Below are 144,179 nucleotides of genomic sequence, written 5' to 3' on the forward strand. Positions count from 1 at the left end.
GTTTTGTTTTCCAGGGCTTCAGGAATGTGGGGTCCGTAATGGCCCAGAAGCAGATGATCCCTAATGATTCGTCAGTAGGCCAATAGTTGCCAAATGCTATATAACAAAGCCTATGTCATTCACTTCACTGCATCTCATTGTATAGGCATTTTATCATCTCAAATCATCACAAGAAGGATGAGTGCAGCACAATAAGATATCTTGAGACAGAGACACCATGTTCACATAACTTCTATTCAGTATATTGTTATAATTGTTCTATTTTATTATTACTTATTGTTGTTAATCTCTTACTGTACCTAATTTATAAATTAAACTTTATCACAGGTATATATGTATAGGAAAAAACAGTATATATAGGGTTTAGTACTATCCACGGTTTCAGGCATCCATGGGGGGTCTTAGAACATATTCCCCACAGATAAGGGGGGGGAACTACTATAAAATGTAATGTCCATGCTTTAATTTTTTTCTTAGATAATTCAGGACATCACAATAAACACCACTGACTTGTGCTATCTCCTCAGCATCTAGGACCTACAATGAAGCAGGATGTTGAGGATCTGGGCTCTGGAGACTTTGAATCTCAGCTTTACCACTCACTGGCTGTGTGACCTCTCTGTGCCTCAGTTTCCTCATCTGTGGAACAGATAATAATGGGATTATTTTGCAAAAACTGAATTATGTGATACCTATAAGTGCTTAAACTAGTGTTCAGCACATAGTGCTCAATAATAGCTATTTTTAAGGTATGTTTGCCCCTGTAATAAATGCCTCCTGACCACTGCATTGATTTCATCTTTTACTCATTTATACTTCATTCTCCTTGCTCCCACCTTCAGCCAGATGTCCCTCACCATAGTAATCCCTGTGCCTTTCTAGAATAACCCCTTCCCCTTCCAGTGTTCAGTTTCTAATTGACAAGACACCTGGAAACCAAATAATCAAGCTTATTAAAACTGCATGTAAAATGGAGGAAACTGGGCGCCCAGAAATGTCCTGAAAACCTCTCTGTGAGGCAGATAGGCAAGTTTCAATATGAGCCATCTGTCTGACCCCTCAGAACCCTTTGGGCTTACTTCCTAACTATCAACTGTGGGTCAGTGCACTGGGTGACACTCAGGGTAACCAACCACCTCAGTTTCCCCAGGATTATCTTAGTTTTAGCACTGACAGTCTTGTACCCCTGCACACCTCAGTCCCAGCCCTGAGAAGATTACCTAATCCTTCTGAGCTTTCTTCATCATCTGTAAAATAAAGGATAATATCTACTTTGAAAGTCTGGTGAGAATTAAATGAGAGAATATTTGTATACTTCCTGACACATAACAAGCTCTCAATAAGTGGTAGCTCGAGCTACTGTACTAGTTACATATTATTATCCATTCTAATATCAGTGGCAAATCATTCTTAGATACCTACCCTGTAACTTGGTTATTTTCTTACTGGCAAAAATAACTTGCCTTATATACAGTAGATCTCAGGAGACTGAAATGTGTGCTTTTGTGAATTTCCTTCTGCCCTTGCCCTACACAATTTTATTTTAGGAACTAAGACATATTAGAGAAATTTAGTATTTCAATATTGCTAATTTCTCCACTGGGCAAAGTCCTAGGAGGTTCTTGCCATCTTTTGACACATGCATCTTTTTTATACTATGGGAGACCTGGGGTATTTATGTCAGTAGCTGCTTCCAAACCTATGGACCAATCAGCAAGCCACCCCACCAAGACAGCCATCAGGCATCACACCTGACATTCTTTTCAATTTGCATCTTACTTTTTTCCTTCATAATGGAACCAAATCACTCAGTGTCCTAATGGATTGACAACTCATTCATTAAATATGCCAACTCCATCCCTGAAAAATAAGGGATCTATGTTATCATCAAACAGATGAAACACCATTTCTGACCTCAAAAGCTGAAGCAACTCATTATTCAATAGATATTAATTACAGCCTGGAGGAAATTGCTCACAACTGTGCACCCCATCAACACAAGGGTGAAGTTGCTATGAGAAAAGTTGCACAGTTTGGGTAGAAAACAGGAAGGATCAAGTTACACAAAACCAAAACATGGCCTGGGAACCCTGTGAGAGGTAGAGCAGAAATGTAAGACACTACTTTATACTGGCTCCCAAACTCCCTCCTCCCATCCTCATATTGTTCTGCCAACATCCCTAACAAGGTGCCCAAGACCTGTGAGTGCATGAAACACTGGAGACCCACACAATCTCATCAAAACCTTGAGGAGCACCCAGTTCCAACCACTGGGGTTGGAGCCAGGACAGGATTTCACCAAGCATGGTCTGCAGCCCACTGATAGCAGAATCACCTAGAGTACTTCATGAAAATCCAAAGTCCTGGCTTCCATCCAGGCCTCTAAATTAGGATCTGAGAAAGAGACTAGGGAATTTACATTTATAAATGCAAGCTTCCCAGGGGATTCCCAGTTATCTATAATAAAGTTTGAGAGCAGCTGTTCTAGGGAGACAACAGATAGCAAAATGCACAATTATAACTATAATTGTGTCAACCTGTAGGGAAGATCTTGTTTAACCTCTACCAGCCTCAAATTCCAAATCTGTAAAATAAGGATAATAATACCGACCTAGCAGAATGGTGGTGGGAATTAAATGAGACAAGTAATCGTCTCAAACATGGTTCCTCGCACACAGCAGGTGCTCAATAATTAATCGCTCCCCCTCCTTTCTTGTGTATGTCATTCTGATGAAGATTTATAACACTAGGCCCTGTTTTGAATAAATGTCACCAAAGAAAGCAGATGACTAGTTTTAGTTGAGCCCTTGATGTTAAAGAGTCACCAACTAAAAGGCTGAGGCCAGCTGCTTTAACTAGAGGTTGGACCACAAAATGTACCTATGGACAGTGGTTCTCAAACTTGAGTGTGTGTCAGAATCTTCTGGATGGCTTTAAAATAACAGACTGTGGGCCCTGCCTCCAGAGTTTCAGATCCAGTAGGTCTGGACTGAGAATCTGCATTTCTAATACGTTCCAGGTCGTGCTGATGGCGTTGGTCCCAGAACCACACTCTGATGGTCATTTTGCAGCCCCAGAGTCTAAAATCAAATTGATCTGACACTTGGTGGTAAAAAAGGAAAACTATGCTGTATGCACTTCCTGTGTGACACCAGACTGCTTAGTTACAAGTAAATAAAGAAAAAAGTAATAAACCAGCAATTTCTGAAGTGGTATTGCCTCTGAACCTGAGAATCTTTGCTGCAATATTTTGTGAACAGCAAGGAGAGAAGCCTGGGAGATTTGAGTGCCATCTCCCTGCTCACCCGATGTGTGACCCTGAGTAAAGCACTTGATCTCTCTGAGCCTCAGTTTACTTATCTGGAAACAGGGGTGGGCTCAGTCACTAGCTCCCAAACCTAGTCATATACCATCCATCATTATGGCAGCATTTAACATTTTTTTCATGTTTATTTATTTTTGAGACAGACAGACGGACAGAGTGTAAGCAGGAGGGGGACAGAGAGAAAGGGAGACACAGAATCCAAAGCAGGTCCCAGGCTCTGAGCTGTCAGCACAGAGCCCAATGCAGGGCTTGAACCCATGAACCAGGAGATCATGACCTGAGCGAAAGTCAGATGCTTAACTGACTTAGCCACCCAAGAACCCCAATTTTGGCAGCATTTTAAAGGACACATGGATTCCTCAGCCCTGACTGCAAACTAACGAATCAGTATTTCCAAAGGAGAGAGTGAAAAATGTGTGGCTTTGTGTGAGTATGTTTTAATAAATCCCCCTGTGTGATCTTCACAGGCAGCCAGTTGTGAGGAACCATTACCACGGTGATCTTTCGGGCCTCTTCCAGCAAGATATTTTTGATTTCTAAGTCCCTGTGCCCTGAGTCTGTGCTTACCAAGTAGCTTTCTTCTATTATATTTGCTCCGCATGGAGCTTTACTACAGGAAGCAAGTACATTAGTTCTCAAAGAATCCAGTCTGCTTAACAATTCCAGTTCTCATGTATTAATAAACTAGTGTTCTAGTTTTAGTTTAAAAAATAAAATAAAGGCCAACATGTAAGAAATACAGGAATTTCATAGGACTGAATCTGTAAAGCAATCTTCTCTAACACCAACTGCTTACTTTCTGTCATTCATTCATTAACTTAGCATCTGTCATGTACCAGGTATGATTCTAGGTATTAAACACATAGTAGTTCACAAAATAAAGTTCCTGTCCTCATTGAGAGAACATTTTAGCATGCAAAGAGAGACAATAAATAAGTGAACATAAGGATAAAATAATTTCAAACAGTAATAAATACCATGAAGACAATAATACAATCATAGGATAGTGAGTGACCAGAAGCTACTTTTAATAGTCATCAGGGTGAAAGTCATCACCCCACCTTTTTTTTTTTTTTTTTAGTTTATTTATTTTGAGATAAAGAGAGAGAATGTGTGTACACATGAGCCAGTGAGGGGCAGACAAAGAAGGAGAGAGAGAATCCCAAGCAGGCTCCACGCCGTCAGCCTGCAGCCTAATGCAGGGCTCAATCTCACTAACCGTGATATCATGACCTGAGCCGAAACCAAGAGTCGGACACTTAACTGACTGAGCCACCCATCCGCCCCCATCACCCACCTCTTTGAAATTAAGTCTGAATGATGCCAAGGAAACAGTCACATGAAGATCTGGAGAAAAACACATTGAGGGCAAGACGTTCTGAAGAAGGAATGTGCTTGGCATTTCCAAGGAACAGAAAGGAAGATGAGGCTGAAAGATGAAGGCATAGGGATGAGCTGAGGTCATGGAGTCCAGCAGGGCCCAGATCATGGAGACCTCTACAGACCATGGTCAGAACATTTGAACCTTATACCAACCGCAGTAGCAAATAGCAGGGAAATTTAAAAGAGAAGGAAGATATGATCTGATTTAGATTTTTAAAGATCACCAGCTTTTTGCAAGGAATGGGCTGTGGCAGGAGTAGGGAGTGGGGGGCAAGAATGGGACCAGAAAAGCAGCCATATACAGAAGAAATGATGGTGGCCTTTAACTGAAAGCTGGCACATACCCATAGCAGGCACTCATATGTTTCTGGACGGCTTTAACTTAAGTTAAAATCATAATACACCTGGGTGGCTCACTCAGTTAAACATTCAACTCTTGGTTTCAGCTCAGGTCATGATCTTACATTCGTGGGTTCAAGGCCTGCATTGGGCTCCATGCTGAAAGTGCAGAGCCTGCTTGGGATTCTCTCTCTCTCCCTCTCTCTCTGCCCCTCCCATGCTCGTGCTCTCTCTTGCTCTCTCAAAATAAATAAATAAACTTAAAAAAAATCATAATATACTTGTTTCACTTCCTGTGATATTTCAGAACAGTCAAGGAAAAGACACTGGTTGTTAAAATTCCATCTGAAAGTCATTTCGTTTAAACAACAAAACAACACAATTTTGTCTTGCCCATCTTACACCTGGTTACAATCAAGAATGATTAGCATAGGGACATGGGACAGGCCTGTCTTCTAGAACCTTCTCTGTTATCAATCTGAACCTCTTCTGAATCTCTGAAGTTACCTGGTTTCTAGAGTGCTTACCAGCCCTTGAATTACGTGATGCTGTAAGTTTAATAAATGTGGTGTCATTACCTGGGTGACAAAATGGGCTGATGACTCAGGGTAGGGAGTTTCTGTTGTTGACTTTTAACCTTTCAGAGAAACTACAGTTAATGAAGGTGTTAATGAAGACACTGTCCACTCTTACACTTTCCTTAGAAAACCCTAATGTCCAAGGCAAATCTGAAACAAGGGTATGGTTACCGGCTGGAAATTTGGGGAGCAGATACTCTCAGTCAGCTGAGAGCTCATCATGCATAGGTGCTGAGAGCACAGGTCTCTGAGGAATTTAGAGGCCAAGTCTTCAGTCACAATGCTCTCTGTGGGTTTCTAGCAGGCTTCCACCTATGCTGAGTCATGTGGCAGACTTGCTAGTGACAGCTGTCCCCACAGGGTCCATTCCTCTCAAACGGTCCACCCGGTACCTCTACAAGGATCTCCTCCCATGTGATCCCTGAGGGCAGTGGTTTCTCAGTCCAACTGCACATCAGAATCCTTTGTGGGAACTTTAAAAACAGTATCAATACCTGGGCCCTATTCCACATTTAATGACTTAGAATCAGGGTAAGGGAGAGGTGACAAACACAACAATGGTGGAGTCATGCTTAGTTAACTTTACATGATGGAGAGAACATGTCAGTCAGGAAACTGCAGGCCAGGGAGATTCAGTGATTTGTCTAAGGCAGGGCTTCTCAGCCCTGCTGTCCTGTGCCTCTATCCATTAAATGCCAATAGTAACTCCCCAGCTCTGACAACCAAAACTATCTCTAGACACTGTCAAGAGTCCTCAGGGGAGGAGGGGGTCAAATCAGCCCTGAGAACCCCTGGTGCAATATCACATAGTAAATTGTCAGCCATATTACAGACTAAAACCCAGCCTATTAGTTCCCAGCTATGTTGGATCCTCCACATTCACACAGGAGTTCCAGAACACAGGTATGATTCACTCCCTGAAGAAGCACCAAAACCCACTTCATGGCTTTCTGTGCCTAAGCAGAGCAAGGCGATGGAGACTTGGCCTTGCCCCTGACAATGGAAGCCTAGTCAGGAACAGCCAGTAGCTTGTTTGGCCACATTTGGTCTCTAGTAACTGACTGGAACAATGCCTTATCTTTTCAAGGGCTGCTAGACCTTTTTACTCATTCTTGGAGTCATTCCCTTGTAGTAGTGAGATTCATAATGAAAATTAATCACATTTTAAGAAACAAAGAAATCCTGACCACCACCATAGATTAAATTTTAAAATTCTTGGATATCTAAGGGGCGCTTGGGTGGCTCAGTCGACTAAGCATTCAACTTCTGCTCAGGTCATGATCTCACAGCTTGTGAGTTTGAGCCCCACATCAGGCTCTGTACTGACAGCTCAGAGCCTGAAGCCTGCTTTGGATTCTGTCTCCCTCTCTCTCTCTCTGCCCCTCTCCCGCTCTCACTCTGTCTCTCTGTCTCTGTCTCTCTCTCAAAAATAAATAATAAAACATTCAAAAAATTTTTTAAAAAAATAAAAAAAATTAAATTCTTGGGTATCTCAAAAGAACATTTAAGTCATGATCTATTTCTATGTGTCTTATTCCTCCCCATATTAGGGCTAGTATAACAAGAATAAAAATGCCTTATCATAAAGTTTAGTTAGCTGAGACCCTGTCTTTGTTCTTAATGATACACATACACAGGAGATAAGTAACCAGTCATACCCAGATAAGATTTGACCAGCCAACCATGTGGTGGGATCAGGGTAGGATGGATAAACTACAGTTAATAAAAATGAACAGATTTTTCAGTCTCTTGGCAACCAATTTTATTATTATGCTTTGACCTGGCAGCTGGTAAGGCTTTATATGAATTAATCAATTAACCCATGAAAAAACAAGATTAGTGGCTCTGAAATATGGCACTCTAGTGGCAGAGGAAGCATGTTCATTTTCAAAGCTGCTTTCTTAAATAGGTACATATAAGTTTTAAATAATAAAAAAATAACCCAGTGTTTTATAACAACACATCTCTAAAGGGTAAGTCACCTCTATCTATCTAATACATTTGTCCTTACCATATATCTCCCATATTTGTTCTGCCACAAGGCCAGGGGGTGAGAGGTTTCATAGGAGTAGGCCACAAAGCAAGCAGGTTGTCAGTAAGACAACACTTGGTTGTTGTGGACTTAAAAAAGCATCAAAATATCTTATAATAAAAATTTTTAAGGGACAAAAATATTAACAAGACCTCAAAAGGAATAAAAATACATTGAATGACAAGCTTTCTGGCATTGTCACAGGGAATACAACCAAATGGTGGCTTTCAACAGTCATATGGATCTCAGAGAAAAGACAAGGGTGTCTCATGTGCCTGCCACATTTGGATCTGGAGACTGGAAGGGACAGCATGATAAGGGAGTGATCATGGGAGAGTGACAACAGAAGTGATTAAGGGTGTGAATTGTTGAATCACTAAATCGTGCACCTGATACTAATATAATACTGTATGTTAACTATACTGGAATTAAAAAAAAAAAAAAGTGATTAAGGGTCAACATGAAAACCTAGATGTGAGAAAGAAAGAAACAAAGAAACAAAGAAAAGAAAAGGAAAGAAAGAAACTTACAAAGTAACAGATATCTTATGGAAGACATTATGCAGTAGACCAACCACTGTGCCTGGAATTTCAGTCCTGACTCTGCCAGTAACTCTGTGATCTTACAAAGTCACTTAATGTCTGCGGATATGAATTTCCTTAATTACAAAAGACTAAAGTAAAACTCAATCTTCTTCAACTTCCTTCCATTTCTTATACTCCTTGAGTTTATGAGTCCTCTCTGTCCTTAAAGATTTTATTTTTTTAAGTAATCTACCCCCAACTTGGGGCTCAAACCCACAATCCTGAGATCAATAGTCGCACACTCCACCCACTGAGCCAGCCAGGCACCCCCTCTCTGTCTTTAAGATAAACACATGTATGGTCACCAGAACGAGCCATAGCTCAGTCATTCTTTGGACATTAGCATGATCAATGCATTTCCTACACATAAACATGGGTTTACCAGACTAGAGTTGCCAGATTAAATACAAGATACCCAGTTAAATTTGCATTTCATAAAAACAAGTTTTTGGGGGGCACCTGGGTGGCTCAGTCAGTTGAGCCTCTGACTTCAGCTCAGGTCATGATCTCACAGTCTGGGAGTTCGAGCCCTGAAAATCAGGCTCTGTGCTGACAGCTCAGAGCCTGCAGCCTGCTTCAGATTCTGTGTCTCCCTCTCTCTCTGCCCCTCCCCTACTCATGCTCTGTCTCTCTCTCTGTCTCAAAAATAAATGAAAACATTAAAAAAAACCACAAGTTTTTTAGTATAAGTATTTATGCAACATACTTATAGTAAGAAACTATTCATTGTTTATTCAAGATGCAAATTTCTTTTTTTTTTTACTTGCTAAATCGAGCACCCTACCTCCAACCCCACATCAAAAGTTCAATTTTAAGAAACAAAAGTCTGATTTCATATATGTGAGTACTTCTGAGGTGTCTGAGGCACTAAATGGGAGGCCTTCTCAAGAATAACACATAAGGAAGGGTGCCTGGGTGGCCCAGTTGGTTAAACAGCTGATTCTTGATCTTAGCTCAGGCCTTGATCTCAGGGTCAGGGGCTCAAGCCCCATGTAGGGCTCCATGCCAAACACTTTTTTATTAAAAAAATTTTTTTTAAAGAGTAACACACATAGAGACAAAAATAAATAAAAGGAGAAATAGCTTTCAACTTTCTTTTTGAGTAAGCAAGGCATCAAATTTTAGTTAACAGTAAATAAAATATGAGTGTTAGTAGACCTCAATAATACAAGAAGAGAATGTGGTGTGCCTTCTGTGCTGCATGACAAGACAGGAGGTCAAACAAGCTGGATGCTCACTGCTCCACATATCTCCCTCTCTGGACATAAAGTTAATTACAAAGCCTTTATCTCTTCCTCCAATTCAGTGCTCAGGTCAGCTCCCAAGGCAATCAGCTCAAGGGAAACCAGATCATAAACTTAAACTTCCTCATCAAGAGGCAGAAGAATAAATGTGATCCAAGCAAAAACTGCACAAGGCATAAAAAGCGAAATCAGTGAAAGGGAAAAATTACTCTCTTCAGAAGGCAATCTTGTTTTAATAATGGCAATACAATCTTGCTTCCTAGGAGTTCACATTTGTTTTTAATTTAGCTTTATTGAGGTATAATTGACATATAAAATTCCAAGACATTTAAAGTGTACTTCATGCTAATTTGATGTATGTTTACATTGTGAGAGGATTCCCCCATCTAGTTAGGGGCTCAAACTTGAAATATGCAACCTCTGTCTTATTTTGGGGGGAGGTTTCCAACATAATTTATTAGGGAAAATATATTTATATATATCCCATGTATATGTAAAAATAATCCTTTTCCATATTTTGCAAATATATAGTTTAAATAATTGAAGGTTGATTCAATTTTTAAATAACTTATAAGATTAATTACCATACTCTCTAGGCGAAGTAATTTAATTCTCACTGAGAAATGGCAGTAGGAAACCCTGGTCAACTGCAGCCAATATTGCTCTATCAGAAGCAGCAGGATAAGATGAACTAAAACAAGATATTTATAGCTATTGGCTAAAAAAATTAAATGTATGGACTAGAAGTTTCCAATGATAAAAATAAATCCAGGTTTATTCATTAACTTACTGGTACATTCAGCAAGAGTTTATTATTGAACATTTCTTTTATCTAAGATACCTTGCAGTAGAAGACTCAAAAAGTAAGCCGAAGTCATCATGCTCTGCCTCCAGGATATTACAATCTAGCCATAAGACATGTATGACAACATATACATAAACAGTTTCCAGTCTAAAGTAGTTAGGTAATTAAATGATGTGTCTCAGAATTGCAATTTCAGTTAGAAGCCAGAGAAGGATTAATTCACTATAGTGCAAAATATTCATCAAGAAATGAATTCCACTTTCTTGAATTTGAATTCAGCACAAGAAGCGGTATCCCTGGAGACAGGTACTGAATGTCTCCACACAGTCTGCCCAGCTACAGAGAAGAGGGCTCCCCACTGCCACTGTGATAAGAATCCAAAGCTATTCTCTTGGGGGGAATAGGAGGATAGAATAGGGAAGACATAGGAGATGTTCAAGTAACTACAGACATTGCTTCTCTTAGGTGAAGTGTGAAGGAACAGAGAGGAAGCAACAGTAGAATGATCTCCATTTCTCAGTCTCTCATTCCCTTTTCATTCTTTCAACACATATTTTTTCAGAGCTTAATATGTGCCAAAAAAAAAAAAATTCTAGGTGCTATGCATACCATAGAACAAGACAAATTCATGATCTTCATGAAGCCTATTCTAACAGTGGGAAACAACAGTTGTGTGTGTGTGTGTGTGTGTGTGTGTGTGTGTGTGTGTGTGTAATGACAGTGCTATAGATACTCTAAAGAAAAGAAAACTAAGGTTTTATTAGGGGGCAAAAAATGATAGGTGGGGTGAAGGATGCTATTTTAGATGGGATGGTTCAAGAAAGCCTTTCTAAAGAAATGATCTTTGACTTGGATTAAACGAGTGAGAAAGCCATGCAGACATCTGAAGGAAGAATATTCCAGGCAGAGGAAAGAGCAAATGCAAAGGTCTTAAGGTGTGGGTGAAGCAGAACAAGCAAAGAGGAGGATAATGGAAGATGAAGCCACACACCACATCAGAGGCTTGCAGACCATGATGAGGATTTTTTTCTTCTGAGATAAAAAAAAAAAAAAAAAAAAAAAAAGCCACTGGACAGTTGTGAACAGAGGAGTGAGTGGCATAATGAACTCTGGCTGCTATGTTGACTGTAGAGTGGTGACGGTGAAAGCAGGGTGGCCCTGCAGGAGGCTTTTGCAGTAATCCAGGTGACAGAAATGATAGGATCTTGGTAGAAGCAGTGGAAATGGTGAGAAATGGTTTTTATCCCATATATATTACATTTTCTCAAAGTAGAACCAGTGAGATTTACTGAAGGATTAGAGGTGGGAATGAGAAAAAGAAAGGAATCAGGTGACTCCAGGATATTTAGTGTGAGAATCTAGAAGAGTAAAGTTGTCATTGACTTAGATGGGAAAGACCAAGTGGAAGCAGATTTGGGAGGGGGAAATCAAGAGTCTGGTTCCTATAGATTGTGGCACACTTCAAAACCCTTAAAATCTGTTCTAAAACCAAAGATACCGATATTGAGAAGCTGATCTTACAATTCATATGAAAATTCAAGAGACCCAGGACAGACAGAGCAATTTCAAAAAAAGAAGAACAAAATGGGAGGACCTCACACTTCCCAACCTCAAAACCTACTACATAACTACAATAATAAAGATAGTATGATACTAGCAAAAGGATAGACAAATAGATCAATGGAATAGAATTAAGACTCTAGAAATAAACCCCCACATGAACAGCCAATTGATTGTCAATAGAAGTGCCAAGACCATTCAAAGGGGAAAAAAATATTTTCAACAAATTGTGATGGGAGAATTGGATATCCACATGCAAAAGGATTAAATTAGACCCCTGCCTCACACCATACACAAAAATAAACTTAAAATGAATCAAAGATTGAAATATAAGAGCTAAAGCTATAAAACTCTTAGAAAAAAAACACAGGCATAAATCTTCACGACCTTAGACTCGGAAGTTCTTTCTTAGATTTGACACTAAAAGCACAAACAACAAAAGAGAAAATTAATTATACTTCATCAAAATTAAAAATCAAGGCAAGCCATGTAATTTAAGAAAGAAAGGGAAGAAGAAAGAGAGAAAGAAAGAGGAAGAAAGGAAGGAAGGAAAGTTAGAAAGTAGGTGAAAACTAACATAAAGAATGATCTTCAGCCCAGTTCTTTCAGCATTTTATTAACCTTTCTTAATTTCTAATCATCTGCAGAACAGTTTTCCAGACTGTTTTCCTTCTAAAGCAAGTTTTTAAGAAGGCAGAAAACAGGGAAGGGGATAGCAACAATGGACTACCAACAAATTAAATCAGCAATAATTACAGAAAACATACAGCATAACACTACTCCCCCTTCCCCAACTCTGAGCGATGAGCCAAACATAAAGTGAAAATCCATGGAGTCCTAAAAAACAGCTGTTAGCCCAAAGAGATAAGGAAGAAAACCCGAGGCAGAACATTCTGAGGCCATGTGGCCAGCAGGAGCCAAAAGGCCGGGAAGATGAAGTTAAGGGCTCACAAGGTTTCCTTCATTTCAGGCCTGACTTTGCTTAATTGGTGATCTATGGGAAGAGAGATAAGGATTTGGCAATAGTTACCAAAACCTGTCCTTCAGTCCTACCACCAGTCAAGACCCAAGGGCCTGTCACCAGGTAGGGTTTTTGGTCTGACTGACAGGAGAACCTTCTCGCACCCAGCCAGTTTGCTGCCCAGACCCTCACCAACAAGGGTGTAAAGACGTTAAGTAATCAAACTGAAAACAACAGGAGGGAGGAAGAACTATGGGCAGTGCAGGAGGTCTCGGACTTTACTCCTCTCCTGCCAGAAGTTTCCTTCGACACTGACGGGGACGCTCGCGCCGGGTGCCACCCGGAGGTGACTTCAGCCCCGTGCCAACCTGGAACTGCACCTAGGCAGCACGTCGCCCAAGCTGTCCCCCACCCCCGGCGGTTGTCAACGTAGGGTCTGTGCCGCGCGCCTGCGAGAAGCAAAGCAGCTTTTCCGGCAGGCTCAGACCCCCCGAAGGGGGACGAGGAATCGCAGCCTTCAATGCCAGCCCCAGGGCCAACCCAGCCACTCGCCGGCTACCACGCTCTGCCCTCTGGGTTTAATTCGGAACCCCTCGGACGCCGGGGACCGAGCAGCGCCTCCCAGACCACCCGCAGCCGCCCGGCTCACCTGGCTCCACCTCGCTGTCTCCACGCAGCTCCTTCTGCGCGCGCTCCGCGTCCACCCGTTGCCGGCCCTTTTTGGGTTCTCGGCGGGTATTTTCCGTCTGGCCCCACATCACTTCCCGTAGAGGAGAGCGAGGTGGGGGCGGGACCTCCTCTCCACCCTCCACCTCCCGCTTCCTCTTGTCACCTCAGGGAGCACTCCCGCCCGACCCCGCGAGGGCGCTTTGCGGGCTCCTCCTCGCACGCCGCTCCCAGGCCCGCAGCACCTGCCGCACCTACGCCTGACTCCTCTCGTGAGCCACGAAAAGGCCCCCGCACGCTTCCTTTGGCCCATATCAGGTCTCCACCGCCCTTTCCTGGAAAGTGTGAAACCTTAGAAAGTTGTTTTCGTGTTGAGACACAGGGGTCACATTTGCAAACTTCTCTGGGGCCCGCGAGCTGCGAGGTGTGCTTTGGTGACTCTCGCCAAATCTCCTCCCCCACCATAAGCCATGTTCTTAAAGGTGTTTTCCAGGGCATCATATCAGTGTCTCCACCGTAGTAGCCAGGGGGGTGCGGAGCAGCTGCAAAATCGGCCCGAGGCGGGGTTCCCGAGGCCCGGTATGCTCCTGCTCCAGGTGCTCCCGGGTCCGGCTCCCCGGGGCGGGATCTGCGCCGAACGTCCGGCTCTGCCACTGTCCATCCCGCCTCGCCAGCTTCTCACTCGGATCAGCCTGGACCTGGCCTTCCTGGGGCAAGGGAAAACTCTGGGATTCTTGGAAATGACGCGATAGAGAAAAAGTAAACTCTGGCAGGAAAAAATATATTTCTGAGAGGAAATGACAAACGAGGTCTCTGTTCATACAGTCTCGTTCGGATTATAAAATCACTCTAAATTTTTAGAGAGAGCAATTCGTTAAAAAAAAAAAAAAAAAAAAAGGCAAACTACAGCACAATAAAGAATAGCAGCGTGAGGAGAAATCCCCGTGCCTTTGCTGCCCCCCAGCGGCTTCCTTATTTCAGCGCGGACGGGTTTATGTGCCCCTGCTAGGAGCCTGCAGCTGTGAAGCCGGTTCCCCCACCAGACTACCACTCAGAGGCAGCCAAATTTCTCCTTCAGTGGCCTCGGGGTATGGACAGTGGCCTTTGGGCTTGCCTCCGTGGGCTCTTCAGGCACAGCACCTCGGAACGAAATAATTCCACTTCTAAGCAGAACCAAATGATTGAAAACCCTAATCAAGCTTCGTTTACCTTCTGTTCCATCTCACTGATCTGGGTCTACTTCCACCACAAGTTCAAGCCATTCCAGGCCCACCTGCCCAACCCCATCATGCTTCCAGTCTGTAGCTATTCACAGACTGCACTGCAATATAATTAGCTTCTCAAGTATGTGTCCAATGGACAAAATCGCTTACAGGACAAAACATATGGAATTGTGAAATATTGAATATGCATCCAATCTAATATTTCTAGGCAAATTTAGCAGAGTAATCTCAAAGTTAGAGATTACAGATTTCATCATAGGGTGATAGTGTCAAAGGACGTTCCCCAGGTAAGGCCATCATACTAGTAATTCCGGAGTTAGGCTAAGACAGGAAAAGTAGCCCCGTGTTCATGTGTAAAGGAACAGTCCTGGGAGTTACTGATCAGCTAATAATTGGAGGACCATCAATGCAGCAACTGCTAATGGCTGATATGATACAAGGAGAGTTTTCCCTTTCAATCCTCCCCACTCCTGAAGCCAAGCAGAGCTGTGACCAGGAGTTTACCTAGCAGGAGATCAAAAAAACAGACAATGGTAATGTGGCCCATTCACTATCTTTTCATTCACTGAATTTTAAATCCAGGTTAGGAATTGGAGATGCAATAGTGAACAAGGTAAATTGGTCCCTACACTCAGTGGCTTGGTAGACCAACAAGTAAGCAGGTTAACTCCAGTGTGGTGAGATAAGATCCCTGAAAATGGAAGTTAGAGTGTTATTGGGACACAAATAAGTGACACCAAATCAAAATTCCCTAGAGAAACTGTTGCATAAATTAAGAAGGATAAATAAGGTAGGAGGATAAAGAAGAGAATTTTAGGAAAAGAGAGCAGAGGAAAGACCTGGAGGCAGAAGAGAGCATCAGATATTAGAGCAACTGAAAGAAGTCCAGAAAAGCTGAAAAACTGAGTAGAATGAATCAATCAGAGAAGAAACTGGAGGAATAGCAGAGGCTGGATTTTTAATTACGCTGGAATGATTATAATGATAATAGCTAACATTTACTGACCATTTACTAGGAATCAGTCAATATGCTAAGAACTTTGCATATATCCCCTCATATACTTCTCACAAGTGCCCTCTGAAATAAGTACTATTCCTGTCTCTATATCACAGATAAGGAAACTGAGCCTTAAAGCAATGAAACAACCTGATCAAGATCATACAGGTGAAAGTGGCACAGCCAGGACTAGAACTTAGAACTCATTTTCTAAATGGCTATAAGGCTAAGAATGGGTTTCAGAGGCCAATTAGCATGCTGAAATCCAAGGGATAACACTAATCTGGCTTAAGACAGTGATCATGAGGATGAAGATGAATAAACAGATTTGAGATATTTAGGAGAATAAATCAAGAAGACTTGATTGTAGATGAGGGAGAGAGAGAAATCTATGGAAATGCCCATTTCTGGTTTCAGTAACTAGGAACCATTGAGCAAAAGGAAGAGAGCCCTGTTGCAAAAGGGTAAATTTCGCCATAATGAACAAGTTTAGGACATTTTAACTTTGACATATCGGCATCAGGAGAACATACAAGTGCAACTGTTCAGTGTGCAGCTGAATAGGCTGATCTGAAGCACAGAAGACATGAACTGAAGCTATTGCACAAAGGGTACTCAAAGACATGAAAGTCATTGAGGTAGTCTAGAAAATGTACTACGTGGGCAAAGAGGGGGCTTGGTACAAAACCCAGAGGATCACTCCGTTAAAGAAGTCTGAGAAAAGAGTGCCCAGAGAGGTAAAAAGAAAACAAAGAGAAAAAGTTAATTACAGAAACTAAATATATTGAATACATTTTGTGTATCAAATCAAAATCCTCTCTATACCACTTACTCTAGTCACAGAACTGGTCACAGCATACCTCTTGATTCCCACCCTGGGGCTTCTATGACAATGCAGGCTGCTGCTTGAAACATGCAGAATCTCAGTTTCCAGTATCACTAACATGGTTGAAATTGGAGGTATCAGTAAGAACTCATGCTTTTTAACACATAGACCTAGACAGGAATAGGATTATATATTGACATGCAGGTATGTATGTACTTTCCAGTAGTGTCTGCTAAGATATGCTAAAAGCAATTATATCACAGGAGTTGTGAATACACTTAGCACCCAGATTTTGATTTCTAAATACCCTTTTGCAATACAAGCAACAGGCACATGATTACATCTAAAATATCAGGAAAAATAAAACCTTAGAGCTAATAAGTGAAATAAGCAAAGATGCAGAATACAGGATCCGTTTTTTTCCCCTATACATTGGCAATGAGCTATATAAAAAAGAAATTAAGAAAAAATCCTATGTGAAGTAGCATGAAAAAAAAATAAAATACTTAGGAATCAGTTTAACCAAGGAGCTGCTGGGCTTATACACTGAAAACTACAAAAAGAAATTAAAGAAGACCTAAATAAATGAAAAGATGTTCCACATTCATCATTACATAATATTATAAAGATAACAATACCTCCCAAAAGAAGTTACAGATTCAACACAATCCTTCCCAAAAGGAATGATTTTTGCAGGAATAGAAAATTTGATCCTAAAATTCACATTAAATTGTAAAGCACCTCAAAGAGCCAAAACAATCTTGGAGAAAAACAACAACAACAACAACAACAACAAAACAAGGTTGATGGACTCACTTCCTGATTTCAAAAATTAATGCAAAGCTGCTAATCAAAACAGTGTGGTACTAACATAAGAATAAGCATATAAATGAATGGAATGGACATGAGAATCCAGAAATGAACCCATAAATCTGGGGTCAAATGATTTTCAACAAGAATGCCAAGATCATTCAATGAGGTAAGAACAGTCTCTTCAACAAATAGTGCTGGAAGAACTGGATATTTAGATGCAAAAGAATAAAGTTGGGCCCTTACCTCACATATCATATGTAAAAATTAACTCAAAATAGATCAAAGACCTAAATTATAAACATAAAACTATAAGACCCATAGGAGAAAACATAGACATAAATCTTCATTACCTGGGATTTGGCAATGGCTTCTTAGACCTAATAAGAAAAGTATAAGCAGCAAAGGAAAAATGGGTTAACTAGGCTTTATCAAAAATTTAACATTTTGTTTAGCAAAGGACACAAGAGAGTGAAAATACAATATACAGAATGGGAGAAAATATTTGCAAGTCATATATCTGATAAGAATATAGTATCAGAATATAACAAAGAGCTGTTACAAATAGAAAAGACAAACAACCAATTAAAAATTGGGCAAAGGACTTGAAGACATTTCTTCAAAGAAGATATAAAAATGGTCAACAAGCACAGGAAAAGATGTTCAATGTCATTAGTCAATAGGGAAATGGAAATCAAAACCAGAATTAGATACTCATTAACATCTACTAGGTTGGCCATAACTTTGTTTAAAAAAAGAAAAGAAAAATTACAAGTGCTAGTAGCCTGTGGAGAAATTGAAACCCTTATGCATTGTTGGTGGGGATGCAAAACGATAGTCACTTTGGAAAGCAGTTTGGCAGTTCTTCAAAATGTTAAACAGAATGACCATATGATCCAACAAATCCAATGTGATCTTGGATTAGTTCCCAGACAAGAAAAAAAAAAATTGTCTATTGACCTAAAGAGCACTAAAAGGACTTGGTAGAATTTGCATAAAATCTGAGATTAGATAATATTGTATCAATCTTAATTTCCTGATCTTGATCATTACACTGTAATTATGAAAGACAATATCCTTGTTTTTAGGAAGTACACACTGAAATATTTAGTAGTAAAATGGCATCATGTGGGCAATTTACTCTCAAAGGGTTTAGAAAAACAATAATGTGTGTGTTCATGTGTAAGTACACATATATGGAGAGAGATTAAAGCAAATGTAGTAAAATGTTAACATTTGTGGAATCTGGGTAACAAGTAGATGAAAATTTTTTGTACTATTTTTGTAACTTTTCTCTAAGTGTGACATTATTTTGCAATAGTTTTTAAAAAAAAAAAAACTTTCAGAAGTCCCTTTAGAATATCCCTTTGGATAAAGTCTAGTGGCCCACTTAAAAATCTACCATTTTTTAGGGGCGCCTGGGTGGCGCAGTCGGTTAAGCGTCCGACTTCAGCCAGGTCACGATCTCGCGGTCCGTGAGTTCGAGCCCCGCGTCGGGCTCTGGGCTGATGGCTCAGAGCCTGGAGCCTGCTTCCGATTCTGTGTCTCCCTCTCTCTCTGCCCCTCCCCCGTTCATGCTCTGTCTCTCTCTGTCCCAAAAATAAAATAAAAAACGTTGAAAAAAATTTTTTTTTAAAAAATCTACCATTTTTTTGGCTTTCTCTCTCACCCTTTTACTCCCATTATCTGCCCTGCTGATCTTAGAATTGGAATTGATTTGTGATGAGACTGGAGAAACCACCACCTGATTGTTACATGGATGGCCCTGATGATACTCCTTTCACGGAGGCACTGGTGAGGAGGCCTGACATCTTTGAAAAGATCGATGGTCGTTGCCCTTCATGGGTTGAGATTGACAGTTGAAGATGCTGCTGCAACAGATCTCCCTAGTATCAACCAGAAATAAAAGAATCCCCACTCACTAAAGCTACAGGCATTTCCTGTTCCCAGCACTTGTCCCAAGCCTTGCTAAAGCCTGCAGGTAAATACACTCCACACAGGGAGCACCTGTGGAATACCTGACTCTGGTGACCAGAGGGGCTAATCTGGTGGCCAAAAGGGCTTATGTTCCTGGGCACCACAGGATTGTAAAAACTAGAAAAACATTTCAGGGCAAGGTACTATACCAAGAGCATTACGTAGAAAACTGACCAAAACACAACCCCTGACTGCCTGCAGATAAGCCCTATTTACTTGTTCTGTAGCTTTAACCTGATGGACAGGCTTTAGGTTTGTCAGATATCTACAGACCACAGAGGCACTACCTGGGAATGTAGGCAGGGAATCACCGTCTTTGCACCCTCCCTTGACTTCACCACAGCTTACTGGTACTTCCCAGAAAGGAGTTTATACACTCATCTGAAGTCCTGATTTTTACGACTCTTACCCAAGAGAACCCTCCAGATCGCCTGACCTAGAGGTCAGCAGGGTCTACAACTGTGTGCCAAAGGACTATATATATTTACATATGTTAAAAGCTGCTGCCTAAGGATCTGGCTTCCAATCAGCCTGAACCCAGGTGCTGACTGAGATCACAGGTCTTAGCACACCATCAACAACTGGAACCCCTCAAGAATAAATCAGTCTACTTAGGCAATCACAAAGATTCCAAAGACAAATAAGATCTAGGGCAAGGTTGAACAACAAGTTTCACCTCCTATCTCCTTCAAAGTAAGATACCTCCTTCAAGGCTGGGAGAGGTAGCTAGTTTGCATTATACTCAGAAACAAGCATGAAGAGTCAAGGAAAAAGAGGAAACAGTAAAAGTATGTTCCAAATAAAAGAACAAGACAAAACCTCAGGAAAAGACCTTAATGAGATGCAAACAAGTAATCTACCTGCTAGAGTTCAAAGTAATAGGCATAAAGATGCTCACCAAACTCAGGAGAAGAATGGATGAATACAGTGAGAACTTCAACAAAGAGGTAGAAAATAAAAGAAAGAACTAAACAGAAGTCACAGAGCTGAAGAACATAACTGAACTGAAAAATACACTATAGGGATTCAACAGCAGGCTAGATGATGCAGAAAAATGGATCAGTCACCAAGAAGACAAGGCAATGGAACTCACTCAGAGCCACAAAAAGAAAATGGAAATTTAAAAAGAGAAGATAGATTAGGAGACTTACAGAACAACATCAAACAGAGTAACATTAGTAGTGTAGGAGTCCCAAAAGGAGAAGAGAGAAAAGGACAGAAAACTCCAAAGAGATCCACATCCAGACACATCATAATTAAAATGTCAAAAGTTAAATAAAAAGTCTTAAATGCACCAAGAGAAAAAAAAATTATGTACAAGGGAACCCCTTAAGACTACTGGCTGATTTTTCAGCAGAAACTATGCAGGCCAGAAGGGAGTGGCATGATATATTCAAAGGGCTGAAGAAAAGAGAACTTCCAACCAAGAATATTCTACCCAGTAAATCTATCATTCAGAATTGGAGAGATAAAGAATTTTCCATGCAAGCAAAAGCTAAAGGAGCTCATCATCACTAAACCAACTTTACAAGAAATATTACAGGGATATCTTTAGGCAGAAAAGAAAACACACTAATAACAAGAAAATATAAAAATAAAAATCTCACTGGTGAAGGCAAATATATAGTAAAAGCAGGAAACAAACCACTTACAAAGCTAGGATTAAGGTTAAAAGATAAACATAGCAAACATAACTATAATAACTAGTTAACAAATACACTAAATAAAAAGATATAAAATATGACATAAAAAACATAAAACATGGGGGAGGGGGGCACCTGGGTAGCTTAGTCAGTTAAGCATCTGACTCTTGATTTCTGCTCAGGTCATAATTTCTCAGTTTGTGAGATCGAGCTTCACATCAGGCTCCATGCTGACAGCATGGAGCCTGCTTGGGATCCTCTCTCTCTCCCTCTCTCTCTCTCTGCCCCTTCCCTGCTCTTGCTCTCTCTCTTTCTCAAAACAAATAAACCTTAAAAAAATTTTCTTAATAACAACAACATAAAACATGGTAGGGGACTAAAAATGTAGAGGCTTTGGAATATGTAAAAATTTAAGTTGCTATTGCTACAGCATATTTTAAGTGAATTATTATATGTGAACCACATGGTAAGCATAAAGGAAAAACCTATTATAGATACACAAAAGATAATGAAAGGAAAAAACTAATAACACTAAAGAAAGTCATTAAAGCACAGAGAAAAAGAGTGAAAGAAGAAAAAAGGAACAAACAGGAAATACAAAACCAGCTGGAAAGCAATTAACAAAATGGCAATTAGTACATACCTATCAATAATTACTTTAAATATTGGGAATGCAGGCTGGTGCAGCCACTCTGGAAAACAGTATGGAGGTTCCTCAAAAAACTAAAAATAGAACTACCCGACGACCCAGCAATTGCACTACTAGGCATTTATCCATGGGATACAGGTGTGCTGTTTCAAAAGGACACATGCACCCCCATGTTTATAGCAGTACTATCAACAATAGCCAAAGTATGGAAAGAGACCAAATGTCCATCAATGGATGAATGGATAAAGAAGATGTGGTATATATATACCATGGAGTATTACTCAGCAATCAAAAAGAATGAAATCTTGCCATTTGCAACCACATGGATGGAACTAGAGGGTATTAGGCTAAGTGAAATTAGTCAGAGAAAGACAAAAATCACATGACTTCACTCATATGAGGACTTTAAGAGACAAAACAGATGAACATAAGAGAAGGGAAGCAAAAATAATATAAAAACAGGGAGGGAGACAAAACAAAAGAGACTCGTAAATATGGAGAACAAACTGAGGGTTACAGGAGGGGTCGTGGGAGGAGGGATGGGGTAAATGGGTAAGGGGCACTAAGGAATCTATTCCTGAAATCATTGTTGCACTATATGCTAACTAATTTGGATGTAAATTTAAAAAATAAATAAATAAAACAAGTTAAAATTTAAAAAATTACTTTGGGGCACCTGGGTGGCTCAGTCGGTTGAGCAACCGACTTCAGCTCAGGTCATGATCTCATGGTTTGTGAGTTCGAGCCCTGAGTCGGGCTCTGTGCTGACAGCTCAGAGCCTGGAGCCTGCTTCTGATTCTGTGTCTTCCTTCCTTTCTGCCCCTCCCCCACTCATGCTCTGTCTCTGTCTCAGAAATAAATAAACATTAAAAATAAAATAAAATAAAATAAATATAAAAAAATTACTTTAAATGTAAATTCTCTAATCAAAAGACACAGAGAAGCTGAGTGGACTTAAAAAAAAACAAGACTCATCTATATACTGCTTAAAAGAAACTCTGCAGAAGTAAGGACACACCTAGACTGAAAGGGAAAAGATTAAATAAATATTCCATGTAATAAAAATGAAGAGAAAGTTGGTGTAACTATACTTATACCAGAAAAAACAGACTTTACAACAAAGACTATAAAAGACAAAGGGCATTACCTGTTGAAAAAGCAGTCAACCCAACCCAGGATATAAAAATTATATTTGTGCACCCAACATAAGAGCACCTACATATAAAACAAATATTAGCAGATCTAAAGGAAGAAATTGTCTGCATCAATAATTGTAGTGTGCTTTAACACCCTACTTACATCAATGGATAGATCATCCAGATAGAACATCAATAAGGAAACATTGGCCTAAACCACACATTAGACCAGATGGACTTAATAGCTAAATACAGAATATTTAATCCCAAAGCAGCAGAATACTCATGCTTCTCAAGTGCACATGAAACATTCTCCAGGATAGATCACATGTTAGGCCACAAAACAAGTCTCAATAGGTTTAATAAGACTGAAATCCTATCAAGCATCTTTTCTGATCACAATGGCATGAAACTAAAAAAAAATTACAAGCAGAAAACTAAAAAAAAAAAAAAAATCACAAATATGTAGAAATTAAACAACGTTCTACTGAACAATCAATGGGTCAACAAAAAAAAAATCAAAGAGGAAATCAGAAAATACCTTGAGACAAATGAAAATGTAACTATAACAATTCACAATCCATGGGATGCAGCAAAAAATGTTCTAATAGGGAAGTTCATAATGATACAAGCTTACCTCAAGAAACAAGGAAAATCTCAAATAAACTAACTTTACATCTCAAAGAACTAGGAAAGAATAAATAAAGCCCAAAGTTAGTAGAAAGAAAAAAATAAGAAAGATCACAGCATAAATAAATGAAATAGAAACTAAAAATAAAATTTAAAAATCAATGAAACTAAGAGTGGGTTCTTTGAAAGGATAAACAAATTTGACAAACCTTTAGCTAGACTTACCAAAAAGAGAAGGCTCAAGTTAGTAAAACTAGCAAGAGAGGTTATAACTGGTACTAGAGAAATACAAAGGATCATAAGAGACCTCTATGGACAATTATTTGCCAATGAACTGGACACCATAGAAGACATGGATACATTCTTAGAAACAGATAATCTTCCAAGACAGAATCAAGGAAGAAATAGAAAATTGGGATAGACAAATTACCAGTAAGGAGGTTGAATCAGTAATCAAAAACCTCTCAACAAACAAAAGCTCAGGACCAGATGCTTCACCAGTGAATTCTACAAAACATTCAAAGATTCGATACCTATCCTCAAACTTTTCCAAAAACACTTAAGAGGAGGGAATGCTTCTAAACTCATTTTACAAAGCTCTAATACCAAAACCAAGTAAGAATGCCACAAAAAAAGAAAATTACAGGCCAATATCTCTGATGAATATAGACACAAAAATTCTCAATTAAATATTAGCAAACTAAATTCAACAATACATTAAAAGGATCATACACTATAATCACTGACCTCATAGAACCCTGCCTTAGACTGTTGTAACAGGATACCATAATATGGGTGACTTAAACAACAAATATTTCCTACAGTTCTGAAGGCTGGGGAGTCCAAAATCAAGGTGCTCATGGATTCGGTGTCTGGTGAGAAGGCCCTTTTCTAGTTTGTACCTTCTTGCTATAATCCTAACATGGTGAAAAAAGTGATCATCTCTCCTGTATCTCTTCTTATAAGGGCACTAATCCCATTCGTGAGGGCTCCACCTGCACAATCTAATTACCTCCCAAAGGCCCCACCTCCAAATACCATCACACTGGGGATTAGGGTTTCAACATATGAATTTTGCCAGGGGTGTCACATTCAGTCCCTACCAAATCCTCATTGTAGAAAGAACCAACTGAAAGCCTCTGAATATGCTTTCCCTGGCTAAAACAGTAAATGAGAAGCAATTTAAGCAAAGAACTGCAGACATTAATGCCATCTTTAAAGATTTTAAGGATGTGGGCAGAGTCTCTATATCCCCACTGAATTCACCTCTCTGGGCCTGGCAAAATTTAAATGGAAAGAGTTCTAGAGAAAAATGGATGATGGTTACACAACAGTGTGAATGTACTTAATGCCACTGAATTGTACACATAAAACCTGTAAAAATAATGAATTTCATGCTATGTATTTTTTATTACACATAAAAAACAAACTAGATGGATTGTGGCAGAAAGAATGAACTATCTCAATTGCAGCTATTCTGGATGCTGTATCCTTGTTCGTTCTTTTTTTTTTTTTTTAAGACAGCTTTATTGAGATAGAATTATTATAAAGTTCACTATTTTATAGTGTACGATTCCGTGTCTTTAGTATATTGACAAAGTTGTCCCTGATCACCACTATCTAGTTCCAACACATTTTCATCACTTTGAAAAGAAACCCCATATCCTGGCAGCCACTAATCTACTTTGTTTCTCTCCATTTGCCTGTTCTAGACATGTCATATAAATGGAATTACAATATAGTGTCTCTTGTGACCATCTTCTTTCATGTTTTTCCAAGTTTATTCATGTTGTACCGTGTATCACTATTTCATTAATTATGGCTGAGTAATATTCTGTGTGGAAATATAATTTGTTATCCATCCATTGATAGACATTTGTGTAATTTCTACTTTTTTAGTTATTATAATAATGAAGCTATGAACATTCATGTATAAATTTTTGTGTGGACATGTTTTCACTTCTCTTGGATATATACCTAGAAGTAAAATTACTGGGTCATAAGGTAACACTGCTTAACTTTTTGAGGAATTGCCAAATTGTTCCACAGCAACTGAAGTTTTACATTCCCATCAGCAGTGGATCAGTGTTTCAATTTCTCCATATCCTTGCTAACACTTATTATTTTTCCATCTTTTTTGTTTGTATGTCAAGTGGGTATCTTATTGTGACCTTCTTTTAAATAGCTGCAATATCTTTATTAGGAAAAAAAATTAACTCATTCTCTGCCGCTTGGTATGTAAATGCTAAACTGACAAGGCCATCATTCTCAGGAATATCAAAAGCAGTTCAATTTAAGTTGATGCTACATATATGGGTTTATCATTCCTTGGATATAACAGGATCATATATTCTTGCTCATTGTCATATGACTTGACTCTGTACCCTGTATGAAGTCTGTGTCCCTGCCCTTGACTCTGGGGTTGACCATGTGATGTCCTTGCTATAAACCAAAAGAATATGACAAGGCTTGACATTTGCCACAACTGAGCAGAAGCTTACAATTCCAAGTTTCCTCTGTCTCTCAGTCCTATATTGTCATATCCCAGAAAGGGGATGCTCCTTGAGCCTGGGTTCCATGATGAGAAAACTCATGCAAAAGAATCTATCTGTAGTCAAGCAAAGCTAAACCTATCACATGGTAAATACTTGGTAGATGAATTAAAATTTTCATGTGCATTTTTAAGTTAGGAAGAACACCATGAGGGAGGGGAAGGAAAAAAAAAAAAGTTAGAGAGGGAGGGAGCCAAACCATAAGTGACTCTTAAAAACAGAGTAAACTGAGGGTTGATGGGGGGTGGGAGGGAGGGGAAAGTGGGTGATAGTATTGAGGAGGGCACCTCTTGGGATGAGCACTGGGTGCTGTATGGAAACCAATTTGACAATAAATTTCATATTAAAAAATAAATAAATAAAAAATAAAATAAAATTATCATGTGTATTTTTATGTGCATAGAGGAAAAACAGTCACAAAAATTCACACTAAACTGTTGGAGGGACAGATTAAATCAGTATATGCATCAATAATTTTCACTTTTCATTTTGTTCATTTCTGTATCGTTTGAATTTTTAATGAACGTGTACTATTTTTGTAATTTTTTCTTCACTCTTTTTTAAAAAAATTATCCATGCTGGCCTCCATTCAACATAGGTAGCTTAGATTAAGTTATAATAAATTTACTTTTAAAGAAAAAGAAACCAACAATAAAAGAGTTGCTTTAAATAAAGCATTTTGTACATGTGATTACATTGATAGCTCTCATTGAAAATACAAGCTTAAGATTAGAATAAAAATTATTAGTTCTTAGTGATTTCAAAAAATTATTTACATAAATAATAGATTCATAACAAATTAATTCCACCTTTACCACCATTATTAATGTAAACTTGCTTAGGTTAAACAGATCCTGTGTCATATCTGCCATCTTATATAACACTATCTTCTCTAAAACCCCACCTTGCTCTGGGCTACCCCAATTCTCAATTTATTCTTCCATTCTGCCTGGGGCTGAAAGACTGCTCAAGTATATTAAACCAGGCTAATTGTAGGCTACTTGAGGGACATTCTGCCTAAGGTAGGTAACTTGATCCACTTCATCTATAAACAGTGCTATAAACATCATTTTCAGCTATTTTAAAAATATAAAGGATCTTCCCATGATTCTGTATATGCTGCATTCCCAGAAAAATTAACCTCAACTAGGAAACAAAATACTCCCTAAGACATTCATTTTAGTTTTTAAAAAAATTACTAGGGTCACCTGGGTAGCTCAGCTGGTTAAGTGTCTAACTCTTGGTTTTGGTTCAGGTCATGATCTCACAGTTAGTGAGTTTGAGCCCTATGTCAGGCTCTGTGCTGACAGCGCAGAGCCTGCTTGGGATTCTCTCTCTCTCTCTCTCTCTCTCTCTCTCTCTGTCCCTCCCCCACTCACACACACCATGCATGCTCTTTCTCTCTCTCAAAATAAATAAATATACTTAAGACAATACTGTCTTGGTTAAAAGACATAAGATGGCAAATAAAAGTAAACACTAAAATCGACAATGTTTGTTTTAAAATCATGGCCTATGATTTATTTATGTTTAAAATATATTTGAGAAGTTCTTACTACATTATTTATAGTCAGTGTATAATTTCAATAGACCTTTAAACAACTGCAGTTCAACTCCATGTAGTATTAACTTTTCTTCTCTTCTGATTCTTGTGTCAATTTCAACTTTTTTTTAAATTCCATCTTATCTCGGTAGTACTGTTCAAATATTGGTTGATAAATATACATTCCTCCAGCAAATCCAAGGATGCTAGCAAAAAGTAGTTGTGGAAGAGTCAATCTCCCAAACATTTTTCAACAAATGTATTCAGTGCTTCTGCCACACAGTGGTTTTGAAAAATTATAGTCCACATCCAGGAAAGATCTTCAGATCTGTGTACAAAAAAAATGGGAAGCAAAGCAATAACTTAGCACAGCATCCTTGAAAAGATTCTATCCAGAGTGAATAGTATTTTCATCATAATATGTACATATCACTTGATTTAACTAAAGCACGAATAGAAATATATAGGGAGTATGGCAAATGAGGGTTGGGGATGGTGTGAGACAAAGCTAAATCCTATTACAGCATATTCTCCATAGTTTTAAATGGATAATTTTTAAAATGGCAAAAGTGAGGGGGCGGAGAGAGACATACTGTTTACACCTTCACATACTACATGAAGCTAACTACTGTAACAAACAGCTCCCAGAAGTTGAAAGTGACTGTCAATCCAATCTGAAGTAGAAGAAAGAGAATTGTTACTTTTCATTATTGCCCCCCCCCCTTAAACGATTTTATGGGTTTTGGCAGTATGTGTGATTAAAAACAATTTTTAAAAACAGGCTAAAAGATTTTGTGAGTTCCCTTTGATGCTTTAGAAGGTACAAGTAGACATCAAACAAATAATTTCCATCCACTTTTGATAAAAATATAAAGGAGATCTGGCTGGGTTTACTTTTAAAAGCTGAGGAGTTAAAACTCCACTATTTCTCAGAAAGTTATACTTGAGGACACTTTAGTGTCTGGAGAAAACATGTTTGTGAAAGAAGAAAGCAAAGTAAAAGATTTTCATGTTTTCTCATAGCAATCTTTCACCGTCACCTAGACCAGCCCCCGAGATTACAAAAATTAGTGGCAGAACCGGTACTAGAAACCAGGTTGTCCTTAATATCGCTAAAATGGAGAAGAAATCTAAATAAACGACAGCTTACGAAGCATGCTATGGTTAATCGCCTGCTGAATGTAACAGAAAAAAAAAAAAAAAAAAAAAAAGCAAGTCAGCTGTTTGTAAGATAAACCATACCAAATAGGGAGATTCCCTCTTTTGCCGCTAGCTTGCTAAGTGACCCTACCCAAGTCATTTAACCTTTCCTAACCTCATTTCCCACATCTGTACATCAGCTTAAATCATCCTACCCTACCCACTTGTTTCGACAGTTACTGAGCGACCACCCAAATAGTGAAATGTCACGCAAACAAGTTTACTATTATCTTTACCACCAAAACGTCCCGAACGCGTGGCCGTGGCTTCGCTGACCCCGCCTCCTGCCTGCCCCAGCGCAAGGGAGCTCCGGATCCTTCCAGCAGCTTCCGGAAGAGAAACCTGGGCTCAGAGGCCTAGAAGCCAAGTCCGGGCAGCAATCTCACGAGAAGGAGAAGCCAAAGGAAAAACGCAGGCGAGCTCACGACAAAGCTTACCCGCGCCAGACAAACGTGCAATATTCCGAAGCATTCGCAGGCCGGCGCGAGGAGGCTGCCTTTTCCCAGGTATCTCCGCGCCTGCGAGCTACGGCTGCTGCAGTGGCCAAACTTAATGAGCGGAAGAGCAACGCGCGTTACTTCAGGGTCCTTCTTCCGAGGGACTGAGGTGTCAGGGGATCCTCAGTAGATATCGAAATAGGTGCAGGATGGAGCAAGAAGGAGGCAACGGCCGACTCTTTTTCCGCGGTCTGCAGAACCGCTCCCACGAGAAGATGAAGCTGCGAAAGAGAAAGTCAACTTTGTACCTCAGCCCCCCGAATAGCTCCGAGCGCAGCGGAGGTGAGTGATGAGGTGCGGGCGCGGAGCTCCGAGGCAGTGGCGGGAAGCCGCGGACCCTGAGCTAGGGCTCCATCTGCTGGGTAGGGTTGCCAAGAAATCGTGCGATCGAGACCGGATTCTCGATCCCTGCCTCTTGCAGTGTGCTTTTCTGCATCAGTTAATTCTGCCGCCGCCGGCCGTGTGGAGTGAATTTAATGACGTTGCCACCCCCATTTTAGAAAGGGGGTACCCAGTCCGGGAGTTACCTGAGGTTTCGTGGCCGCGGAGGGGTTGATTCCTGGATGGGGTGGGACCAGGTCTGACTCCTAACCCATTTATTTTTCCCACCGCCCCCTCTGTCTTCTCTTTGGTATGTCGTGATGATGTTGACAGGAGAAAAATCACCCCAGCAAGTGGGTTTTTGATATGTCAGAGCGGGGTTTTAATATAAAGATGGACTTCTCATTCATTCAGTAAATATTTGAGCGCATTATATATACCAAGCACGGTATAAGTGGCTGAAAAGAATGCCGCGTTTCTCTTCTGGAAACCTGAGACCAAGAAAGGGGAGAATCATTTTGCTAAATGAAGAAGGAGGGTTGTGACGCGGGGAAAGGGAGAGGCAGCTGGACAAATAGTTGAACTTTTAGGGATTCAAGATCACCTGTCCAAGGGCCAGTTCTGTGTACTGTTTATTCTCCCCAGTCCACAGAGTAAAAGGGTTTTTTCACAAGGTATGCTTTCAGCAGATATATTTCAGTCGGGAGGTTTCTTTAAGTGTTTCTAAAAGATGAAAGTTGAGATGGGGCATGTATGTTGTGTTGAATGTACCAATTGTCTGGAAAATGTTTAAATGTGATTCCTGGAGAAGAAAGAAGGAGAGTGGCAGGAACCTAGAATGATAGCAAAAGACTCAAAATGGATTAGAGTGCAAACACAAATGCTCAGGAGGCCAGACAGGCACGTCTAAATAAGTTAAAGCACCTTATATTTCAGAACCAGCCAGTTGAGCTCTGCGTCAGTTCTTAGTTTTGAAATGCTACAATATAGATTTTAATATAAAATAGGATTTTAAAATGTTGGCAACTAGATTCACATTAAAAAACAACAACAAAAAAACCCCAAAAAACTCTGTATTCAGCCTGCAGACTGTCCACTTGTGGTAAAGAGCAGGGCTTTGGATGCAGCAGATAGACCTGTGTTGAGTCCTGTTTAGTCATTTACAACCTTTTTGACTTTGGACAAGACAGTTTAACGTCTTAGTCTCAATTTCCTAGGTAAAATGGGACCAATATCTACCCTTTATCATAGTTTGGAGGGAGGATTAAACGAGGTAAGGCGTGTGAAGGAATGAACTCAGCACCTTGCATAAACATCAATAAAGGCTATTTAAAAACATACAAAGGACCATTTGATATGCCACTGTTTGACATATATAGAAGAGTTGCTCCTTAGTACTTTGTTAGCTGGTTTCTTTCATTAGCTACCCATATAGGATATTACCTCATTAGCCTCAGGCTTCATTTAGTTAACCCAGTCTCTTTTTCAGTATTTATCTTACTATTCTCTTTATACAGTTAGTTCCAAGAAAGATGAAAGGAGTGGCAATTACCCAATGGTGAGACTCTGGCCCTTGTATAACTTTCAGCCCAGTTCTGTTTTGACGGGAGAGGCCAGAGTGTAGAGAGGCCAGAGTTCTCTACGGTGACTTAACAGAATCTAAGCAAGGGGCCAACCAGAGCATTAGTTCTGCAAGTGGAACTTGCCTGACTTTTATGCCACAATTACCTGTTTTGTTTTGTTTTTCAGATCTTCTTGGTGAAAACATTTATCTGGTCTTGTTTACTATAGCATTACGAATATGTAACTGTTTTTTAGTCCAGACAAGTTTTGTTCCAGATGAATATTGGCAGTCTCTTGAAGTTGCACATCACATGGTTTTCAAATATCCTTTGTAGTTTCCTTCCTATATTATGAATGTATATTCATCTTAGAAATTGTGTTAGCTTCTATTATGTATTTTTAGTCGATTTTCCATATATTTTCTAAGTAATTTTAACTTATCAAAGTATACCATTATTTTACACTAATATTTCTTCTATATCTTTCTTTGATGTTAATATACTTGACTCAGCCTTTAACTGGCATGTATTCCCTTAGTGCTCAGTACTGTGGAGGATGTAGATGAAGTAAAAAAGCACATTCCCATCTTGAAGAAGTTTTGAGTTTAATTGGTCGATTCTATTTTTAGTTTGAAAAACCAGTATAAAATGGTGTTTTTAAGCTTCTTTGTCAAAAAAAAGAGTTTTATGCCTAGAAATGAAAATAGGTTTTGTTTCAGTGCTATTTAACATTAGTCCTTAATATTACTAATTATGGTTATTTGACCTGGGAATGGACAGAACGATTGAGGGGTTACACTTATCCCTTAATCTTTGCAAGCATTTACAAGATTCTACACCTTTTGGGGAAAGATAGTGTTCAGCTGCTGGTAAGTTTAAATAAAAGTAATGAAAATAGTTATTAAAAGTAGACTTACTCCATCCTTTTAAAAAGGCTAACAATCTATATTAACTAACTGATAGTAATTAAAAGTAGATTTATTCTACCCTTTTTAAAAGGCTAATGTATTTTAACCAAATGATAGTGGTATCAGAATATTTGTTTTTAGAAAGATACTGCTAAACTCTGACCATATCTAGGAAGCCCACAGTTCCAAAGACGTACTGTGATGTGTAACTCTTCATTACATGCTAAAACACAAAACTGAGCATGGAAGTGTCCTCCTTCAAGGAATCGTGTTAAGATATGCAGACTTTGAGAATGACTACATTGTATATTCATTATTTGGACTTTAGAAGTATTCTTCCTTCATGAAAGAATCACATGACAGCCGTGTTGTAGCTAGTTTTTGTTTTTTTAATTTGCCAGCAGAAGACCATGTTATAGGAGCTTATGAAGACTAAATACATACAAACCTACCCAGGATTTAGTGTGGAAATTAAAACCTAGGGAAAATTAATTTCACAAGAATTTAATGATATACACAATCATTGTGCTATGTATGTAGTAATTAGGCAGCAGTAGTAAGTTAGATTGTAATTACCAGATCATGAATTTCTGGGGTCATTTGCCAAGAGAGGGTACAAAAGAAGAACTAATGGTGCCAAAGATTCTCTAAACTCATTTTCCTTTAAGCTGTCATCAGGTTAGACTCAGAAGTTTGGGACTTCCCCATTTTCTGTTAGGGAAGTGGCCCAGAATTCCAAAGGTAATCCAAATCCTGAGGGGTTTTTGGAGCCTGGAAAGAAAGACACATGGAAGGATCGTGGAGAAGGAGAATTTACAGCAGTTGCAGAATTTCTCCCATTGATACATGCAGAAGTTAGGAGCTGTGAATTCTCTTCTCCTGTCAGGGCTTCTAGATTGTGTAGGATAACTATAAGGTCTGGAAACACAGGCATATATATATTAAGGATATCTTATATGCCAAGAAGTAGGTTATATTATGAATGAAGGATTCTTCAAGATAGAAAACTTCCTATTCCTTCAGAACCAATCCACTTTCCTCAACGTGTAGCTGACCCACCTGGCCATTTTGTGATTTAAAGTAAGCCTCCTATAGTCCCCATCCCCACCCTGCTGTGTTCCCCAAAACCTCTGTCCTATCTGGAACTTGACCAGGTGGAGAAACATTAAGATGCTATCACTTGGTCACTCATACTGTCATAATTGATTATTTTAAACATAGATTACATAATTTTGAAACTAGAAGTCATCAGAGAAGTAAGGTAAATAGACCAAGGTCACAGCATGTCAAAAGCAGAGCTAGGGGAGCCAGGGTTGCTCAGTCAGTTGAGCGTCCAACTTTGGCACAAGTCACGATCTTGTGGTTTGTGGGTTCGAGCCCCGTGTCAGGCTCTGTGCTGACAGATCAGAGCCTGGAGCCTGCTTCAGATTCTGTGTCTTGCTCCTCTGCCCCTCTCCTGCTCATGCTCTTTCTCTCTCTCTCTCAAAAATAAACATTAAAAAAAATTTTTTTTAAAGCAGAGCTAAAACTAAATCCTAGATCTACTTATTCACAGCCTAATGCTCTTACCAGATAGCTTCTCTCCAAACTGCATAAAGTGTGTATACAGAATTAGGAATGGCTTAGAATTGCGCTAATATGGTAGCCACTAGCCACATGTGTCTATTAAACATTTGAAATGTGGCTAATCCAAATTGAGAAGTGCTGTTAGTGTAAAATACATACTGGATATCAAAAAATAAGTATAAAATAAAAATGTAAAATATTTCTGCAATTTTTTATTATGACGAAATGATAATATTTTAGATATATTGGGTTAAAATAACTAAAATTAATTTTACCTGTTTGGGATTTTTTTTTTTTTTTTACTTTTTAATTTGGCAACTATACACTTTTAAATTATGTGGCTCATGTTATATATAGTTCTGCTGGACAGCACTGGCTCAGCACATGTGAGAGGAAAGGGATATAGAAGGGAGACCTGAACAGGTTACCACACTGGGGGCTTTCAATAGTCACAAGATGCACAAGGGCATTTGGCCTCTGGAGTTTAATGTAGGAATCAGGAATTTAAAGAACAAGAGAATGGTAAGCTACCAACACAGCATCATACTCAAGGTCTACCCCTTGCATGTTCCTTCATACACCCCAGCCCACTACTTTTTATTTTCAAGGGCCATATGCAACTATTATTTAATTCTTCTCAGGTCCTTACTATAACCTAGAAAATTATGGTATCTTAAAAGTCTGGAGAGGGGGTTCTCTGTGCTGACAGCATAGAGTCTGCCTGGGATTCTCTCTCTTCCTCTCTCTCTCTGCCCCTCCTCTGCTCTGTCTCTCAAAATAAGTAAACTTAAAAAAAGAAGAAAAATAAAATGTCTAAAAAAAAAAGTCTGGAGAGACTTCTAATAACTGAGAGTTTACATCTCCATTTATTTTTGTGTTGTACTAAAAATCAACCTTCTTTTAAATTCAAGATTCCTACATGACAGCCATTCAAAAAGTTTTATTTATCCAGGATAAATGTCTCCAGTTTTAAGTATCATAATCAGATAATGTGCTTTAGACATCCTGTAATTTGTTAATATCTGTCTTAAAATGTAGGTCTCCAAACTGAATACATTATTAAAAGCTAGAGTAGGGGTACCTGGGTGGCTCAGTCAGTTGAGCATCTGACTTCGACTCAGGTCACGATCTCACAGTTCGTGAGTTTGAGTCCCGCGTCAGGCTCTGTGCTGACAGCTCACAGCCTGGAGCCTGCTTCAGATTCTGTGTCTCCCTCTTTCTCTGCCACTCACCCACTCACTCTGTGTCTCTCTCTCAAAAATAAACATTAAGGGGCGCCTGGGTGGCGCAGTCGGTTAAGCATCCGACTTCAGCCAGGTCACGATCTCGCGGTCCGTGAGTTCGAGCCCCGCGTCAGGCTCTGGGCTGATGGCTCGGAGCCTGGAGCCTGTTTCCGATTCTGTGTCTCCCTCTCTCTCTGCCCCTCCCCCGTTCATGTTCTGTCTCTCTCTGTCCCAAAAATAAATAAATATTGAAAAAAAAATAAATAAATAAACATTAAAAATTTTTTTGAAAAAAAATAGAAAGAAAGCTAGTGTAACTACTTCAGAATACAGTGTAACCATTAACTCCATAAATACTATACTTCTGTCAATGCACAAGGATTCTTTCAGTTTTAGTGACTTCCTCATATTGTTGGCTTATATTATTTGTAGCCAAATTGGCTTTTCACATGAACTACTTTCAGGCCTGAAAGATAAGACATAAGCATATAGATCTTTACGCAGAGTAAACAAGGTATGTACATAGATGTCTTTTGCTGTATTTTACAGGACACAGTTTAAGTGAAATTATGAAGTACAGCATACCTTTAAGACTTAAACATTAATTAAAGATTTTTTAATTTACAGATTATTGATAAAGTATTAGAAGCCACTGATACCTGATAGTAAAGCCACTCTAACTATAAAGTTAATAAAGACTGATCTAACAGAAATACAAATTTACATATATTTTTAGAAACACATCTTTTGAACAAACTAAGTTTATTTATTTATTTTTTTTTTTTAATTTTTTTTTCAATGTTTATTTATTTTTGGGACAGAGAGAGACAGAGCATGAACGGGGGAGGGGCAGAGAGAGAGGGAGACACAGAATCGGAAACAAGCTCCAGGCCCTGAGCCATCAGCCCAGAGCCTGACGCGGGGCTCGAACTCCCGGACCGCGAGATCGTGACCTGGCTGAAGTCGGACGCCTAACCGACTGCGCCACCCAGGCGCCCCTGAACAAACTAAGTTTAAAAGACCTGTTTTTAGGGGCGCCTGGGTCGCTCAGTCGGTTGAGTGTCCAACTTCGGCTCAGGTCATGATCTCATGGTCTGTGAGTTCAAGCCCCACATCAGGTTCTGTGCTGACAGCTCAGAGCCTGGAGCCTGTTTCAGATTCTGTGTCTCCCTCTCTCTCTCTGCCCCTCCCCTGTTCATGCTCTGTCTCTCTCTGTCTCAAAAATAAATAAAACATTTAAAAAAATATTTTTAAAAACCTGTTTTTACATTTATTTATTTTTCAGAGGCAGAGCATGTGTGGGGGAGGGGCAGAGAGAGAAGGAGACACAGAATCTGAAGCAGGTTCCAGGCTCTGAGCAAGAGTTCAGCACAGAGCCTGACACAGGGCTTGAACCCATGAACGGTGAGATCATGACCTAAGCTGAAGTTGGACACTTAACCGACTGAGCCACCCAGGCACCCTTGAACAAACTAAGTTTAAATTGTGTTCTATCAGTGTGTTATTTTGTTAATAATAACTGACATTGTTTTAAAACTCTCAAAGATGTCAATGTGTAGCATTAGAATTACTAACTGTAATTAAGTTATAGTACATTTATTCTTTAGTTTTACTCTTAAATTTACTTTTTTTTTTTTAAGTGTTCATTTATTATGAGAGAGAGAGAGAGTGTGAGCAATGGAGGGCCAGAGAGAGAATCCCAAGCAGCCTCTGGCTGTCAGCATGGAGCCTGATCCAGGGCTCAATCTCACGAACAGGGAGATCATAACCTGATCTGAAATCAAGAGTTAGATGCTTAACCCACTGAGCCACCCAGGCTCCCCTTAAATTACTTTTTAATGTCATCTGATTACTATGTTTCTATAACTGTGGAATACTTGTCCTTTTATGAAAAAAAAAAGTAATTTTATCATCTTTATTGCAGGATGGGGAAGTAATGTAACTTAGTAGTTAAGAGCACAGGCTTTAGAATCAGGCAGACTTGGGTTTGAATTCTGGTTTCCACACTAACTAGCTGTGCAGCCTTGAGAAAATTATTTAACCTCTCTGTACCTCAGTTTCCTCACTTATAAAGTAGTACCTATCTCACAGGGATTGTTAGCAGGACTGAATGAGCTGATATATATAAAGTACTTAGTATGATACCTAGCACACATTACTGTATATAGTTCATAAAAATTTAACAAAAACCACTAAATGTCCTTGTAAAATAGAAACTTAACACAATGAAATGTTTTGCTGGCTATCTAATAAATTAAAAGTAGTAGTGTTGGAATATATAAATTACAGAGCAAGAATGAGAATGATAAAACTACCTTGCGCATTTCCCTGAAAAATTAATGTAATTTTTGTAAAAAAAAAACAAACTATTTTTGCAGAAGAATACTATATTGTCTATTTTTGTACTAAGAATGGCCTTTAATTGATAGTTGGATCAGTTTGTTGATTTCTTATGATAATTCAACATGAACCATTAAGATGTTTTTAATATCTTTTTTTTTTTTTTTAACTGTTGAAGATTTGGATTCCTAGACTTGCCCAAGCACTTCTGTCTGCTGTAGCAGACATCAGGCTTTATTCATTAATGAAGCAACTAGAAAATCAGCAAATGGCAAAATGGGTGGTAAGTCCTAAACACTTTAGAAACTATATGTCACTTACTTCATTCCTACAGGCATGAAACACATGGAAAAATATCAATTCTCAAAACAGCTTCAAAAGATAATTTGTACAACTTTTTCGAGGTACTTCCATAATGAAGAATAACAAAATGCAAGTGGTGCATGCCATATATTTCCTTCTGATTGCACCTTGGGTGACAGAAGCCACTGATGCCCTCAAAATCTGTGAGAGGCTGAACCCTAGGAACAGCCTGTTTAAGGACCTTCACTCATCAAACCTGTCAGAGTCCTTGCCCCACCTTCCATAAAATTCAGTAGGAATTGCTAGGGGCACCTGGGTGGCTTGGTTGGTTGAACGTCCAACTTCGGCTCAGGTCATGATCTCGCAGTTTGTGGGTTTGAGCCCAGTCTTGGGCTCTGTGCTGACAGCTCAGAGCCTGGAGCCTGCTTCAGATTCTGTGTCTCCCTCTTTCTTCTCTCTCCCTCCCCTGCATGCTCTCTCTCTCAAAAATAAATAAACATTAAAAAAAAAAAAAAACTCTTAAAAAAAGAAAACTCAGTAGGAATTGCCTACCTCACAGATCACATCCACTGTTTACAGGCTTTGTTCACTACCTCTAGCTACCTGAGACTGAGCCTAAGAAGTACGTTTTCACTGAAGCATTCCTTCACCTCTAGCCAGAATGTTTGAAATAGACTCTGTAAGGGAGAGAATGTAGTGTAGAAAACTGTCTTTGGTCAGACCTTTTATTTTACAGTAGGGAGATTCCTGATCTCACACTCAATCTTGAATTCAGCCATTCAGTGGTTCCCATTGAAACCATATTCTGAAGAGTGATTGGATTCTTTAATTTTGTGGTTAACCTCACTTGGCTCTTTCCTAAATTAAATAAACTTATATGAGCCAGCTTAGAAATCTTACTACCTTTTTAATCCTGTCTACTAGAAAATGTGTTCCAAGTGACCAATTAATCAACACATTTCTGGAATATAATTTATTAAATATTTATTAATATCAATAATTTAGTAATCATTAATAAGACATCTGCTAGTAGGGTGTTTGTTTGCCTTAAAAAGACAGATTGGAGTAGTGATTGACTCCTTCCTAATTTGATTCAAGGATAAAATCAGTCTCTATATACTGTACATTGCTGAAGGCTCAACCTAAAATGGCAAAAGCATAATGCCTTTGAAATCCTTACTCCAGAGTAGCAGTGCTAGATTCTTCTGGTTTAGGAAAAGTCTTTAAATCCACAAACAATTGGAACATTTTTTAAAGGCTACATTTCAAGAGACAGGAAGCTAGTACTGCATGTTTAACATCCTTGCACCAGCTAACAAGCTTCTTGGAAGACATTTGCTTTGTAGACTTGACGGTTCTGTTTGCATGTTCTCCCAAAAACTGGTTTGTTATTTTAGTCAATTTCCAAATTAAAATTTAACGATACATCCTGATAGTCATGTTTTTATTCTCTCCTGTGCTGTCTTAATTTTTCATCAAAATATAAGGCAACATTCCCAACCAAAATCAATAAAAAACCGTCAAAATACTTGTCAGTAATAAAAGGCAATTTTCAGGAATACTGACTGGAAGAATCTACTTATGAACTTCAGTCTTCTATAAACTCTATCATCAATCTGTTTTATGCCTTCTCTTAGTGGGAAGTGAGACTTCAATCAAATGCAATGCCATAAGAATTTACCTGAAAATATAAACTTAACTTTAACATATATATATGTGGAATCGTCACAGACCTGTATGTAATGTAACTTCTTAGAAGCAATGTTTGGGCATGTCTGTTTTCAATATCATTTACCTTTTGATGTGATTTTTGCAATATGTTGACTTGCTGTTTTCCATAGAAGGTAATACCGAGCTTTTCCACTTCCCATTCAATATATGTTTGCTTATAATTGTTCTTAGTTTTTTTGCCAGTTATGCTCTTGGTTCACGTGGTATTGCTGTACCAGAACTCTTACAAACACCATGGAAACTGTTCTCACTATAATTGCTCTTTTCTACTATCCTTTGGAAGGTTCAAAGTCTATGAACAGGTGAGATATATTACTGTTAATAATCATGTACGAAACTTGAAAAATCTTAAATATCAACATATGTAATGTCTGGTGGACTCCCTAATGTTCAAGTTTATTAAAACCACACATTTTCAGTTGATATATTTATTATAGTAGGAAACAGATATATGCAAACTAGGTAATGAAGGGCAGTTTAATAAAAGGACTATGGGGGCGCCTGGGTGGTGCAGTCGGTTAAGCGTCCGACTTCAGCCAGGTCACGATCTCGCGGTCCGTGAGTTCGAGCCCCGCGTCAGGCTCTGGGCTGATGGCTCAGAGCCTGGAGCCTGTTTCCGATTCTGTGTCTCCCTCTCTCTCTGCCCCTCCCCCGTTCATGCTCTGTCTCTCTCTGTCCCAAAAATAAATAAAACGTTGAAAAAAAAAATTTTAAAAATAAAAAAATAAAAAAAATAAAAGGACTATGTACAAATGTTTAGTCAGTGTTTAGAAAAGTCAATAAGGAGATAATCAGAGTACCCCCGGGCTAGTCACAGGAGGAGATTTCTGTTACTCCTTGGTCCCCAAGGAGAGGAAATTGTTACAGGAATCCATACAGAACTGTAACTTTCAGAGAGGACCCCAATAGGAGACAGGCACAGCCAGCCTTTAGCCATAGCAAGGAGAAAGCTGGGGGGGGGGGGGGGGAGGTGGTGGTTAAAATACTCTGACTCAACTCTTCTGCCCTCCAGTTAACCAAAGCCAACCAGAAGCCAGAAAGCAAGTGGGCTCATTGATGTAGTCCAGACAGGTCAGCATCCCTCCACACAGAATAAGTTTAGAGTAAAGGAAAAGAGATATGGAAGGGCAGACAAAAAAATTTATGGATCCAGGAGATTAGGTCCAATATGGCAGCATAAGAAGATCCTGAACTCACCTCCTCCCTCAAACATACCAACTCTACAGGAACATATGGATTATTGCCTCCCAAAAAAAAGATCTAAAAATGAGATGAACTGCTGTCCACAACAAAGGGTAAAGATAGGTAAAAAAGGCAGAGACACAGTCTCACGACCCCCCCCCCTCACACACACACACAGTATGGCAGCACCCAATAGGGAGGGTTCTCACCAGCTAGGTATTTGTTACAGAAGAGCAAGGGATTGGTGCTCCACATCAGGCACTCCAGGCCCTGGGATCTGTACCAGAGAAACAAGCGCCCAGTACATCTGGCTTGGAAAATCGACAAGGTTGATGTCCGGGGTCCCCAAGTGCTATCGGAAACTGAGATTCCCCACTTGGAAGGCTCACATGTAGGCTTGCTTACCATGTAGACCCAGTGGAAAAACAGTAGTTTGAGAAGTATCCAATAGTGACCCACAGCAGGAGGGATATCACAGGTGTAGAGGTCTTCTCTGTGGAGAAAGGGGATCAACTCCACATCAGGAACACCCCCTTCTTGGGGATCTGCATCAGGAATATGGGTCCCTATGATGTCTGCTTTTGAAATCAGTAGAGTTTAACTCCAGAAGACCCGAGGCCCATAGGAAATCTAGACTCTGCTGTTTAAGGACCTACAGACAGTATCACTTGATCCAAGAACCAGCAAAGAGGGCAGCAGTTTGAAAATCACCTGAGCCAGACATAAGATTTACTGACAAATTTTAGGGTGTGTACTGGAGAGGCTGGGCACTTTCTTCAGGAACAGAAGTGCCAGTAGACACCATTTTTCTTGTCCACCTTCAGCCCAGCTAGCCCAACACTGGCAAGCAATAATTTAGTACTTTCCATTTACCTCGCTAGCATAGCTCATCATTCTCCTGCAGACCTGCCCCACCCAACCCACCCACCCTGGCAGGTGCCGCTCCAAAGCATCTCCCACCCAGGGGGCAGCCTCTGTTGGGACTGGTACCCCTTCACAGTGACTCCAGCCCTGGGATGGGGGTAGACAGCCCTGCCCACCAGCATACCACACTAGTTGTGGCTGGGTTTCGGAGCCAGCCACACTGAGGCCTAATGCCATCCATCAGCATGTCCACAGCAGCCACAGCCAGGCCTCTCAGCCAGCTGTGCCAGGGGCTAGGCTGCCCACCAGCATGCCCACAGCATTTGTGGCCTAATCACAAGAGGTCATACAGCACATACAGAGGATACCCCTAGAATGCCTGGTTCTGGTGACCAGGGAGAATTGTACTTCTAGGCCCACGGGATACTACCTTTAACACAGGACACATAGCTAATCTACCTAAAACCAAGAAACAAACACGGAGAGATAAAACAAGATAGAGGAATATATTGTAAATGAGAATAAGACAAAACCTCAGTTAAAAAAAAACAACAAAATCTAAACTAAATGGAGACAAGCAATCTACCTGATAAAGAATTCAAAGTAATAGTCATAAAGATGCTTACTGAACGTAGAAGAGTGGATGAACTCAGTGAAAACTTAAGGAGATAGAAAAAAAAAATATATATATATATATACACCAATCAGTTCTTTACAATACAATAACTGAAATGAAATATACACTAGAAGGAATCAACAGCAAATTAGAGGATGCAGAAGAGCAATCTAGAAGACAGGGTAGTGGAAATCATCCAAACAGAAGAACTAAAGGAAAAGGAATTTTTTTAAATGAGGAAAGGTTAAAGGACACTAGGACAACATCAAGCAGACAAACATTTGCATTATATGGGTCCCAAAAGAAGAGAGAGAGGGGTAGAAAATTTATTTGAAGAGAAAATAGCTGAAAACTTCCCTGACCTGGGGAAGGAAACTGATATCCAGGTCCAGGAAGCACAGGGAATCACAAAGAAGATGAACCTAAAGAGGTCCAAAACAAGACACATAATAAGGAAGATGCCAAAAAATGAAGTTAGAGAATATTAAAAAACAGCAAGAGAAGAGCAACTACTTACATACAACAAAACACCCATACAACTACTAGCTGATTTTTTTACCAAAACTTTGCAAGCCAGAGAGACTGGCATGATATATTCAAAGAGCTGAAATGAAAAAACCTATAATCAAGAATGTGCTACCCACTAAGAATTAAAGAGAGATTAAAAGTTTTCCAGACAGAAGTTTAAAGTTCATTACCACTATACCAGTGTTACAAGAAATGTGGAAGGAAATCCTTTAAGCAGAAAAGTCCATAACTAGCAGTAAAAAAATTATGAAAGAAAAATTTCACTGCAAAAGCAAAATACAGTAAAAGTAGTAGATCAATCACTTAAAGCTAGTATAAAAATTCAAAGACAATAATTATTTTTTATTGTCTTTTTACTTGTAAAAGTAAAAAGACAAAATTAGTAAAATCAACCACATCTATAATAATTAGTTAAGGGATACAAAAATAAAAATATGTAAAATATCTCAAATACATAATCATGCAGAGAATAATGTACTGTGCTTTTAGAATGTGTTCAAATATAAGCAACTGTCAATTTAAACTGTTGTATACATAGTGTTATACATGAACCTCATGGCACTAATAAAAATCAATAACAGATACACAAAAAAATAGGAACCCAAGCAAAGCACTATGAAAGTCATCAAATCACAAGAGTAAAGAAACAGAGCTACAAAAACAAACAATAAACAGTTAACAAAATGACAATAAGTACGTATCTATCAATAATTATATTAAATGTAAAGGAACTAAATGCTCCAACCAAAAGATATAAAGTGACTGGATGGATTAAAAAAAAAAAAAAAAAAAGACCAGTCTATGTGCTGCATAGAAGAGACTCAATTCAGACCAAAAATATGTACTGAAAGTGATGAATGCAGATATTCCATGCAAATGAAAGTGAAGGAAAAAAGTGGTGGTAATGTTTAGACAAAAATAGACTTTAACACGAAGACTATAATAGGAGACAAAGAAGCACATTACATAAGGACAAAGGGATCACTCCAACAAGAGGATATAACAATTGTAAATATGAGTCCAACATAGCAGGACCTAAATATATAAAGCAAATATTAACAGACCTAAAAGGAGAAATACAGTAGTAGGAGGACATTTTAATGCCCCACTTACAACAATGAATAGATTGTCCAGACAGAAAACAGTAGCTCTACTGACACATTAAATCAGATGGGCTTAACAGACATAGAATAGTTCATCTTCAAACACCAGAATACGTTTGTGTTTTTTTTAAGTGCACATGGAATATCCTCCACAATAGATCACATATTAGGCTAAAAATAAGTCTCAATAAAGTTAGGAAGACTGAAATCTTACCAAGCATCTTTCCTGATCACAACAGTATAACACTAGAAATCAATTACAGTTTTTTAAAAAATGGGGAAAAAAAAACCGTGAAGGTCAAAAACATGCTACTAAACAAGCAATAGGTCAACAAAGAAATCAAAGAGGGAATCAAAAAATACTGGGACAAATAAAAATGGAAACACAACATTGCAAAATCCTTAGAATGCAACAGAAGCAGTTCTAGGAAGGAAGTTTATAGCAAAACAGGCCTACTTCAAGAAATAAGAAAAATCTCAAACAATCTAACCTTGTACCTAAATGAAGTAGAAAAAACAAAGAAAACCCAAGGTTAGTAGAAGAAAACAATAAAAAATCACAATGGAAATAAATAAAAAAAAAGAAAATATCTGTGAAACTAACAACTGATTCTTTAAAAGGGGGTGCCTGGGTGGCTCAGTTGGTTAAGCATCTGACTCTTGATTTCAGCTCAGGTCATATCTCATAGTTCGTGAGTTCGAGCCCCACATCAGACTCCACGCTGACAGTGTGGAACCTGCTTGGAATTCTCTGTCTCCTTTCTCTCTGCCCCTGCCATGTGTGCATGCTCCCCCTCTCTAAAACAAATAAACTTAAAACAATTATAAAAAAATAAATAAAAAATAAAAAGATAAGATAAATAATGTTGATAAACCTTTAGCCAGACTCATCAAGAAAAAAAAGGACTTAAATCAGAAATGAAACAGAAGTTACAGTCAACACCATAGAAATATAAAGGATTATAAAAGTACTACAAAAAATTATATGCCAACAAATTTGACAACCTAGAAGAAATGGATAAATTTGGAAACATGTATTCTTTCAAGACTGAATTAGAAAGAAATAGAAAATCTGAACAGACTGATTTCTATAAATGAAATTGAATCAGCAATCAAAAAACTCCTAACCACTAAAAGTCCAGGATCAGATGGCTTTACAAACAAATTCTATAAAACTTTTACAGAAAAGTTAGTACTTATCCTCAAACTGTTCCCAAAAATTGAAGACAAAGGAACACTTCTAAGTTCATTCATTGTGAGGCCAGCATTACCCTGATAACAAAATTAGACAAAGACACTAAAAAAAGAGAAGAAGAAGAATATTATGAGCCAATATTCCTAATGAATATAGATGCAAAAATCCTCAACAAAATATTAGCAAACTGAATTCAACAATACATTAAAAGTTATCATTTACCACAGTCAAGTGGAATTTATACCAGAGTTGCAAGGATCAATATAAGCAAATCAACATGATATATATACCACATTAACAAAATGAAGGTTTAAAAGTATTTGACAAGGGGCATCTAGTGGCTTAGTCAGTTAAGCATCTGTCTCTTAGTTTCAGCTCAGGTAATGATCCCACGGTTTCATGGGTTTGAGTCCTGCATCAGACTCTATGCTGGCAGCACAGAGCCTGCTTGGGACTCCCTCTCTCTCCCCCCCTCTCTCTCTGCCTCTCCTCCGTTCACACTGTCTCTCTCTCAAGATAAATAAACTTTAAAAAAATTTTAAGAAAAACATTTGACAAAATTCAACATCCACTTAGGATAAAAACTCACAACAAAGTGGATACAGAGGGAACATACCTTAACCTAATAAAAGCCTTATATGACAAACCCACAGCTAAAAGCTTTCAGCTTTTCATCTAAGATCAGGAACAAGACAAGGCTGTCCACTCTCACCACTGTTATTCCACATAGTACTGGAGGTCCTAGCCACAGCAATCAGACAAGAAAAAGAAATTGGTATGGAAGAGGTAAAACTCACTACTGCAGTTAATATACTACATATCAAAAACCATAAGTCTTCACACACACACACACACACACACACAATTAGGACTAATAAATGAATTCAGTAAAGTTATAGGATACAAAATTAATATATAGAAATCTGTTGTGTTTCTATACAAACTAGCAGAAAGAGAAATTAAGAAAACCATTCCATTTATAAATGCATTTTAAAAGTACCTAGGAATAAATTTTTTTTTCTAAGTTTTTTTTTTTCAATGTTTATTTATTTTTGGGACAGAGAGAGACAGAGCATGAACGGGGGAGGGGCAGAGAGAGAGGGAGACACAGAATCGGAAACAGGCTCCAGGCTCTGAGCCATCAGCCCAGAGCCCGATGCGGGGCTCGAACTCACAGACCGCGAGATCGTGACCTGGCTGAAGTCGGACGCTTAACCGACTGCGCCACCCAGGCGCCCCAAAAAGTACCTAGGAATAAATTTAACCAAGGAAGTGAAAGACCTGTACTCTTAAAACTATAAGACAGTCATGAAAGAAACTGAAGATGACACAAGTAAATGGAAAGATATACCTTGTTCATGAATTGGAAAATTAATATTGTTAAAATGTCCATATTACCCAAAGCTATCACATCAATGTGCCAATAGCATTTTTCTCAGAAATTAACCCTAAAATTTGTATGGAACCGCCAAAAAGCCCTGAGTAGCCAAAGCAATCTTGAGAAAGAACAAAGCAGTAAATATCACACTCCCAGATTTCAAACTATACTACAAAGTTATGGTAATCAAAAAAGTATGGTACTGGCACCAAAATAAAAACATAGATCAGTGGATCAGAAGAGAGAGCCCAGTGCCTAGGTGGCTCACTAGATTAAGCATCTGACTTGATTTCATCTCAGATCATGATCTCACTGTCATGAAATTGAGCCCTGCATCAGGCTCTGCACTGGGCATGGAGCCTGCTTGAGATTCTCTCTCTCCCTCTCCCTTTGCCCCTCCCCCATTTTGTGTGCTCATGCTCTCTCTGAAAGAAAGAAAGAAAGAAAGAAAGAAAGAGAGAAAGAAAAAAAGAAAAGAAAAAAAAAAGAAAAAAGAAAAGAAAAGAAAAGAAAAAAGAAAGAGAATAGAGAGCCCAGAAATAAACCCTCACTTCTGTGGTCAATTAATCTATGACAAAGCTAGGCAGGAATATACGATGGGTAAAAGACAGTCTCTTCAAAAAGTAGTGTTGGGAAAACTGGATGGTTACATGGAAAAGACTGAAACTCAACCATTTTTTTCAAACCATATACAAAAAAATAAAACAGATTAAAGACCTAAATGTAAGACCTTTAACCATAAAACTCCCAAAAGAAAACAGGTCGTAAACTCTTGGATGTCAGTTTTAGCAATATATTTTTAGATCTGTCTCCCCAGGCAAGAGCAACAAAAGCAAAAATAAGCTATTGGGACTACCTGGAAATAAAAAGCTTTTTTGCACATCAAAGGAAACCAACAAAATGTAGAGGCAACCTACTGAATGGGAGAAGATATTTTCAAATGATATATCTGGTAAGGGGTTAATATCCAAAATACATAAAGAATACTACAATTAAAAATCACATGAAAAAAATGGGCAGAAGACCTAAATAGACACTTTTCCAATGAAGACCTATAGATGGCCAACAAACATGAAAATATGCTAAACATAACTAACCATCAGAGAAATGCAAATCAAAACTACAATGAGATATCACCTCACACCTCTCAGAATGGCTATATCAAATAGACAAAAAAATAAGTGCTGGCTTGGATTGGAGAAAAGGGATCCCTCATGCACTGTTGGCAGGAATGTAAATTGTTGCAGCCACTATGGAAAACAGTATGGAAGTTCCTCCAAAAATTAAAAATAGAAATACCATACATATAGTCCAGCAATTCCACATCTGGGTATTTATCCAAAGAAAATGAAAACATTAATACACACTTCTATGTTTACTGCAGCATTATTTACAATAGGCAACATACAGAGGTGACCTAAGTATCTATCGATAGATTAATAGATAAAGGAGGTTTGGCACGTGTGTGTGTGCGTGCACATGCGTGTGTACACACACACACACACACACACACACACACACACACACACACACACAGTGGAATATTACTTAGCCATAAAAAAGAACGAAATCTTGCCATTTACAACAACATGGATGGACCTAGAGGATATTAGTGAGGTAAGTCAGACAAAGATAATTACCATATTATTTCACTTAAAGTGGAATCTAAAAAACAAAACAAATGAACAAACTTAACAAACAGACTCACAAATACAGGGAACAAATTGATGGTTGCCAGCTGGGAGGAGGGGTGATTGGATGGGAAAAACATGTGAACGGGATTATGAGGTACAAAGTTCCATTTATAAAGTAAATAAGTCATGAAGATATAAAGTATAGCATTGGGAATATAGTCAGTAATGTAATAACTTTGTATAGTTACAGATGATAACTATATTTATTGTGGTAAGCATTTTATAATGTACATGTCAGATCACTATATTGTACACTTGAAACTAGTAATACTGTGTATCAACTATACTTCAATTTTAAAAAGTAAATTAAAAAACATATATGGGCCTGATTTGGGCTTATATAACAGGGGAAGCAAATGCCAAGCAAAGGGAACAACATGAGCAAAAACACAGGCTGTAAAAGGGTTTTCTTATCGTGGACAGGTTGTCCATTCTGCCACACACTCTAGTGTTCTCACTTCTGTAGTGAGAAGAGAAGAATAAGGGATGAGTCAGAAATGGGACTCTGCCCTTCTGCAGAATTTAGACTTTATTCTGTAGGTTGTAAGAAACTATGATTTAGAAAGAATTCTCTTGCAGTACCAGTATTTAGGATATAGTGAAAGGGGGAAAGCCAGAATTTGATCTAATTAAAAAAGTAGTATCCATTCTTCCTATATGAAAAGGTTGTTGGGAGAATCAAATCAAATAAAATCGTTTCTGCATTAGACTCCTGATTGCAAGAATAGGCATTCAGTTAAGCATACCTATATGATGAGAGCTTTACTGTAAGGTTAAAAATAAGGAAAAGAGGCACCTTGTAGCCAGGTGCAGAAGAAAATTATAGAATATCTCAGCCACATAAATGAAATGAATGAATTTTATAGAATCCAAGGCAGTTTTGAGGAAAAGTCTGTTCTGTTGTGTCTTTATAGCCTCATCTGTGAATCTGTTTTGGTTGTCTAATTTTAAGCTTATAGCTAGTCTCCATTTCTGTCCTCACTACCAACTGTCCAACATTCTCTATACACATTCAGTTTGAGAAAATCTGATTAGGTCTGTTAAATGCATTATCCCTATTTGGACAGAGTTTCACACTAGCCTGTCTTAGATTGCCTGGGTTCAGATGCCCTCCCCTGATTCAGTCAAGCAGGGAAGGTCACGTAGCACAGACGACTACTGCATAAGCATTCTTCCCTGGATAAGCATGACAGGTACTATTCCTGGCCTTAGAATATATGACATTTTACAAACTTCTTTAAAAATGCAGTTATTACAGGGGGGCCTGGGTGGCTCAGTCGGTTAATTGTCCAACTTCGGCTCAGGTCATGATCTCACAGTTGGGGAGTTCGAGCCCCACATCAGGCTCCTCATTGACAGTGCGGAGCCTGCTTGGGATTCTCTCTCTCTCTCCCTCTCAAAATAAATTAACTTAAAAAATTTTTTTTAATAAAATAAAATGCAATTATTATAAATGAAAGATTTAATGATGGTGTGAGAATACCTAAGCATTGATTTCGGTAAAATGATAATAAAACGTCTCTCATTAGAATTCAGTGAGAATCTATATAAAACATATAGCACAGGGTCTTTTACAAAGTAAGTGCTCAGTAAGTGTTGCTGATGACGATGTTAAGTAAAGTAATATTTGAGGGCAATACAAAGGAAGGAAGGAAGGAAGGAAGGAAAGCTTGACGAAGGGGAGGAGGGGGGAGGAGAGGAGGAAAGGAAGGAGGGAGGGAGAGGGAAGGAAGGAAGGAAGGAAGGAAGGAAGGAAGGAAGGAAGGAAGGAAAGTAAACAAGAACTATGAAAATATTCCTTACAAGTGACAGAACTTGATGTAAAATGATGGGAATGGGAAGGAAACAAAGTGGATGTGTGGGATGAGATGCTGCTATTTAAGGGACTCTAAAATTTTAAGACTGAGAAACTGAGTGATAGTATTAAATATTAGACACTGAACAGTTTTCAGAGAAGGTTTGGAGCTTATTTCAGACACTTTGATTTTGAATGCCAGTAGAGATCTGTGTAGAAATACTCAGAAAAAAAGTAAGAAATACAAGTGTGAAAGTTTGGAGTGAGGTTAGGACTACAAGTGTACATCTATCCGGGGATGCTGTTAGTAGTTTCACTACAGCAGAGGTTGCATTAGGATGTATGCAAAACAAACCAACCTATGAATATATTTTATTTCACCTGCACAGTGGCTTTTGTTTTGTTTTTTGAAGAAACTACTTGGAAACATTTTAAAATTGGGAGATCTTACATAAAATCTGGATTTCTAGTTTCTTTTGAAAAAATGAGATGCCCAGCAACATTTTGGGCAAGGATTCCTTCGTGTATCAGAGCCTCCCCATGGTCTGCATCACTCATTTTTATTACTTATGTGGTCTCTGTAGGCACTTGAATTTGAAATCCCTGCTCTTATATCCTCACCAACATCAGAAATTTCTCTATAGCTACTTATTAGTTAATAGATATATAATGGTACCATAAAGTTGTTTTGTTTTCCCTGCTTTAAATTTTAAGCAGGGCTAAGTCTATTTCCATGTAATAATCTACTGTCTATAGTCCTCATGATTAAATTATTAGTCTCCTTTAGCCAGTTATTGAGAGAAGTCCTAATAATAAAAATCCACATTTCTATCCATGCTCTTGGAGTTTGTATAGTAGGGCTTGTTTTTTTTAATCAATTATACATACATATTTTTCATTTGGATAAAATTAGCAGCTTACTTTCAAAACAAAATCATATGTACTCAGAAGCTCATCATTGCCTAAATTATCCTAATGTTTCCTTAAATGCATTTATTTTCTTTTTCTTAGAGAATGGTTTTGTGTGACTTTATCTCCTTAAGAGAGACTTTTTTTCCATCAGGAAAGCAATTGGCAGAGTTGTATAGCTAAAAATTAGTATACCTTTCAGCAAACAAGACCAACATTAAGACAATGAATAGCTTCTTAATTTAAAAGACTAGAATTGGGATATCAGAGCTGGAAAAAACCTTAGATATTACCTCTTTTAATGGATAAGAAAAATTAAGAGTCAGAAGTATAAGTAACTTACCCAAGATCACACAGCTATTTATACCAAAAGGAAAATGCTATTATTTTTTTAAATATTATATTACAGCATAAATTGTAGATCACTTCTAAACTTGTTTCCTATAACACATTTTCCTTGCTTATAGTGTCAAGTACTCATCCCTGGTGGCACTTGCCTTCATAATTCGTCCCACAGCTGTCATTCCATGGATACCTTTGGTCTTCAGACATTTCTGGCAAGAACAGAAAAAGCTTGATCTTATTCTGTATCAGTTTTTACCTATAGGGTAAGTATGGCTACAATCCATCTATTAATTTTAATAACCTATAAATTATAAATTATGAACAAGATTTTACATTTGTAGTCAATTATTATATCTTTTAATGTCAATGAGAATTGTCAGACTAAGGAAACAATATTTCCAAATTTATATTTTATATTTTTATATTTATGATTATGGTTAATTGTAATTAATTTGCTTCAGTGGGAATCTTTGCAATTTTTCTAATTTAGAACTTTTTATACTTCATTTCCTAAATGTTTCTCAAATACATTTTAGAAATACGTGATTCTTTTATATTTGTGTAAGGCTTTATAATTTATAATGTGTATTTAAGTATTATTTCATGATCACAATTCTTGGATCTAGACAATGTAGGTATTTTTAGTTTGTAGTAGAGGAAACAGACAAAATTAAAAATGAGTTAGCTAGAGTCATTGGTTGGTAGCTGTGATAGAACTGGGATTGAAACCCATGTCTTCTGTGTTCAGTTCACCAGCATATATACTAAAGTTAGGGGGGCGCCTGGGTGGCTCAGTCAGTTAAGCATCCAACTTCGGCTCAGTGCATGATCTCACAGTCAGGCTCTGTGCTGCCAGCTCAGAGCCTGGAGCCTGCTTTGGATTCTCGGTGTCTGTCTCTGTCTGTACCTCCCCCACTTGCACTCTGTCTCTCTCTCTCTCTCTCTCCCTCTCTCTTTCTCAAAAATAAACAGTAAAAACAAAAAAGTTTATACTAAAATTGGAACAATACAAAGAAGATTAGCATGGCCCCTGTGCAAAAAACAACCCGTTTCTTCTAATTTCGAGCTCCTAGGATCATACGTATCCCAAGTATCTAGTAGAGTATTCAAAACAATTATTTATTGAAAGGGCTGCATGCATTCTCTTATAACAGTAATCTTTTTAATATACTAGTATTCACTCTGTCTGAGTATTTTTGGGTAGGAGTTAAAAAGGGCTAAATCATCTGGAAGCCAAGTTGCCACTGCTGTCATTTCTCAGATTAACATTGTTTTTAATGTATTATATTCATTCAGCAAATATTTGTTTAATCCTAGTATATGCCAGGTACTGTCCCAGGTGCCAGAGATATAGCAACTTAACAAAGTCCCTGCCTTTATGAAATTTATATTGTAGTGGGAGAAGACCATTAAAAACATGAGTAATATATATTTGTCAATTGATAATACATGCTATAGGGAAAAATAACAAGAGATAAGCATAGAATGCTAGTGTAGGAGGGAAGCAGTTATTTTTTATAGGGTAAATGGGGAAGACCACCATGATAAGGTGACATTGGAGCCAAAACCTAAAGGAATTGAGATAATGAGATAAGGAAAGAATATTACAGGCAGAGACGAGCAAGTGCAAAGACCTTGACAAAAGGGTGTATTTGGCATTTTTGAGGAACAGCAATGAGACTGAGCTAAAGGAAAGTGAGTTTGGGAGAACATGATAATGAGGTCAGAGAGACAGCAGAGGCTCAGATCATGTACGCTTTTACACAGGGAGATGAAAAGCCTTTTTTCTTCATCAGCAATACGATGTATAGTTTATTCATTCAACAAGTGTTGATGTTTTGTATCAAGCATTTGATGATTCAGAAGTAAGGAAGATGCAGTGTCTGCTCCCAAGGTCAAAACTGGTGGGGGGAAAAAAGATATAACAATAATTCTTGACCAGCAATATAAAGTGTTCTAAGTAGTTATATAACAAAATGTTATGCGAAAAAAGATAATAAAAAGCCTAATTCTGCTTGAAGGGGAAACATTATATAGGGAAATATTTATAAAGTAGGGAAGTTTTAAATAACATCAAACAAGAACACGAGTTTGCCAGGTCTAGGGAATCAGCATGCTTCAAGTTGTAAAGGCCTGAAGGAGCCTATTCATATAGATCAAATACTTGTTTATTTTGAAGGGAAATATAGGAAAGAACAAATGAGATAATGTATTTGAAAATACTTTGAAATTGTACAGTGCATGACAAATATGATTCACAGTCCTAATTAGTCTTACACTCTCAAGTATTGGTATATAGAGTTTGGCCCTAGCCAACAGCCTTTTATGTATTAAGGACACTTTATTTTTTTTTAATGTTTTTTTAAGATTTATTTTGAGAGAGAGGGAGAGAGAGAGAATCCCAACCAGGCTCCACTCTGTCAGCGCAGAGCCTGACATGGGGCTCAAACTCACAAACTATGAGATTATGACCTAAGCCAATATCAAGAGTCAGACACTAAACCGACTGAGCCACCCAAGCGCCTCATGCATCCTTTCAAAATAACCAGTTGCAGGGTGCCTGGCTGGCTCTGTTGGTAGAGCATGAAATTTGATCTTAGGGTCATGAGTTCAAGACCCACACTGGGGGTAGAGTTTACTTTAAAAAAAAAAAAAAAACACAAAATTCATCTAATCTAAACACCCCCACTTTGTAGATGAGGCAGTGGAGCTTCAGGGAAGAAAATGATACCTGCAAGCTCTTTTGGCTGATCAGAGTCAGAACTGGGACTAGAACCAAAAACTTCTACACCTTGGGCTTTTTATTTTGAAAAAAAAGAAAAGAAAAGAAAAAACAAACAAACAAACAGTTGCATATCCAGACAAGAATAGTATCTCTAAATATGGAGAAAAATCTTGCTTTAGTCTTAGGAAAATTTCTAATATGTATGGACCTACTTCTTTTTGCCTTTTACATGACCTTGAGAATTTGGGACATCATTTTGTCATTCATTCTGTAAAATCAAACATAATTCAGTTGTCTTTCAGCTGCCACATTCTCTCACCAACAATTAGCAAGACAAAACATAGTATGGGACATCATTATAGATCATGTAGACATTAAGGAGATAAGAGGATAATATGAACAACTTTTTGCTAATAAATTTGACAACTTAAATAAAATAGATGAATTCCTAGGAAAATACAACTTACCAAAACTGGCAAAAGAGAAAATAGTAAATATGAATAGTACTATATATAATAAAGTGAATTTGCAATTAAGAACTTAAAGAAACGCCAGGCTCAGATGGCTTCACTGGTGAATGCTACCGTATATTTAAGGAAGAAAAAAATTTAATCCACACAAAATATTCCACAGAATAGAAGAAAAAAAAATTCCCAACTCCTTTAATGAAGATCCCATACCCTTGATCCCCAAATCTGACAAGGAACCTTGCAAGAAAAGTCAATTATAAATCAATCTCTCTCATGACTATGAATGCAAAAATCTAAACAAATCTTACCAAATTGAATCTACTGATATATTAAAAAGGAGAATGAATACATAACCAAGATTGGTTTTAGCCCAGGAATGTGAAGTAGGCTTAGTATTTGAAAATCAATCAGTATGAGTCATGACATTAACAGAATAAAGGAGAAAATTCATCTATCTTAATAGGCACAGAAAAGCCATATGATAAAAGCCTATTCATGATGGGAGAGAAGGGAAGAACCATTAGAAAATGTGTAATAGAAGGGGTCTTCATTAACATGACAAAGATTTCTATAAAATGTTACAGCAAAATCACACTCTCTTTTTTTTTTAATATTTTTTTTCAACGTTTATTTATTTTTGGGACAGAGAGAGACAGAGCATGAACGGGGGAGGGGCAGAGAGAGAGGGAGACACAGAATCGGAAACAGGCTCCAGGCTCTGAGCCATCAGCCCAGAGCCTGACGCGGGGCTCGAACTCACAGACCGCGAGATCGTGACCTGGCTGAAGTCGGACGCTTAACCGACTGCGCCACCCAGGCGCCCCATAATCACACTAAGTCTTGAAGCACTGAAATCCTTTTTTCCGTAGACTGGAGACAATACATGGATGCTCATTATTTCCATTGCTGTTTAACAGTATATGTCCTAGCTAGTGCTGTAAGGCAAGAAAAACAAATACTTGGAAAAAAAGAAGTAAAACTATATGGCATGACTGTATGTAGGAAATCCAAAAGAATATAAACAATTAGGATTAGTAAATAAATTCAGCATGCTTACTGGATACAAGGTCAATATATGAATACTGATTGCCATTTGTATACTAAAACTAGTGGGTAGTCTCAATGTATCTTGCTATAAAATATGTATTAATTACAAAAGATAATTTTACAGTAGAGAAACTTGACAGATACTTCCTTAATCAAGTGATCAAAGTTAAGGGGCGCAAGGCTGGCTCAATCGGTAGAGCATGCAATTCTTGATCACAGGGTTGTGGGTTTGAGCCCCACATTGGGTGCAGAGATGACTATTTTCTTAAGTAAATAAATAAATAAATTTTTTGGAAGTGATCAAAGTTAACATTGCCAGTAACTGGAGAGGTCAGTATCATGAAACTCCTGATTAGAAGCAGAGAAAACACCTTGACCCTTCTGTGGTATTACTGCCATAATGCATAGCCTGAGTCTAATCATGAGAAAACATCAGGTAAACCGAAATTGACATACATTTTAGAAAATAAACTGACTTGTATTCTTCAAATATGCCAGTCATGAAAGATAAGGAAAGATTAAGTAAATATTCTAGATTAAAGGAGACTACAGACATACAACAGATGAATACAAAAAATAATCAGGGTTTTCTTTTTCTTTGTATAAAGGACACTATTGGGCCAATTGGCAGAACCTGAACAAAGTGTAAATTAGATAGCCATAAAAATTTAATATTAATTTCTTGGTTCTCATTATTTGTGGTTTATGTAAGAGAATTTTCTTATTTTTAGGAAATACCACTAAAAGTATAGAGATGAAGGCGAATGATGTCTGCAACTTATTAAACAGTTCAGGAAAAAATGCATGTTTAGAGAGAGGAAAGAAAAAGATAAAGCAAATATGTAAAATGTTAACTTTTGGGGAATCTAGGTGAAGTATATATGGGAATTCTTTATACTATTCTTGCAACTTTTCTCACTCAGAATTATGTCAAAATAAAAAAAGGAAAACTATAATTTACAGTGGCATCAAAAAACATCAGATTTCTATGAATAAAATAATGAAAGGTGTACAAGAACTCTACACAGGAAGTTATAAAACTTTGGGAGAAACTAATGAAGACCTAAATAAATGGAAGAGTATATATACTATCTTCATGGATAGAAGACTCAATATTTTAAAGATATCAGTTCTCTCCAAATTGTGATCTATATATTAAGTGCAATTCCAACTAAAGCCCAGTATGGGGTATGTATGTGTATGAATTGATAAAGCTGATTTTAAATTTTTCAGTGGAATGCAAAATACCAATATTAGCTAAAAGAATCATAGAAAAAAAATGTTGGAAGACTTACACTAATAGATATTAAGACTTATTACAAAGTTATAGTAGTTAAAATAACTTAGAATTATTGCAAGGTAAAACAAATAGACTGGTGGAACACAATAGTCCAGCAACAGGCCCAGACATATAGTCGCTCATTTATAACAACAGTGATAAGGCAGTAGAGAAAGGATAATTTTTTTCAATAAATATATAATTAGCTGGATATCCACTTGGAAAAAAATTAACTTTAACTCCTCTTCCCATAAGCAAATAAATGAATGAATAAATATCCAAAAGAATTATAGATCTTAACGTAAAGGTAAGAGAGTGGCACTTCTTCAGGATATGATAGAATATCTCCATGAACTTGAGGCAGGCAAAGATTTCCTAAATAGAATATAGTTAAGAATTAACTATAAAGGAGAAGATAAATACATTTGAATACATTAATATTTAAGACTTTTGTTCATCAGATTCACCACTGAGAGTGAACAAGACAGCCACAGACCAGAAGATATATGCAATACAAAAAACATCACCAAGAAAAAAATTCCAATCAATTATATACAGAACTTGTAAAAATCTGCAAGGTAGCAATAGAAAATTGATTAAAAGACCTGAACTTCAAAAGATAAAATTTAAGTGGCCAAGAAGTATAAAGATACTCACCTCGTTAGTCATCAAAGAAATGTAAATTAAAACTATCATGCATCCTAGTGTACATCTACCCAAATGGCCTAAAAAGATACAGAGCCCTTACATATTCCTGTGGGAATATAAATTGATACAACCACTTTGGAAAACTGTAAGAATTTATTAAGGCTGACTGCACCTAAACCCTAGGGTCCAGTAATTTCAATCCTAAGTATATACTCAGCAGAAATGTATATGGGAAACAAAAGTTGCATAAAAGAACATTCATAGCACTGTTCATAACAGTTAAAAAAGGGAAGCATAGTGTTCATCAACAGAATACATACATTGAGGTATGTTATTCGTATTCAGTGGAATACTATTTAGTATTGTAAATGAATGAGCTACTGAAATATACAAAAAACTGTGGCTTAATCTCATAAACATAATGATCGAAGGAAACTGGACATAGTACATATAGTGTGATTTCATTTTTGTAAAACTCAATAAAAGGCAAAACATCTACACTATCAGAAGTCAGGATAGTGGTTACTCTTGGGAAGAGAGTGGAGATTGGTTGGAAAGATGAAGAAGCCTTTTGAAGTGCTTCTAATGCTCCATATCCTGTAATCTATATGACAGTTACACAGCTGTGTTAATATAGTGATGATTCATGAAAGCTTATATTCATAGTGTACTTTTCTGCGTATATGTTTATGGTAGGCAGCCTCTGAGATGGCCCCCATTGATCCCATGCCCTTGATATTCATGTACTTGTGTAATTCCCTTCCTTTGAGCATGTGCTGGACATTTTGACTCCATTCTGACAAGTAGAAATGTGGCAGAAGGGATGACACTTCCAACATTGGGTTATAAAAGGACTGTGGCATCCAGGTTGGTGCCCACCTTACTCTGTCTTGGCTGGCTCACCCTGAGGTGCCAATCTCCATGTCAGGAGGTAGTCTTACGAAAAAGGTCACATGTGGGAGACTGATCCTTGATCTCGACAGCCATGTGAGAGAGTGTGGAAGCAAATTTCCCCACCAGGACCAGTGAAGCTTTCAGATGAAACTGTAGCCCCAGCCAACATTTTGACAGTTCATGAAAGACTCTGACTCAGAGACACCAGCTAAGCTCCACTTGGATTCTTGACCCACAATACTGTAAGATAATAAATGTTCATAGTTTTAAGTTGCCAGGTTGTGGGGTAATTTTGTACAGCAATAGATAATACAGTGTTTATTAATTTAGAAACTTTCCTTAAATACAGCCACTGTCAGTGGAAGATCTTTCAACATGTGTAAATCCACATTCAGTTCGCAAAATTGTAAAGCTTTTTTAAAGTGACTTTTGATGCCAAGCATTTGCGAAACCATATGCCAACAATGGATTTTCAGTAGGTTCAGAATATTAATCACTCTTCTGTTTTGTTTTTCAGATTTATCACTTTAAGTTTGTCTCTGATAATTGATCGGGTTTTTTTTGGTCAAGTAAGTAAAAACATATTAAACTAACAGCTATTTTTAATTTAACCATTTATTACACTAAAAACTCAACCTGACTTCTTAATCTGTGAATATTTGGGAACACAGGCAAATCACTTTTTTAAAATTTTATGGGATACATTAAAAAAAAGCTATTGGCATATACCTTTCATTCAATTTGCTGTGCTTTCTATAAAACATAATTTTGTATTCCTAGTTGAAGTTAAAAGGAGTCTATTTTATGACATTTTTGTCAAGTTTGTACAATTAAGTCAGGTTTGTTAACAATAAAGATTAACTTTTTAAATGATTTTAATTGACCCCAAGTTAATCATTCAGAATTCCAAATTAATCCAAATACTCTCTATTCTTCAAGCATTTTGTTTGACATTGTAATGTCATGACTGTTAGTAATGGCCTTTGGTTGTTTTAAGTTCCCTGATTTTAAGTCACTTAGGGGCTCTGGAATCAAACGGCCACAGTTTGAAAGCTAGTGCCCTCATTATTACCTATGTGACCTTGGATAAGTTATGTACCTTTCTTGCCATATTATGTACATTCCCTATCTGGAAATAACTGTGGTATCTGTCTCATAAGGCTGAAGAGTTAAATGAGATACTGCATGTAAAGGCTTACTTACTTACAACAGTGCCTGGGAGAAATGACCACTTACTGTTAACTGCTGTTGTTGATGTTACTATCTTCTTTGTGCTTTAATTCAAATGGTAATGTTTTCAAAGCCTTATCTTAATAATGTGTGATATCATAAGGTACTAAAGTTTTGAATATCAGTAACACACATACTCATATAAAAACTATTTTTGAGGATCTTTATCTATTATTGCATGTAAAACTTCTTTATCAAAATACACATCAACATTTAATCATGTTTTCTTAAACTGCAGAAACTAGCTTATAAATCAAAAGAACACATTAAAACTTGGAATTTAAAAAAATGAATAAAGAATGATTTCATGTGGTCATTAGTCAAAATTATTAATATAAACTATCATCTTTTTTTTTTTTTTAACTTCATTCCTGATTTAATGTCAAGATTCTGCCAAATTCTCTAATGCCAAAGATTCATACCTGGCACTAATACAATTCTATTTCTTTTTCCATCAACTATCCCAGTGGACCCTGGTTCAATATAATTTTTTGAAATTTAACGTGCTACAGAATTTGGGAACGTTTTATGGTTCTCATCCATGGCATTGGTACTTCAGTCAAGGATTTCCAGCTGTTTTGGGTACTCACTTACCATTCTTTATTCATGGCTGCTTTCTGGCCCCAAAGAGGTACCGAATACTTTTGGTAACTGTACTATGGACACTGCTAGTTTACAGGTAAGATTCTATTTGTCCAAATAATTAGACTTTTTTAATGCTACCAAGAAATTAAATTCTTCAAAAAGTAAACTGTTTGTCTTCTGGAGATGTATTAACTCTTATGATTCGTTAGTGATATTATTTAGCAGACAGAAAAGATAATAATTATGCTGATGCTCAGAATGAATACTTCTGATATCTTTAGTTCACTTGTCAAGAATTACAATGAATTTTTAAGAAGTTGAAAACATTTTATTTGCTTCTAAAAACTGAAACTACCAAAATTTTAAGTACTGAAGGACCAGAGAAATTATATTTTTCAATGAAAATGTATATATCTTTATTCCAAATTTGAGTAATAGGACTTAGTTGGATTGGTAATAGAAATCTTTTTTAGAATGTAATTGTACTTTAGAATTTCACATTGACATCAAATGTTAGGATTACTTTTAACACATCATCTCATAACTAAAAAAGAGACTGCTTCCTGAAGCATGAAATTCAGTCTCAGTATTTAGAAAAACAGATGTTAACTATATTTCATTTTAAATATATTTATTTCTCAAACTGTCATGTAATATGAGAAAACACTATTTGCTCTTAATATCTGTTTTTATTATAGCATGTTGAGCCACAAAGAATTCAGGTTTATCTATCCAGTTTTACCATTTTGCATGGTGTTCTGTGGTAAGTATTTTTATTTAATATAGAAAAAGTTATATTTATATAGAAATAGTTAAGACAATAAATTTTCCATAAAACACGAAAAGTTTTTAACTAAGCTAAATGAGAAATTCCTAATTACAAATTATATTACTGCAGTATTCCTTTTGCAGCCTACTTTTTCCTGTGTCCTGTAATGTGAAATAAAAACAGGATTTAATATCCAAAGCCTTTGGGTGGTAATATTTCTGGCTGTTAGAAATCTTTCCCTATAAAGTAATGGAATAGGTCTATTTAGCATTTTATGATTAGACTATGAAATTCTTCATTCCATAAATGAAAAATATATTTATAGCTGTTGAAACTACTTTTTAATGTTTCTTTGTACACATCTACCCCTTTAAGACTCACTCTAATGCCTATGCAATTTTTAAAGTGATGCATACCTCTGATTTTATTTTTGACCTTTTCTCCATTTTTCCACTAGGTCTTTGCAGTAATTTTTTTTTTTTTACATATGACTTGTACAAAGTTTTCTATTCCTCAACTCTGGAAAATGTGAATTTTTACATTGGTTGGTTTGGAAAAACTGAAATTGAAACTACTAACTGCAAGTTTAATTCAGAATAAATGACTGTTGGCTTATTTCAAATAATCACTAAAAAAAAAAAAAAATCACTGAACTAGGGAGGCAAGAAATAAGTAATCAACTGAGACTGGAGGCTGGGAAAAACTAGGTAGTCAATGGCATCAAACTTTTTACTTAAAAAACAAAACAAAACAAAACCAAAAAACAGCAAACCACCCAAGGTTAAGCAGCCACCTTTGACCAAGTATACATCATCTCCTACAGATCTCAGATGTACTGTCTTCAGTTGATAGACACACACACACATACACACACACACACACACACACACACACACACACAATCTAAATATTTGATACATCTGAAGTACTGAAACCAAAGGTCATTTGTGTCTCTATAGTCTTATGTCATATAAAAATGCAGGCACAAAAATATAGGCATCAAACAGAACAGCTATTTGGCAAGTCTTGAGAATACTGGGGCCATTCACCAGAGCAAATCTGTTTATGAACCACTATTCAGATTTAAATTTTTGCTTTAAAATGATGTGAATTGGAGTTAAACTTATAAATTGTTTGGTTTTTGCCCAGGTATATTGCCATACTGGAGGACAAATATTTGTGCGTGGTGTTGTTGTTTGGTTAATTTAGGAATTTGGTTTCATTCCATTTGTATAATTTGAGTTTTTCCAGCATTCCACTTCTGTGCCTTCTGTCTTTAGAGAATGTTTTAGAGAAAGACTGAGTTGTGTGAATCCTCATTCCCAGTCCGAAACAATGAATTGTTTAAATGGCAGGTTCCTGGTGACATTTCCAGTCCCAAAGATTGAGATAAAATGCTGATGAGGGTTGAAAAGATCCCCTTCTAATGAACGATAATCATCCTTTGTGCCATCCTGTGTCCACTCAGAAGGATCCCTAAAGGACCAGGAACTAGCAAAACCCCTCATCTTCTCAGAGAATGTGATCTTTTCCTGTGGGCACATGTATCTACAGTCCTTGAATTAGACCTAAAGATTCTAATTCCTAGGAGACTTGTATTCCCACTAAGAGTCTGTAGTGAACCAACAGACATTAATCTTTGGATGTTCAGGAACAGTAGCAGGCAGTAGTTCTCTTTGGAGTTGTTTTAAATGGTCCAGTCTGTGTCATGAAATTTTGAGTTTTATTATATCTCAAATCTCAGTTTTTGTTCTTTTGTGACCTCTTTTAACCTGATTTTTATATAAACACAACTCTATCATCAATTGCTATGTAACAGCCACCTTTTAGTGGCTTAAAATTTCACTTATTATGTCTGTAGTTGGCACACTGTCCATTCCACCACATTCTTTTGGTCAAAGCAAGTCACAAAGCCAGGCCAGATTCGAGAGGAGAGATAAACTTCAGGCTCAGGTAGGGACTGGACACATGAAGAGGAAAAACTGCAGCCATTTTTTCAATCTCCAATAATTTCTCTTGCCTAATTTGAATTTCCTTGAGTACTATTCAAATAGGACCTAACTCTGGAAAACATATCTTCTATATTTGGCTCTTATCCTTAGTGATCGAACCTTGTGCGTCAGTTTCCTCATCTGTAAGACAGGTGCCATTGTCTAGTAACATTGAAATTTTTAGTTGAACCTCTGTCATTTGTGCTGATGAGGTTCCTAACACCTGCTACTAATTCTACATTGGGTATCTGCTTAATTTGTTTCTACCAAAGTGGCCAATGCAAACTTGATGGTCTCTGATTAGGCCACTTTGTTTCTCCATATACTATTTTTGTCAAAATTGCACATGCCTGTTGTTTCAAAAGCCATTCCCTAAGTTTGTTTTAAAAAACAATGGTTCCCTTACCACCCTCCCAGTTCCCCTTCTCAGAATCACTTAAACTCTTTTAGGTGGTTTGATATTCATCTCTTTAAATAAAATGCTCATAATGCCTTTAAACATCTTTGTTTTTGGCATTATTTAGGACTTCTCGCTATGAAGTAGGCAAAGTAGGAAAACAAAATTCTTCCTGATACCACCCTCTGTGCCCAATATTCTTATTACTCTTCTTCTTAATAAAGCCTCCTTTCAAATAAAAATAAAGCCTCTCTTCCCCAGGCCCATTCTCCTGTATGTTACATTACAGAATTAAACCACCCTTTTTCTCATGTCAACACTGAATTTAAGTTAACCTAACAGCTTTCCTAGAGTATTTCAAAATGAAAAGTTCAACACAGAGAAACACCTCTGGTTGGTAGAACCTGGTGATCTTTTTCTTGGGCTTTTAGATTGGGTTTTCTATTACAACTTGCCAAAACCAGGATGTGTTTGATGGGATCAGGAATATACAGCCCCTTACTTTCTCATCCTCTCCATTACAATGAACCTTACCTTGGGAAGAAGGAACTCATCAGTTACTGCTTAAGAATACAGATTGTAACATTAAGTATCCAAAACTTAAAAAGTAATTGTGTATATCAAGATAAATCATGTGATGATTAGAAGATATGGCTGAGTAAAAAAGGAACCAACTCATGCAGGGCCTTCTTTGCATATTCAAGTTTTTAGATTTTATCCTGGAGAGTGGTCAACTGGGACATAATGGTTTAACAATAGTCTGATAGTGATTGGATAAGAACCCAGTGTGTGTATTATAAAAATATACTCATGGTACAAAAAGACAAAACCCTATAGTTGTCACCCTCTGAATAATCTAGCCCCATTTCCCAGAGAGAATTTTCACTTTCTTATAAATTCTTACAAAAACTTCCTGTATACCCTTTTTTATGTATCTTTGTTGGCATAGATAACAGAAGAAAATTAAATATTCTGGGATGTTATTTAGCACTGAGTTAGAATTTATGGTAGGCCTGCCCCTATTCATGGCTCACTTTCCACAATATCAGTTACCTGCAGTAAACTGTGGTTCAGAAGTACATGATCTCCTCTCTGACCATCCTGAGGTCAGTAGTAGCCTAATGCTACGTCACAATGCCCGTGTCATTCACCAGACTTCCATCTCATCACATAGGCATTTTATCATCTCACATCATCACAAAGAGGATGGCTACAGTACAGTAAATTTTGAGACCACATTCATACAACTTTTATTATAGCATACTGTTACAATTGTTTAGTATTAGTTATTATTAACTTCTTACCATGCCTAATTTGTACGTTAAACATCATCATAGGTATGTAGGTATAGGAAGAGTATAGGGTTCTCAACTATCAGCAGTTTTAGGCATCCAGTGGGGGTCCTGGAATGTATCCCCCGCAGAGAAGGGAGGACTACTGTATGTGAAGTGAAGGAATCTGTATCCTGACAAGTAGTCACTGGGTTCTTACCACGTCTTTATTCTCATAGAAATTACATGACAGGCTGACAGATTTCTGTAAGTGGTTTATAGAACAGATAGAAATCTCCCAGAATCTTCAGTAATTGGGAGAGAGGTCTCACATTTCAGGTTAGGTAATGCTTACATTACATTGTGAGGATTATTTCTTTCAGAAGCTAGTTCATTTTAGGGTGGATCCTTTCAATGAGAGCTGCATCTCCATATTATTTGTACATACAATTATGTAAACTTACTGGGCAGCAGTTACTAGGATCTTGTTAATTGCCTCTTTAAAATGGTGAAGAAATAGCCAAATTATGGAAAGAGCCTAAATGTCCATCAACTGATGAATGGATAAAGAAATTTTGGTTTATATACACAATGAAGTACTACATGGCAATGAGAAAGAACGAAATATGGCCCTTTGTAGCAACGTGGATGGAACTGGAGAGTGTGATGCTAAGTGAAATAAGCCATACAGAGAAAGACAGATACCATATGTTTTCACTCTTATGTGGATCCTGAGAAACTTGACAGAATCCCATAGAGGAGGGGAAGGAAAAAAAAAAAAAAGAGGTTAGAGTGGGAGAGAGCCAAAGCATAAGAGACTCTTAAAAACTGAGAACAAACTGAGGGTTGATAGGGGGTGGGAGGGAGGGGAGGGTGGGTGATGGGTATTGAGGAGGGCACCTTTTGGGATGAGCACTGGGTGTTGTATGGAAACAAACTGGACAATAAATTTCATATATTGAAAATAAAATAAAATAAAATGGTCAAGAAACCATAGTACTTCCGTGTAAGAAAACCATGGGTCCTAAGCTTCTCCTGTGGCACAGACTAGCACTGTAGCTATACTATATTTCCAGCTCTCCCTTTAACAACTCCAGTTTCAGAAATCCCCTTGGAAATGTTCAATGTCAGTTTGAAAACCCTCAGTATTCAAAATCAAGTCTGTTCAACTGTTCATTCTTTCCTTCTCTTCCCAGCATTTTCTATGTATTATTTCCACAAATAATATGGAGACTGAATTCTCTCTGAAAGAATCCATCCTAAAATCACCACAAAGAAACAGAAGCATTACCTAACTTAAGACTCCTCTCCTTACTGAAGAAGCTGGAAATACAAGCACATTTTCTTCCAGCATTCTACCTCAAATGCCATTTTTACAACATTCACCACCATGTACTCCAGTTTTGTATCAGTCACTCATAACATTGTCTCCCTAATGCCAGTTTCTGAAAAACCTTAAGGAACATTTAGTAAATGAACAAATTGTTAACTACTGTACCACTTCCCAGATGCCCAAGTTATACTTTATTTGAATATTCCTGACGGCAAGCTGTCTTCTAAAGTACCTTGCCAGGATAGACTTGATAGCTTTTTGTAATCTGAGGCACTAGGTGAGAGGGATGTGTGATACTCCAACTGATGAATCGAATGAACTACAGGTAATGTTATCTAAAACATTTCCTCGAGGAACAAAATTGGGTGTCTAAGATTTCTTGCACAAATTTGATTCAGCTATCAAGTAAGTGGCAGGTATCAAATGTCTTGGAATAGATGAAGTTATTTTCATTATTATTTTCAATAGCTGTATTTTCAATTATATTGTTTATATGCATTATGTTATCTATAATCTTCAAAGCAATGAATACAGATAAAAGAAAAGCTGTTAAGGCCCCATATCTAATTAACATTTAAGTGTACAATGAAAGGTATCTTCAGTTTTTCCTAAACTGAATGTTAACAGTTTTCTTAATCTGCAACAATGGTAACTTGAAAGAATGAGTGTCTTCAGTTAGTGTCAAGTACTAGATGTGATTCAAGTGAAATACAGATCTTAATTTACTCCTGTTTTTGAAACAATCCCTCCTAGACCAACCTTATGTTAATGTCCTTAAATGGGAATAGTTCAAATAGTTTATTCATGTTCAATTGTTTTTAGTGATTGAGCCAAGCTAAAACAGCTGATAACAGTCAATTAGGTGATAATCATGGAAAACAGTGCCTTGGCCCCAGTGGGAATTAGTGCTAAAATTTCAGGCAAGCCACAGACTAGATTCTGGGTACCCAAATTCCAAAAGAACAATGATCTAGTTCCAGGAGACAGTACATGTGGATGGAGAATGAACAAAATGGCAAGAAAGCCTTTTCTTTCCCAGTGGAAAGGCCTGTTCTTTTATGGTATTTTCATCAGATCCTAATGTGCTCATCATCAATGATTATTACTGGAGAGCAGGACTATAGGAGGAGGACAGGGGACTTTTACTTTTCATTTACTCTGTTCTGCTTGGGGTTTTTTGCCACATGCAAGAGTTATTTTACAAATGGAAAAGTGTTCAGCATCAGCATCTCCAAATTGCCCAACATTGTAGCAAAAGAAGACATAGTTCTTTCAGAAAACGATATCCATCCATGCCACCAAACATATAGGAACTACTGAAAATCTCCCCGGTGGTTTATTTTTCTAAGAGGATACTCTGCTGGTCTTCGTCCAGAATTACTGAGACTATATGTATGCAATCCAATGCTAGTGCTTGGGAGATCAAAGAGAAGAGATAGGTAAACAAACTACTATGTACCATGACAAGCACAGGACATACATTTTTCTAATACTTGGAAAAGTTACTGTTATCCCATTTGCAGATGGGAAACCTAATGTTCAGCAAAGGAAAGCAACTTGTGCCAGAGTTAGAATTCAAATCTGGGTCTGTTGGACTCCCTAGCCATACTTTTTCCACTATCATTTTTTCTAGAAAAAGGTCAAGACCAGAGGGCAATGATAGTGAATGGTTTAGAGAAATTATAAAGATCACCTATTGTTTATTTCTTGTTTGTCTATGACAGCATTACAGTTTGTGCTACTTCCATTAAAGATTACAAACGTATCTGCAGTTAACATTTGCTTAGCTATCCTAAAACAGGAGTGCCAGTGTTATGGTTCAACATGTCTATCTTCATACAGGGTACTCACTAAACCACCTCAAAACGTGGAAGAAACCAGCACTCAGTTTCCTGTTTTTATCAAATATGCTCCTCGCCTTCTATACTGGTTTAGTTCATCAACGAGGTACTCTTGATGTCATGACTCATATTCAAGAACTCTGTTACAATAATCCCAATATATCTTCAGCCTCAGTGTTTATAATGATGCCTTGCCACTCTACTCCTTATTATAGGTAATACAAATTGTTCCACTATATGCTATTAAGAAAATGAAACTGACTACTTAAATTCCTCAGATTCCTGAGTTTAAATTAACTGACCACTGATCAAGTGATCTCTTTTCATATCAGTTGTCTCACCTATAAAAATTAGTTAATTCAGTTAGATGATATCCTAATGCTTGAATTAAGTGTTTCTGAGAAATATAACACTAAAATTGCCTTAATTTTGCAGGACAGTTTAAAAGATATCCATTTGGTCCTATGCTTCTGTTCTAAGCTGCATTCATTACCAAATGCCCAATAATGGTACAAGAGTAAACTGCTTTCTTTTAAAAAGTTATACACCTACTTAACCTGGCTTTAAACAATCTCAAGTTAATTTTCCATGTGCACAGTCAACTAAATATCAAAGTTGATATCATTTTAAGGTAACTTAACACTTTTGCAATACTCTGCTTAACTGAATCATCAATGCCGGATCATTGATACACAATTTGGAAAGTTGGGATTGGCTAACAAAAGCCACCAGTTTGATTTAAGACCCCAAGTATCCCTTCAACTTGAGGCTCACCTACTATATAAAAAAGACCAGAGCTGAGAGTGGGACATTCACTATCTCTCCATGCTCATGATAGCAGTAATGCTGCAGACAACAGGAATTCTAAAGGCACCAAGATGCTTTTCATACATGGTTGTAGCAGTTGATGTCTTAGGCTTTGAATAGTTCACCAAGTTCTTATCTTACATTTTTCAAACTGCACAATGGAGCAAAAAATGTCTAATGCCTACTTTGGAGTAGAAGCCTGGCAACTTTTTCTCAGGTGTTTGTTTTCTCCCTGAAGCAGGATTTTCATCTCCTAAATTATAAAAGTCCATGAAGTGTTAGGTCTTGTGTAAATTTACTTGTATGCATTTCATAGATAACAAAAACTTCTATCACATAGTTATTTTTCCTGAGGCTAAGTTATAAACATGGCTTTTGCATAGTGCAAGCAACTGGCTTAAGTTGTCCTAATTCATCAATCCATCTTTTTTACATGCACTCTAGTCTTTCTATGCCACAATAAAACCATTACTTATTTGGATTTTAATCAGTGAACATATGTTGCTCGGTTACTAAAGCTTATTTAAATAAATCTAAAACAAACAAAAAACAAAAACCACACAGGAAAAAACTTATTTAAAGGATGTGATCCATCTCCTTTCAGAGCAGAAAGGGAAGAAAGCGAGAATCTTTTGTGGTTCATGAAATTTTCTACCTTGCCAATTAAGCCTATGGGGAATTACTCTTATTAACAAGTAACCTACCTGGTCCCAAAGGCCCCTTCCATTCTTGCAAGAGCATACTGTTACAGAAGATGGAGTCTCCCACACTACTTACTATCCCACCTTGAAGTGACATTTCATGCTTTAGTTTGGACTTGAAGGTTATGCTGCTGCGGCAACAAGCAACATGGTGTAAGAATCATATTGTCCATCTCTGAGAAAACTACATTAAAGGCTTGCTTCTTCACCTCAGTTGGAACCCATTTAAGATTCAGATTTCACATTTTCTTAGGTGAACATGATGGATTTTAAGAGTACTTTGAAAAAAAAAATTTTTATTACTTCTTGTCACTTTTAACTTAACTTTCTCTTCACAGCCATGTCCACTACCCACTTCCAATGAGATTTCTCCAATGTCCCCCAGACCTGACTGGAAAAAGTCAGTATCTTGATGAAGCAGATATATTTTATCTAAATCCCTTAAACTGGCTTTATAGAGAGTTTCACAATGATTCAACACTGCCTACTCACTTGATCATCTTCAGTATTTTAGAGGAGGTAAGGAAGCATGAAAAAAGGGAAAACTTACTATTTATATGTCGCCTCAAGTTTAGCACTCAAGAAAATAGACAACATAACTTTTTTAAGGTCCCTTCCAACACCCATATATTTTTTTAAGTGTTTTACTTATTTTTGGGAGAGCATGAGCAGAGGAGGGGCAAACAGAGGGGGACAAAGGATGTGAAGTGGGCTTTGCACTGACAGCAGCAAGTTGATGAGGGGCTCAAACTCAAACCGTGAGATCATGACACTCAATCAACTGAGCCATGCAGGCACCCCACCATCCCCCATATTTTGTAATTCGTCTTTTCCCTGGTCAAAATCCGTCCCAGTTCTATAACTATCAAGATACATATGTTACTTAACAAGTTAATTCTTTTATTAAGGAACTATATTGTTTTATTAAGAAAAAAGTGGTAGAGACGCAAATGAGGTCATTCTAAAATTCTTGAAACAGTGCTCAGCAAAACGTAGCCTTTATTTACTTAAACGTTTATTTACTTCTAGGAAATAAGTGCTTTCCTAATTTCAAGCAGCTACGAGAGAACTGCTGTGTTCTTCCACACTCACTTGCCAGAAGGTAGAACTGGAAGTCACATATATGTCTATGAACGGAAATTAAAAAGGAAACTCAACAGAAGCTGAAATTCTCAACTGTGTTTAAATCTTTTCTAGAGAAACAGACATTGCTGGGTAGACATATTCAGATGCTGCATAAATACTCCTGTAAATACTGGGTAAAATTTATGAACTAGCGAAACACCACTGAACTGATTTACCAAATATCACTACTGAGGAAATGTATGAAAAATATCACAAAGTACAAAATCATATATTAATACAAATGCCAGATTTTAAATAAAGACCTTTAGTTTTCCTCATGGTGTAGTTTTATTGTTTCTTCCACAATATTCAGATGTGCAAGAAATTTCACAAGAGAACAAGTCAGCAAGCTCATAAGAAGGCAGCAAATTCTTCACAAGTCAGCGGGCTCTTGAACCCACAAAAAGACAAGAAGCAAGTGTAAAATTATAAAGTGTTAAAGATGAAATTCCATCACAAGGTACTTTTTCAAGCTCTACTGCAAATTTAACACAACTATCAGTGTTAATTACACTTATGTCATAGGATTTGAGCTTGCTGTAAGCTCATTCACTGAAAGGAAGACTCATTTCATGCACAAAATCTGTTGCATGCCTGGCTTCCTTGAAACTACAGTTGAACATTTCCAGTGCCAAAAAATTTCAGCAAAACTAAACTACAGGAAAATGCAAGTTAGTAAGCTTCTGCTTGATGCTTCTGAGTAATAATGTAAAGTCATCAAACTGATACTTAGAAATGAAAGACATTATCTTGATAATTTCATTTTAGTTTCAATACCAAACATTGTAGATACCATCCATGTTTCTGATACCATTTTCTAATTTAACTGAATCATGACAATCAATATTTAGGGTCAAAAGGTAACTGCCCCAATTCTATTTCAAGATTTGTCATGTGTCTTCCATTAGTGCGACCATATTTATGCCATTTACCTTCCCTTTTATAAGGTTGTGGCTGAGGGTGCTTCTGCTCTTGTTTTCGATGCCTGGAGTTTTCAATATTTACCATACGTTGCTTTTTATCTGGTCGACTGAAAGCAGTAAACACATTTTTCATCTATGTTAGAGTTAAATTTAAACAAGAAACAATTTTAATGTTTTTCTCCATTAATTATCTGAACACTCTGAAAAAGGATGTTAAATTAACCTGAAGTATAATCCTAATACAACCATACCAAAAAGATTCAGTATTATACTTTTATCCTACAGACAGAAAAAATAGACAAACATAACTGTAGTGGCAACAAAGGGAAAATACTCAACAAATAAACAGAAATGTGACAATAAAATAATGAGATGTGTTTCCATTATTTTTCCTCTCCTGCAAAACCAATCCCTCCCCATTGGCTTCACCCCTCAGCAGGAATATGTATACATTTCTTACAAACAAAAGAAAGCCTTTTTTTTTTTTTCCTCAAACTCCATAATCAGGCTTCTTCACTAAAGAATCAGGCTTCTTCACTACCTCACTAAAACAGTCCATAATGCCATTCATGGCCACCCAATTCCCCAACCAAGAAATCCAGTCTCTTTTGTTTAATGTTTAAAGCATTTGACACACGTTTGTATATTCCTTTCACTTGAGATGATCTTTCAATTTTCATGATGCTATTCTATGGTCTTCTTCTCAGCCTTCATTCTCCACAACCCCTTACGTGTTAGTGTTCCCCAAGATTCTGATAAACACCCCCAGCCTAGACTATCTATATGCACACAGAATTTGGACTAGAGTCATGTATCTAATGGCCAACTAATTTTTTCCATGTGACTGTCAATAGGTACCTCCAAGCCCAATTCTCAATTCCAATTCCCCTTACTCAAAATGCCCTCGCATCCCTTACCTTAGTGATGCCACTATCCAACTAGTGATCCAACCCAGAAATCTGGAAGAAATGTTATTTTCTACCTCTCTTTCACAAGAAATACCACCAATTTTTCTTCTTATATATTATTCAAATCTGTCTCTCTCCCACTCATACTATTAACCTAGTTAATCACCAGCTCATGTCTGTACTTTTTCAAAGACCACCTACCAGCTTCACTCTTTCCAACTAATCCTCCAGGCTATTGCCAATGATCCAAAATGCAATGAAGCAACAAGTCTTTTAGCATAAAATGAAGTCCTTCTGATCTTCACAAAAGATCTGTATCTTTTCATACCCCAGCACTACCTTGCCTCCTTAAAAGGACATGTCTTCACATCTCCAAATGTGTGCAAATGAAGTTCTCTTTGAATAGAATGTCCTATTCTATCTGCTTGACAAATTCTCATTTCTCCTTCAAAAACCAGTTTAAAGAAGTTCAGTTCAAAGACCACCTCACTCATGAAGCCTCCCAAAACATCTCCAGGTTGAGGCCACCACATACAATATCTCCATTCCTCACTTCATTTCTTACATTTACCTAACTCTCCAAAAGCTTGTGAGCTCCTTGATGGCAAGAGTTTTTCATGTTTCATCAGGGCAGCCTCACACTGTTTTGCTCATTTAGGCACTAGATATTTAATGACTAAAGATACCAGAATCAGTCTCATTATTTTATAGACACATTACATTTATTCAGAAAGATAATATATAACTATCTTAAAGATAAAAAAATAAAGCTAACATTTGAAGATTAGGAGTTTCAGGTTACAGAATATAAAGCTAATAAGCAATGAATAGTTTTATTTAGAAATTATGCATATAAGCCACACATATTATAACCTGTAGCTTGCTAAGTTTGCGTCTACCTTTATCAAAGATAATTTTGTACTAACTATTAAGTATCATAATTTAGTTGGCAAGTGGAATTAGAGAAGTAAGTGGGTCAATGCAAACTGTTACACACGAGTTCTTCCAATTTCAGAGTGAAATCTGAATTTACTCACCCAAAGTGAGTAAAAAAATAAAAGATTAAAAGAAAATAATTTCACTTAATTACCTTTTCATATAAACTATAATGAAAAGAAACAAGATAGGCTAAAATAGGATCTTTTTTCCTTAACATATTTTTAAGGCAGAAATTAAACCATTTGCTCGAGTCAAAGTGATCATATGAAATTTTCAGTTTGTAATAGCTGTTAAAATTTTATCTTTCCATTTAATTTATTCTAAATTCTCTAGCAATAAAGTACTTTTACAAATAATACTTTTTTTTCTTTACAAAAAGTACTTTATGGATAGTAACATTCCAAGATGTTAAAATGATAAAAATGCTACCCAATCTATAAATGTTAAAAACTATTATAATAACATGGTGCTATGTAAACCGACCTGGGTCCATATGGAGGGGAAAGAGTGTGACCAAAGAAGTGTCTATATATATATCCATCCAACTTCTCAAACACTCCATCATTATCTACTTGATATTCCTTCATGTCTTTAAGATAATCTTTAACATCATTAACAAAGTCTGTGAAGAGCTTCTGATCATGTATAAAGACACCATTTAGGAAAAACTTATTGATGAACTGATCAAGTTCTTTCCAGTGATGAAAACTATCCAGTTTTTCTAATAAATACCTTTCAATTAACTGTCTAAATTCATCTATCCTTACAGGATTCAACACTTTCATATTAAAAAGGTTAATGGATTCCTGTTGAGCACATTCAAATACACCAGAACAAGACTTTCTGAAAGAATCAAAATTTGCACTACAGTCATGCTCAGAACTGCATTTCTGTGATTTTGTATTTTTTCGAAATTCTTCAAAGTGAATTGGCTTTTCTTTCCTTCCCTCTCTTTGCATAGTAGGGCCTCTATTATTCTGGTTTTGTGTACGTGACTTATACTGTGGGTGTAAATATTCACTAAAGACTGTCGGTTTTTTAGCTGCTTCTTCTTTTGTTGCACCAAATCTTTTATTGCCCTTTTCATCAAAGATATTCTTGGTGGTATCTTTGAAATGCCTGAAAGTGGATTTAACTGAATCTGAAAACTTTTTCAGATTTTCTTTCACAGCTTCTTTAGCTTGTTTAATTTTTTCTTTATGATGTCTCACAAACTCCTTGGTAGAATTCTTCATGGCATCAAATGTTTCCTTAACTGAACCCAAAAATGTTTCCTTTGACTTATTTTTAGCCCTGTGGTTTCCTCTGCTCCCTTTCTTTTTTCCATCAGTTTCTTGTTTTACATTTTGATCTTTTGCCTCAATATACAGCCTTTCCCACAAATCAGAACGCTGCTGTTCAAAGTTTAGCTTCTGCTCCAGCTCAGTGAGTCTTTCCCGTAAGACTTCTATTTCCTTTTTTTCAGTCAATACATTCGGAGAGTCTGGGTTGCCATATGATTCACTAGAGCTTAACTGCTGGAGTTCCACCTTTAAAGCCATGGTTATCAGTCGTTCTCTCTCCAGTTCCTTCCTTAGCATCTTTGCTTCTGCCAAAAGAGTCTCCCTTTGATTAAGGAAGCTGTGTGTCTTCCGCTTTTCTTCTTCCAGATGCTGCTTAAGTTTCTGATTTTCTGTAACTAATTCAGTACCCGTCCCTTTATCTTCCAATAGCCTAATCTGTTCTCTCAGTTTCCTTAACTCTTCCTGTAATGAAGATAAGGCTTCTTCTTCCTTCTCCAGAGATATTCTTAAATACTGATTTTCTGTATCAAGGTTCTTTTTCTGAGATTCAAAGGCCACCTTCTCTTCTTCAGTAAGGGCCCAACATCTTGCAAGGTTTTCCTTCAATGACTAAATTTTTTTGAAAGAGAAGAAAGAAAAATGTCAAATGCCTTATTTAAAAGCTCAATTTAAATCTGTAAGATGAAATCATATATAACCAATACTCATAAATTTTTAGTATCTATTTTTTTTAAGATTTTATTTTTAAGTAATCTCCACACCCAATGTGGGGCTCAAACTCACAACCAAGATCAAGATCCAAGAACAAAGATCACTCTACCGACTGAGCCAGCCAGGAGCCCCACGTGTCTATTTCTGCAGACTACCCTTTATGCAGTATATGTATTTGTAGTGTATATGTATGTATTTCAAGATGTAAAAATAAAAAGGTTCATATGGAAGAAAATGCACAGCACAGAGCTACATCAAAATAATAACATAGTTGGGGCCCCTGGGTGGTTCAGTGTGCAAGTGACCAATCCTTGATCTCAGCTCAGGTCTTGATCTTGGAATCATGAGTTCAAGCTTCACACTGGGCTCCATGCTGGGGTGTAGAGCCTACTTAAAAAAAATTTTTTTTTAATTTTTATTTAGTTTTGAGACAGAGAGACAGAGCATGAATGGGGAAGGGTCAGAGAGAGCGGGAGACACAGAATCTGACGCAGGCTCCAGGCTCCGAGCTGTCAGCAAAGAGCCCGACAGGGGGCTTGAACTCATGGACCATGAGATCATGACCTGAGCCGAAGTCGGAAGCTCAACTGACTGAGCCACCCAGGTGCCCCAGGGGTGTAGAGCGTACTTAAAAAATATATATAAGATGAAATGTTTCATTAAAAATAAAAAAACAGGGGCGCCTGGGTGGCGCAGTCGGTTAAGCGTCCGACTTCAGCCAGGTCACGATCTCGCGCTCCGTGATTTCGAGCCCCGCGTCAGGCTCTGGGCTGATGGCTCAGAGCCTGGAGCCTGTTTCCGATTCTGTGTCTCCCTCTCTCTCTGCCCCTCCCCCGTTCATGCTCTGTCTCTCTCTGTCCCAAAAATAAATAAACGTTGAAAAAAAAAATTTTTTTTTTTAAATAAATAAGTAAAAATAAAAAAACAGCAACAACAACAACACAGCATGTTGGAAGAATTTAAAGACTGGAAAAAAATTAGCTATAGCCTAGTTTATCCCTAGTAAGATTTCTAAAATAGAACTAGGAGTACCTCTGATTAGTGTTTATTAGTGATTACTATTTCCCATAATCATATTAAAGCCTTAATGGTTTCTAGGTCCACTTACAAGTTAGAAGAAAAGGAGACAGGTCTTCTATCTTTTGACTACAGGACTCTAATCTCTCCTGAGAAGTCTCCTAAAGAGAATTTAGGCAGGACTAGAGGCTTCTCGGACCCTTAAGTGAAAATAATTTTTTATAAAAATAAAATTATAGCTAGAAGTCAGCACCCTTGATAGAGAAAAAAAACCATGTTCAATTAGGTTTACAGATTTTTGCTGCATTTCAAAGTAGCCTTGAATGATCTTTCTTTCAAGATGTTATTAGTAATAAACTTTCACCAAAACAGCAAGAAACTAAACAATATGCTTAAACAAGTTAATTGTTATAGCATTATCTAATCAGTTAGAGTATCTTATGCATAAATCAGCAAATGACACTTAAATTTTACTTAATTTACCACAGACATTATGGTTATTCATTTGAATCAGACAAAAAAAAAAAAATCTGATATACAAGAAACAAAAAAAAAGTCCTTTAAGAGAATGACAGGGGGCACCTGGGTGGCTCAGTCAGTTGGGTGTCTGACTTCGGCTCAGGTCATGATCTCACAGCTTTTGAGTTCGAGCCCCACATTGGGCTCTGTGCTGACAGCTCAGAGCCTGGAGCCTGCTTCGGATTCTGTGTCTCCCTGTCTCTCCCTGCCCCTCCCCTGCTCGCACTCTCTCTCAAAAAAATAAACATTAAAAAAATTTTTTTAAAAAGAGAGAGAGAGAGAGAGAGAGAGAGAGAGAGAGAGAGAGAATGACAATATTGGGGTGCCTGGGTGGCTCAGTCGGTTAAGCGTCTGACATCAGCTCAGGTCATGATCTCACAGTCCATGGGTTTGAGCCCCGCATAGGACTCTGTGTTGATAGCTCAGAGCCTGGAGCCTGCCTCGAATTCTGTGTCTCCCTTTATCTCTCTGTCCCACTCACACTCTGTCACTCTCTGTCTCTCAAAAATGAATAAATGTTTAAAAAAATTTTTTTAATAAAAAAATTAAATAAAGAGAATGACAGTATTTCCACTTGAAAGATAACCATCTGAAATGGATGGTTCACTGTCTTCAGTCTTCAAAGAACAAATTAAAATTTAAAATTTCATTATCATCATTTTATCTGCTCTCCAAATGAGAGAGAAAACAAGTTTCATGTATGCAATGGAAGTGGACCACAGGGTAGTACAGAGTAATGTAGCATTATCTTTAAATGCAAAAGCATAAGGGGCCACAGAATGACTGCAGGGTATATTCTGCATTCAGTAAACTCCATAGTCTTGAATTAAGTGCCTGATAAGCAAATCCAGGGGCAGGTCTCCCATGAAGATCTTCAAAGCCACATTTAACAGCTGGAGATAAGAGATCTGCAAGAACTGACTCAGTGAAGATCTATGCAGGGTCAGTCTCCTAAAAGTCAACATCATCCTATGGAACCAGAAACCACGATGGTAAAGAAGAAAATGGCTACTCTTTTTACAACATCCTTTGATCCAGGTAGGAAAAACTACACTATTAACAAATAACTTGAGTAGTCCCTGCCTGAAAGAATTCAGATGTCAAGTGGGATTCTTTTAAGGAAAGGTAATGTGACCCTATAAGGGATACACACATCAACTGAAGGAAATTTAAAGGAATGGGAGAAAAAAGCAACAGTTTACTTTTCTACCCTGAGTTCTGCAAGCCCTATGCCCTTATTATGGATGAACCAGATAGGAGACCAGCTATCGCGCTGGTCCTCATACCCACACAGGTATTAAAAGAGCTGCTGGGTGGTAGGTAAGTTTTCGGTGGGAAGTAGAACATGCTCTCTCTTCCATCCGATCCAACAAGAAACCAAAGAAAAAAAAGGACTGGCTGATTACTTCATTTCCCTTGATGAAGGAAAGATCTTAGAGAGAGGCTACATACACCTCTTTCTCACTGATTGGAAATGTTTTGTTCAGTTCTATAAAAACAATGCTAATAATAACAATGTTTTCTATATATATCAATTAAAAATGTTAATTATAATAATCAGAAATAACATCTTTGGTGTCAGATAAATTCAGCTCTGCCAGTTGCTAGCCTTGGAAAAGTTAGCTTTCTTGAACCTCTTTCCCACTTTCCCATCTATGAAATAAAGTTAATACTTGCTTAATTAACAGAGCTGTGGTGAGCAGTAAGAGTAATACTGTATGTGAGGTACTCACAGCAGTGACTAGGACACAGTAAGTAATCTACAATTACAATAGTATATTTACTCACTAATAATCTTCTTTGTACTTGTATCTGAACAGCACAATAATTATTGGCTAACAAGTCTTTTTTATAAAGTTTGTTAGTAGTACCTACCTTATAATCTATAAAAGATTCTTGTTCCTGTTGACACTGGGAAAGATAATCCTTCATATCATTCAATTCATCTTCATGTATCTTTCTGACTAACTGTTGACGCTTCTGAATCTGAATTGTGCCTGAAAAATGAATAAGTAAAATCTCATGATGTCATTCATCAAATGGTGGTAGATAAATGTTAATATAAATCAGGCCAAGTAGGTTAATGCATTTTTTTTTTAATTTAGCACACATCCACAGATAGTTAAGCAGTTCACTATCCTTTTGATTAAAACAAGCCAGTCTACCATACCAAGGGCACTCAAGTTTGTTGTTTTTGAGAGATGGCTGAGGTATAAAAAAATGTTGTCTTCAACAGGGAAACAAACAAACCATGAAATCCATTCACAGGATATAATCAATAAGGAAAAATAAAAATGTCTATTTTTTCTCACTACATTTTGCCTAAATGATGTAACACAGCCCAAAAGGTATAGCAAGGAAAATAATTGGCTGTGATTACCTACCCTTCTCACAGCCAAATCTTTTAAAAATTCTGCATTAGTTAGGTCTGTGCTAGAGTGCCACCATCCCCATCCCAGCAGTGAAAAATCTTAAACCAACTAGGAGTCTCTAAGTTTTCACCCTAAAAACCAAAATGTTAATTTGCCAAGACATGCTGTTCACATGCTGCTACATTCCTCATGCATGAGAGAGAAAAAAAAACAAAATAAAACACTAAGTCAAAAATAAGGCAAAAAGGGGTGCCTGGGTGGCTCAGTCAGTTCAGCATCCAGCTCCTGATTTCAGCTCAGGTGATGATCTCACGGTTTATGCGACTGAGCCCCATGTCGGGCTCTGCGCTGACAGCGTGGAGCCTGTTGGGATTCTCTCTCCTCTCTCTGCCCCTCCCCAGCTCATGCGTGCAAGTGCACGCTCTCTCTCTCTCAAAATAAAGTAAACATTAAAAAAAATAAAGCAAAAGGCATTTGGCAACCATGACATTAACATCTACAGTGGAATTCTATTATGTAAAGACATCACAGAATTTGGAATGAAAGGATGTAATGATAGTTTACTACTTCTTCCCCTACTGCTAAAAAAAGAACCTTTGATTTCTTCAATAATCTTGAGAAATAGTAAAGAGAAAACTTTTGCCAAATCATAAACAACTGTTACCAGCTCTGATATTCTTCTGTTAGGGTTCACGTCCTCTCTTTTAATTTTCCAATTTATAAAAGCATGGTAAATTTGTTTCAATATTACTCAAAAGAATTTCAGATTTTTTAAATGTTGAAAATTCATTTGTAGTTCCCCAAATAACAGAAAACCTCTTTGTTTTCAAACTGCTGACAGGATGAATTCCTTCACCCCCTTGGAAAATAACCTAAAACTATGTGTTGAGATCTGAATTTGCAGTACTATTACACAGCATGCGTTGGACATCTGTCTTAATGTAGCCTGATTTACCTCCTCTGCTATAGTCCAGCCAGTCTTCTCACTGCTCCCAAACCCAGCAAAGTTTACATTCAGATTATCATGTTCTCCGGTGCTGCAACAATCCACTTTCCTTCTACCTAGCATAAGCATAAGACCAGACCCGGCTCAAATCCTACCACCTCCAGGATGACTCAGTAAGTATAGCCTTTGAGCTATAATTCTTGTCTGTGCCACACAACTTAGTACTTAGTTATATTCTGTTACAATGTCTGAAGAGCAGGGTAGCCTATCAATACTTAAAGCAACTCCATGAGAAAATCGAATCAACTGAACTCCACTGTTAATTTAGAATATGGATAGCCGACATGTATAAAAAAGAGTAAGGAAGACAGGTGCTTCAAACATGAAAAAATTTTTTAACTTTTGTAAGCACCTTCAGAACCTAAAGCAGTACCATATTATCTGTAGTACATTGTTTTACTATCCTCACTCCTGCTAGTTTTCCTTTCCTTCTAGGAAAGGTCTGATTCTCCAAGCTCATACAGAGCCAAGCTTGGTGAATGTTCGGAGTGATTCACTTAATGGGATGTTTTGTTACATAATTAGTAACCAAATGATAGATTATGGAATGCAATGACTAATTTCATGGTGCATGAGAAATTCAAACTGGCTCTGAAATCAACTCAAAAGAGCTCTTAAAGTGTTGAGATAAGTGCCAGAATTAAGAAAAAAATGTGATGTCCTTTAAATAGTGACCTTGAAAAACTGTCAGAGAAGTTTTTATATGTTCACTGAGCTAATCTCATCACGATGCAGACCTATTTCATATTACCCAGGCCTTTCATATTCCAAAAAGATGCTTTTAAAAAGTATAAGAAAATGTTTTATTAAATATAATCATTAAAGTAAAATTTACAAGTAACCAAAATTTTAAACAGAGCAGTAGTTTCTTAATTTTGAAAGCACTCGTTTCTAAGTTATTCTTTCCACTAAATACTTAAAGGTCATGCAACTGGTGGGGTTTTAATGCAATTTGAATTAACATTAAATCACTGTCCAATTTTTTTAGTAAGAAAAAAAAGATTAAGAGAAGACCTTCTCCTTTGTTACCTCCATGTTTACCTGTGGGGAAAGAAATCATGCTCAAAAAAAACATTCATACATTTGTTCCAGCTAGAAAATAACAAAATTAAGCATATATTTCAAGTCAAATCTCATTACAACAAACTTCAAGGGAGGATACAAATTACAGTATCTCAGTACTAAATTCAAGCAGATATCCACCAGGAGTCTAAATGTTAATTTTTTAATATAAAGTTAGACAAGAAGAAACACATCTTATTGACTCTGACTTTAAAGAAGTATTGACTGTCTTACTTATTCTAATATTACACTGTGTTGAATAATGTATCTTTTCCAAAAATTAACATATGGTGCATTTTGCATTAAGGTACACATTGCTGAAAGGAACTAGCAAAACAGGAATATTCCAAAAGTTAAACTGTGGATCATATCAGCAAAACTCAGAAGTTCACGTAAGGCAAATTGAAATCTGTAAAAGTGACAAGATCTAAAACATTTGCTTCATGTGTTTTTTTCAAAATTCTAATACAGCAAAGAGTGTGAATGCTCAGTTCTCAAACAGTCTTATCTTTGTAGAAACAATCACATTAACTAAGATTCAACAGTTAGGCTCCCAAATGAAAAATAACACCATATGGAATTCCCTCCTCTTTTCATCCAAAACACTTTTAAGGGCTTTGCCTTAAAGATGATCAATATACATAAACACTAACAAGAACAACAATGAGAAAAGTATAATAATAAATTATAAAAAAATAAATTCTCAATTCATATGGATCATGGAAGCAGCAACAAATGTCACAAAATATAATGTTTGCATAAAACCTGAGGGGAAAAATAATGAGCACCAATTATTTTGACATTTCAAATATAACCATTTCAACTGAGATTTAAATAATCTTCCAAATAAAGCCACAATTAAAGCTAGTTTGTGATTCTAAATTAAAATGATGTCCTTTGTGGTAAGCACTTCAGATTTTTAATCTTTTTCTTTAAAGAAAAAAAAAAAACATGGATGCTACATTTCTTAAATAAATACCACCAAACTTCGGTGAAAAACAGCTTTGTGAGATAGGCAGCACTATCCCCATTTCCAAATGAGAAAACTGAGGCTCAAACAGATGGCAAGGTTATATATTTAATGAGGACACTGAAAACAGATCCCAGAATTCCTCACTCTTAGTAAGGGTCCATACACTAGACCATCAATTTTTATATAACCAATTTTCAAATACTTACCATAGAAATGTCCAAATCCCATGCTGATTGCAATCACCAGAGCAAGTATAACACATTTATTGAGACCACTGCTGAACTGGCGTTTATGCAACTCCTTAGAGGGTTCGGTTTCTTGTTCGGGGAGTAGCCGTTCTTCAGAGTCAGAACTAGAAACAGTCTTCTTCCTAACACGGCGTCGTCTAAAGGCAGGACTAGGCTGATGACTGGTCTCATCGCTACTTGATTCGTCGTCGCTAGGCTGGGATGAAAATACTATTTTAAAAAGAAAAACGTAAATATTAAAAATTTTAGAATAGTTCTTCTTAGTAAATATGATTTAGAATAATCAATGCCATCCCTACATGCCCTTTTACATAAGACAGCCAAAAACAAAAAGAACACAAACACTCAAGTTTATCAACATAAAGCCATAAACATCAAAGATTTCAACTGTGATACACAAGAATCAATCATAGTCTGTGCCTTTGAGGGTCTATCCGGTTTTATTTTTCAAACCTCTCTTAAAGTTTATACTGTTAGAACAATCATTCTCATAGTCTATTAAATTTCTTTGCTATTAGAACCATAAAGACATACTGTTTCTGGAAGGAAAAAAAAACTGTCAATCTCTTCTTTCAATTTCAAATAGAGGCAATTTAAGCTCAACTGTTGAAGGGACCCAGGGAGGTATACAAACAGTTCCTGTGACTTACAAAGTACAACAACTACCTAAAGTTTTCTTGGGTGTATCTGGACCCTAGTTTCATTTCCATTCCTTGAGTCCACAATCAAGGTTCAAAGCACTATAGTTTAACACAGGTATCCAGAAGTCAGATGAGCCCTTCCCTTCGACTGCCACTCTTACTAGAAGGTTATTAATTTTACCCTCTAGTAAATATGTCAGCATGAGGAAGTGACACAACAGCTATCTCCGATATTAAGGACTAGTCTGGTGCTGCTCCTTTATGAAAAGAATAGTAAAGAACAACAACAACAACAAAAAAAAGCCACAAGAAATCTCAAGTCCTGGTATATCCACTAAAAAAATCACCTTTGGTTTTTTCAAATTAATAATTTGTTAACACCGCTCCATCAATCAATAAACTATATGTTAACACAGAAGGTTAGATAGCTTGGTAACAATTTCCACAGGCCAGTTAGAGGAATAAAAAAAAAAAACAGCACCAAAAGGATAAATGTGAACCTCAATGTTATACAAAGAGCTCCAAAATAACAAACATTCATGCTTCAAAAAAGTAAAATGATTCTTCAGAAGACAGGATAACCATGCCACAGGAAAGTTGGTGACTTAGGTTAGGCAATACTTTTTAAAGATGGATCACAGAGGAATTCAGGTAACTTTCACACTGACAACAACAAACACAAAGACAAAAAGAACTACTGAATGAATGAATATTCCTAATATTTAGTGATACAGATGCCACTGAGAGATCTTTTGGTCATGACCCTTATGCCCATCATGTTTATCTGGTTATTCTTGATCACTAGTTTTTCCCAGATGCCGTCGCCTCAGCTGTGAGGTTACATTTCTTGGACAAAGAGAAAGAAAGGAAGACTTAAACAAAGCATTACATAATACAAAGGCATTCAAGATCATGGTTGGAGCATTTAAGTCAGACTCTCTGGCAATATGTATTAAGATGGATAAATGCAAAAACAATTCGTCAAGATTCCTTTCAAATTTCATTTGAAATGTCACAAAATTAAATTTATTTAATTCTACATTAGTATATAACCATCATTATATATTCTAAGTAAACAAGGCAGCCTAATCTATATTAATAAATTCACCTCCTTATCTAATGCTTCCATCTTTTTTAACCCATACATAGGACAGCTAAAATATTTTGGTTTTAAATTTCTTCCAAAGCTTAATTTGGCCCACAGTCCAAGATGCAGGCAACGCAAAGGCATGCAGTAAGCTCAGCCAGCTTTATTACAAGACCAATTTGAACACCTGTTTAGAGTATCACAGATGACAACAGATATCTTTAAAGCACTAAGTAAATAGTAAATGTGACTAGGCACACTCAGCTCTGGAAAAGCTGATCAGATTTAGTCACACCACCTTGGAAAGCGAGTTGGCTAGGAACATGGTGTTTCAGCTGATCATCCCATCCCCTTATGCATTCAGGAATCTTCCACAGCTTCTCCCACCACCTTTCTTTTGTGAATAAACAGGAAAAAAAGATGTATAAAGCTTTGTTATAAAGACTAAAAAGGAAAAAGAGAATTGAAAATACTTATTTTAATTATCACTTAACATCGTTATTTGTGCTCCATCAAAATTTTACAATCACGCCTTTTAAAAAAAACATATGCAATACAAACTTTTCTACAGCTACCAACTTTGCTTTCTTGGGGGAGAATCCTCTGGCAGCAGTGGACAGTATTCTCAAATAAACAAAAAGTATATTGTCCCAAGAATCTAATTTAGAAGAAGAAAAAACCCGAAGATGAAATCCTACAGAGATGGAGAAGGGAAAGGAAAATCAAAATAACCAGGAAATAGGCAGTCAGGAATTAAACCAAGAAAAATAGGAGATAAGAGAGAGAAAACAAGACTCTTAGCAATGGATTTCTATATAGTATTTTCAACGTAATCCAAAATGTCCTTTTTTCTTATTACTTTGTAATACTTTATTGAAATAACTTACTCCTTTCGGAGAGATAGCAATGGATAAAAATACTCCTAATAAAATATTTCTCTTAACTGAAACTGTAAAATCCCCAAGAAGTCCAAGTTCAGAATGGAGATAAAAACTAGAATAATGTGCTTTGAAGTGTCCAAATTCCTGAGAAAAATTTTTATAGCATCAATTTCTTAGATGTCTGATTGGACTCTTCTGCTACTCCTGCTTCAATGTGACTACTTTTTCTGGCCCATGAATATTCTCAAATTAAACCAGCATCTATAGTTTTCCAAAAAAAGGAAGGATGGAAAGAAAGAAGACTACTTGAATACAGCATGAATCCTGGATTTAAACAAAATAAAATCTAATGAACAAAAAAGGTTCTAAAATCATTTCATTAGTCCTTGTAATAAATGTACTACGTATACATTCTGGCAAAGGCTGACCACCACTAAGAATGCCAGTTGAGTATTTAAATATTTGAATGAAAAGCTTTTGTATACTAACTGAAAATAACTCACCATTAAACGAGATAGCTAAAAATCTCTACTTGACATTTTTTTAGCTTAAAGTGGAATAAGAGAAATTCCATTTGTCTGATTCTGGCAAATGTTAAGTAGTAAAGAATGGTAAATTCTAAGAAAATGATCCAAAATAGACACGTCCCTATTTTTCCATCAAATTAGGACATTTTGGAATCCCTTAGCAGTGCACCAACTTGTCTTTCCCACAATTCATCCTTGAGCTACTGCTCAAGTTATTGGTTAATAAGTGTGAGTTAATTCCAGGTCTGTTTATCTTCCAGTAACTTTGTGTCTAAATATTCATGTCCATGTGAAAAGACGTTATTATATACATGCCTCCAAATGAGCCAAAGAAATATAGAAAGGAATTAGCTCAGTAACTCACATTTTAACTTCCAAATCATTATCTGAACAGTAGGCATGAACTGCATTAATAATATGACTTATATTAGGAACCTTTCATAACTCAATTTAAAATGAAAGATACAAAGGTCAGAGGCTTTGGGATGCTGCTGTGCTGCCAGCTCTTTGAACCCTGTTTAGCACATAGTAGCATCCAATAAATGTTTGTTAAATGATTAATAACTGAAAGAATCTAAAAGACTTCAATTAATAAACTTATTTCTAGAATATAAAATTTGTACCACTGTAAGTAGAAACCTTAACTTTCTCCTGTTTTTAGTTACAATGGCACAATCTCCCACCCTTAAAGATGTAAAAAATGTATCAAATGCATTTGAGTGTTTCAGACAGTAACAAATCTCCTTGAAGATATTTTTTTCATCTTTCACTTAATAAAAGATGTTGTTATTTATTGTTATAGCAATTGTACTCTAAGTCCTACAATGTAAGAAAACACCAGATTTAATAGTAGGTTTTACAAAAAAAATCTCAAATATATTAAAAACTTGACCATTATATATATAAAAGGTGGTCATAGGAGAACTTAAGTCTGTCATCAGTGTATTCTTTATGCAGTTCTTACCAGTTTCTGGCTGACAGAATGTATACTGGCTGCTAGAAGAAGAGCCCATGTTAAAGTCTTCTGGACTCTGTGCTTCTTCAACAATTATAGCTTCCTGATTTCCCATTTCTTCTAACTTAGGTGGCTCAAGGGTAACAATATCAGAATCATCACTGACAGTTCCAAAATAGACATGGTCTTCCGACGACTTTTCTTCTCTCTGAGGAATAATTTTAAAAACAGTAAATTTAACAATTATTTAAGAGCCTTATGTTTTCTATGCAGTTCAAAGTGTACAACAGTACTAAGTGCTATGGTAATTTAGGCTTAAAATAAAAGATATGAGCCCTGCCCAAAAGACAAAGATTACTCAGGAGTAGACTCATCTTTCAGATTGAAAACACCATCAACCCCCTTGACGATTATCTCTGTCAGAATTAGATCAAACTGCTGCCTAATTTTCATGGGCTACAGAAACTAAAAAGCTCACCTTTAAAACACAAGGACCATGGAAAAGAGGATTCATTTCTCACCAGTTCCATGGGTTTATTCGAGCATAATTCTATAGTCAGGAAGCCCGTAAAAGACTGATTACAAATTTCTCTGGTTGCATATGTAATAAATTTCAATAGCTATGCCATGTAAAAATCATATAAACTAGTTTTATCTAGAAGTCAAGTAAAACACCAAAAAACAAGATTTTGTTTGTTCTCAAATTTAAAAATGAATCTTCATTTTTAGAGATCAGTCCTAATAACTTAATTTCTCAGTATAATTCAAGAATGTAATCTACTTCAAAGTAAAATTATATTAGAGAGTAAATGAACAGATCTTTCACACATTCCCAAGAAATTACTTTTCTAAATTAAAAGGCATTTCACTTAAGAGTTGAAACAGAAGCTAACGCTAATCACAAAAGTGACCAATCTGTGGAATCTCAAAATTTTTAATAAATGTTGCATAATTCAAAGAGGAATAAAAGTATAACTAGAAAGGGAAACCTTAATTATTCCTTAATATTCCCTAAGGAATATTGCTTACCATATATCCACAGAGTAAAACATATGTTTACCTCAAGTGCCGACTTCGTTTCCTCCAAAGCTGGATAAGCAGTTTCTCCCATTAACACTGTGCCATTTTGGCTACTCTCTGATATAAAGCAAAGATCAATTCAATCAATTATACTTAACTGACTTTTTATAGGCCACATATATTATAATCTGAGTACATAAAATCTATTCCTAATTTTGTAAGTGGATTTAATGAAATGTCATATACAATCATAACATCACTCTACTGTTGCTAAAAAGATCTCTGTATTTCAAATATAATTATTTGAAATTGTCAGAGGATAATTTTAGATACCGAACTGAACTCATTTAAATTCTACTAAAAAAACAATACAATCTCTAAGTAAACAACATAATCTCTACTGTACAATACCAAAGTACTAAATTTAAGGTGTTTGTAAAAATTTGTTAATATGGGAAAACATTTTTCAGACATCTGATGGTACATTTCCTGAACTCTTAGTTTATTCAGAATTCCTAAAAGTAGCACTATTCTAATGACTGTCAATACCTGGTAACTCAACAAACAAAACTACAGCTTCAAATTATGAGTTCTTTGCCATGAAAAGGACTATAAAAAATAAGGATTCAAAAGAACACAGAAAAACAAAATGTCACTACAGGAGATATATTTTATAAGAAACTCCTCAAAGAAAAAAATGTACAAAAAAACCCCTAGAGTTCATACAATTCTATTTTTCATACAAAAGGCTATAAAATTTTCATAGAAGTTAAAAATATTAAAATAATACATGATAAACATAAATTTTATGCACAGCCAAGAACATATACCAAATGTTATATGCATTTGCATATTTTATTACATTAATTTAAGAAGATTATTATTAATTTTATCAATTTTTATGTATAGCAGTTATCTCCAGATAAAAAGAATTAAGGGTGACTTAAAATTTGTTTTGTTCATCATTTTTTTCTGTCATTAATGTGTGTATTTCTCATAGAATTTAGTCCCTCCAAAAAAAACAGAGGAGGAAAAAAAAGAAAAACTTTGCCATCTGTATGTGTTACATAGCCCCTAATAGAGTATTAATCTGAAATGAAGTCTTTCAGCAAAGGTGGACTTGGGTCCAAGAACTCCCAAGGAAGTCTGGAAATACTTTTACATATGTGAGTATGTGTATTTCTTGGGAGAAAAATCTGACCTATCAAAGATGAGGATCACTGTTCAAATGAGAATAATCAATACACAGGCTGAAAACAAGATTAACAGGTATAAACCATCATTACTTCTAGACATGACGCATCCACTTTATTCTCCTGAGGAGAATATGTTCTATTTACATTTTAATGCAATTTTTAAAAACTGTTTAAGAAGTCATTTAAAAATGAAGAGTAAAGCAGTTAAATGCCTTTTTTTTACCACCTCTTACCAAAAGTAATTTGAAGTGGGACGCTAACTAGAAAAGAGTTTAGTAAATCTCTTGTATTTTGTACATCACTAGTCTTAAAATTAGTAGTGTTTAGTTACTGGTTACACTTGCATTATCAAAGAGTTTATACGGAGGCTGAAATACATACTACAGCTGCAAATAAACCACTGGTTGGTGTCACTACCCAATCCACACGAAAATTTTAGTCATTTAGTGACCGTATCTGATTAGCCAGAAAGGCTGCCTGACTAGAAAGAATGCAAGATTCACACTATTGTTCACACATCCTATTTAAAAAAAATAAAATCAGACTCCTTTTAACATCGTACCTCCTTCCTCTGATTGCAATACTTGTAGCTCCTCTTGCTCTAAAGATGTGCATTCTGGAGCAAGCTCACAGCTGTCACTGGCTGTGCCACGTTCAGAATTCACCATCTCTATATCAGACCCCTAGGGAAAAAATGATCATCAGTTATATGTCTACCAAATCAAGCTCAAAGCTGGGTTTCACTACATGTAGATGCTTCCATTGTTAAAAGTCCTGGATGCTGCCATACTTCAAAGGGAACAGTATCTAATCTGACTACCTTTTATTCAATTTAGTCCATAATGGCCTAAACAGCAGAATGGAATCACAGGGTTAGATTCTAAGAGAAGTCAGCCAAAAGTCAAATGCTGTACTCTATTTTATAAGCCCAAGCAATTAATTTGATCAGAGGGTAGGTTTTCAAGCTTTGCTATTTCTATGAATTTACTTCTACTCAACATTTATGAAGGTACTATGCAAGGCACTTTGCCATGTGTTATGAAGTATAAAAACCTCAATTCCAAAATTCAAATTTGCAACCTATTCAGAGAAATTTCCACATGCAAATAACTATTTACTATGGCAATGCAGAACTAAAAGTCTAAAGGCAAGGATTAAAATGTATCTATAGAATTGATGGAGTAAATTTTCTCTATAAAATTTTAGATTATTCTTTATTCTTCCAAGGTTGTCCTCCCTACTTTGATGTCAACTACCTTCTCTTTAAGAAAATAGTGGATCTTACAGTTTTTTCTCATATCTTAATTAGTAAAATAAAGTTAACCACTAAGTTGATTCTACCTATCCTCATGCCCCTCCTCTCCCAATTTTTTGTGATTTACTGATCCATGAAACTGAAAGGTCTAAGTTCTCCTAATATACATAACTCAAAACAGCAAAAATTAAAAGAATTCATTAAAGGAGTAGGTTTTGAGTTTAGTCCTAAGGAGAATTCTGAATGTTAAGACTCTGGGAATGCCTAAAGTGGTAGGGAAATGACAGAAACAGGGTAGGGCTGAATTGGGGACTGCAAGGGACACAGGTTCTGGCCTAAAACAGAATGGTAGCAATGGAAAAGGAAAGGAAACACATGTAAGAGACATTAGCAAGAAAGAGTAGAACTGGATAACTAGATACAGAGGGAAGAGGGATGAAAATACGTATCTGATCTACTCTGTGACAAGATTATCTCCAACAGAAGCACCCTAATGACACACTTGGCTAAGTGCATGAGAGGCTTCCTGCCTTGCTTCACAATGCAGAATCCTAAGTAAGACTCCCACAGCTTCCTTGTTCCTATAATGTTAATTATCCTTGAAGGAAAAGTTACTGCTATGGGAGCTGATCTAAGCTTTGTATAAAACAGGTTAAAAACAGAAAAGTCACTTATTTAAAAAAGAAACCACCCCAATCTCAATTGGTACAGCTGCTATTAAATTTTCCAACTATACTACAGAAAAAAAAAAAAATCCTTCTTTGGTTAATAGTGATTTTTAGAAGACAGGAGTAACCAACTGTCTAAGCCTTAAATTATCAAAGTAATTATAAAAAATACCATTTAAAACTTTTATTAGTCAAGGAAAACAAGTCAAGCCTTAAGAGATCCTAAAAACAAATAGGAAAACTGTAGACAAATCCATTAAAACTTTAAATATAGATGACTTTTAACTTATTGCTTCTATTTATCAGTATTTTATGATTTTTCTACAATGAACATATACTACCAATGTGGAAAAGAAATTAATGCTTATTATATAGTCATATAACATCATACTTCTGTAAGAATATTCATTTTTTTAAAGAGTTCTGGCCATAGCCTTGTTTCTGTCAAGTTCTGCTAATAACATAACATAACATAACATAACATAACATAACATAGCATACCAAAAGTAGAACATATGTTCTCCATGCTCCTTTCTGGTGTGTTTTAATGCAGCCAACATTTCCTAGTTATAAAATTTGGCCAAATTACTTAACCTCTCTAATCTCTAGTTTTCTCAACTATGAAATGAGAATGAAAACAATCTATACCACAGACGGTTGTTTACAATTCTATGAGAATGTAGGTAAGGTGCAGGCCCTACACAATAATAAACCTTCAATAAATATTTGCCTAATGTCTCAAAGCTGAGGAAAGCAATGTACTATAATGCAAAAGATACTGCTCGTTAAGAGTTTTCAGCAGTGAAGTTTAATATGGGTGCAAAAGTGTCCAAGCTATGGACAATGGAACCTTAGGCTTCAACATAAAAAAATAATGGCCTTCAAAAAGCCCAGCTTACACCACTAACACTGTAATATTACAAATTGCCTTATTTGTATTAAATAGCATTAAAAGTATTAATAGCATATTAAATATTAAGGTATTAAATAGCATACCTCATATATTGACGTATTAAATAGCATACCTCATGATTGATGACAGTCCAACCACAAGATGAATCACTGTCACTGGAATTTTCAGACATTTTTCAGGTCTACAAATATAAAAATATATTGACATGTGGCGTATATTTTTAAAAATTCTATAGGAAGCACTACATGTGATCTAGTATGAAAAGTGGCTTGCTGCCTTCCAGGTGAAACTGAGACAACCCACCCACAGAATTATCATACAGGGCATATAACTGCATATTTCTATGAACAAATACAACCAAACTTTTAAGACAAGAGAACCTCCTCAGTTAGACTATACGGACAGTCATATTGTTGGAATAAAGAAATAAAGTCTGAAAGAAAATGTAGGATTTGGCCAGGCAGAACTGAAGGGAAAGGAGCAGCCAATTTGACTCTGTGAGTAAATCAAGGGTTGAGAGACCAAATAGAGGAAGAGCTCCCAGGCCAAGCAAAATGAAGTCTATTGTGTTGGCAACATGAAGCAATATAGATTTTTCAAGCAGGGAAAGAATACGATCAAACAGTTTTTATGAAAATAACTATGTCAGCAATACTCCACCTGAATTAAAATAAAGCAGGGGGAAGGGGGAGACCAGAAATGGGTTAGAAACTTGAGGTCATTGACAATAACCCAGACTCAAGTCCTAAAGCAGTATATATATTGGTCACTCTACCTGGTTTGTTCTCCCCTTTCTACCTGAAACTCCTATTTAAACTTCAAAACCAAGCTAATCAAATGATATTTTACTGACTTCATTCAACATATTTAAGTCCTATAAATGCTATTATTGTACATACACTGAGAACACATTAAATTCAAGTTGAATTAGCATTTCTAACAGAATGCTAATGCAGATAGTTCAATATGGAAACAGTGCTCATTTACAAACAGGCCAAAAAATATTGGTCTGAATCTTCTATTAGTGATTCTGGAAAAATTAACATTTTAAAATGAAAAAATATAAAGAAGTGCTTGGCCACTAATAATATAAAAATTAGCATGTATTCAGACAAATTACTCAAAACCTAAAATGAGATACAAAGATGACTGTGTGACTTATACTGTCATGCTAGAGCATTTTCTAGTAAGTCACCTGATTATTTGATTTCCTACTTGCAACTGATTAAGGCCCAGGCAGTTTATAACTCCATAAATGTAAAGGTAAACTATTCCAGTAGAGAAGATTACCCCAAAGGCTATAGCACTCCATATTAAGCTATTATACAATTCCCAATTCCTCATTGAACCAGTTTTTATGAGTTTAAAAAAAAAAAAACTTTGATACATTACTATTTGTACTTGAATTCTTTTATAACAATTTGAAAATTATGAGCTGACATATGAGACTACACAAAAACTGAGCAATTAACTTCACAGGAGGAAAGAGGAATGGTCAAAGAAGTCTTTATGAGGTTACAATGTTTTTTAGACATGGGAGACAGCAAGTTTTAATTGAATTAGTTGCCAAAATTTAAAAGTTGAGAGATTTCACAAAAAAATAAAGTTGTTTCCCCTTTAGAGATGACACTGGATGTCCCAAAAGAACAGAAAAAGCATTACAGAGCAAAAACAAAGGCAGAAAAAAAACTAAATATGAAAGTTCTAAGCAAGGCAATTAATCTGCCATGAGTGGAATGTTAAAAGAAATCAGGTATGAATCTTTAAAAGTGCATATATTAAGATGAGGTAGCAAGCAATTAAAGAGCCCTAGACCTGGGAGATGCAAGCCATCAGAGCAATACTCCCTGGAGAAGATGAGTATACATTTAACCAGGATTCATGAATGGGAAGGAACAAAGAAAGGACAGGGTTAGGAAAGATTTGAAAAGACATCAAAGATTTTTGTTTTAAAGGATTTAATAACCAAATACAGAAGGGAGAGAGTGTTGGTAGGATAACTCCCAGGTTTCTGGTTTAAGTGACTGGGTAGTTGGAAAAACCATGGAACAAGAAGTAGGATAAAGAAAACTACCTGAGGCCTAAACATTCTTCCTTCCTGTGAAAGCTTCTAACCTCCTTTATAACCCACGTTTCTCAATACTGCTTCATCTCACCTCTGAGACTTACCAGTGCTTTACTTTCTTAATAATCTTCCAAAACTTGGGGGGTGATTATGAAACCCAGAGATATTTAGTGTGTACATATCTCCTACTTTTCTCTAGGTAATTTCCATTTAAACGGCTCTTTTAAACAGGTAGTTCCTAGCTTTCGTTTTCTAACAAAGTACTCTAGTAGCTCAGGTGTTCAAATTAACAGCCAACATTTCAAAATAAAGTTATATACATTGCTAAACTGGAACAACTTGAGCATATTTGAGATTTTCAAATCAAGGAGCCCCATTAAATCAGGCCCCAGTTTAATTCTTAGTTTACTCATCTGGAAGGAAGGACAAATTTGACATCCAGTCCAAATGAGAAAAAAAGATTCCCTACTGGACATAACACCAGAGAAACAGTTTGGTTAAGTAGAATTCAGAGCCTTACTAAAGAACCCACTTAAGTCAGCAATTCTCAAAAAGTTGGGTGCACTGCAATTAAAGCAAAATTTTAAAAACTGAGCCCCACCCTAAACACACTGACTCTAAAAGGTGCCATTGTATATGAACCTCCTCATTCGTCAGTGACCTTCCTAAGATGATAATTTTATTATATTATTCCTTTAACATGCTAAGATTTTCATACTGTCTTCAGGGTAATGCCCAAAGGTACTGAATATCTAATGTTTCATCTCTAGCATCTCATCCTCACTCCATTCATTCCCTCTTTGCTCAGACTTTGATACCCTAAAAGGCTTGACATTGCAGATATTCTGATCAGTTCCCTAGCCCCTTACCTCAACCCAAACTCCTGTGCCCGTCCTTCCTATCTCATCCCCAAAGACTAGTATTTTCCCTAATCTACCACTTAAGAGAATGCTGTGCTGTAATTGCTTATTTACTTGCCTATTATATAATCCCAACACACAAGCACAGTGCTTGACACATATTAGGTACTCAAAAAGAAGAAAGGCAGATTGCTGGATGATGATGCAGTTAGTAACACAAGTCTAAACTGTTCAAGGAAATCAAAATTCTGGAGGGACCCATGAGGTTGCTCTCCCATTATTTTGACCAAAGGTAAAGGCACAAACTCCTCCCATTTTAAGAGCATTACTAATAATTTAGAAATATGCAGTTTATGGGAAGTTACAAAGGCATAAATAATCATACAAAGTTATAAAGTTAAGGTGCTTTATGAAGATGATAAACTTGAAGCACTTTTCTAGACCCAGGCTTCCTTTCAGTCTTGAGTAGTTTCTTTGTCATACATTTCCCATTGCTTAGGCTTCTTGGGCATTTCAAATATAACATCTACAAGACTTAAAATCATCTTCCTGCTGTTCTTCCTATTTTTGCTAACTCAGAGAACAGCATTAGCCAAAAACAATCTGGCTATAAGGAAAAGCCACAAAATATCAACCCCTAGATTTAGGATAGCTAAAACTTCACCTTGACCCCAAAATCCACTCTTACCCCAACTTCATCATTTCCCACTTCAGTTAAGGTAACAGCTCCCTCATGGATCTCTAACATGTGATCAATTCCCTTCCAGTCACTCCTTTACAAGGCTGCCTACACTAAGTTTATCCAAAAACATAAATCTAATCATTTGAACTACTCAAATCACTTAAAATTAGTCTCCACTGCCTTCCAGATAAAACCCAAAGTCTGTAATAAGAGATTCCAGAATAGGAGACATCATTTAAATGGACTCTCTCACCTCGCAATATGTTAAGATTTTGTATGTAGAACTCTATTGAAGAGAATCTGACAGTAAGTATTACAAGCACATGGTATCACCAGAGAATACAGCACAAGCTGGTGATGATAGGATGTAAATTTACTCCATGGAGTCTCATCTCATTTATGAAGCTACTTACAGCAGAAAGACCAATTCTACATGGGTATAATTACACATTCTTCAGCAGACAGGAGGCCTAAGGTGATTACCATTTTAAATTCATTCCTTTACCAATCTGTTCAACATTTATCAAGTATCTAGGCACTTGCTAGGTATTGAAAATACCATACACCAAAGTAAAAAACAGACAGGAGTCTTGCCTCCTGGGGCTTGAATTCTATTCATAGTTGAGTATTTTGAACTGCATCTGAGCCCTGTGATGGAGGAAAGCAAGGAACACTGAAAAATCTCCCAGTCCTGCTTTGTCTTCTGACAAATGACTAAATGCAAAAGGACCAACCTTCCCTCACAAATCCCAGGTTAAGAGTCACTTCCACCTCTCCTCATGATTCCCTTGTTTACTTGCCCTTATAAAACCCCTTGGTTTCCTCTCTCTTTGAGATGTTTCTCATTAATGAACTTTCTCTATATTGCAATAGCCTGAATTAAAATCATCAATTATACTGTGCATTTCATCTTCCACAATGGAGACATTCAATAAACAATACATAAACAGCTAGAATACACAGTATATTTGATGCTATATTTCTAACTATGAAGAAAAACAAGAGAGGAGTACAGAAAATCCAAAGTTGGAAGGGACTGATTTTTAAAAACATAGTCAGGAAAAGCTTCATTAAGAAAAGTATATTTGAGCAAATATTTGAATAGGTGAGGCAATCCTTATGCGGTTAACTGGGGAAAGAGCATTTCTGACCAAACTGCAGGTACAAAGTTGGAATGAAGCCTGCCTCCATCTCTGAGGAACAGCAATGAGGCCTGTGTGGTAGAGAAGAGTGGCCTGAAAAGAAAGCAGGAAAAGATGAGGACAGAGGGCTAACAAGCACGTAGAGCCTTATAGATCCTATGACTTTATAGCTTTTTACTCGGAGTTAAAGTAAGAGTCACAGAAAATTTTTGAGGAAAGAAAGAAAACATTCTGGTAGCCTTCTTTAGACAGCACTGTGGGGGAGAGCAAAGGCAGAAGCAGGAAGATCATTTACAAAGCTACAATATCCAGCTGATAAATTATGGTAGTTTGGACCAGGGTGGTAGCCATAAAGATAATCAGAAGTGGACAGATAACACAAATATATTCTGAAGGTACAGCTAAGTAACGACACTTCCAATATACTGAATATAGGGTGTGAGAGAGGAGTCCTGGCCTAAGCAAATACAAAAACCAAATTGCCACTGAGACAGGAAAGACTTCAAAAGCAGTAGGTTATGAAAAGAAAACTGGTGAACTATTTTGGGGCATGTTAAATTTGAGACAGCGATTATCACATCCAAGTGGAAACATCAAGCAGGAAGCTGGAGACTGAGTTTAGGGGAATTATGGGCTAAAGACATAAAACACTTCAGGTGACAGTTGGCAAAAGTAATAACAGCAACGTTAATTTTATCTCAGAAAGTATAACTGGATTGAGTGTTACCTGATATGATGGTGCCCCTCATCCTTCCTGAGTAGCTACATTTTACTATGGAAAAGGGTAAGGTTTCCTATCACCATATCTTCTAGAATTAGACATGATGGAGAAGAATGGGAGCATTATTCTCCCACATGTCTATAATTCCAATGTAAGCCAACCAATGGGCTGTCAGCAAAGGTCTCAAAAGTGCTGCTGTGCTATAAGTGGGATCAAAGATAAGGCAGTCTAGATAGCTTTCAAGAATCCATTTCAAAAATGTTTTTCAGGGGCGCCTGGGTGGCTCAGTCGGTTGAGCGTCGACTTCAGCTCAGGTCACGATCTCGCAGTTCGTGAGTTTGAGCCCCGTGTCGGGCTCTGGGCTGATGGCTCAGAGCCTGGAGCCTGTTTCCGATTCTGTGTCTCCCTCTCTCTCTGCTCCTCCCCCGTTCATGCTCTGTCTCTCTCTGTCTCAAAAATAAATAAACATTAAAAAAAATTTTTTTTAATGTTTTTCAAAGGAACTTTCACCTCCCCAAAAGGATATCAAAATGCCTGCTTTAAACCAGACTTCATCATGAGAAAGGGAAGAGGATTCAACATCCCAACTAATAAAAAATTTTTAAACACCCTTTATATTTAATTTTTTCTCCAATAACAACTCTTCAGAAATATTTTAAATGAGCCTATCTTGATCTGAAACATAAGTATTTCATTCATTGAGTCAGCATATACTTCTTGAGCAAGTACTATGTGCCATGCATGAATTATTCCAAGTGATGGGGATACAGCACAGCAGGGTGCAAAACACCAGGACCTTCCCTGAAGAGTTCACATTCTAGGGCTACACACAAGCAGAATATATGGTAAGTCAGTTGGTGGCTAATAACTGTGGAGAAAAATAAAGCACGAAGGGGGAAAACTGAATGTAGGGATTGGAGGATAGGGATCAGAATAAGATTAGGTAAGGTTAGGGAAAGTCTCCTACCAAAATATGAGGGCAACTATTTCTCCATAACCTCAAAACACTAACAACCATCGTTAATGTCTGATCATCTCCTGAGCAAAAACTATCTTATTTTAATGCACATTCCCCAGATAACTTAGTGGGGTTGTATATCTTTCCCAATGTTTACTGACTATCCTTATTTCCTTTTCTGTAGATTATCTCATGTTCTTATGTTCACTTTCTTATTGGATTATCTTTATTGATCTGAAGTTCTTTAAATTGGGTCACAAAATAATTCACTATTACACCCTTCACAAATATTTTCTTCTAAAATGCTTCAGTTTTTTAAAAATACCTTCTATCATAAATTTTATGCAGTCAAATACAGAGGATGGAGAACAGGGTGTTCTTTAGAACACCTATATTATATATCTTGCTTGCTCTTAAAAAGTCTTTCCTAATCCAAGGATGACAAAACTATTCTCCTATATTTTCTATTAGGACTTTCTCAGTTTGGGCTTTACATGTAACTGTTTAAATCTATACATCTGGATTTTTTTCCCTTTTGGTGTGAGAAAATATCCCAATTATGGAAATTTCATACTTTTTCTATGATTTGAAATGCCAGTTTTTATTATGTAAAGTTCTATAGGGACACTTGGGTGGCTCAGTCAGTTAAGTGTCTAACTTCAGCTCAGGTCATGATCTCATGGTTCCTGAGTTCAAGCCCTGCATCAGGCTCTGTGCTGACAGCTCAGAGCCTGGAGTCAGTTTCGGATTCTGTATCTCCCTTGCTCTCTGTCCCTCCCCCACTGTCACTCTGTCTCTCTCTCAAAAATAGACATTAAAAAAAATGTTTTTTTAAGTTCTATACATTTATGAATCAATTTCTGTAGTCTCCATTCTGTTCCACTGATCTATATTCCTGTACCAATGCTGTTTTAATTATTATGGTACTTGTCACTTTCTCTAGTACCATTTTTCAACACTTTGCTTACTCCCTTCATAAACATATATAAACACCCAAAACAATTATATACAGGCAAAGATGAAACTGACGGCAGGTTACATACAATACTTACTCCAATCTGACCTTGAGAATACCTATTCTCTACAAACAGTCAAACCCTTTACAGAGAAATTCAGAAACTTTCACTATCTGGGAATCACTTAAGTCTCCCTCCTGAACTATCTCACCTGGTCAAAGTAATCTACTTACTATGTCTCCTGAATACAGAATGGACACTCATTCATCCATGTCTTCACTTACTCAAGTTACACTTCCTGGAATGCTTTCCTCCTCCTTTCTTCTCATTTCTATACTTAATGCTCAGCTCTCCTCCATGAAATTTTCCTAGATCAGTTTCTGACACAATGGTCTCTACTCCTGAGTCTTCAGCATTTACGTCTTACTTCTTAGCACAACTTGCCTAATGTAGTTTGTGTCACTTTTTTCCTTGAGTTACTCTGCTTGTTAGTATGATGTTCAAGGCTTTGTTTGATAAAGAGCTTCAACTTTAGCTCCACCCCTAAACTTGCCTGTGTTAAACTGAGCATAGTTATGAGTATTTTTTTAATGCTGTGTATTTTCAAAAGGGATTTAGAGCCACTAAAATCACTACCTACCACAGTGAAGAGGTCGAAACAGAAAAGCTTAAGAAATCCATTATCATCTACCAATTTCACCCACTCTTCAACTTCCAAATGAAGTCTCTAGCAGCAAGGAAAGAAAATTTGATGAAACCTAATGCCACATCACCCCAGTGGTCTGACCATGTTACTGTACTTCTCAATTCTAAAAAGACCTCTTACAAAAGCATAGCAAAAATCTATTGTAAAAAATGAAAGTCTCCAGCTGGAGCTGGCTTCTGTATCACTTCATCTTACATTCAGCAGTCAGAGACAATACTCTTGTATCTATCAGGAGACCAGCCTTCCTGGTGTAATACTGAGGATGCTCTCAATTAAGTCTTAAAGACAGTGAAGTCTAGTTCAGATCTACGCAAAGGCATTTTACTCTAACTCTGTAGCACAGACAGCCCTCATAAAAGTGCCACACCTTAACATTACCAACATCAATTTTGCTTTGTTGTGATGCCACTGATGTACATTAAGAATCACTTTATTTTTTTTTTCCAAAAGTTTTTTAATATTTATTTATTTCTGGAAGACAGAGACAGAGTGCAAGCAAGGGAGGGGCAGAGAGACAGAGACACAGAATCCGAAGCAGGCTCCATGCTCCTAGCTGTCAGCACAGAGCCCAACAGCGGGCTTGAACCCACGAAGTATGGGATCATGACCTGGAACAAAGCTGTACACTTAACCGAATGAGCCACCCAGGCACCCCAAGAGTCGCTTTAAAAAAGTCCTACTGCGGGGCGCCTGGGTGGCGCAGTCGGTTAAGCGTCCGACTTCAGCCAGGTCACGATCTCCCGGTCCGTGAGTTCGAGCCCCGCGTCAGGCTCTGGGCTGATGGCTCAGAGCCTGGAGCCTGTTTCCGATTCTATGTCTCCCTCTCTCTGCCCCTCCCCTGTTCATGCTCTGTCTCTGTCCCAAAAATAAATAAACGTTGAAAAAAGTCCTACTGAGGGGCGCCCGGGTGGCTCAGTCGGTTAAGCGTCCGACTTCAGCCAGGTCACGATCTCGCGGTCCGGGAGTTCGAGCCCCGCGTCAGGCTCTGGGCTGATGGCTCAGAGCCTGGAGCCTGTTTCCGATTCTGTGTCTCCCTCTCTCTCTGCCCCTCCCCCGTTTATGCTCTGTCTCTCTCTGTCCCAAAAATAAATAAACGTTGAAAAAAAATTTTTTTAATAAAAAAATAAAAAAAAAAGTCCTACTGAACTCATTATCTTGTTCCTTGAAATTGTTAGTAAGCACATACTTCACTACATTTTCAAGCATCTTCTTTACAAAAAAAATCAGTAGAAATTTCTGACTTTAGTGTTAGAAGAACTGAGCTTATCCTGAACAGGTGGCTTCAGTAACTGAAGAGTTTTCCCTCTTGATAGCTAGCCTTGGTAAATAATATAGACCTCATAATGTATATTTTGAGTAGAGGAATATCTTCATCCCTGGTTCCATTTCATAATTCCTACCATTATGCTCTCTGTCTCATTTTTCTCTTCTACCTGTGTTACCTTCTTCTATTTTGTCTACCTCAATAAGGTGCTTCAGCCCTGTGGCAACAAGATAAATTCATTCATTCACGTTCATTCAGCAAATATTTATTAAACATCAACTATATGACACTGTTCTAAATCCTTTTGTTTTAAATATTATCATTTAGGGGCTCAAAACAGGTTTTGATTAGGCAAAATGCAAGGTGAGTACAAACAGAAGCAAAACATGCAGATAAGATGGGGAGGGTATTTCAGGCAAAATGAAGAGCATGTACAAAGGCAATAAAAGGAACAGACAAAGAAAATCTTCCTCAACAGTGGTGGTACATACAGTTTATATTTGCTGCAAATTTCATTTTTTAAGTTTTACTTTTAATTTATATCCAAGTTAGTCAGCATACAGTGCATTGACTTCAGAAGTACAATCCAGTGATTCATCCCCTAATGTAACACCAGTGTTCATCCCAACCAGTGTCCTTAATGCCCCTTGCCCATTTAGCCCATCCCCCTACCTATGCCCCCTCCGGCAACCCTCAGTTTGTTCTCTATATTTAAGAGTCTCTTGTGTTTTGTCTCCCTCCCTGTTTTTACATTATTTTTGCTTCCCTTCCCTTATGTTCATCTGTTTTGTATCTTAAATTCCACCATTCATGAGTGGAAGAGATTTTCTTTCTCTAATTTCACTTAGCATAATACACTCTGGTTCCATCCACGTTGTTGCAAACAGCAGGATTTCATTCTTTTTGATTCCCATATAATGCTTCATTGTATATATATTCCACATCTTATCCATTCATCCTTCAGTGGACATTTGGGCTCTTTCCATACTTAAGCTATTGTTGATAGCGCTGCTATAAATGTTGGGGTGTATGTGCTCCCTCAAAACAGCACACCTGTATCACTTGGATACTTACTGCAATTGCTGGATTGTAGGGTAGTTCTATTTTTAATTTTTTGAGGAAACTCCATACTGTGTTCTAGAGTGGTTGCACCAGTTTGCATTCCCACCAGTAGTGCAAAAGGGTTCCTTTCTCTGCATCCTCACCAGCATCTGACAGGTGTGAGGTGGTATCTCATTGTGTTTTTGATTTTTATTTCCCTGATGATGAGTGATGTTGAGCATCTTTTCACGTGTCTGTTAGCCACCTGGATGTCTTGGCTTTGGAAAAGTGTCTATTCATGTCTCTTTCTCATTTCTTCACTGGGTTGTTTTTTGAGTGTTGAGTTTGATAAACTCTTTACAGATTTTGGATACTAACCCTTTATCTGATATGGCATTTGTAAGTATCTTCTCCCATTCCATCAGTTGCTTTTTAGTTTTGCTGATTGTTTCCTTTGCTGTGCAGAAGCTTTTTATCTTGATGAGGTCCCAATAGTTCATGTTTGCTTTTGTTTCCCTTGCCTCTGGAGACGTGTGGAGCAAGAAGTTGCTGCAGCCAAGGTCAAAGAGGTTTTTGCCTGCTTTCTCAAGGATTTTGATGGTTTCCTATCTTACGTTTAGGTCTTTCATCTGCTTTGAGTTTATTTTTGTATATGCTGTAAGAAAGTGATCCAGGTTCATTCTTCTACATGTCACTATCCAGTTTTCCCAACACCATTTCCTAAAGAAACTGTCTTTATCCCATTGGATATTCTTTCCTGTTTTGTCAAAGATTAGTTGGCCATACGTTTATGGATCTATTTTTGGGTTCTCTATTCTGTTCCATTGATCTGTGTGTCTGTTTTTGTGCCAGTAACATACTGTCTTGATGATTACAGCTTTATAATACATCTTAAAGTCCAGAATTGTGATGTCTCCAGCTTAGGTTTTTTGTTTGTTTGTTTTCAGGATTGCTTTGGCTATTCGGGGTCTTTTCTGGTTCCATACAAATTTTAGTATGGTTTGTTCCAGCTCTGTGAAGAATGCTGGTGTTATTTTGATAGGGATTGCATTGAATATGCAGATTGCTTTGGGTAGTATCAACATTTTAACGTCTGTTCTTCCAATCCATGAGCATGGAATATTTTTCCATTTTTGTGTGTTCTTCAATTTCTTTCAAGAGCTTTCTATAGTTTTCAGTGTTGTTATCCATGGATAATATATACCCTAACAGTAGTTTACACCGAAGTGAAATTGAGGCCCAAGAGAGAATCTTTGCTTTATTAATTTTCCAGCTTCTGGATCTCACTCTCCCAGCTTTTCTCATGCAACAATAAAGCAGACTACAAGTAATTTCTCTCCCTGCTTTCAGTTTTCAGGATGCCCCACAAAGGATCAGGAAAGAACCCCCTCTCGTTAAAAATAATAATGGTATAATTATAAAATGGTATAATAATAATAATAAATGCTCAGCAAATAATGCAGTTAGGTTTCTCCCCCAATACTATAAACATGGAGGAGGTCAGAAAAAGGTGTTGAGGATCTTCTGAAACTGATTTTTCCATCACCACTGCACAACTTCATTTAACAGACCATGGAGTTAAATCCTTTTGGAATGATGAAAAAAGAAAAAAAAAAGATTTTTCACCTCTTTGGTTAGGTTTACTCCTAGGTATTTTATGGGTTTTTTAATGGTTTTTGGTGCAATTATAAATGGGATCAATTCTTTGATTTCCCTTTCTGCCGATTCATTATTGGTGTATAGAAATGCCACTGATTTCTGTGCACTGATTTTATATCCTGTGACTTTGCTGAATTCACGGGTCAGTCCTAGCAGTTTTTTAGTGGAGTCTTTTGGGTTTTCCATATAGAGTATCACATCACCTGAGAAGAGTGAAAGTCTGACTTCCTCCTAGCCAATTTGGATGCCTTTTATTCCTTTGTGTTGTCTGATTGCTGAGGCTAGGGCTTCCAATACTATGTTGAAAAGCAGTGGCAAGAGTGGACATCCTGTCATGTTCCTGACCGTCTCTCAGTTTTTCCCCACTGAGGATGATATTAGCCATAGGTCTTGAGGTATGATCCTCCTATCCCTACTTTCTTGAGGGTTTTATCAAGAAAGGATGCTGTATATTGTCAAATGCTTTCTCTGCATCTACTAAGAGGATCATGTGGTTCTTATTCTTTCTTTTATCAATGTGATGTTATCACATTGATTGATTTACGGATATTGAACCAGACCTGCATCCCAGGTATAAATCCCACTTGATCATGGTGAATAATTCTTTTAATGTATCGTTGGATCCGGTTGGCTAGTATCTTAAGAATTTTTGCATCCATGTTCATCAGGGAAATTGGTCTGTAGCTCTCCTTTTTAGTGGGGTCTTTGGTTTTGGAATCAAGATAATGCTGGCCTCAGAGAATGAGTTTGGAAGTTTTCCTCCATTTCTATTTTTTGGAATGCCTTCAAAAGAATAGGTGTTAACTCTTCTATAAATGTTTGGTAGAATTCCCCTGGAAAGCCATCCAGCCCTAGACTCTTGTTTTTTGGGAGATTTTTGATTACTAATTCGATTTCTTTACTGGTTATGGGTCTGTTCTAATTTTCTGTTTCTTCCTGTTTCAGTTTTGGTAGTTTATATGTTTCCAGGAATTTGTCCATTTATTCCAGATTGCCCATTTTATTGGCATATAATTGCTCATAATATTCTCTTATTACTGTTTGTATTTGTGCAGTATTGGTTGTGATCTCTCCTCTTTCATTCTTGATTTTATTTATTTAGGTCCTTTCCTTTTTCTTTTTGATCAAACTTGCTAGGGGGTTATCAATTTTGTTAATTCTTTCAAAGAACCAGCTCCTGGTTTCACTGATCTGTTCCTTTGTTTTGGTTTTGATAGCATTGATTTCTGCTCTAATCTTTGTTATTTCCTGTCTTCTGCTGGTTTGAGGTTTTATTTGCTGTTCTTTTTCCAGCTCTTTAAAGTGTAAGGTTAGGTTGTATATGTGTGGCCTTTCTTCCTTCTTTAGGAAGGCGTGGATTGCTATATACTTCCCTCTTATGACCGCCTTTGCTGCATCCCAGAGCTTTTGGGCTGTGGTGTCATCGTTTTCATTGGCTTCCATGTACTTTTTATTTCCTCTTTAATTTCTTGGTTAACCCATTCATTCTTTAGTAGGATGTTCTTTAATCTCCAAGTATTCGTTGTCTTTCCAATTTTTTTCTTGTGGTTGATTCTCAGTTTCATAGTATTGTGGTCTGAAAATACCTGCAAATTGTAAATGTACCTGGGATATATCCTTCCAAACATTTTATATAAGCATTGGGGTCAAAAAGTATCCTACTTTACTCTTTCCAATTAGCTGTTTAACAAACTTCTTAATGTTTAAAAATTATTCAAAAATGACTTTAATGACTAAAAAATGTAGTGTTATATTTATCATAGTTTATTATCCTATTAATGGATGTTTAAGTTGTTGATGGGTTTTTTTTATCATCAATGAAAAAGAGTGATGCAAGAAAAAAGTCATCTAAGGCTTTTAGTGTCTAATAAAGATGGTTCTGTCACTATACTTTATGGTAATTTGGCAGATTCACATTTTAAAAAGTTACACTGACATAAATATTTCTGTAGTTAGATGGTGAGAAATCTCTTTCAGGAACTAAGTAGTCTTCAATAGGTTCACTGTGGGAGGAATGAACTCTCCACTGTATTTGCTTTCTTTTTTCAAAGTAGTCTAACCTTAAGTGATGGGTCAGTTTACACTTTTACCATCTACAGTGTCGACCTCATTTTGGTCCCCAAATTCTAGCAATAAATAAACCTAGCTTAGGAGACCAGTTCAGCCAGTAAGCCTTTGTGCTATTGGAAGCAGAAGTACTACCCTAGGGGAAGTTGATTTCAAGGCTTACTGGCTAGAATGGTCACGAAAACCTTTTATTTGAAAAAGACTTAGAAAAAAAAAAGAAAGAAAAGAAAAAGGAAAAGACTAAGTTTCTGTAGGACTTTTAAACTGCTACAGCCGATAAATCTTGCAACGTATTTTCAGCAAGCAAAGGCCAAAACTAAGTGGCTTTCCAAAAGCATCAAGGAACAAAAAATTTGACAGGCAATTCTGAATATGGAACTAAATGCTGGCTATCATTCTGGATGCTCACAACACAGCACAGAAGCTTCCCACTATTGATGTAGAAGGTAGAGGATCAAAGAGACACAGAAATACAGCCACTTTCATATAAAATATTTCCAAATTAAAAAAGAAAGCAAATTGCATTGTTCTCCCTATCCTGCATCCCAAAGGAAAAAACTCAGTTTTTGCCAAGTTGCATCATTCAGGAACACAACCTCCACATTCATAAACATGATGTTACAAAAGACTTTCAATGTCATCTTTTGTTTCCCTTGTAAAAGATAAGCATTATTAATATACAGCTTCTTAAAACTTTTAAGACCACCTGGTAAAATAGGGCTAAATATTTAAATGTACAAAATGAAACAACAAAAAGAATCAAAGAAATTGGAAAACAGCTTTATAATCCAGAGGTAAAGATGATCTTTTTCTGGGGCACCAGGGTAGCTCAGTCGGTTAAGTATCCAACTCTTGATTTCAACTCAGCTCATGATCTCAGAGTTCACACAAGTTTGGGCCCCACATACAGCTCTGTGCTAACAGTGCAGAGCCTACTTGGGATTCTCTCTCTTCCTCTCTCTATGCCCATTCCCACTCAGGTTCCTCTCTGTCTCAAAATAAATAAATGTTAAAAAATATATATATATCTTTTTCTAAGCTTTACACAAAACCCAGAAATTGTAAAGGAAATTATATAAAAATATACACTTGTTTGCCAAAAGTAACAATATGTAAAAGTGAATGATATACTGGGAAAATATGAGACATGTATGCAAGAGTTTTCAAAACACTTCAAGTGCACCAATAACCAATAAGAAAAAAGGTTAAAGCACTGAGTGGAAAATTTAGCAAGGAACATGCTCAAGCAATTTTTAAAACACATAAAGTAGTGTAAAAAGAGAAACAAGATTATTTTAATGCCTAACAAATTAACAAAGACTAAACAGGTTAGCAGGTTGGATAAGATATCGGGAAATAGGCATTGCACACAGGGGAAGTGTATACTGTTATCTTTCAGTGATGTTTTTAAATTTTAAAAGTAATCTCTACATCCCATGTGGGGCTTGAACTCATGATTCTGAGACCAAGAGCCACATCCTCTTCCAACTGAGCTAGCCAGGCACCCCTCCTTTCACTGATAGGCAGAAAACCTGTGACCCACCAATTCCATTTCATTTCCTATTTATTTCATTTCTAGGAATTTATCTGACAGAAATGCTAACATGAGTATGAAAATATATACACAAGGGGCACCTGGGTGGCTCAGTCAGTTAAGTCTCCAACTTTGGGTCAGGTCATAATCTCACAGTTTGTGAGTTCCAGTTCCACATGGGGCTCTCTGCTGTCAGCACCAGGCTTGCTTTAGATCCTCTGTCCCCCTCTGTCTCTCTGCCTCTCACCCACTTGTGTGCGCACATACACACAAGCTCTCTCTCAAAAATAAACATTTAAAAAATTGTTTAAAAATTAAAAAAATATATATACACACGTGTAAGAATGGTTGACGGAGTAATTTTTACAATATAAAATTAGAAAGTAAAATGCCCACCAAGAATGAATTTATTAAAATTAAAATTTGTAACATCTATAATTAACACAGCCAATAAAAGATCAAGTAGATCAACATGCCTTGGCATGGAGAGGTATCATTAAAAAAAGCGAGACAGAATAATATGTATAACAAAATGCTATTTATATTAACCTATGTGTGACATTAAAATTTCAGAGTATCTTTCAAATCTAAAAAAAATAAAATTATATGTAATATATCTGCTAAATTTTCAATGACCATTATTACCTTTATAGTCAGCAGAAAATAAACACTTTTTAAAAATGAAAAGACAGGGGCGCCTGGGTGGTGCAGTCGGTTGAGTGTCCGACTTCAGCCAGGTCACGATCTCGCGGTCCGTGCTTTCGAGCCCTGCGTCAGGCTCTGGGCTGATGGCTCAGGGCCTGGAGCCTGTTTCCGATTCTGTGTCTCCCTCTCTCTCTGCCCCTCCCCCGTTCATGCTCTGTCTCTCTCTGTCCCAAAAATAAATAAAAAACGCTGGGAAAAAAAAAATGAAAAGACAAACCCAATTTTAAGCATAGTATATGACTGATACAAATCCAATCATCTTCTGGATGACCAGTTTCTTCAAAACAAGTTAAAGGGCTTAAGGGAGTCATAGAAAAATGTTTACTATCTGAGGTATGAGAAGTTTACTATGGAAAACTGACACTAGAAAAGACAGCATTACTCAGGGCTTTGATGAGTCCACAGTGCAATAATTACACCATTAAGATGTGGGTCCTACGGCTGCCCTGACTCTTGGTTACTATATTCATCATGTGAGTGGATGCAAAGATAAACAAACATAACCGATCTTTGTAAGTAACCCTCTCCTAGTTCTAATGGAATGGAATTTCATTTAAAACACTGAAATCTATCACTAAAAATAGGTATCTGGGAAAAATTCTAGAACAGAGTAGTAATTTCACATTATCCACACCCAAAAAGAGGCACCAACACTGTTACATACAGCAGAGTACAGCAGATTAACCTTTGGATCTAGAAAATAAATTCTCTAAGAAGTGAATCAATACACAGTTTCTTCACAAATTTCCTTCTATGATGTAACAGGGAAACAAAAGCAACTACTGCCATATTCAAAGATAAAAGTATTCTATTTTTGCCTCAATCTAAAAGAAGCCACACCTTTGATCAAAAGTTTGAAATGGGGTAAACATTATGAATTCAAACTTCAAACACTATGATGAAATTAAGATGTCTGTTAGCATATAAACATTCCCTTCACCAGTATTCTCATTCTAAGAAAAAAAATCTGAGATTGTTATATCTTAATTCTGGAAGAGCCCAAAAGAGCCAATAAATACATAAACTTGACCAGGCTCCATACTCACTTGGGGACCATGAGCCTCTGGTGGCCCCTTTTTTCCTTTTATGAATAAATATATAAATAAAACTGTTGGGTTTTGTCTTTTTGTTCTCCTTTATTCTCAAATTTTTTAAAAAATAATTTATTTTTGCTTGTTAAAAAATAAATATTCATCATATATCTATACTTTTTCTTTGTCCTAATTTTATGAAAAACAAAGGGATTTTACACTTTCCTTGTTTTCCATTTTTAAAAATATAGAATTAAATATACATCCATTGTTACTTTTTAGTAGTAATATTAGAAAATATTAGTAAAGATACTGAGTTATCAACTAATCATATAAACAGCTGTTACCAACCCAGGATACATAATGTATTTCTTTGCCTTTCACTTTCATATATATTTACTTACAGTCCTTAAAAAGTTTCTAAAAGACTTTTTTGCTTTAATATTCTATATGTCCATCTTACTGAAGTTAATCTCAAGGGTCAGATGCTATAATAGGCAGTGCTGATTTCCCAAGAAGGTGTCTAAGCTGTAAACTATTTCTGAAAGACCAAGGCTTACACATGCAATGTATCTCTCAGAGGACCTACAATTTCATATACAGTGTAAGCTCACTGTTATGAGCCTGTTATGAAATCAACTTAAACCAACATTTTAGAACATTAAACACATTTAGAACATTAAAAACATCCACTTCCTACTGTTAGAAGTTAGAATGATATGATGTGCAATTAAAAAAAAAAAATCAAAACCAAAATTAAAAGCCCAACCATAAAAGCACACTAAAGTTTCAGGACCTTTAATGCAGAAGAGTGCAAAGTCACAGTCAGACCAAGGGCCAGGTTTCCTTCAACCTAGAAAAAGCCAAAAGTTCTACCAAAATATCAAAGTAATACCCCATTTGACATTTTCCATCAAACTTTCCTGTCAAAAAATACATTATCACATTATCATCGCACTTCAAATGCATAATATATTTTTATGTAAATGTTACTTTATGTAGACCAATAATACTATGCATGCATAGATCACTCTGCCACTTACAAAGTAATATCTTTTTCATATCTGATTTAATCTTCACAAATACCCTAAGAAGTAATGCAACCAGCTATTATGTACAATGTACACAGGGAAACAAAAGAGATTCATAAATTATGTGCTCAACATCATTAAACATCCTGACTCCCAATCCAATGCTCTTTTTACATGTCATCACATTGGTAACATGAACTAGAAGGTTTTAGGGTTGTGATTTATGGACAAACACTAAAGAAAAATTAGATTTCTGATTTACTGTAATGGAGGAAAATCTTTGACTCACTTTACTCATTTTTTAATACTTCCTTCAGAAAACCCTACTGGCCCTTCTTTAAACACACACCAGAAGCCCTTTTTTAAAAAAAGAAAATCCCTAAACTTACCAGTTAACTGCAATCCTTCTCACATTAAAGGGCTAAGTTTCATCTTAGAACTCAAACTGTAAACTTTTTTCAAGTTTATCTGATGCAATACATTGGACATATCCTTTGAAACACATTCATATCTCTAAATTGTTTTAATCTAGTCAAAACTGTAAAACTGCCACAAGGAAGTTCTTGAAAATAGAAGTTATCACATACATTATGGCAACTTCCTCACCTAACCACACATAACATGCAAACAATCCAGCCTCTAGTAGTTCTGCATTGTTAGATGAGTCTGCATTTTCTGTTTTAAGATATCCTGGGCTTAACAGGCCTTGCTGCTGTGTCCATGTTCTTTACATGTCAGAAACTACTGCTCTAGGATCTTAGCAGTTCATACTCACCTAGCTTTTTTAAATGTTTATTTAACTTGGATAAGAATACAACTACACAGCCTAGACTACAGTACCGTGGAAGCAGTTAGTAACTCAAACATGTTAATCAATTATGTTTCTTATGTCCAGTACATGGACCCAGATATCTAGTAAGATATTGAGGCAACACAATACACAAAATATACAAAATTAAAAAGTACAAAATAGTGAAAAGGATTTGGAATTTGAGGAGGAAGCAAAGCTCCAAAGAACAATCTAAGGAAATATAATATGACTACTATAGCTTGAAAAACAAAAAGCTTTAGAATGGAGCTTTTATTAACAGTTAATGGACAATTGGAGTTGAGGTTAAATCTCAATTTTTCAGGACTGATCATTGCAAACATAGAATATTCCTATAGAAGACCAATGTGACCCTTTCCTTATGACAGAAAACCAAATGTGGGCTAAATAATGTGCTTCTTATCCATGCATAACAGACATATCCATAATAGAAAATAAAACAAAAGTAAGCATAATCCAAAATATCAGACATATTAAACATGGTACTCAAAGTGATTCAATGAAAACAAGCTTTAAAAGCCCACATTTTGTTACTGTTTAACTTCTTTATTTCCACTGGCAAATGCTTACAAATTATAAATTCAAATTTTCCCTATCTCCAGATCTTTTCAGATTAGTATGCCCATCTTTTGTCACCTGATAGATTTACAGGAATAATCAAGATTGTACTGCCTTAACGCAAGACTAAGCACTTCTGTCGTTGATTTTATTGTAAAAAATGAAAACAGATTTAAAAAAAAAAGATGACATGTACAAATAATAAGAATTATTATCATATGTGAGGGGTTTTTTTTCCTTTTAATCCACCTAACGCCCCTTCTGCACAAATAATTTACATTCAAATTGTTACTCATATAGTCTGTGGATGCAATAGCAGGAGCTTTGTGTATGTTTTTTGTTGTTGTTTATTTGCTTTTTAAAGTAATGTTTAAAAGGTTAACTGGAATTGCTGCTTAATTTCTTTTCCATAGAAAATTTGGAAAATACCAGAAAGTATAAAGAAAAAGTCATTTGTAGTTTCACCATCTACTCACTTTTACAACTATCCTTTGAGCTTATTTCTGATCACTTCTAGCTTTACAGTTTACACAATTAGAATTATACTATTTTCTAACCTGTTTTCATTTCAAAAGTAGTATTTCCCACATCCCTGAATATTATGAGTATGATTTTTTAATTGCTTCTTTAATTAGGATCCTATTCTTAGTGTAAAGGGTTAAAAATTATGCTTAAAATAATACCTTACTCCCGTCCTTCAACTTTACGATGAGAGCTCAGCAAAGAATAGTAAACCATTCACACTAGCGTTTAAGGTGGGATAAATTAGATCGCTCTGAGAAATGTGGGACCTAATAAGATTCAAACCTTAAACTATGAAGCACTAACAAGGATTTCAAGCGTTATCCAATGGATGTAACCTTAGCGGAGGAGGCAAATCTAAAATTCGCAGGACTCAAGTAGTTACCTTTCTTGATACAAGAGAGCCCCACGTCGTTTCTACATAAAGCAATTGTGAAGCAGTGCAAATTTCACCCACTCAACAAAGTACCCTAATTGACTGAGTTCATTAAAACTGGCGCTCCCAATGGCAGAGCTGGATTCATTAAACAGAGATAAATATGTAACGCATACAAGGAATTGTGTGGACAGCTGCTACAGGGGAGTTATCCATTAGGAACACCATACTACAGTGGGTTGGTGGATGGGGAAGAGGGTAAGAAAGGATATCTGACCACTGTCAGCCTGGCGTATAAGCAGAAATCTCAGCCGCATTATTTAATATTTAATCTTTCTATTCCTGGCATCACGGGGCTCAAACGTCACCAAAAAAGATGGACCGAATGAAAAACCCGGCCGGGTGACGCACGTAACATCTTACCATATGGATGCTCAACAATCAAGACCTAGAAGCGCCCCAAGCCAGCCCGGTGAAGGAACGAGTGTCCCCCGGGTTATAAACTACCCCACGCCCCGGACACGCCGTTCGGGTCTGCCAGCGGGCATCTGAGGCTGCAGGACCTCGCCACCCGACGCCTCAAAGGCCGGCTCAGGCCCGGGGGGCTGCGGACTCGCGTTCCGGGACCACGCGAGCGCCTGCACACACCAGGCTCCAGGAGTCGGCCCCCGCCGGAGCAGACCCCAGTCCGAGCAGCCCCAGCCTCACAGAAGACCCCGCCTCTGCCTCCGGCAGAAGAGGGTGCTGGTCAGGGCCCGGACCGGTGGCCGCTACTCCTCTCCCGGGGTCCCAATCCGCCCAGGGCCGTACCTGAACGAGCAGTGCCACCTCCGCCCGACTGCGCTGACTGTCGCGGTGGCGGCGGTCACAGCTCCGGGCACAGTGACGCCTCTCTTAAAAACAACAACCTGCTCGCAGGCGTCCGCAGCCGGGAGGTGGTGGCCGGCGGAGCGACGCAACGCATGCCGGGACTCGTAGTCCCGCCTGCTCCTCATGTCGGGCGCCGGAGGAGAGAAGAACTACGACTCCCGAAGAGAAGTGCAGCCCGCCGCTGCCAGGCTGCAGGAAGCTAGGCGGGGCAGCAGCGATCCTCACAACATCCGGGCCCCGGCGCTGGAGAGGCGCCGCGGCCGGTTGCTAAGGAGACGGGCTGCTCTTACCACTCTAAAGGATTCGCGGTTTCACCCCGAGAGCTACTCCCTGGATTAGGCGGATTAGTCGGTACATATTGATTCAGCCAGCGGATCACGTTCTCTTCGCTGCTTTAACTGGATGTAGTAAAAGGCCGCGTCCCCTGGATGCTCGCTGGTCTTCTTACCATCCGCTGCGGGGAAAGACTACGTTTGCCGAAAAAATAAGGAAGATACCGAGAATGACCGAGTACGACTGGGTGGGTTTGGGCAGAGGGCTGAATGTTTTTGACGGCTGGTACTCCTTGCTGTAAATTTGAGCATCGCCCCCCCCCCCCCCCCCCGAAAAAAAAAAAAAAACCCACCTTTTTAGGCAACCACTGGGCTATACAGATGTAATTGTGCATTGCATTGAGCCAGAATCGCCTCTGAAAATATAAAAATGATTGGGGATGGTATGCAACTCGTACCCCATTGCAAACTGTGCGGTGATGGCTGTAAATGAGAAAAATATACCTTGTTAATTTTACATTCTTACACTGTGCCTTGTTCAAAAGGGATAAGACCAAAAAAAGGATATGTTGCCCTTGTATTTACTGTTGGTGGAAGCAGTAGAAAGTTAAGGTTTAAGGTTAAAGTTAAGGTTTTGTCCCTCAATTGTGGCAAAAAAAAAAAAAAAAAAAAAAGATTAACGGGAGATGATGGGCCTGGGCAGAAAGAAAAAGGTACCCCAAAATTTGACTTTTGGAGGGTTTTTTTATTCGTTTGCTTTTGGTGTTGCTCTAGTTAACATCACTTGTGACACAACACCAAAAAAGAAAACACAAATTTTAATTTGACAATTACAGCTTCCATAAAGGGCATTTTCATTATCTCAATGACTTATTCTTATTTATCTTTTTTTAAATGTGCATGTGTTTATAATGAAGAACTTTGAAAAGTCACAGTGGCTTGACTTTCTGTAATTCCAGGGGAGACTGAAAAGTACATTAGTGAGAAAGCTAATATCTATCTATAGATTTTTTATTCTTTTCAAGGCAATTTCACAGTGTAATTTTAAGACAATTTTAGAAAAATCATTTACAATTTTAATTAACCTTTTTATCCTTAAGTAATATTTGCTGTGTAACCTGGCAGAGCATTTAAAATAATCCTTTTGTTATTCTTTGTATGAGGCTGTATGTTTTTAATTGTATCTAGTTTGAACTCTATATTTTAAGAATATCAGATTTGAAGAGGGTGAAACCCAAATAAGAAAACTACAGTGAGGCCATGAATAAAGTAAAAGCCATGAATGTTTTGTTTTTTTTTTTTTTTAAGATTATTTATTTATTTTTGAGAAAGAGACAGCAGGGAATGGGCAGAGAGAGAGAGAGAGGAAGAGACAGAATCCCAAGCAGGCTCCACACTGTCAGCACAGAGCCTGACTTGGGGCTTGATCTCACAAATGTGATCATGACCTGAGCAGAGATCAAGAGTCAGTTGCTTAGACTGATTAAGAGTCAGAGGTCAAGAGTCAGACTGAGCCACCCAGGCACCCCTTGAGTATTTTGTTTCTAAGTCTATAAACATTTGTTAATTATCCTGGAAGTCTAAAAAGATTTAGGTAGACACTTAACATTTCCAGATTGTGTGGTACAAATTATGCCAACAAAGTTTGTCTTCTAGTTTGACTGGATTTGGCTTTCTGTATTATATTTTGGGCCAATGATCAGAATTTAGTAGCAGGTGATTTGATGAAAGAGTACTCTGTGACTGAGGTTGCTATGGGCAACCTGACTGGGTGTCCATGAAGTATATTAGGGTTGCTACTGTTTCCTACAAGTTACAGGGCAGCCGCCTTCCAACTAAGAAGCTTTTCCTGTGCTCCAGAAACCTACACACTTTTTAAAAAAAATGTTTTTAAATTCATTTATTTATTTTAAGAGAGAGCAAGCATGAGCAGAGAGAATCCCAAGCAGGCTCCACACACTCAGCATAGTGCTCGCCTTGGGGCTCGAACCCATGAACCAGGAGATCATGACCTGAGCTGAAATCAAGAGTCAGAGGTTTAACCAAATGAGACACCCAGGCACCCCCAGAAACCTACACATTTTGAGAAAAGCTGACCTGTTGAGATACCATAGGATTCTGGTGACTTGCTATTATCCAGTCTGTGATATTTTTAAAAAACACTAATAGGCAGAGTCACAAAGAATAAGTAGCAAGATCTGATGAGGTCTACTTCTAGGTTTGCCAGCTTCCTACAAGATTATGAATATACTAGGGTACCTGGGTGGCCTAGTCAGTTGAGCATCCGACTCTGACTCTTGATTTCAGCTCAGGTCATGACCTTATGGTTCATGAGATCGAGTCCCTCATGGGGCTCTGTGCTGACACAGTGGAGCCTGCTTGGGATTCTCCTTCTCTCTGCCCCTCTCCTGGGATTCTCTCTCTCTCTCTCTCAAAAAAATTATGAATATGAAGTATTAGTAAACTGTACTATACAGTTTATATATACTATACAGAAATGCAGAATCTCTGCCCTACCCCAGACCTGAGTCAGAATCTACTGTTTAACCAAATTCCTGTGTATTTCATATGTACATAAAAGTTAAGAGAAGGACTGTACAATGTAGTGTTATTAACCTGTAAACTTTAGAACTGAATTCTGGAACATCATCCATATGCACTGAGGTATATCTGAAAGAAATGATGAAAACTGATTCCATTTATATCACTTCAATTGTATTTCATTTTATCTCCATAACCACAGGAACTATGGCAATTTTGTTTTGTTTTTTGTTAATTTATAGATGATACATAAACAATCTCCTATTTAACACAACCTTTAAAAATCAGAGTTACAGTACCCTGTCAACTACCATGAAGTTATTTAGATATAATAATGTAACTTCCTATCTGGAAGGATTTAGATCTTACATGTTCCAGAAGCTGCCAAATATTTTTATTTTTATATTTTTAAACTACCAAAATTTTTTGCCTATTTAGATACCACAGAACATACTTATTAACTTATTATAACATTAACTTGTCACAAATAAAGGGCCTTATCATGAGTAAATATGCATATCCCTTTATGCTTTTTGAATAACAAAATCACTTAGATCTGTTAAAAAGAAAACCTGGGGCCAAGGTGGAATCACTTGCCCCCAGGATAGCAAACCAAGACTTAATTGCAGTTTAAGCCATTCCACAAGAGGAATTTAAAACCAATCAATCTGGAATTTTATAGTCAGCACCAATCAGGTGATCTGTCACCTTGGCTCACCCTCTCCCTCCCCCAAAGGAAAATGAGGTAATCTGCATGATAAAACCCTCTGTCCTTTCCCCTAAAGGAAGGTGACCTTGCCTGAAACAATCTTTTCTTTTGCTAGTAACTTATCCTTCCTATGAAAACCTTCCATTTTGTACCACTCCTCAGAGCTACCCACCACTTACTTGATGGGATGCTACCTGATTCATGAATTGCTTAATAAAGCCAATTAGATCTTCAAATTTACTTTGTTGAATTATGTTTTTTAACAGTTGCTATTGCTACATTTGGAGGGTCCTGATATCTGAGTCCTTAGATTAGAAAACAACCATCTAATCCAGCTCCTTCATTTTATATTTATAGACAAGGAACTTGAATCCTTATAAAATAATTTCATCAGTCATCTAGCTATTAGTGCTAATATCAGAACACAGAACTGGTGACACCTAAGAGGTGCTCTTTACAACTCTTAAAGCAGAAGGTACACAAGTAGCAAGTTTCCCAACTAGTCTGTTGGGAAATAAGCCATGCAGGTATGATTATGGCCCTCTCTCTACCCACACTCCTTTGTCTATCTCCCAGAGGCCTCTTTAACTCCTCACTATGGCTTAGCCACAACTTTCATAACATCATCTAGGGATCAGCAGCTTAAGCATCTCCTGGGACTTTGTTAGAAATGCAGAATCTTTGCCCTACCCCAGACGTGAGTCAGAATCTACTGTTTAACTAGATTCCTGTGTATTTCATATGTACATAAAAGTAAGAGAAGGACTGTACAAGAGAACACTACTATGGATAAAGGACTTCTAGTTTCAGATAACTTCTCCATGTTATTAGTAGGTAGTAAAGCACTACTAAGATTTTGTTCCTGATGAGACAAGAAAGAAGCAGGCCTTAAAGGTGGCTGGGTCAGTAGTAGCTGGAGGTTCCAATGAGATAAATATTCATAAAATAACGGTCTAATTCCCAAGAACTGAGCAATGAAGTTTTTCTGAGGCCAAATATTAAAGTCTTTCAGCTCAAGATACCAAGACAGTAGAACAATAACCAAACACTTCAGACCTTTGTCAATTACAGTATCAGTCTTTAAAAAAATGAATAGTTAACCTGGAGAACTTAAGAAGAAAAAAAAAGACCAGCAATTTCATTTCTAACACCTATGTTTCCAACAGGGAAATTTACAGTAAGAAAAAGGCTTTTCCCTTTATTCAAATACAGCAGCAAAACAAGTGCTCTTGGATTGGATTTTCAGGAAGACCCAAGAGTTCTCAAAATTATTTAAACAATCTCTTCTGAAAAGTTACTTTGCCTTATGAATGTCATTAAAACAGGCACAGCATGAGAACATAGTATACTACTTTGTGATACTACCTCATTTTATAAACTATAAATTTACAAACTTTACAAGTACTGTGGGATAAATGGAGTCATTAGATGATAATTAAAAGAACAAATAATCCAGGCTCTCTTATTTTATAAGCAGGAAACTGAAGCATAGAGAATCAGACTTACCCAGGTTCTCACGTTCCTGGCAAGTCCAGGAGGCCAGACCCAGCATTCCAGTGCTCTTTTCACTAAACTTGATTCAGATTTTTAAATCCCTTATTCACAGAAAAATACTTCCAAAAAGTTTATTAAGGGCTCTCTTCAAGTAGAACATTAATAGTTGACTGAAAAGTTGATTGAATATGATTTATAGTACTGTTACATAAAAAGGTAGCTTTTAAGGATGTTATTATGAGGAAAAGATTTTAACTCAGGTTAATTTCAACTTGTAGCGCCTTTTTATTTTTCAAGATTATAACCAGTCACAAGTACATCTATTTTTTTAATGTTTATTTATTTTGACGATCACTTCACATAATTAAGGTTATTTTTGTGGCAAGAACATTTAAAATCTCTCTTACCAATTTTCAAGTATATAATATAGTAATGTTAACTATACTCACCATTCTGTAATTAGATCCCCTGAACTTATCCCTCTTATAACTGGAAGTTTGTACTCTTTGACCAATATCTCTCCATTTTCCCCCATCACCCATCCCCTGGCAATCACTATTCTGTTGCAATCAGTTTGACCTTTTTATTTTTAAAAAGATGTTTAAGGTTTATTTTTGAGAGAGAGATAGCAAGCAGGGGAGGGGAGAGGAGGAGAAAGAATCCCAAGCAGACTCCATGTGGTCAGCACAGACTCCGATGTGGGGCTTGAACTCATGAACCGTGAGTTCACGACCTGAGCCCAAGTCAGCCCTCAACCGACTTAGCCACCCAGGCACCCCTCAATGAGTTTGACTTTTCTAAACTTTTAGATTAATATATATGTGACAATCTAGTATTCTTTATCTGACTTAGTTCATTTAGCATAATGGCTTCCATGTTGTCCGAAATGGCAGGATTCCAAATCCTTCCTTTTAATGGCTGATTAATATTCATGTGTGTATGTATACATGAGAGTATAGTATACTACATCTTTAGCCATTCATGCATTAATGGGACACTTAAGATTGTTCCCATTTCTTGGCTATTGTGAATAGTGCTGCAATGACCATGGGAGTGCAAATATCTCCTCAAGATAGTGCTTTCACTTCTTTTGGATATATAACCAGAACTGGGATTGCCGGGTCACATGTTAATTCAATTTTTAATTTTTTGAGGAACCTCCATACTATTTTCTATAGTGGCTACACCAATTTACATTCTTACCAATAGTGCACAAGGGTTCCCTATTCTTCACATCCTCTCCAATATTATTGTCCAATATTTTTGACACTAGCCATTCTAACAGTGAGGTGATATCTCATTGTGGTTTTAATTTGCATTTCTTTGATGATTAATGATGTTGAACACCTCTTCAAGTACCTGGTGGCCATCTGTGTGTTTTATGTGTGAAAAATGTCTATTCAGGTCATCTTCTCATTTTTTAATCAGATTCTCTTTTGCTATTGAGTTGTATGAGTTCCTTGTATATTTTGGATATTAACCCCTTATCAACATGGTTTGCAAATATTTTCTCCAATTCTGTAGGTTGTCTGTTCATTCTGTTGCTTCTTTTGCTATGCAGAAGCTTCTTAGTTTGATGCGTTGTCATTTGTTAGTTTTGCTTTTGTTGCTTATGCTTTTGACGTCATATCTAAAAACTCTGCCAAGACCTAAATCAGAGCTTTTCCCCTGTGTTCTTTTCTGGGAGCTTTATGGTTTTAGGTCTTACATTTAAGTCTTTCATTCATTTTGAGTTAATTTTTATGAGTGGTATAAGACACTATTGTGTTAAGTTTAATTTTGGTGGGGTTTTTTTCCCCCCAAATTTTATAATTGACAATAATTTTATATCTTTATATTTTAGGACAAGAAAAGTGCTTCAGCTTCAAATTCAGACACAGAAATGAAACCTGAACAACTTCCCCCTTGTGTGAACCCTGGAAATCCTGTGTTTTCATGTATGTTGGACCCAAAGACACTCCATACAGCTACCTCACTATCAAAACCTAAGATGATTATGTACAAAACCAGTTCAAGTAATTATGGTGAATTTTTACCTATGCCACAGTTTTTTCCCTGCAATTATAGTCCAAAGGAACAAGTATTTTCAAGCCATATCAGAGCTACTGGATTTTATCAAAATAATACTCTAAACACTGCACCTGACAGAACCAGAACCCTTGATTTTCCTAATTTTCAACACACTCTATGAAAATATATTCCTGTGTATATTTAAGAGAAAATATACTCAGGAAAAGTGAGTTCTAAATCTAAGGCTAGAATACCAAATGTGGACTAGAAAAGCATTTGAATTAGTTAAAAGAAAACTTTTATGAAATAAAGCATTTGAACTGATAACTGAATGACAGTGACTTCTTCTTAAATTAAAATGTGTTCAAAATAGAATAAAAGGTGGATGCGTTTTAGTACAAAATAGAATAAAAAGTAGACACATTTAGTACATTATTTAGTACATATTCTCCAAAAGTTTCAAAAGGCTTTAAGGATGTCACGTGTCCACTGAATATATTTAACAAGACAAAGGAACACAGGAGCACTAAGAAAAAAAAATTGAATTAAGGAAGACTGACCAGTAATTTCCCAGTTTTCTGTTATTTCAACTAATGGCTTAGAACCTGGGGGAATGAATGTTAGTTTCCACTGCTCGGCTGGTAGAAGAGAGGACCTGCTATTCATTCATTCATTTGGCAGGTATTTATAGAACACTTGCTAATGACAGTCACTAATGCAAATGGAACACAGAAATAAAAAACAGTACCTTTATTGTTTCAATGAGTAATATTTTAGGGGAATGAGATTAGCAAATCAATAAAATGTGATAATTTATGTAAATTTTGCAAAAGGTCTTTCAGACACAAAGACAGAATTGCTCAAATTGAGACCAAGGACACCAGGAGAAGCATCCTGGAAAAGGTAAAACCAAATCAAAGGAAAGATCAGTAGAGGAAGAAGAGGCAATACGTAGAAGTACAAAGATGTAAGAGATGCAGTACTTTTTTATAAACGCAAATAATTTGATATATCCTTAACACAGTGTAAGCAGTGGTGGATGACACACTATTTTTAAACTATGTAATTCCACTATATACAGAGATTTATTTATTTCAGCTGCCATCTGTTGAAACCACACTTGAGTCTGAGTACCTTTAATGAAAAAAATCACAGCTCTTATGTTTCCCTATTAGTGTCAGATTCAGGATATTAACATCAATTAAAAAATAATCTTGAGGTGCTAGGGGATCAGAAATTTGTATCTTCTATTTATAAAAAAAAAAAAAAGGTTTGATGTGAGAAAATAGTTCAAACTCTGCCTCATAAGATTTTTCCAAACACCTCAAAACTTATTTGATAATGACATAAAAAGAAAAATTAGTTTTGTTCACCTCCTCTAAAACACCAAAAATCAGGGCATTGCACAAGATATTGAGGTGAATACTGCAAATTTAAAAAAAAACTTGAGTTTAGTTGCCTTTTCTCCACAAAATCTATACAACCTATTTTCCCCCTTCACTGTAGGTACTCAATTTGTGGCAAGTGAAGTCAATTTTTTAAAATTTAGAATCTATATATTAACCTAAAGATTCTTACTATAGTAGGTGGTTAGGCCCTTTTTTGTTTGTTGCTAAAATTCTCAGGTAGGATGAGTATCTCAGAATCAAGCACATTGTCTGGAATAGCCACTATATAGTCATTTAGTGCCTGTTAAAGTCCAGGGATTTTCTAGGCACTAAGAGCATGTCCTCATGGAGCTTAGATTCTGGTAAATTCCAGTAGGGAAAAAGAGACCAAAAAACATATGTATAGAGGGGTGCCTGGGTGGCTCAGTAGGTTAAGTGGCCGACTCTTGATTTCGGGTCAGGTCATGATCTAACGGTTCATGAGTTTGAGCCCCATGTTGGGCTCTGTGTTGACAGTATGGAGCCTGCCTGAGATTCGTTCTCTCTCTCTCTCTCTCTCTCTCAGAATAAGTAAATGCTCTCAAAAAAAAGTATAGATATATATGTGTGTAAGTACATATATATATAGGCATATATTTACGTTTACATACATGTATAAATGTACATATATAAATGATGTATACATAGTTACACATAAATATTTATGTATGCCTATAAATATATATAAAATATGCCCAGTGATAAATGTTATGGGGAAAAAAATAAAATAGGGTTGGGGGAAAGGGAGTGCTTAAGCAAGGAGTTATTTTTGGTAGACTGGCCTGGGAAGGTCTCTGATAAGTTGATGTCTGACCAAACCCCTGAAGGAAGTGAAGAGAATCTCTGGGGAAAGTAGAGCTGTTGTGAGACAACTGAGAAGCCCATGGTGAATATAATCAATTTGACCAACATCCACACGAAGATATTATTTAAAATCATGAGGCCAGATAAGACTATAAAGTATTCATAGAAAAGAGACCAAAGGACTAAACTCTAGGGAACTCCAACATTTAGAAATCATGGGAATGAATATAAATAAACAAATGAGATCAAGAAGTAATTAGTGAAAGAGGAAGAAATTAGCAAACTGATGCCCAAAAGCCAAGTAAAGAATTTGTTTCAAGAGGCCAGCTGTGTGAAATTATCTTGAGAGGTAACACATGGATTGAGATCTGAAGGTACAAATAGGCAATGCAGAGAACATTAGTCACCTCAAGGAGAAGTGTTTTAGTGAGGTCACAGAAAGGAAAACTTTAATGGAATAGGTTTAAGAAAAAATGGAAGTGGTACTTTTTAGTAGTTTTGCTGTACACTGAACAGAGAAATAGACTGGAAGCTGGAAGTAGACATATGGGGCCAAAGGTTATTTTTTAAAAGATAGGATAATATAGCCTATTTGTATTCTGATGGGATCACTTTTTGTGAACTACTGACCTGCACTAATCAGCTCTAAAGATAAAATGTAGTTGAAGACAACTACAGAGTAATGTTTCTTTAATATAGACTAAAAAAACTAAACTGTATAAAATCAAAAGCATGGATAGACAATATACAGAATTATTCACCAGCTTATAGTATATTTAGAATCTGGATACAAACAACTTAAAAGAAGCTTTAGAGTTTGGACTGTGAAATTCACCACTTTGTGAGATATACAACATAAAGCAATACATTTTTGGAATATGCTAAAATGTAAGTAAGTAAACAAATACACAAATTTGTAACTTACTTTACAAATAAGTAAACAAACACAAACGAGTTTGTAATTTTTCCAAAAAGAAGGATTTCATTTCAGAAAACAGTTTGAACAACTCATTCTTGTAGAAAATATTTAAACACATTAGGTAAAAAATTCAGAGGGGCCCGTGCGTGGCTAAGTAGGTTAAGCACTGGACTCTTGATTTTGGCTCCAGTCATGGTCTCGTGGTTGTGAGATGAACCCCACATCAGGCTCTGTGCTGAGCAGGAAGCCTGCTTGGGATCCTCTCTCTCCCTCTCTCTCTGCCCCTTCCCTGGCTCTGAAAAAACAAAAACAAAAACTCATATACTTTAGGCAAACTTTCCTACCTTTATATGATTATCAGAATTGTTGACATTTCACTTCCATTTCTTGACTCATCATTACTGCAAATACAGCATGAGCTCTCAGCTTCAAATAATACGAAGTTTATCTTCCCATAGTAATATTTTATCAGTGAGTTTAGGTCTGCCTCTCTTTTAGCTATAAACTAAAAGACTATCAGAAATCTAGTTTACCCCATCAAAAATGTAATAAATATATTTGAACAAATAAGTTGATTGGTTTTTATTATGTATAATAGCTAAAAATTATTGAGTTTACTATTTCTATTATTGTACTGTTTTTTTTTGTTTGTTTGTTTACTGTTAAACAAAAAACATGTTTATTAGGTCACAAAAAGGATAAAACGAAGTATAAATGCTGTCAAAAGTAGTTCCTTAAAGAGACTATTTTAAGATGGCCATATGGGGGCGCCTGGGTGGTTCAGTCGGTTGAGTGCCCGACTTCGGCTCAGGTCACGATCCCACGGTTCGTGAGTTCAAGCCCCGCGTCAGGTTCTGGGCTGATGGCTCAGAGCCTGGAGCCTGCTTCCGATTGTGTCTCCCTCTCTCTCTGCCCCTCCCCCATTCATGCTCTGTCTCTCTCTGTCTCAAAAATAAACATAAAAAAAAAAAAAAAGATGGCCATAGGGTCATCATATGCCTTTAAAACATTTTAGAGGGGCGCCTGGGTGGCGCAGTCGGTTAAGCGTCCGACTTCAGCCAGGTCACGATCTCGCGGTCCGTGAGTTCCAGCCCCGCGTCAGGCTCTAGGCTGATGGCTCAGAGCCTGGAGCCTGTTTCCGATTCTGTGTCTCCCTCTCTCTCTGCCCCTCCCCCGTTCATGCTCTGTCTCTCTCTGTCCCAAAAATAAATAAACGTTGAAAAAAAAAATTAAAAAAAAAAAACATTTTAGAAAAAAAATAAATTAAAAAATAAAACATTTTGGAAAGGGGAATTACATTTCAAAAACTATGGGTAATGACAAAGAGAAGATGCTGGTAATGTGGTCATTATCTGAAGCATAAACCTGGTTTTATTGGAGAGTTAGTTACAGTGAGGTATGCCTTAGGGTTTATAAACAAACCTTACAGGAAAGAGAAAGCCTGTTGTGTACAATTGCATGCATGATGCCATGAAACATTCTATTCAAACTAATTCTCCTTGTTCTGATTCTATGTGTTAAAAAACAGAATTCAACTGAGTGAACTTGAAAAATTTAACTGGCTTTATTTAACAGTCAGGCAGGCAGCATCCCATCTAGCCAGCAGAAAAGTGCTCTGAGAGGCTAAACAAAATGGAAGATGTTTATAGGCAGAAACAGGGTGGGGCAAAGAAGCTATTAACAAAAAAAAAAAAAAAAAACAAAAAAAAAAAAAAAAAAGGGGGGGGGGGGGGGAGGGGGAGGAGGAGGAGAAGAAGAAGAAGGATTGTTTCAGGTTTCAGGCAAGGTCACCTTCCTTTGGGGGAAGCATGGGGTTCTAGCAAGCAATTTACCTCACTAGTGCTGATCAGAAAATTCCAGATTGACTGGTTAAAGTTCAGATTCTTGCAATTATATCCTGATTTGCAGCAATGGGGGCAAGTAACTCCATTTTTATTTTACTTTTTTAATTATTTTTTTTATCATTTTTAAAATTCCAGAATAATTAACATACACTGTTATATTAGTTTCAGGCATACAATATAGTGATTCAACAATTCTACACATATATTCAGTGCTCATCACAATAAGGGTACTCTTAATTCCCTTCACCTATTTCAGCCATTCCCTCCCCTCTGGCAAACACCAGTTCTCTATATTTAAGAGACACTTTTTTTTTTTGTCTCTTTTCCCTTTGTTCATTTGTTTTGTTTCTTAAATTCTACATAGGAATGAATTCATGTGGTATTTGTCTTTCTTATACTGACTTATTTCACTTAGCATTATACCCTCTAGATCCATCCATGTTGTTGCAAATGGCAGAATTTCATTTGTTTTATGGGTAACATTCCATTGTAGATACATACCATACCTTCTTTATCCATTCATCTATCAGTGCATACTTGGGTTGCTTCCACATTCCAGTTAATGTAAATAATGCTGCAATAAACATAGGGGTACATATATCCTTTCAAATTCTTATTTTCATTTTCTTTGGGTAAATAGTAGCAGAATTACTGGGTCATATGGTAATTGTTTTTCATTTTTCAAGTAACCTCCACCCATTTTCCACAGTGGCTGCACCAGTTTGAATTCCCACCAACAGTGCCCAAGGGTTCCTTTTTCTCCATGCCTTGTTACTTCTTGTCTCTGATACTATCCATTCTGACAAGTGTAAGGTGATATCTCATTGTGATTTTGATTTGCATTTCCCTGACAGTGATGTTAAGCATCTTTTCGTGTGTCTTTGGAGTAATGTCTGTTCATATCTTCCACCTATTTTTAATCAGATTGGTTTTTTTGTTTTGTTTTGTTTTGTTTTGTGTTGTGTAAGTTCTTTATATACTTTGGGTATTAACCCCTTATTGAATATATTATTTGCAAATATCTTCTCCAATTTGGTGTCTTTTTGTTTTGTTGATTGTTTCCTTTGCTATTCAAAGCTTTTTATTTTCATGTAGTCCCAATAGTTTATTTTTGCTTTTGCTTCCTTTGCCTTAGGAAACATATCTAGAAAAATGTCAGAGAAATTACTGCCTGTGCTCTCTTCTAGGACTTTAGGTGTCATATTTAGGTCTTTAGTCCATTTTGAGTTTATTATTGTCTATGGTGTAAGAAAATGGTCCAGTTTTCCCAAAACCATTTGTTAAACACTCTTTCTTTTTCCCACTGCATATTCTTGCCTCCCTGGCGTAGCTTTATTAACCATGTAAGTGTGTGTTTATTTCTAGGCTTTCTATTCTGTTCCATTGATCTATATGTCTGTTTTGGTGCCAGTACCATACTGTTTTGATTAATACAACTTTGTAGTATATCTTGAAATCTGGAATTGTGATACCTCCAGTTATGTTCTTCTTTTCCAGATTACTTTGGCTCTTCAGGATCTTTTGTGGTTCCATAAAAATTTTAGGATTTTTTATTCTAGTTCTGTGAAAAATGCTCTTTGTATTTGATTGGGATTGCATTAAATCTGTAGATTGCTTTGGGTAGAATGGACATTCTAACAATATTTGTTCTTCCAATCCATGAGCATAGAATATCTTTCCATTTGTGTCATCTTCAATTTCTTTCATCAATGTTTTATAGTTTTCAGAGTACAAGTCTTTCCCCTCTTTGGTTAGGTTTATCCCTAGGTTTTATTATTTTTGGTGCAATTGTACATGGGATTTTCTTAATTTCTCTTTCTGCTACTTCATTATTAGTGTACAGAAATGCAACAGGTTTCTGTATATTGATTTTGTATCCTGCAGCTTTCCTGATTCATTTCTCAGTTCTGAAGATTTTTGGTGGAGTCTTTAGGGTTTTCTATATATATAGTATCATGTCATCTACAAGTAGTGAAAGTTTTACCTCTCCTTACCAATTCCAATGCCTTTCATTTCTTTTTCTTGTCTAATTGCTGTGGTTAAAACTTCCAGTACTATGTTCAATGAAAATGTTGAGAGTGGAAATCCTGTCTTGTTCCTGCCCTTGGGGGAAAAGCTCTGTTTTTCCTCATTGAGGATGATGTTAGCAGTGAGTTTTTCATAGACAGCCTTTATTATGTGGATGTCTATTCCCTCTAACCCTACTTTGTTGAGGGTTTTTATTATGAATGGATATTGTACCTTGTCAAATGTTTTTCTGCATCTATTAAAATAATATTTTTTGGGGCGCCTGGGTGGCGCAGTCGGTTAAGCGTCCGACTTCAGCTCAGGTCACGATCTCGTGGTCCGTGAGTTTGAGCCCCGCGTCGGGCTCTGGGTTGATGGCTCAGAGCCTGGAGCCTGTTTCCGATTCTGTGTCTCCCTCTCTCTCTGCCCCTCCCCCGTTCATACTCTGTCTCTCTCTGTCTCAAAAATAAATAAACGTTAAAAAAAAAATTTTAAATAATATTTTTTTATCCTTTGTCTTATTTTTTAATGTTTATTTATTTTGAGAGAGTGTGCACACACATGAGCAGGAGAGGGGCAGGGAGAGAGAGAGAGAGAGAGAGAGAGAGAGAGAGAGAGAGAGAATTCCATGCAGGCTCCCCACTCAGCATGGAGCCTGATATGGGGCTTGATCTCACAACCATGAGATCATGACCTGAGCCCAGATCAAGAGTCTTAAGCTTAACTGACTGAGCCACCCAGGCAACCCTATCCTTTTTCTTATTGATGTCATGTATCAAGTTGATTGATTTGTGAACATTCAGCCACCCTTATATCCCAAGAATAAATCCCACTTGATTGTGGTGAATGATTTTTTTAAATGTATTGTTGGATTTGGTTTGCTAATAATTTGTTGAGGATATATGTATCTATGTTCATCAGAGATATTGGCCTATAGTTCTCTCTTTTTTTTGTAGTGACTCTATCTGGTTTTGGTGTCAGGGTAATCCTGGCCTCATAGAAAGCTTTCCTTCCTCTTCCATTTTTTGGAATAGTTTGAAAAGAATAGGTATTAACCCTTCTTTAAATGTTTGGTAGAATTCACTTGTGAAGCCACAAGTGACTCCATTTTGGACCTGTTTCTTTTAACATGTTTACCAAGCAATTTTATGATGTGATTTACTATATACGTCTGTTTATAAGGAAAGGTGAATTGTCATATAACCTATCATCCCCATGCAGATGCTCAATTTCTAATTATGAATTAATAAGTAGGCAGTCTGTTTTGCTGGGTTAATAATTAATAAGTAGGCAGTCTGTTTTTCCCAGGCAGTCTCCTGAGCTGGGTTAATGTGTATCTGATACTCAGAGATGGGTCAGCTATTGATAGGTGTTTGAGAGTGAGACTGAGCCAGATCAGATCAATACGATAATGAAATACTCCTGTATTCAGTCTTTTTGGGAGATCACCTACTAACCCTTTCCCCAGATGGTATGTGCAAAAATCCTTTGTCCTTATTTGCCACATGGATGAGTTCACTGGAAAGTACCTGGCTTGCTGGTGACAAGTGGTCTCTCCTTCACCAAACTCTAAACAGGTTCCTTTAGCCACTTTCCAACTGGGCCTCATCCTTGGGCCTTGTCAAGTTCAGCTGTTAGCAAGAATAATGCTAAGTTGGGTTAGCCAGAATCCCCACCATTAATTTCAATCACTCTCAATATTTGACCAAATTCCTCATCCCTCATCATCCCCAGGTAATGCCCAATCAACCTGGCCTGCCTTCAGCAAGAATCCTGTTAGATTAACATAGCCAGAATCTCCCTACCCCTGATGTTTCCTCTTAGTGATTTTCTATCCACTGACAACTCCAACCCCCACCCCCAACTTGTTCCTTAGCTATTAATCACCACTTGTCCATTGCCCATGCTATGTTATGAAAAGACCCCAATTCTACACGGAGATCTCTTTTCTTATCCTGTAATAGTTCCCAAGTGAAATCTGTTTTTACTGCTCTAACTACTTTCCAGCTCTGGTTTTCTTTGACTCTGGAAAACTGGGCAGGATATGTTTATACAAACATATGTGTTTACTTTCTACTTAACTATGAGATAGCACCTATCTATTAGGAATAATATTTTCACTTCTGTCAGTAAAGAGCTAAAATGCATTAAAAAAAATTATACCAAACCTGGTCTGGGACAAACCACTTTTGCTTAATGTAATTCACAAACCTCTTTCTGGGAAGAAAGAGATGAACTTTCCTCATAAAATGCTTAAGCACTTTAATGACATAAAAACAGGTTTAATCAAACTAGTTACCCATCCACCCTGACTCTCAAGTGACTATCAAAGGGCAAGTGAGTGGTATATTAAAATATTTTTTTAATTAAGTCTAACAATAACTATTTTCTATTCCTGTAAAGCATCCACTGCAAAAATGGGCTAAGTCTGATCTTTCCTTTGTAATCAATATTTTGATATAGTTTTGATATTTCTTCATAGCCAAATTTGTCAAAAAATCATCTTTAATTAACATGTATACTATGTATTTATGTGTATGGTAATCACATAGTAGTGGGAGATTAAAGATCCCTTCAGATGATTAAAGATCCCTTCAGTTTACATTTCTGTAACAGCCACATTTAGTTTGTTATCCATTTGGTATCTTGAAATTAATTTCAATTAAATAATTGACATTATGAAAAAAATCAAAGGACTACTATTAGAATTTTTTTATCTTTTATTCACAGGCCTTAATTAGCACTATTATTTGGGAGGTATGTTTTTATCATAAAAGAGATGGGAATGTTGTATCAATATTTCAACTCTGTCACTACTTCAATCTAAGACAAAAGTCCCTTGTAAACCATAGGAGATTGCTCAAAAGAGGTCAAGTATTTCGTAAATACAAATTCTACTGTTGCATTTAAACCAAGACTTTACTTAGAGGATAGGGTAAAAAATATTCACACATAACTAGTTAAGACTATCTCTTCTTCTATTCCTCCAAGGATAGATCTTTTGCCCTTAGGGCAGCTATTGGGCCCAGTCTTTTCGAGAGGGCAGGGGGAGAGGGGGAGAGGATGGTAATAGGAAGAGCCTGAAGCAGCACTAGGTTGGTTAAATATTTTGAACATCAAACTGGTATTTGACACACATGAAGACCCATCTTCATTTTGGTAACACTTATTTTTTAAAAATAAATTGACAAACCAGTGTTGATTATAAGCAAAAGCAATCCTTATTAGAAGCAAGTCTTTTAGAAGGTCTAATAACTGGACAAGGCTGCTATGTAAGTTATCAAAAGTTGCTTTATAAAAGTCTCAAGGTTGCTGAACTAACCTTATCTGTTCCCATTCAAAAAAAATATTGAGTTAAAAAAAAAAAAAAAAGAATGAAGCTGTCTTATGGTCCATTTGAATGATATCAGATGACCAAATGCTATAAAAACTTACTCCTAAAAAATTGTTTGATTTTTCTAAAAATCCTCTAAATATAAACAGACAATTGTGATAACTACTATGTGCAAAAGGGAAGCTATACTGTTTTTGCTTAATGCTTGCATCATCACAGTGATACAACACAAGTGGTGGTGCAATCAAATGCCAGTATCATACATAATATTCTGTGTTAACATTTCACCCTTTGCTGTCTTTTTTTCTTTTTCCTATTGTACTTGAAGGTACTAGAAAACTTACCTTCATCAGATAGTATGAAATATGATCAAGGCTTTGGGGAACACTGCCTGTACCTGAAGTTGAAAACAAGGTTTCCCAAACAGTTGTTTTGCTAGATTGAACTGGTCTAACCTCCCACACAGGTGGTGGAGAAGTATGAAAGGGAAAAAAAAGGTTCTGTGCATTGAAAATTAAGTGAACATCAGTATTGATTATACCAAGGTCAATCATTCAGACAACTAAGTAGTATATATAATTAAAAAAAATATTTTTAAGGTGGTCTTTTATTTTCAAATTTTACCTTGTCAAAAATGAATCCATGTCTTAATACTCATCACACCGACAAATATTTGGTTAGTTTTAAGGGTAAGTTGAATTCAGTAACAACAACAACAATATATATATACATATATACATATGTATGTATATGTAGGTACATATATATGTATATGTATATATAATTAATCTGTGTATTGAAGAAGAATTAAATCATTCTTGTTTTGATTTACTTATTCAGAAACCATTCAAGTCACACATTTAATTTTCCATAGATTTGTAATATATACATCTATAGATTTTGCCCTCTACAGAACTAGAGAACTAAAGAGAAAGTGATTCTGCACAATCAGCCATATTTACAAATATTCCTAATGTCTCCAGTTATTTTTTTAAAAACTTCAAACAATATCTAGTACAATACCTAGTTGCTTCAGCAGTCATTAAGATTTTAGTTCTGTTCCTTGAATTATATTCCGAATCTTCTCAGCATCATTTTGCACAATTTCATTGGACGGGTCAATTTTAAGTGCAGCTTCATAATCCTGTAAGCCTATATTTATATAGCAGTGATAGTCAATAAAATCAGTATTTTATACATACTTGTGTTATCTAGACAATTTTTTTTTTTTTTTTACTAAAAATAACCAATAAGAACATGGTTCAGGACAAGTACCAGGTTTTCAATTAGATTCTCATTTTCATATATGCATCTCTATGTAGTATTTCTAAAATACTGCAGAAATTTTTCAGTAATTTCAGAAGTAATTATACTCACTTCACTCAGGATTTTGTAAGAAGCAGTTTTTTTAGGGTTTTTAAAAATTCATTTAAGTAATCTCAACACCCAATGTGGGGCCAAGATCAAGAGTCACATGCTCTTCCAACTGAGCAAGCAGGCACCTCAGAAACAGTTATTTTAAATTCAAGTACAAATAAGCTAACAGCTTAAACTCATTAAAGCATGAACAGACTCATTTTTGAAAAATGCCATCTTATTTAGAAATTCTAGATTAGGAGAGCCTGGGTGGCTCAGTCGGTAAAATGTCCAATTTCAGCTCAAGTTTTGTAGTTTGTGAGTTCAAGGCCTGCGTTGGGCTCTGTGCTGAAAGCTCAGAGCCTCGAGCCTGTTTCAGATTCTGTGTCTCCCTCTCTTTCTGCACCTCCCCTGCTCCTGCTCAGTGTGTTTCTCTCTCAAAAATAAATAAACATTAAAAAAATTTTTTTTGATTCTAGATTAAAAAAATAATTTTGGTAGACTCAATCCATACTTTATATAATCCATAGATTATTGTTTATGTTTTTTTCTATAGCTATCATACCTACAGAATTCTTTTGAGGAAATTTGGCTTAAAAGGAAAGCATTGTGGGCGGGTTGTTACATATATACACAAATGAGTCTAAATCTTCACCAAAATAAGCAGTGGGAAAATTTCTTTGAGAATAAGGAAACTTGAGTTCTAAGTGCTACTGATTTGCCATGCCACTTGAGGTATAGCACTTAACTTCTCCAAGCCTCCATTTTCTCATCTTTAAAATGAAGAGTACTTTTAGCTCAGAAAGTCTATAGTGCTATCATTTCTAAAGAATGCTTTAAAATCTTTCATTCCTGCATTCAAAGCTGGACGAGACACTTAAAAAACAAAAACAAAAACAGGGCATATAAATCTCATATGGGTGCTTTGGTTGGAAAAAACTCTGGGGTACCTGGGTGGTTCAGTCAGTTGGACACAGGACTCTTGATTTCACCTTAAGTCATGAGATCGAGCCCTGCATCAGGCTCTGCAATGCACGTGGAGCTGCTTAGAATTCTCTCTTGTGCACACATGTGAGCTCTCTCTCAATAAATTTAAAAAAATTTTTTAAATTTAAAAAACGAAAAAATTAGAAATCTAAAAATGTCAGAAACAAATTTAAAAACAAAGTCAGAAATAATAAAACCATATAGACTAGCCCCTTCCCTGGTAAGGCATCATCAAGGAGTATACCTTTAGGCCTTGAATAAAGGAAAGCTGAATGGTCCTCTGGGTACAGAAGTATGGGAAGAAGAACATTAACGGTAAGACACTGACTACTAAAAATTTTTGCCTTTGGAGCAAAATGAGTAACTGCAAACCAGTCCCCAAACACATTAAAAACGAAAAACAATAAAAAATCAGTGTTATGGCTTCTATCCACCAGGCTGAATTACAAACCTTAGCACAGTCCCACAAATATAAGCAATGATCATATATGGTAGTACATCAGTTATTTCTGAGCGTGTGTGTGTGTGTGTGTGTGTGTGTGTGTGACCAAAGCAGTTCATTTTAAATTTCCATCATATCTTAACTGACTCATTTAAAAAAAAAATTTTTTTTTAACGTTTTTTTTATTTTTGAGACAGGGAGAGACAGAGCATGAACAGGGGAGGGTCAGAGAGAGGGAGACACAGAATCTGAAACAGGCTCCAGGCTCTGAGCTGTCAGCACAGAGCCCGACGCAGGGCTCGAACTCACGGAACCAACTGAGCCACCCAGGCACCCCTTAACTGACTCATTTATAACCTTTATCACACATCTTTCTATATAAAAGTAGTCTGATGCTACAGCATTTTCTGAGACCTAAACCGGTTGTTCACTCCCTTCTACAACAATAAATTTTTTAAGTATTTCAAAATCATTTTTGTCAGATAAGTTGCAAAGAATACATTAAATGCTAAAAATATAAGACAGTGGAGTCCTAAAAAGTTATGATCTTAAATAATCCCATTGATACTTTTTTCAGAGTATAATTTGTAACTTAAAACATTTCTATCAATTTCTTACCTTCTACATACAATTCTAGTTGACAGAATGCTGTTCCACGTCGTATATGTGCCTTCATTCTTCCATTAGCATTGTCTGCAACAGGTGGTGTCAGTAATTCTAGTGCCTTACAGGATAAAATGAGGGAAAGAATTTCCTAATTTAAACTTGAGCAAAAACATGGTAAAAATATTAACTTTGAAACAAGCCTCATGTCTTCACCCACCAAAATTTTGGGCTTAACTGATATAGAAATGTATCAAATACTTATATTTGGGTTGAACAATTTAAAGAATTGTTCAATTGTTCCTATACAAGATTCATACCCTCTCTCCCAAAGTCATCTCTGGTTTATCATTTGAAACCTCTACATTTTTACCTTTATAAAAAATTTTTTTTTCAACGTTTATTTATTTTTGGGACAGAGAGAGACAGAGCATGAACAGGGGAGGGGCAGAGAGAGGGAGACATAGAATCGGAAACAGGCTCCAGGCTCTGAGCCATCAGCCCAGAGCCTGACGCGGGGCTCAAACTCACGGACCGCGAGATCGTGACCTGGCTGAAGCCGGACGCTTAACCGACTGCGCCACCCAGGCGCCCCCATTTTTACCTTTATTAACAGGAATGATTAAAGAGTATTGGAGATCTTTTATAAAAATTCAAATTGGGCATTTCAGTTCATTCAATCATTCAATAAATATTTGTGGCGAGAATTGTGCTAATAAAAGGAAAACTGGATCCTAAGAATATTGCCAGATCTTTTAGTAGCTTAATAAGATCAAAGTATGAGGATCTGGTTATTTCTTCCATATTTTCAATCTCAAGGGGCAACCTAAGAGATTTTGCATGTGATTTTCCCTGTAGACAGGTTACTTGGATATGGAAAAAAAGAGAAAAAAACTAGTTTATTAGTAATGACATGATATTAGTAATGAAATTAGGATATACTAAGTTACTCTGAAAATCGGGAAATTACTAGGGAGCTATCCTACCGTGCAAGTGGTAGTGATAACAAGGGAATACCAAGTTTTCTTCCTTCAACCTTGCAATAAGTCTGCAAACTTTAATAAGAAAAAGGGTAAGCACAACTGACAAACATTTACTAATTTCCTTGTGAATTTCAAAGGATACATCAAGGAAATATAGGAGCAATTGATAGGGGATTTCTTTTTTTTTTTTTTTCGTTTTTTATTTATTTTTGGGACAGAGAGAGACAGAGCATGAACGGGGGAGGGGCAGAGAGAGAGGGAGACCTAGAATCGGAAACAGGCTCCAGGCTCCGAGCCATCAGCCCAGAGCTTGACGCGGGGCTCGAACTCACGGACCGCGAGATCGTGACCTGGCTGAAGTCGGACGCTTAACCGACTGCGCCACCCAGGCGCCCCTGATAGGGGATTTCTAATGAAACTTGAAATCTCAAAAAAAAAACCAGTTTCTTATCTATTCAAACACAGAAAAATCTTTCAATAAAAAAAAAAAAAAAAAAAAAAAAAGCCCAACAAGATGACTCTTATAATCCTTGCATCTCAACTACATAAATTTAAAAGAAAACACATGAAGGGTATCATTTAAACCAATAAATAAGGATAACAATTTTAAACAACATACACACACACACACACACACACACACACACACACATACCTTAGAAGAATCTTCGATGGCCTTGTGTAAGTTTTTTAGTTTTAGGTGGCAAGCAGCCCGATTCAAATACAATAGTGGAATCTTGTTATTTAGTCTTATGGCTAAGTTATATGCATTAATAGCTGCCAAATAGTTTTCTGTTGCAAACAATTTGCTAATGAGACAAAAAAAAAAAAAAAGGAAAACAATATAACATTGAAATAGGAACACAGAAATACTATCTAGTAACATCTGGCAGAGGAGATGGTTTACCTCCTTTTCTATTCCCTATACAATGGTTTGTAGGCTACACTGCCCCCTACTTTCCTCCACATGTATCAACATATATTCTGAATGGGACTGACCTCACCCCCACCTCCAAAGGTAGCTATGGTAGTTTAAGCCCTAAGCATATTTCTATCCTCTTGGCTACAATGACTGACTTGGGGATAAGCTTGTGACCTAAACTGGTCTATTCAGAATGAAGCCTGTGACTTTGTTTCCAATGTTGGAGAATGAAAAGTTGGGAAAACTCCTCTTGCTGGATACAAATGAAGAAAGCATACAGCCCTAACTGTGGTGACCATTTTTAACACGATGGAAAGAGCCAGCACTAGAATGAAGCTGATACCAGAGAATTATGAAAAGAATAAAAAGGCAGACAGAAGCAGAGTCCTTAGTGATACAATTAAGCTGCTGCATCAAGCTTTACCTGAAATATAACATACCTTTAGCTTTTTAGTTACATAGCCAATAAATTCCTTTTAACAGAGTTTAAAATTGTTTTAAAATTTTTTTTTATTACTTGCAAACAAAAGCATCTAATAGACAGTTTAAATCTTCCAAAATTCTCTTCAAACAGATGTACATAATTAAGGGTTTTATTTAAAATGTAAAGTGGTTTTTATTTTTCATGTACAATTCCTAGAATTTTGGAAAATGCACAAACAAGGGAAAAAATAAAATACCAAATATAAAACTGCTATATAAAGAACACTTTGTATTTATTTCCAGTTGGCTGTACTGCATACTGTACCGTTCTAGAACTTGATGACATCAAAGTAAAAGCACCCAGTAAACCATTAGTACAAGGTAAAAACAACACTACTGTGACATCTAACGTAATCCTGATTCAAGTTTAAAATAACTTGCACAAACTAGAAAAGCTAATTCTCTGGTAAAAGTTTATGTTTCTGAAATGCCTCATATCAGCTAGGACGTTTCGGAATGCAAGTAACAGGATCCCAACTCAAACTGGCTTAAACAAGGAAGTAAATGATCTCACATTTAAAAAGTCCAGAGAGGGAAGCCAGGGTGGCTCAATCAGTTAAGCCTTAGACTTTTGATTTCAGCTCAGGGCATAATCTCACGGTTTGTGAATTCGAGCCCCACGTAGTGCTCTGTGCTCACACGGCAGAGCCTGCTTGGGATTCGTTCTCTTCCCCCTTTCTCTCCCCACTTCCCTGCTTGTTCTCTATCACAATAAATACGTTTAAAAAATTAAAAAGAAAACAAACAAAAAAACAAAACAGAAAAACAACTCCAGAGGGAAAGGCTCCATGCCCAATGAAATCAGCAACTTGAACATATTATCAAGGCCTAAGGTTCCTTACACTTCTCCATTAGACTATACTCACAAGCTACTTCATCCTAGGGCTGGTTTTTCTCATATATAAGACGACTGCATAGCTTAAGGTGCCACATTCAAAGCACGATATTCATTAGAATAAAATGGGACGGTATCTTCTGGTATATGCTCCTTGAGAGCAAAAAAAAACTTTTCCAGAAATCTCCTGGTTCACCTCCTTTCCCATCTCATTAACCAAAAGTACCCACCTGAAAAAAATATTAAGCCTTGGGGTACCTGGGTGGCTCAGTTGGTTAAGTGTCTGACTCTTGGTTTCTGCTTAGGTCACCATGATCTCACAATTCCATATCAAGTCCTGTATCAGTTCCACATTGAAAGGGATCCTGCTTGGGATTCTCTCTCTTCTCTCTTCCTTTCCCTCCCCCACCTCAGGCTCTTTCTCAAAATAAAACTTTAAAAAAATATATATTTTGTCTTAATAAAACCACCAGTCACTCCCTCTCTTCCTCAATCTATCTCCCCATCTGTCTCTCTCTCTCCCCACTTTTACACCTCAGTACTACATATTGCTGTTTGGGAGCATTTAAGAAAATTCAACAATATGATAATCTTTTCATATTAAGAAAATTGGAGATACACTATTTTTAAAGATTTTTTTTTTTAAGCAAAGTATTCTCTAATTTCTGCCAGGATTTCTGAAACCAGTCTCCTCCTAATGATGGACATTTAGGGTTTTCGTTTCCTAATACTCTGCTTTTATAAACATTATAATAAAACATAGATCTAAAAACAAAACAACAACACAAGCAAATAAACCCACCAGCAGTGCAGTGAAAACCCTGATTTGTTGAAGTCAATCAGAATTTATCTCAGGACTTGGTCACATGGGTAATACAGTCTACACTCCTAACCAAAATAAGGTCTCAGCCAATAAGAATAAAGAGAGGGCATACATTTTGGCTGGATAACCTATAGTGTCTACTACAAGCTCCCCCTCCCCTTTTTAATTATGGCACAATATACATAACATAAAATGTACCATTTTTAACCATTTTTAAATGTATAGTTTAGTGGCATTAAGTACATTCACATTGTTGTGCAATCATCATCAACGTCCAACTCTAGAAGTTTTTCATCTTCCAAAACTGAAACTCTGTACTCATTAAACATTAACACCCCATTACCTCCTACCTTTGACGACCACCGTTCTATTTTCTGTCCTATGAATTTGACTGCTGTAGGTACCTCATATAAGTGCAATTATACAGTCTTTTTCCTTTTGTAACTGACTTGTTTTAATTAGCGTAATGTCTTCAAGTTTCATCCATGTTGTAACGTATAACAAGAGTTTCTTCCCTTTAAGGCTATTGAGAATACACCATTCACAAAAATAAACTCAAAGTGGATAAAGGACCTGAATGTGAGACAGGAAACCATCAAAACCCTAGAGGAGAAAGCAGGAAAAAAACCTCTCTGACCTCAGCCACAGCTATTTCCTACTTGACACATCCCCAAAGGCAAGGGAATTAAAAGCAAAAATGAACTATTGGGACCTCATGAAGATAAAAAGCTTCTGCACTGCAAAGGAAACAATCAACAAAACTAAAAGGCAACCAACAGAATGGGAAACGATATTTGCAAACGACGTATCAGACAAAGGGCTAGTATCCAAAATCTATAAAGAGCTCACCAAACTCCACACCCGAAAAACAAATAATCCAGCGAAGAAATGTGCAGAAAACACAAATAGAACTTCTCTAAAGAAGACATCCAGATGTCCCACAGGCACATGAAAAGATGCTCAACGTTGCTCCTCATCAGGGAAATACAAATCAAAACCACACTCAGACACCACCTCATGCCAGTCAGAGTGGCTAAAATGAGCAAGTCAGGAGACTATGGATGCTGGTGAGGATGTGGAGAAACGGGAACCCTCTTGCACTGTTGGTGGGAATGCAAACTGGTGCAACCGCTCTGGAAAACAGTGTGGAGGTTCCTCAAAAAATTAAAAATAGATCTACCCTATGACCCAGCAATAGCACTGCTAGGAATTTACCCAAGGGATACAGGAGTGCTGATGCATAGGGGCACTTGTATCCCAATGTTTATAGCAGCACTCTCAACAATAGCCAAATTATGGAAAGAGCCTAAATGTCCATCAACTGATGAATGGGTAAAGAAGTTGTGGTTTATATATACAATGGAATACTACGTGGCAATGAGAAAAAATGAAATATGGCCTTTTGTAGCAATGTGGATGGAACTGGAGAGTGTTATGCTAAGTGAAATAAGTCATGCAGAGAAACAGAGATACCATATGTTTTCACTCTTTTGTGGATCCTGAGAAACTAAACAGAAGACCATGGGGGAGGGGAAGGAAAAAAAAAAAGGTTAGAGAGGGAGGGAGGCAAAACATAAGAGACTCTAAAAAACTGAGAACAAACTGAGGCTTGAGGGGGGGTGGGAGGGAGAGGATGGTGGGTGGGAGGGAGAGGAAGGTGGGTGATTGGCATTGAGGAGGGCACCTGTTGGGATGAGCACTGGGTGTTGTATGGAAACCAATTTGACAATAAATTTCATATTAAAAAAAAAAGAATATTCTGTTGTATGGATATACCACATTTTGTTTACCAAAATATCCATCAATGAGCACTTGGTTTGCTTCTGCCTTCTGGCTATTGTGAATAATGCTACTATGAACATGAGTGTACAAATATCTGTTTGTTTCCCTGCTTTCAAATCCTTTCTGTATATACCTTAAAGTGAAATTGCCGGATCATATGGTAATACTATTTTTAATTTTTTGAGGAAGATCCATACTGTGTACAATTTATATTCCCACCAACAATGTTCAAGGTTTCTAATTTCTCCACATCCTCACAAACACTTGTTATTTTCTGGGTTATTTTGTTATTTTGATAATACCCAGTGTAATCTATGTAAATTAGTATCCCACTGTGACTCTGATTTGCATTTTCTAAATAATTAGTGACATTCAGCATCTTTTCATGCACTTTTGTCTTTGGAAATCCTCTTTGGAGAAAAGTCTATTCAAGTTCTTTGCCTAATATATATATATATATATATATAGAGAGAGAGAGAGAGAGAGAGAGAGAGAGATATAGATAGATAGATAGATATAGATAGATATATAGATAGATATATAGATATAGATATAGATATGATAAATATATAAATATTCATATATTTATCATTTATATATATATATTTATTTTCTTTGCCTACTTTTTAAAAGATTGTTTTGTTTTTAAACTGTTGAGTTGCAGAAATTCTTTAAATATATTCTGGATATTAACCCTTTATCAGATACATGATTTGCAAATACTGTCTCCATTCCATGGGCTGTCTTTTCATTCTGTTAATGGTGCCCGTCATGTGCAAGTTTTTAATTTTGATGCATTTCCACTTACTTGCCTTTTGTTGTCTGTGCTTTTGATGTCACATCCAAGAAATATTGCCAAATCCAATGTCATAAAGTACTCTGTGTTTTAGTCTAAGAAATTCATTGTTTTAGCTCTTCTGTTTAGATCTTTTATCTCTTTTGAGTTAATTTTTGTATAAGGTGTTAGGTAAGGGCCCAACTTCATTCTTTTGCATATGAATTTCCAATTTTCCCACCACCATGTGTTGAAAAGACTGTCCTTTCTCCACTGAATAACTATTGAAAATCATTTGATCATAGAGGGGAGAGCTATTTCTGGACTATCTATTCCATTGGTCTGTATAACTACAAATCTTATATTAACCTATACATTTGAAGAACAATTCCATTTTTCATCTTTAACATAAGTTTATAGTTTTATAATATAAAAGTTCTTTCAGAAAAATTTTTCCATGTTTGAAGGGAAGAAGAGTTTAAAATGAAAATTATTGGGGCACCTGGGTGGCGCAGTCGGTTGAGCGTCCGACTTCAGCCAGGTCACGATCTCGCGGTCCGTGAGTTCGAGCCCCGCATCGGGCTCTGGGCTGATGGCTCGGAGCCTGGAGCCTGTTTCCGATTCTAGGTCTCCCTCTCTCTCTGCCCCTCCCCCGTTCATGCTCTCTCTCTCTCTGTCCCAAAAATAAATAAAAAACGTTGAAAAAAAAATTTTTTTTAATGAAAATTATTTTTAAACTATTTTTAACATTTATTTTTGAGAGACAGAGAAAGAGCATGAGCAGGGGAGAGGAAGAGAGAGGGAGACACAGAATCTAAAGCAGGCTCCAGGCTCTGAGCTGTCAGCACAGAGCCTGATGTGGGGCTTGAAACCACGAACCCTGAGATCATGACCTGAGCTGAAGTCGGACGCTGAACTGACAGAACCACCCCAGCACCCCTACAATGAGTGTTATTAAAAGAACCATTGTAGGAGGCATAATAGCAAGAAATATAAAGTATTAAAATATTTTTAAAGTTTACATATACATATTAAAATATAAATCCAAATGAACATTACTTTTTTTTAACTTTAATGTCACTACAAAAATCCAAAAATCTGCCGTATGGCTTTCAGAATGATTTTGAACTTGGAAACAGCCAAATTTCAAAAGGAAAGGGAAAAAATTAAACCTGTATCCAAAGGGCAGTAACCTTTGAGCAATTTAAGCAGAGAAGTTAATAACCATGAAGTCTTCATTGATGCTCGAAATAAGGCAATGCCAGTGAAAAGAATTATGCAAAAGTACTCATTAATTCAACACATACCGAGTGCTTATTATACTGAATGTATAGTGAGAATAAAAGAGACATGAACAATTGCAAACAATCCTGTCATTTTTATTGTTTTATTATTATTATTTTTAAATTTTTTTTTTAATGTTTTTATTTATTTTTGAGACAGAGAGAGACAGAGCATGAGCAGGGGAGAGGCGGAGAAAGAGAGGGAGACACAGAATCTGAAGCAGGTTCCAGGCTCCGAGCTGTCAGCACAGAGCCTGACGCGGGGCTCGAACTCATGGAGTGTGAGATCATGACCTGAGCCGAAGTCGGACGCTCAACTGACTGAGCCACCCAGATGCCCCAAATCCTGTCATTTTTAATGTTTATTTATTTTTGAGAGACAGAGAGACAGAGTGAGGGGGGAAGGGGCAGAGAGAGAAGGAGACAGAATTTGAAGCAGGTTCCAGGTTCTGGGCTGTCAGCACAGAGCCCAACATGGGGCTTGAACCCACGAAGTGTGAGATCATGACCTAAGCCAAAGTTGATGCTTAACCGACTGAGCCACCCAGAAGCTCCAACAATCCTGTCATTTTTATGATGACTGACGGGTATGCCTTTGTAAAGAAAGAAACATTCTGATTAGCAATAGCCAAAAGGGCCCAAGATTTTGTACAAGACTGGGAGAAGCAACCAGAGGCAGGAATGATAAGAAAGAAGTGATGTAGAGAGAAGTAAAGAAAAGGGCAGAAGAGAGCTAGGAGAAATCAGAAGTAGTGGGGCTTAGCAACAGCAATAGGGCCAGGAGCAACACATATTCCAACAGAAGACAGAACAGCTCTGTTTTGTGGGCAATAGGAACTGTAACAGCCACCTGCCCCTGAACAGACTTCAAAAATTGTTGTCTCTTTCAGCATCTTATCTTTCAGCATAGAAAACATTCTTGGGTATCTCTAGAGCTTCTAAAGCTGAGTATCAGTATGCCTTTGTGAAGGCACATCAACCACTACAATTTAGCACTCAGGATGGAAAACAGGAAAAAGAAACTACATACTAAACAAAATGACAAGTTAGGCCATAACAGGTAGTGTATTGTAATAGAATCTTACGGGCTATAAAATGCATACAAACAAGCAAGTGAACAAAATGATAATTACATCAAAGAAGTCATCTTAGAATAAATATGGATTCTAAACTTCTATAAGTCAGGCAAAAGGTAGAAGTATAAGAAAACCGTCTTATCTCTAGAAACATAGTTTTTAAAATGCAGAAGAGGGGTGCCTGGGTGCCTCAGTTGGTTAAGCATCCAACTTCAGCTTAGGTCATGATCTCAGTTTGTGGGTTCAAGCACCTATGTTGGGCTCTGTGCTGACAGCTCAGAGCCTGGAGCCTGCTTCAGATTCTGTGTCTCCCTCTTCCCAGCTCCCACTCTCTCTTTCTCTCTTTCAAAAATAAATAAACATTAAAAAAATTGTTTTAATAAATAAAACGCAGGAGAGCAAGGCATATTTGGCAGATCTGTCCTGAAAGTAGGCAGGTGCAAAGGACTGTTGGAAGATGACTCTTCATGGGAATTTTATGTTCGTGCATATCTTATGTCAGATGCACAGACAGCTTTTATTTGGGACAATCTTTTCAAAGATGTGCATATAGAACATAGCCTTGGAAAATATAGTGTCTCCCTCTGGGGCAAAGAGCAGATTTATCTGCTGTTCAGTATGAAAAAAAGATAGTATCTCCTTGTGGGTCAAAGGCTGGACATATTTGCTTATAATCCTCTCATGAAAAATTATGTTCTTTAAGCATGGTGTTCTCAGCTGTGGTTCAAACCTAGGCCTGCCTATGCATTGGCCTTGTGGGACTTGAGGCGCAAAGGGAACCAATATGAAGGTCACACTGATTGCTGTGCCTTGAATAACATTCCTTTGTCTCTGACCCATGAGTCTCATGTCTTCTCCTGGTATCCATGAAACTGTGGTAGGCTAAACCTTCACAGTTCTTGCTGGGGCATGGACCCAAACCTAAGTATGTGGAAGAAACTCAGTTTGGCAAGTAGAATTATATACTGTGTTGGGAGAAGATGGTCAATAATCAGCGTCAAAAAGTCCAACATGAAGTAAAAGACATCCAGCAAGGCAGATCGAATCCAGACACAGAACATATGCAAACAATAAGGATACGGAAATACAGACTGGCAGACTAGGTTAGTCTGTTAACAGATAGTGGGCTCCTACAAACAAAGTTGGGGCTCAGAGTAGAATTAGCCCGGTGGCAAAAGGGAAAGCAAAAGCAAAGGACATCCTCAATCTTAAAAGGAATGGGGTACTAGGCAGGCGACAAAATCTGACATGACACTTAGGCCAAGAGAATTAAAAGAAAATTCAGACCCAAGAACCAGGGTAGACAATGATTTTATGTAATAATAGCAATACAATGCTGGATTGTAGCATAACATATCCTTGATTCCCTCCTATCTAACATTGGACTTGGCTGTAGAGAGTGAGGTATGCAGATGGGATTCAAGTGGCCCTAGCGTGGGGAAAGAAGGTATGTAAGCCTAAAGTTAAGACAGGGTCCAAAAGAACTTACACTAAAAGTCAAGCACAGAGTAATGTCCTTGAGACAGAACAATGGTCCATTTACAGTCCATTTACTTCATGTGATTACAAGTGTCTAGAAGGACAGCTATTAAATTTATTTACAGATTCTGAGTCATGTAAGGCTGTTAAATAACATCATACATACCATGCATATACCTATATTAGAGCATCTAGACTCTGTTTTATGAGATGTTCTCAGTGAAAAGCTATCTGGTACATAACGTTAATTGGAAAAGGTAAAATGCTTTCATGAGCAAGTAAAATTACCTAAGCTTATGTATTTTCCCAAAAGGTAGAGATTTGGCATTTAAAACTAAGATACAGTAGTGGGAAGCTAGGCAAAAAACATGAAAACAATCTGTGGCTTTTTCTAAGAAAAAGCTATTGGTTTTTGAAAGGCTTGTCCACCTCTACCCTTTTGTGAAGCAAGTGTCCCATGAGTTTTAGCACA

General features: G+C 37.0%; 6 protein-coding genes and 1 pseudogene across 21 annotated transcripts in view; 3 read left to right on the forward strand and 4 right to left on the reverse strand.

The window, feature by feature from the left end:
- RAB27A (RAB27A, member RAS oncogene family) overlaps positions 1-13,565 on the reverse strand; it is a 77,176-nt gene extending 63,611 nt beyond the window's left edge. The window contains exon 1 of one of the 3 annotated variants that reach the window (XM_040492739.1): positions 13,461-13,565. The gene's annotated coding sequence lies outside the window, so the exon portion shown is untranslated. The remainder of the gene's footprint in view (positions 1-13,460) is intronic. The other 2 variants (XM_040492738.1, XM_040492741.1) reach the window with 2 other exon arrangements.
- A 13,849-nt stretch (positions 13,566-27,414) lies between these two features.
- On the reverse strand, positions 27,415-29,210 carry PIGBOS1 (PIGB opposite strand 1). Of its 2 annotated transcripts, none has more exons than XM_040492751.1 (2): positions 29,101-29,210; positions 27,415-27,791 (listed from the first exon to the last, which is right to left on the reverse strand). In XM_040492751.1, exon 2 carries the CDS (start codon positions 27,708-27,710, stop codon positions 27,546-27,548), a length of 165 nt encoding a protein of 54 aa, XP_040348685.1. In that variant the 5' UTR covers positions 27,711-27,791; positions 29,101-29,210; the 3' UTR covers positions 27,415-27,545. The 2 variants fall into 2 exon arrangements, with proteins under 2 accessions (XP_040348685.1, XP_040348686.1); XM_040492752.1 differs by lacking the exon at positions 29,101-29,210 and adding an exon at positions 28,900-29,044.
- Positions 29,211-29,277: 67 nt separating this feature from the next.
- PIGB (phosphatidylinositol glycan anchor biosynthesis class B) lies at positions 29,278-70,110 on the forward strand. 3 transcript variants are annotated; one of them, XM_040492747.1, is made up of 12 exons: positions 29,278-29,442; positions 31,231-31,366; positions 31,795-31,912; positions 37,259-37,363; positions 39,286-39,416; positions 50,846-50,986; positions 58,304-58,355; positions 59,484-59,695; positions 60,300-60,364; positions 67,205-67,418; positions 69,050-69,230; positions 69,741-70,110. In XM_040492747.1, the coding sequence occupies exons 1-12, from the start codon at positions 29,310-29,312 to the stop codon at positions 69,876-69,878; spliced, it is 1,626 nt and encodes a 541-aa protein (XP_040348681.1). In that variant the 5' UTR covers positions 29,278-29,309; the 3' UTR covers positions 69,879-70,110. The 3 variants fall into 3 exon arrangements, with proteins under 3 accessions (XP_040348681.1, XP_040348683.1, XP_040348682.1); XM_040492749.1 differs by lacking the exon at positions 59,484-59,695 and having other exon boundaries at positions 67,205-67,309; XM_040492748.1 differs by lacking the exon at positions 37,259-37,363.
- LOC121042135 (uncharacterized) lies at positions 51,692-51,761 on the forward strand (annotated as a pseudogene).
- On the reverse strand, positions 70,101-112,574 carry CCPG1 (cell cycle progression 1). 5 transcript variants are annotated; one of them, XM_040492744.1, is made up of 12 exons: positions 112,458-112,574; positions 91,053-91,121; positions 88,667-88,787; positions 86,949-87,025; positions 85,898-86,096; positions 83,824-83,919; positions 81,756-82,007; positions 80,544-80,555; positions 78,012-78,133; positions 73,090-74,498; positions 70,769-70,866; positions 70,101-70,226 (listed from the first exon to the last, which is right to left on the reverse strand). In XM_040492744.1, the coding sequence occupies exons 2-12, from the start codon at positions 91,110-91,112 to the stop codon at positions 70,210-70,212; spliced, it is 2,463 nt and encodes an 820-aa protein (XP_040348678.1). In that variant the 5' UTR covers positions 91,113-91,121; positions 112,458-112,574; the 3' UTR covers positions 70,101-70,209. The 5 variants fall into 5 exon arrangements, with proteins under 5 accessions (XP_040348678.1, XP_040348676.1, XP_040348679.1 ...); XM_040492742.1 differs by having other exon boundaries at positions 70,101-70,866; XM_040492745.1 differs by lacking the exon at positions 83,824-83,919 and having other exon boundaries at positions 70,101-70,866.
- A 146-nt stretch (positions 112,575-112,720) lies between these two features.
- PIERCE2 (piercer of microtubule wall 2) lies at positions 112,721-119,875 on the forward strand. The gene is made up of 2 exons (XM_040492750.1): positions 112,721-113,037; positions 119,377-119,875. Exons 1-2 carry the CDS (start codon positions 113,020-113,022, stop codon positions 119,722-119,724), a joined length of 366 nt encoding a protein of 121 aa, XP_040348684.1. The 5' UTR covers positions 112,721-113,019; the 3' UTR covers positions 119,725-119,875.
- Positions 119,876-122,939: 3,064 nt separating this feature from the next.
- Positions 122,940-144,179, reverse strand: part of DNAAF4 (dynein axonemal assembly factor 4) — a 69,543-nt gene continuing 48,303 nt past the window's right edge. For 3 of the 7 annotated variants that reach the window (XM_040492753.1, XM_040492756.1, XM_040492757.1), the window contains 3 exons: positions 134,905-135,058; positions 133,282-133,387; positions 129,247-131,030 (listed from right to left, as the gene is read on the reverse strand). In XM_040492753.1, coding sequence (XP_040348687.1) covers positions 130,921-131,030; positions 133,282-133,387; positions 134,905-135,058 — 370 coding nt within the window. In that variant the 3' untranslated portion in view covers positions 129,247-130,920. Of the gene's footprint in view, positions 122,989-124,911; positions 125,112-129,246; positions 131,031-133,281; positions 133,388-134,252; positions 134,322-134,900; positions 135,059-144,179 lie in introns of those variants that run through there. The other 4 variants (XM_040492755.1, XM_040492754.1, XR_005795832.1 and 1 more) reach the window with 4 other exon arrangements.

The sequence above is a fragment of the Herpailurus yagouaroundi genome, unplaced genomic scaffold (genome assembly GCF_014898765.1).
Source record: "Herpailurus yagouaroundi ecotype Mexico unplaced genomic scaffold, PumYag 184, whole genome shotgun sequence".
NCBI lineage: Eukaryota > Metazoa > Chordata > Mammalia > Carnivora > Felidae > Herpailurus > Herpailurus yagouaroundi.

Excerpts from the sequence above, each read along its gene's own strand:
- PIGB (XM_040492747.1), top strand. The coding sequence starts at position 29,310 with ATGGAGCAAGAAGGAGGCAACGGCCGACTCTTTTTCCGCGGTCTGCAG. Across the intron at positions 31,913-37,258 it reads AAGATAGTGTTCAGCTGCTG|ATTTGGATTCCTAGACTTGC; the intron begins GTAAGTTTAAAT and ends TAACTGTTGAAG. Across the intron at positions 39,417-50,845 it reads GGTTCAAAGTCTATGAACAG|TGTCAAGTACTCATCCCTGG; the intron begins GTGAGATATATT and ends CCTTGCTTATAG.
- CCPG1 (XM_040492742.1), bottom strand. The coding sequence starts at position 91,112 with ATGTCTGAAAATTCCAGTGACAGTGATTCATCTTGTGGTTGGACTGTC. Across the intron at positions 74,499-78,011 it reads AATCTTTTATAGATTATAAG|TCATTGAAGGAAAACCTTGC; the intron begins GTAGGTACTACT and ends AAAAAAATTTAG. Across the intron at positions 70,867-73,089 it reads TCCCCTCCATATGGACCCAG|TCGACCAGATAAAAAGCAAC; the intron begins GTCGGTTTACAT and ends TACTGCTTTCAG.
- PIGBOS1 (XM_040492751.1), bottom strand. The coding sequence starts at position 27,710 with ATGTTTGGGAGATTGACTCTTCCACAACTACTTTTTGCTAGCATCCTT.